The 142,380-nt window shown below is 44.0% G+C and overlaps 4 protein-coding genes across 5 annotated transcripts; 2 read left to right on the forward strand and 2 right to left on the reverse strand.

Annotated features, from left to right (window-relative positions):
* Positions 1-24,787: 24,787 nt before the first annotated feature.
* LOC116780354 (3'-5' RNA helicase YTHDC2) lies at positions 24,788-67,132 on the reverse strand. Of its 2 annotated transcripts, none has more exons than XM_032675250.1 (30): positions 66,921-67,132; positions 66,561-66,651; positions 64,858-65,054; positions 62,935-63,134; positions 62,115-62,281; positions 59,206-59,308; positions 57,876-58,032; positions 55,882-55,989; positions 54,627-54,775; positions 54,116-54,251; positions 53,615-53,741; positions 53,245-53,310; positions 44,850-45,028; positions 44,587-44,683; positions 43,841-43,928; positions 43,668-43,748; positions 42,718-42,800; positions 41,626-41,731; positions 41,372-41,491; positions 40,720-40,992; positions 40,090-40,216; positions 38,879-39,084; positions 38,259-38,454; positions 37,010-37,119; positions 35,461-35,750; positions 34,868-35,045; positions 33,663-33,866; positions 31,687-31,869; positions 30,377-30,480; positions 24,788-30,228 (listed from the first exon to the last, which is right to left on the reverse strand). In XM_032675250.1, exons 1-29 carry the CDS (start codon positions 67,099-67,101, stop codon positions 30,400-30,402), a joined length of 4,284 nt encoding a protein of 1,427 aa, XP_032531141.1. In that variant the 5' UTR covers positions 67,102-67,132; the 3' UTR covers positions 24,788-30,228; positions 30,377-30,399. The 2 variants fall into 2 exon arrangements, with proteins under 2 accessions (XP_032531141.1, XP_032531142.1); XM_032675251.1 differs by having other exon boundaries at positions 66,561-66,623; positions 66,921-66,970.
* A 2,147-nt stretch (positions 67,133-69,279) lies between these two features.
* On the reverse strand, positions 69,280-79,705 carry LOC116781152 (maestro heat-like repeat-containing protein family member 7). The gene is made up of 23 exons (XM_032676751.1): positions 79,449-79,705; positions 79,103-79,164; positions 78,850-78,999; positions 78,510-78,664; positions 78,009-78,156; positions 77,551-77,738; positions 77,324-77,461; positions 76,708-76,822; positions 76,251-76,388; positions 75,819-75,995; positions 75,531-75,686; positions 75,118-75,213; positions 74,809-74,963; positions 74,386-74,533; positions 73,928-74,115; positions 73,701-73,838; positions 73,085-73,199; positions 72,763-72,900; positions 72,332-72,508; positions 72,044-72,199; positions 71,775-71,876; positions 71,252-71,354; positions 69,280-70,635 (listed from the first exon to the last, which is right to left on the reverse strand). Exons 1-23 carry the CDS (start codon positions 79,582-79,584, stop codon positions 70,412-70,414), a joined length of 3,303 nt encoding a protein of 1,100 aa, XP_032532642.1. The 5' UTR covers positions 79,585-79,705; the 3' UTR covers positions 69,280-70,411.
* Positions 79,706-88,246: 8,541 nt separating this feature from the next.
* Positions 88,247-101,914, forward strand: LOC116781103 (serine/threonine-protein kinase STE20-like). Its single transcript, XM_032676703.1, has 20 exons — positions 88,247-88,623; positions 89,082-89,211; positions 90,517-90,585; positions 90,870-91,063; positions 91,920-92,047; positions 92,247-92,416; positions 93,175-93,321; positions 93,898-94,032; positions 94,298-94,441; positions 94,983-95,117; positions 95,571-95,736; positions 95,910-95,973; positions 96,140-96,188; positions 97,430-97,539; positions 97,878-97,995; positions 98,825-98,924; positions 99,361-99,557; positions 100,332-100,469; positions 101,552-101,689; positions 101,782-101,914. Exons 1-19 carry the CDS (start codon positions 88,592-88,594, stop codon positions 101,636-101,638), a joined length of 2,313 nt encoding a protein of 770 aa, XP_032532594.1. The 5' UTR covers positions 88,247-88,591; the 3' UTR covers positions 101,639-101,689; positions 101,782-101,914.
* Positions 101,915-107,581: 5,667 nt separating this feature from the next.
* Positions 107,582-120,960, forward strand: LOC116781104 (serine/threonine-protein kinase STE20-like). Its single transcript, XM_032676704.1, has 19 exons — positions 107,582-107,958; positions 108,417-108,546; positions 109,852-109,920; positions 110,205-110,398; positions 111,254-111,381; positions 111,581-111,750; positions 112,509-112,655; positions 113,232-113,366; positions 113,632-113,775; positions 114,317-114,451; positions 114,904-115,069; positions 115,243-115,306; positions 115,473-115,521; positions 116,763-116,872; positions 117,211-117,328; positions 118,158-118,257; positions 118,693-118,889; positions 119,650-119,787; positions 120,874-120,960. The coding sequence occupies exons 1-19, from the start codon at positions 107,927-107,929 to the stop codon at positions 120,958-120,960; spliced, it is 2,313 nt and encodes a 770-aa protein (XP_032532595.1). The 5' UTR covers positions 107,582-107,926.
* The last annotated feature ends 21,420 nt before the right edge of the window (positions 120,961-142,380 follow it).

The following is a 142,380-nucleotide window of genomic DNA, read 5'->3' on the forward strand; positions in this document are numbered from 1 at the left end:
GAAAAAAAAAGACACATTGAAACACACATCTGATCACATGTCAATACGAACTACTTGTATGAAAGTCGATCATTAGCCAAACACTAACATAACTCAAACTCCGAAGTACAGCGCTACCTCAAAACGAAAGAAAAAGAGGTTGTATTTTTTATATCCACCTCACAACCTAGCTGAGGTTCCAGAGGGCACCTCTCTTGTTTGTACTGGGCTCCAAGAAAAGTCTCTTTTAATAAGCAAGATGTGTATTACCAGCTAAGCTGGCAATAGCAGCTGTTCCCAAGCCCCAAAGTGTTTTCGCTTCACATAGTCAGTTGTTCTTGTATAATTTGTCTTGTTTCAAGCTGTTCACACAACACAGGGAATGCACCACCTCTCACTCACATTTCTCATCTTCATTGCAGATGGGTTTGCATTACCTCTATCAGCACAAGAACATTATCATTCAAGTTGATTCTTGCTCTGAATGTCTGTTATAGATGACTTTCCTTCCACAATTTAACTGTCACTTTATTTTTGTTACCATGCAGTTGACATCAGGGAAAAAAGAAAAAGAAAATTATAATCATGATCAGGAGAGAAGGAGCTGTAGTAACCAGAGTGACTGTGCTTTGCATTTAGGGTGAATATTCACTATTTTACAGTCCTCTCCCAACTTTAGTATGATGCTGCAGCAGTTGCAAACTGAGATGTATCTGATTTATACTATTTTCTGAATTTTATACCAGTTTAATAGATGCAGCCTCTTTGAAGTCCCTGCTTAGATTAAGGAATGTATTAAAGCAAATACTATTCTTTTATCTACCCTTATGAGAAAGATAGCGATGGTGAAAAGATGTCTTCCTTTTATTTATCACTACTTTGGGATGGGAGGTTCCTCAACTGATAAAGAAAGAGTCGTGATGTCAGTTGGCTTACTCAGAAAAGAGAAAGACACAAAGCAGAATTTATACCAGCCTCACCTCTTGCCTTCCACTCACTTGTCACATAAAAAGAAAAACTCCTGGGAGCAGGATTTGCAAATAGCATGGAACTAGTTGGGAGAGCTGTAAATAGTCATGCTTCTTTCTTTGCTGAGTCACAAAGAGCTGGGTAATGGACTACTGCTTCTGGGATTATGTGTCACATGCAATATGAAAGGACAGGCCACAACAACCACCTGCACCATTCAGGTATGGAGTTACTTACAGTGCCCATTTCCATCTAACATATAATCAGGACGAGCCTACAGATTGTAGAGCATGTTGGAGTTCTCAACCTGCTCCACAGTACTGGTCTCAGTTGTGGCAGTTCACTGCATACCTTAACAGAAAGTTGTTAATGTAATTTTTAAATTCATTAAGCACAAATGCATCTGAGATTTTGTGATTACAGATAAGTTGCCTGGAGATGATTATGTCTGCATAAAGATGCTGTCAACAAAACCTTATGTTGACTTAATTTTTCAGCACACATCCGTTTTAGTCTCCCAGTCCACTGGGATATGATCTTACAAATTTCATCCTTAATTACATTTAACACTGTGTGTTTCTGCCAAAAGGCACCAGTGTGCTGGTAAACCAGCAGGGGAAATGGACTCAACTCAAAAGAGAGATTATAAATCAGAATAACAATTTAATAAAATAATACAATGAGTATGATTATACAGACAAACAATTGGTTTTAACCCACAAAACCCAAATATACAACCCAGCACCCTGGGGCATGAACAGAGTGGTGTTCTTTGGGCCCCCTGAGTCCAAAGTAAAAGGAGAGGGGAAAACCTGTTGGTGAGAGTGCTGTTGCAGTCTGGTCAAGAGTGGTGATTGCAGTCCGGTCAAGGGTGGTGGTTGCAGTCTGGTTGAAAAGTGGTGGTTGCAGTCCAGTGGAGAGTGGTGGTTGCAGTCTGATTGAGAGCAGTGATCTGCAGTCTTCCTCTGGATCCCATGAGTGGTTCCAAAAGTTCCAAGACTCCAAGATTATATATTCTCCAGTTCAGGCAGGAATGCTCAGTACCTCCCTCAGGGCGGGGAGTTTCACAAGGGGTGTGAGGAACAGGGAGGCATCCTTCTATCTCTCAGGCTTCTTAACACCTAGTTTGTAGCCTGATGAGTCAGGCTGCTCTGGGCAGAGGGTGTAAATAGTCTACTGAAAACAGTTTCTGGGAAATGGCATGGAAAGCTATAGAATACACAGTTTTGGGTTACACCCATCCAGTGATGAACTGGTCTCAGCTGTCCTGACTAGGACAACCAGACACTAGGTAAATCTCCAGTAACATAGATCCCCTTGAAGAAAAGTCAAACTGAAGTTTCAGCCTCCAACATTCCCACAAAGCAAGAGGAGCTAGAATGTTGCAGAGAGCTTGTTCTGAGCAGGCTGCAAGCTTCAGAGTATCCAAATCTCGATAACTGCCTCTGTCCCCAGAGAAACAGCAAATTTGGAGACAGTCTGGATCATCATGTGGATTTTCAAGAATTTAGGTTTTGACCTTTAAATAGACACCATCTTAGACATAACTGAGCTGGCACACTGCTATCATTCTTTTAAAAATAAAGAGCAGCTAACAAGTACTGAGGTTTGACTGGCTTCATAGTCAGGCTGATGGATCATTAGTCTTCTGGGTTTTGCAAAGTCTATTTCTGCAGCCTAGCATATAGTTTAGGAGCCTAAGGCCCGATAGTCCTCTGGAGGCTATTGGAAAGTGAACAAATTCACTTAGCTACCTGGAAGAAAGTATGAATCTCAGGTCCCACCACTAAAGGTTGAAAGAGAGGACAGCAAGAACATGAAGAGCATAAAGAGGTAAAAATGGGGGCCAGGTAAAGGGGTGGAAACTAATCTCAACAGGGTAAAACTGTTCTGAAAAACAATGGGGTTATTCTCAGCAGCAGTGTGAAAGCCCTGGTGGGAATAGTAGAGGCATGCAAAAGGGAGAGGCACTGGAAGGACCAACCTTTGGCAATTTGCACTTTTAGGAAGATCTGACACCAGCTGCTGGGAGCGGGAGGTTGCCCAAGACAAAGGGACCTATGCTAAGAGAAAGACACCTCTAACTGACTTTGGATATCTTTTTGACCATGTTCACTAACACATGTTGAAGTGTTCTTCGGAGTGATTGAGTGGTGGCAAAAGAAGGCGGTAGGGCTGAGGACCATAAGAGGTAGAAAATGGCAGTAGCCAATTTGTACAAATGTTTGCTGTCTGTTTTTATTGGACACGTATTATTTCCATCTAAAAGCTCCAAATCTTAGCCCAAAATACAATTGCAGGCAGCTTGCAGTCAGAGAGGATTATTAGATACACCTATTTTTAGGTGGGTCTGGATTCCTGGTATCTCAGCAACTAATTTTCAGGGCTGTGAAAGACTTCATTTTAATTTCTGGTGTAATTTCAGTAGTAGCAGGAAAGACCATCTGAAATCTCAATTTCAGATGCAGAAAAGTTTCTCCAAGTTACCGTATGATGTCCCAGTTCAGGTTATACATATATTGGCAAACACATACAAGGAAAACTTAGGCTTTTTGGGCCCTAAATTCAACACAGACTGTCAATGTAGGATAAAATAACAAGACCTGATGAAGTGCCTAAGCCACTATCTATCTCAGGAACAGCAGAAATGGTTCAGCCCTTATACTGAAGAAAAATGACCGAGCACTGAGGAAATACCTACCCTTGTACTCTTATCTTGACTATTTATTGTGTCCCCATATATCTCATCTCCAACTATCTTTTCTGTGTCTTTCAAAGCTCAATATTTTTAAGTCCTCTACTTTTCTCTACCATTTGGGTTCTTGGCCAACAGTTTTTGTCCATAGCAATGCATTGTCTCTTCTGATAGGAGATATGGAAATGAAAGTGACATTGCTCTGGAGGAATCAGACCACAAGAGTATTAAATGAAACAAAATCTAACCACATACACTTTAGTAAGAGAAAGCAGAAAATTCCAAAGTTCAAATAGAAACAGATTACAATAACCTAATTACATTTTAAGTACTAATACACTAGGGAGCAATATACTTAATTGGAAATGTAAATTGAAAACTTATATCTTTGTATATATACACATATAAAGATATGGTTAGCTATACTAAGTCTCCTCCTCATGCAGGAGAAGGGAATCTTGCCATACACTTCTTCTCCTCCTCAGTTTCTCAAGTGATTTTGCTTAAGCTGTGGAACAGAATTTTAGGGTGACTTTTTGTGGTCTATTGCACCAAACAATTGAACTCAATTCCACATTGCAATCAGGAAAACAGCATCACAGACAGAGGTGAAATGAACATGTAAGACATTTTGAAATTATTACAATTCACATTTCCAGTCTCTCCTCGAGGCTGGGAGAGCTGGATTCAGGATAAACCCATAAATATTCTTGGCAGGGGATACCTGGAATTCCTTATTAAAAATTATCCTATAGGTGTTTTTTCTTTCATGGAAAACAGCATCTGACAGCTATAACACTCAACAAGAGTGTGTCATCATTGGAGTAGAGTATGGGCATGGGAATTAAGAGATTTCTGTCTTGTCCAGACAGATATGCTCTATTAGCACAGCCAGCACAAGTGTTCTGTTGTGTTTCATTTAACCTCTCCATAAAAGAGGAAATTACAGGTGCAGCTTGCTGCATGGTCAAGCTAATCTGCTTAATATTGTAAAGCTGAGAGGGCAGAAGGCAATATCAAACAGGGGGTTATATATCATGTCAGCTAATTCAGTACTTCTCCTCCAATAAATCTGTCTTTCTAAATGAATTTCTGTGCTTAAGCAATGTTGATACCAGTTTGAAATTCTCCAGGAATATGTAATATATTTATACAGAAATCAAGTCTTTGCATTGCATCACTGCCAAAAAGAAACAAAATATACATTTATTGCAGAAAAATTATGTAAAAAAAAAAAAGAATAAATTAAAATAACAGCTGTGTGTAAACAAGGACTTTAAACAACATAAGTATCACTTCTTTCAATGAAGTATTTAGAGCAGTGTAACCTTGAATCTAAATTTGTGCATGGCAACAGAAGTGATTTTGACAGTGGTGTTTGCACTCTATGCTATTACCTTTTTAAAACATGAATGTCTTGCTTTTACCATTTATCTGGTATAAAAGTAACTGTTATAGGAGAAAAGTTGGGGTTTGATTCTCTTCACCCTCAAACAGAAAGGAAATAGAGTGCTTGAGCATAAGTGCAGTTTTTACAGGGAAGAAAAGTTGGAGGAGAAAGGAACGAGAGATAAAAAAAAAGAAACTCCCTGTTCTCCTTTTGACGTTCTGCACCTACCGGTGCACCGTATGACCCCATTGGCAGCTTGGCTCTGCAAAGAGGACGAAGATAGCTGTCCTCATTTCTGGAATGGCCCCCTCTCACGCTGTGTTGCAGCATCTTTCAGCCGCCACACTGGCCCGTGGTCTCCTGATGGTCCGAGTACCACTCCCATTGCGTATGTGAAAAGCAACCAAGAAAAGCAATTCATTGCTCTGAATTCACTTGACTGCTGCCCTCACTCCGGGTGGAAAATTTTCAAGGGTGTGTAGTCAGGAGGATGCTGTACCAGAGCCCTGACTGGCCTGAGAGAGTGTTGCAGTTGCAAGGCAGCACAGAGAAGCATAACACCTGCAGAAACCAGCCTCTGCTCAAACCTCAGCTGCCCCCATTTCCCTGCCCCACCACCCAAAACTGCTCTGCAGTTTGGGCTACTCTGCTGCTGCTCCATGAGGGAGACGAACAAAGTCAGGGTGCATTTTTCCCTCCTGCCCCACACATTCAAGCACAATGTTAACACATAAGGGTTGTGCTCATATTCAACCATCTCTCCTGTGGCCAGGTGGCCACAGCCCCCACAAAGTGTGCCTGGGCTGCAGCAAGAAGCAGTGCACCAATGCCGCACTCAAGCTCTGGGAAACCTCTTCCCTTCCTGGCTGTTCCAACAGTGCACTGACCTGTCAAAATCAGTTGAACTGGAAGAAAAGCTTCTCCACCACCACTACCACTACTGTTTTTCCTACCTCAATCATATTTGTGCCACAGACTTAATTTCCTTCTAGAGGGAAGGATGCTGTGGCCATGACTAATGGCCCCTTCTCACAGGCTCATTGACTGACCTCTCACATCTCAGCCAGGTTGGTTTCAGATCAGGAACCTACTGGGGAGCCCCATCCCAACACAAGAAGGACAGACATTATTGATAAGACTGCAGGACTTCCTGGGATTTCACAATTCACACTTGGGCTGTAAGAGCTGAAACCTTATAGCAATAAACTCAGCAAAATATTCTTGCCACCACTGCAGAGACACGTGCAAACTGCATAGAGGATATGCAGAACACGGAGTCAGGCTTTTCATTTATTTCTTTTTAAGCACTCTAGCATCAAATCTTCCATCAAGAAAATACTTTGGGCACACAGCGTATATTAGGATGTTCAGGGTACTAAGTCAGGTGAAACAGGCCAATCATGATTTTCATTAGTCTTTTACTATTAGGATAAGTAAAATAGTCAAATCTGTATTTTTCTTCTTGCTTGGGAAAAAAAAATCCCAAGTAACTCGGGAGTGAAAGTTCATGTAAATCTTCTAGATCCCATACAGATTTTCCTACTAAAAAGAAAATTATAAAATTACATTTTTTTTCCTTGAGAAGATAGTGTCAAGAACACAGTTATCATTAAAAACATGAGCAGCAGCAGACTGGGGATCTCCCTAGTCAGCATCATGTGTCTTCCAGGAGAGAGGAAAACTCCCTGTAAGGCAGACAGGGAGTTTGAATTATTAAAGCTGAAGGAATAATCTACTCAGACTGATCAGAGCAGGGCTCTCTTGAGAGCTGGTGGGGTTTTTCCGTTGGCAGGCAGACTGTGTTGTACGTGAGTTGCATTCAAAGCAGTCACCAATGCATTTCCATACTGCTTTCTCAAGCAGAATTTCTACTGCCGCAAGAAATTTAAGAAAAAAAATCCCCATCACTCCACCACCTCACCCACACATATCCCAAACACCCCTGTAGTTAGAGATGATCAAAAATCAAATGAGAAACTAAGATTGGATTATCTAGAAAATAAAAGGTAATTTATCACTTCACTGATTCCACAGGAAGAATTTGGGGTTTTTTTTAAAATTGTAAATAGTTGCACCTACAAGTGCATAATGCAGCAAAACGAAAATCAGTGGGCACAGGGTTTCCCAGGCAACCTCTTATCAATTGTCTGTTTCTTGGTAATACTCTTCTCTGCACTATAAAATCTTGAACAGCCTCATCTGCCACAGACTGAAAGAAGGGGGGGAGGCAGAGGGAATCACCCAAACAAGAGGCTCATGAATATATGAATGCTTATATGATTTTTTGATTCCTATGAATAATTTTTGAGCTATCTGCATGCAAATGCTGGTCATAAAGCAATGCATTTAAGCATGAAGGGAGTTTATTATCCTAAATAATAAAAAGTATTTTCAGCATCCTACACGAAACGTATCTTATATTTAAAAAAATATTCCCTGACATCCCTGTGAAATATTTCTGGCTTCTTTCATAATTCAGTTCTGTCACTTACATTTATTATGACTTGCACCTCCTGAGGATTCAGAAGAAATGCCAATTACACTGCAGACATATATAAATAATCACTTAAATTGGAATCTGCCTCAAAGAGCCAGGCATCAGGAAAAGCCATCTGATGTCCTGCCATTCTCTTCTCTACATGTCAGTTGCTTTGTTTATAAATTCTCCAAGAGAAGGGGCACAGGGAGATGCTGGGGCTGTGCTCCTACCTTCCAGCTTTGCATGGTGTTATCACAGGGGCAAGAAGTCCCAGTGAAGCTGAAAGCTTATGAAAGCTTATGCTTTGGGGAAATACTTACGGGCCACAAAGGTACCTACCCGCACTGAGAAAACAACTAAAAAGCCTCCAGTTACTAAATCCAAAAGCTTTTCAGGTTACAAGAATGCTGCTAGCCATAAGCTTCCCATCCTCACTGCCAAAAAAACTGCATAAAAATTCTCCTATGAATTCCTGCAGTAGCCACATCTCGATCCCACCTTCCCCTCCAACTCAGTTCTCTGTCCCCGCCCTTTCTTTTTCATGCTCTTTTCTGTCTATTTGCCTCCATGAAAATCTGACGTTTGAGTCAGTCCTTCCAAGGTGGGAAAAGGGCATGTGCCAGTAACCTAATATCCACGCAGTTCCTAAGAGATCACACTCGTATTTTGGGAGCCATCTTTCACCTCCCATCCTGCTGCACCAGCTACAGTAGTTCCACAGCTACAATGACAAGGCAAACCATACTGTCTTTTGGTCTCTTCATGTTCCCTTGTGACGATGATGAAAATTTGCCCCATGTCCTGACACATGCAAACAGAAGGAAGCAAATACTTGGTTTTGTTTTATTTCCTCCTCATATGGAAAAAAACACTGCAGTCTGTTGTTGTGGGCACACAGCTTTGTGGGTTCCTCCCGAATGTGATTTAGACTGGAGATATGGGAAAACACATGGTTGGGAACCTTCAGATCACTAGCAATTAGCACGGAAGTGAGGGAAGAAATGTATGCCAATACAATGAGAAGGTCAAAAGCTGACTCTGTACTTGAATACTAAACATACAAGCACTGTTCCATTACATTTCCGTATTTTTAATGCCATCTTGATTCCAAATTTTACTATTAAGTCACAAGATTAACGCACTGGATGCAAAGGAAATGTGACACCAGCTTTGGTAACAGCAGTATCTCATAAACAGCAAGTGAAGCAGAACACACACCCCTGATAGTTTACAGTTTACTGAGATGAAGCTTTTGAGACTTCCAAAGTAAAACCCAGTAACAGTTATTAAATATTGCAAAAGGAGATTGACTTTATTCGGTCTCCACACCAAACACTATGATGCAGTTTAGTCCAATTGTTCATTTTTGTTGGCTATAAGTAAACGTCAGAACACACAAACAAAGAACATTCTGCAAATACATTGAAGCAGATGACAAAAAAATCTGTTAGGTCACATCTACTAGAGGTGGGGCTAGGGAGGGATTCATAGAAGTTTTTCTGGAACATTTAATACACTTTGGAAGACAGTTAAGGAATCCAGACCCTGATCACTTTTTCTTTTTTTTTAGCAGAGCAGCACCTCTGGACAGCAGAGCATCCTGCAAGAATTGCTTCACTATTGCCTAGTCTGGGAAGGGCTGGCCAGCTCCCTATGGAGGTAAACACAGGATGAAAGAGAGATGGTGTATGGTCAATATGGGTTTAATCACTGCAGTATCACAGGCACAACTAATTGCAAAACATCACCTTCGCAGGACTAATTCAGTGTGGAAAGAAGTCTCATCAGCATCAATCACATGCAACTGTCAGGAAGCAAAAGCCCTACAGGACTATCTTCCATGGTGTGGCTATGGAGGGCCAAGACAATAGTCATTTTTCAATTTTATAACAATATACACAAAATATTTAACACTTCTCTCTGTTCCAGACCTCCAACAAAACTTACTCTACAGTAAGTAGAGACTTGGGACACTTTACTTAAAAAAAACAATTCTTTGCTCCAGTTGAACATTTTCCTTCACAATACTTGTTGTCATGAAGACTGGCCATAGTTCTCCTGGCTAAAAGCCCTTCACTATCATCTACCTTCACTGTTATCTACTGGTCAGTGGGTAATGCAGAGCTTAAACTTGCAGTTAAAGGAATAAAACTAGAAGCCTTTTTCCTCAATAAATTGAGGGAAGAAAACATGAGATTCAGCCCATGATCTTGCCAATATTTCTCTACCATTGTGAAATGTTTTATTAGCTTATTAAAAAAACCTTACAAAACACTATTTCATTACAGATAAGTAATCTCTACTCTTCTCCATATATGTTTTCTGCGTATCCATAACCCTTAAAACTCCACTATTAATTACCTTGATTAGATGTGCAAACCATAGCAGGATATTGAGAACTTCAAGGAAGTAGCAAGTGGCTCACAGGCACAGCAATAGTTTTTCATGTGCAGAACCCTTTGCCTTTGTATCACCAGTTCAAAGCTCTGCAGTATCAAAGGCCAGAGGGGTACAACCATCTGACAGCACTAACAAAATGGCATGAAATTAAGAGTTGTATCCATCCTGGACCCAAAGAAAGTGCCCTTCTCAAATGCAAAATCTGGTCACTGTAAACTGTAGTACAAGGTTTCTGTTCCCAGAGAGCGAAGAGCCTATGCTACCTTCTCATTGTATTTGTGGGTTTTGACAAGATAAAGGACTTGATGCTGGTTTCACTATCCCGCTGCAGAAGGTGAGCTCTGCTATAGGCATTGGTCTGCCTTGTGCAACCAGGCATTCCAGGGGACCACCCTGCAGCCACAAGCTCCCCACAGTGGCTTCACTGGGATTGGCACTATCAGAATGGCTTCGCTGCACAGACATTACTAGGGGCTTTCATGAATAAAGAGCTTCCAAACTAGAAAAAGTAAGTAAAATAACTGTTATGCTTACCCCATTGTTCCCACAGGAGGAGAAAAACAGCTTTATGACTGATTTTTTGGCAGCAGTTTTACCCAGTATAGCCTAAAGACACTGAGCCAAAAGCAGTTACCTGCATATATGCCTGGCATTACAGTGCTGTCTATGGCTGTTTTCAATCCTGAAGTGAATATCCAAAATCTCCTCTCACTCAAAAATAGGATCAGTTAAATTTTGAGAGCATGAATGCCATTTTGAATGCCAACAGAGTTAACAGGATTCATCATTTTATTACTTTTGGATAAAACCCAAACAATATGGTTATTATTGAGACCTACCACACTAGGATATGAGAGAAGCAGAGCTACTTTACTGAGGATACAAGCAGGAGCCTCAAAGCTTAAATTGCAGGATTTTTCCTAATGAAAATAAAATAAATAAAGGAAATAATAAATAAATAAACAAATAAATAAAAAAGTGTGGCATAATTAAATAAATAGAAAATTCGCTTTCTGTCAAGGGTAAACAAAATTAACCTAAAACATTATCATGATTACAGATGATCTGCATTAATTTCAGATGTGGAATCTGCAGGGTTACTAAGTTGTAGCATTAAAAATCTGTAAAACTAAAATGTTATTACAGAATTCAGACAGTTGCAGAGGAAGCACAATTTTCATATCTAAAAATGAATCCTGTTATTTCAACCAAATCCTAATGTTTGATTTGGAAAGCATAGCTGAAAACCTATTTTTTCAGAAAATGTAAGAGATTTTCCTTATGAATGAGGAGGTTTCAAATGTTTTCCAATGGACTTTATGCCAGTAGCCTGTGGATTTAAAATGTTTATTTGCAAGAGGAATGCATAAAAAGTACTCTTTCACTTTCTTATTCAATATGATTTCTGGTTAAATAAAAAAACGTGCTGGATAACCACAAACTCCTTCTAAAAGCTCCTCTCACCAGCAACATTAGGGACTAATCCGCTGGACCTGATAAATCCAGGCAAGCTAAGAGACAAGCTTCCACCTCTCATTTGATACAACTCTATACTTGGCTGTAAAATGACAGCATGTAAATACAAAGTAGTGTCATAATCACAGGCATATTTATAGTAGATCCGTAATCTCATTCCACAGTGTCCTGCCAGTTCTCCAGTTTCTTAAAGTTTCAGTATTATAGTGGTGGGATGGGCTTGCCTCTCTTGCAGCCTTCTTGTCTTCCAGATACGATTAGCAATAGAACCTTGGTATTTTCCACTCTGAAAAAATCTTCCCTTTTCAGCCTGATTTGACACAGCATAAGCCAGAGAGAAAAGCCTTCAGATGGGGCAGGAAGAGCTGCAGAGCTTCTCACAGGGTGCATCTTTCCTGCTGGGAAAAAGCAAACTAATATGGAGTGGTTTTGATTTTTGCCCAAAAGCCACCTCCATATCAGAGGGTGTCATTAGTACCCTCAGCAATGCTGGAGTAGTCAGGACATTTAAAAAGGATGAATGTAGACCTTATTGGTCAGATGAAATCTGAAGTTTCTCCCAGTGTTTTGATTGTTGCCAGTAAGTAAGCATGAAGCTTCTCTATAAAGCCTGGTCTGCAGCAAAGAAAGTTAATGAGCCCTCACAGGACGGATACAGCTTACCCAGCAAGGCTGCTTGTGCTGACACAGCTTATTACTACTGCCACAAATGAAATAAACTGTATTGACTTGTTTGTCAAAATGAGTTGTGTTTGCACGAGGCATTTACTCCGCTGGTGTAAAAATGCTGATTATCTTATTTTTTACCCCACAACCCTCGCAAACATCACTAGACTTGGAAAAAACTCTTTGCACGGACCTGTCCCAATGTCTTTCCCTCTCCCTTCTCTATTGTCTGCACTTCAAAACTGACTCCATTGTTTGTGAGGTTAATGGACAGCCACACGTCTGCATCAGTCTTTGAACATTAATTATTCACTGTCCTTAATAATGCTTTCTTAGAAAGCATTTTTTAGGTGCAGAGAAGACAGAAGTGAGTTATTTTTTGTTTTTATTTAATGAGACCCCAGAAACTAGTTTTAGAATGCAATTGTCAGGAACCAGATCTGGGTGGAAAATTTTGGTGTACCATTTGGCACATGCACAATTCCCAAAAGACATGTAGGAACTTCTAGACAGGTTGCTGTGAACTCAGGAGAATATTTCAAAATCATAAAGAGAGGATTCTTCTGAAAGTCCAAGTCCTCTGCACACCATTCCCTGTAATATAAAAAACTAATCTGTTATTTAATGGAGGAGACCATCCTGGGTTTGGGAAACACTTCTGTACCTCCTTATAGATCAAGAAAGCATAAGACAGAGTAAATACATTTATCGAAACAGAAATTTAGCATAACTACATGTCAACCTCAGCACTTTGTTTAATCCCTTCCGTATACTGACTGCAAGTGTATTTTTAAACACTAGCTTTGACAATGCAGTATCAGGTGCCACCAACCTTCCCAAGGTCTTTACAGCAGTAATGTTACCTGACTGGTGATGGAAGATGCAATTATTCACATACAAGGTCCATTATTCAAGTTAAGGTCCATAGCAAATAATTTGTTAGATTAAAATAAATCAGCCAGAAAGAGGATTTTTTTCCAAACTTGCAACTTCTGCAAAACTGTAAAGAAAAAACTACAATAATTAAAAACTAGTAATCTCCGTGTTCTCAGGTCTTTTTCGTCTTTTATTCATGACTCTGTAGTTCCCCCATTTTAAGCTTTTCTTGGCAGAACATCACCACCTAGTGATTGTGTGTGCTCACAGGAGCTTCCAGAAATTACATTAGAACTTGAAAACAGAAGGCTGATGGAAAGAAAAAGAGAAAATTTAAGTGGGGAACAATACTTTTTGTTATTTACGTTGGAAACACTTCCTAAGGAAGCTGAAAAGAACTCTCTAATGAAATGCAAGAAGATTTCTACAGACTGATTAGTTGGTCAATAGTTAAGTAAAAGTATCACTTTAGGTAAGTAAAGTTAAGCTTTCAGCCTGTACTATCTCAGATCAATTTATTTCAGCAATATCAGATATAACTAGAATTAAATTAATTAGTAAAATATTATGAAAGAGAAAATTTGGACATTGTCAGGAAACCTTCCCAGCAGTGAGACTCATTCACCGGAATTACAGTGTCTTGATTCCATGTCATATTTTAAAACTAGGCTGGTACATATCAGAATTCAACTGAATATTTACCACCACTGCAAATAGTCCAATGGATATTTTCTTTCTCTGATATTTTTTTCGCTCTGAGATACTTAAGAATCAAGATATAGATCATATTTGTAGATAAGGTAGATAAGGTTCTCCCCAGAAAAAACCTTATTATTGCAACTATTATGAAATGTTTCTTTCTGTGAGACCACACCACAAATCCAGTTATATTCTGTTCACCTTCAGAGTAATTTTAAAAGACAGAAATACAAAATAAAGATTAATTCAGTACATATTTTCTAAATATTAAAAAAAAAAAAAGAAACAAACCAGATTTTTGAAGATGTGTTCAGAGACCTGTAAAATTAAATGTCATTGCTATCATGTGCTGAATGTAAGCAGAAGATAAAATGATAATACACATTTAAAAGCCAGATAAATTAGGTTATTTCCAAAATAATTTCTCCAAAGTGGACATACCTGGACTTTTCAGCTTGCTCAGGCACTGAACATAGCTATAACTAGCACTGAATAGCCTCACAAGTCTCTGCCAAAAGCAAGGGTGCAGCCAGAAAATTAAATTACCTTTCCGTCAGTTTAACCAAGGAATAATGACCTTGACAGCAAGGCTCTTTAAGGGAAGTTCACTTCAGCATACTGGTAAAGTGCTTTGCCTCTTAAAATGCTTGCTAAAACTTATTCTCCCCAATTTTTTTCATCATTTAGAAGTACATTGGAAGGCTCATATTTATGCCTTTCCTGCCAATAAAGTTCAGATTCTGGCCCCATTCTGGAGCTTTGTAACTATTTTTTCCTGCAGTTACCAGGGGGAATCCTGTCAGGGGGAATCTTACCTACATCACTGTGACTAAAAATAATGGCAGTAGAAAATAACAAAAAAAACAAAGCAGGGTAAAAAAAGAGGTGCCATTTGAAGGCTTCATGAAGAAATTTGCATTGCAAAACCCAAGTACAGACCTTTTTTTGCTATAGATGTCAATAAGAATAGGGTCAAATTTAGGTTATGAAACCCAGCTTTATCCTTATTTTTCCTAATTTGATAAAGATGAGATTTGTTCAAATTAATCTCTTTTTTCCTATGGATTGCAAGATGTCCTGGGTTACACAAAAATTCTGTTGTCCACTTTTTCTTTTTTCTCCAAATACGCCTTTTTGTCTTTTTGGTGTTTTGCCTTCTCAACTCATAGAGTAAAGCTTTAGTTCTCAAAAATTTCTGACCCCAAATTTATGTTTACTAAATACAAACTTACTTTGCCACACTTCTTCTTGCTGCAAAAATACTAAGTTTACTCTTAGACATAAGCATTTTGCTTACCTACAGTCAAAATAAATTCTTAAAATAAATGTAGCTATTTTCTTCTCAATTACAATACTGTAGTTGTATTAATACTTAAAGTTCGGCAGAAATCCCTTTATGAGAGCCCTTAACTATCTGTAAACCATAACTGAGGAGGATAGCAAAGTGACAGAGGCAAGAAATTAATGATCTGAGAAATTAATGATAAGAGACGTCCTGTAGGTCCCTTTTTGTCCCTGCCAGCCTGGTCAGGAACTGTCTGAGCAATTACTGCATCTGCAGAAGGGCAGACCTGCCTCCCATCGTCACCGCTGCCCACTGCATACCACAGGCTGAAGGGGTAGGGCGGAAAGGGACTTTTTTTCTTGTGTAATCTTTAGCCTTCAACCGGAGAAAATCTGCAAATTGACTCCAACTTACAAACCAGAGCCCTTATGGAAAATTACTAGACTCCGAAGGAAACACGGCTACTGTCTCAAACAGCATGATAAGCCTTTGGTATAAGGTAGGTTTATGAACATCTTCTGTTCAAGGTCAGATTTAATGGTCTATGTTGTACAGGAGGTCGAGCTGTGTGATTTAAAACGGCTGAGTCTGTCTTTAAAAGTTGCACAAAGTCTGGGAACATCCTGGGCAGAAAAAACCAACAGTATCTCACAGGAAAAAGCAGAGAAAAAACAGCCCTTTGAAGAATCAGGTCTTATTTGAGCTTCAGCTGAAACCCAGAGAAAAAAGAAGGGTCAGGTAAAGGCAGTAATGCAAGACTTCCTCTCCTTTGTCAACATCAATGTTTTTTTACTAGTCTTAAAAATTTTATCTACCCACCTTGTTCAAGATGTGCAAAATCAGAAATTACTTAATTGCTTTTGAAGTCTTTGGATTATTATAAGAGCATGCAATCCATGTCAGAGGCAGAACAAATGAAATAGAAGCTTCTGGCAAGGATAAAAAAAGCAAATATTTTATTTGCAAATAAAAAACCATGTACAAGGCTTATAACCTGTCCCAATTTCACCTGAGATAGAGTTTGTTTTCGTCTTAGTAGCTTGTACAGTGCTGTGTTTTGGACTTAGTATGAGAATAACATTTATAACACACTGATGTTTTGGCTGCTGCTGAGTGGTTTTTACCCTGAGTGAAGAACTGTTCAGTGTCTCATGCTCTGCTAGTGAGTGGGTGCACAAGAAGCTGGGAGGGACCATGGCCAGGACAGATGACCTGAAGTGGCCAAAGGGATATTCCATAGCACAGAACATCCAGTATATAAACTGGGGACAGATTTTACCTTTATCTGATCCTCCTCCCCATCTCATCAGGGCAGGGAGTGAGCAAGCAGCTGTGTGGTACTTGTTTGCAGATGGGATTAAATCATGATATAACCAAACAACCAAAATACGTGGAAAACACATAATAACCCTGGCAATAAACAACCAGGACCTAATTATGTTGACTAACTGCTACATTCCGCTCCCCAGATGTATCTGGCATATACACTGTTTTCTACACCTGGCTCAGTCCGGAGGAACTTTAGGTAGATATTCCTTGAGCTTTCACCAAGCTTCTCTAGGAAAATCTATTCATTTTTCCTGCCCCAATAGGCCTCTTCTCACATGACACTTCAGTTAGGCCTGGGATCAACACCAAAGGCTAGACAGCTGATTTGTCTCCCCGATTTTGGCACCTCCAGAAGCAGTGCATCAGTAAGATTCACCCCCGTCTGTATTCGGTAGTAATTACTTGCAATCCAGCCAAACAAGACTCCTCTGCAGAGTAAGAAAGAGGCTCAGCTGCAGCAGGATTCACGGACTACTGGTAAGTAAAAGGAAAGACAGAGGCATCTATTTTAACGAACACGGCAAGCAGGAAACACTGTGAGAATCTGCGCCTCTCCAGCCTGGAAATGGAGCTTAGCACCATGCTGCACTTGTCTTCACCTGACCATAAACCAAGGGGGTCCTTTTAGTGGTGCTCCAAATTCAGAGATACTATTTTGTTCTACCTCTGCTACTCAGCACCTTCTCTCCATCAGTAAACGCGAACCAAACCCAAACTTTTATGGCCCCCTTAAGCAGTAAATATGTACATCCTGGTTGCCCCACAGGCCACTGGGAGTACTCCAGGAGACTGCAGAACAATTTGCTGCAGAGCCATCTCAGGCAAGATCAATACAAAAGCTTTTATCTATTGTTTCATTACACAATGCTTCATACAGCTTCCAGTTTGACAGCACAAAGCCAATCAAAAAAAAAAAAAAAAAAAAGCTGGAGGATAGAGAAAGGCACCAAGTATAAAAAATACAGAGCTTATGCCAAGCAGAGAATACATAGTGCAATGGGAACACTGAGAGGCTGAACACTTAGTAGAAATTTTCTCTCTCACTTCAATATGTCAGTCAGTTTCAGGCCTAGGGAGAAAAAGACTCATTCCAGCTTCTATTCTTACAAAGAAACAAATTTATTTCTTAGGGTCCTTGCAATCAGGATTCCTCTGAATGCCATGTTAATGAGCATGAATGACCACTTTGATCATGCAGAGAAAAAGGGGTGGGTTGCAGTCAGAGGGAACATAACTAGCACCTTAGTTTTTCACAAACTACCTGTTCAACATATGTTCAGTCTCCTAATTTAAAGTATATAAAGCACATTTTTGTAAAAAGGATACTGATTCCTTCCTCCAGTTTGAATAATACAGCTGATGCAGCAAAACTGTAGGGAAAAGAGTTACCATCCTCAGTCACTGCTTCAGGGGAAAGATCATCCTCACCATATTCCTACTGTCAAATCTAGATAAAAAACACAATTTATCCAAAATAAGAAGGATATGGAGACAAATCGTAGTAACACTCATACAAATGACAGTGACAGCACAGACATTTTTTCAAAATAAATGCCAAAAAACTTTCTCTATATAATAAACTGCTGCTTCTCTCCCATCCCAACACAGGGAATGAAAAGGCTTCTGAAATGCTAGTTAGAAACAGCTGCATTGCCTTTCCTCCATCCAAATAGTTAGCATGTTTTTTCTTAATTACTGTTCTGCAGATGTCACTTTGTGGTTTTCCCTAATGATAGGGATCATCATTCAACTTTCCTTTTAAAAATGAGCAGAGGACAACTTTGGAGAGTCAAATTGCCTCTGCTCTCTGAGATGACAGGGTGAGAGTTGGTGTCATTTTGAGTACTCATCAAAAGCCAAAAGTGATTGTGTTGTAGGTGAAGTGGCAAAATGAGTGATGGAGGTCAAGGCTTATGAGTATTCAGAAGCAGTGGAGGAAGAGGGCAAATCAGGAGTCCTCAACACAGATGTTCAGTTGTCATTTCCCTTCATCGTGTACTAGTCATTTTCTTGAACTGCAGAGAAAGGCTTGAATATTAGAAACTATCTCCTTTGTGAACACATCCACATCAGAAGTCCGGCAACAGAGAAAAGCTGAACCGTCCTGAGCTTTCACCACTGATGGGAATGTTCTAGAGCTGAAAAACAGAACTTCCAATAATTTCACAAGGTGCACAGTCATCATGTGTACTTTATGGCTCATATTAAATATAGTTGAAGTGTGAGACAAAATCATGAAGAAGTTATGAGCAGTCCTGGCAAAATGACAGCAGTAGAGGACCAACTTATCTTCATTTGTGCACAAAGTTTAGAAATATTTCTTATGATAAGCATCAGAAAATTGGTTCAGTTGATTTCCTGGGTTTTTTTTTCTAATAAATTAATCACAGATATCTTTCCCACTCTTGTTTATGCTAAAAACAACTTCAAATTTTATATACTTAGCAGTTATTGAAAAGTTGGGAGCAGAAAATTGGGAGAGGAATAGCAGGTCAGGTACCTAACCTGACTAATTTTTTATTTTCCTACAGACATTTTGTAAACACCCCATTTTTTTTTCTTTTTTAGCCTGCTATCTTGACATTTTCTATGAAGTAAATGTGTTCTTTTTCCTTTTTTTTTTGATCTGGTGGCTCTTTTGTTCATTTCTTATTTATACCAGATACTCCCCATTTTTTATTTCTAGCATTCTCCACAACCAACTCTCCTTTAGTGAGTAAGAGAAAGTGGCTATTTTGTCACACTTGACAGTGTTAGGTTAACAGTTGCATTCAATGAACTTAAAAGTCTTTTCCAACCTAAACAACTCCATGATTCTATAAAAAACTGACAGAAAATGTTCTCAATGAGAGAGACAGTTTTCCTACAGCTCATTTTGAAAGAGAACTGTTGCAGTGGAGCTAAGAACTGATTTTGATTTTCCATCTGTCTGCTGCCTCAACTAGAGTGTTCATTCGAGCAGAACCTGCAGGGCACAGCTTCTTAGGAAGGCCTGTTTAAGAAAGGATTGCATCTTGATTGGCAGAGACAAGTAGTAACATGCCAAGAATTTGACTGTTGTCTGAGTACAGGGTTCTTGTAGGTTATCTTGACCATTTATATATAAATTAAACAGCGTGCTGAACTAGGAATACATCTATCCCAAGGGAAAAAAGGAGACAAGGATGGATTTTAAACAACATTACTTGGTGCAAATGAGTATTCAGTTCTGGATTTAAGATGAAAATATATATAATTTCTTTTTTACTTTTTTTTTTAATGTTTAAAGATTCCTTTCCTTTAAAATTTTTAGATATAATTTTCCTCTGCTTGTCTCTGATCCAGTGAGCCATTAATATCCCTGGTAGCCTTTTTATGGCTGCACCAGGTCCTGCAATAGCCTGTTTTAAATTTAACAAGTTTCTAATGATGCTGTGCCAGAGTTTAGGTCCAAAAGAAAACATCCAGTGGCATTGATCTGGAGTCTTTAAAGTTGTGCACTTAACTTTTTTTTGTTGTTGTTTTAACATTACTGTAAACACTACCAGTACACGCTATTGCAAAGTCTCAAGCAAGTACAAGACTACTTAACTTTCTCATCTCTTCTTTGGCTGTTTATAGCAGCTACTGAAAGCAGGAATGCTCCTTTGCAATACACACAGAACTGATTGTTTCTCTTCTTGAAAACCTAATTACTAACTCTTTATAGAACTAGCACAAAAAAGAGAACAGAGAAAATGACAGAATATCTCGAATTGGAAGGGACCCATAAAGTGTCATCAAGTCCAAGAGCCTGCTCCTTCCTGGACTACCAAAAAGTAAACTATATGAATAAAAGCATTGTTCAGACACTCCTTCAAATCTGGCAGACTTCCTTGGGTAGCCTGTTCCAGTGACTGATCACCCTCTCAGTGAAGAACCTTTTCCTAATGTCCAATACGAACTTCCCCCACACAGTTTCATTCCATTTCCTCGTGTCCTATCACTGGTCACCAGAGACAGGAGATCAGCCTCTGCTGTCCCCCTTGAGGAAGTTGTAGACTGTGATGGGGTCATCTCTCAGCCTTTTCTTCATCAAGCTGAACAAGCCAAGTGACCTCAGCTGCTCCTCTTGCCTCTGAGGTCTTTCACCATCTCAATCACCCTCCTCTGGACATACTCCAACAGTTTGATGTCCTCCTTATACTCAAGTACCCAAAACTGCACACAGGACTTGAGGTGAGGCCACATCAACACAGAGTAGAGGGACAATCCCCTCCCTCAACCAGCTGGCACCCTCCAGGACACGGTTGGCCCTCCTGGCTCCCAAGGCACTGCTGACTGATATTCCACTTGCCATTGAGCTGGATCCCCAGGTCCCTTTCTGCAGCACTGCTCTCCAGCATCTCATTCCCCAGTCTGTCTGTACATCTGGGGTTGCCCCACCCCAGGTGCAGAATCCAGTACTTGCTCTTATTGAATTTTATATGGTTGGTTACTGCCCAGCTCTCTAGTCTATCCAGATCTCTGTGCAAGGCCTCTCTACCACTGAGGTAGTCCACAGCTCCTCCTAGTCTAGTATCATTAGCAAACTTACTTAATGTACCTTCAATTTATCTGGATTTATAAAAATGCTGAAGTAATACTTGCTCTAAAACTGAACACTGTGGAAATCCACTGATGATTAGCCACTAGCCTGATACCACCCCATTTACTATAAGCCCAACACATCAGCCAGTTGCTCACCCAATATATTATGGGCTTGTCTAGCTGTGTGCTGCACAGGTTATCCAGGACATTCTGAGAAGTTAGCGAGAGATACCTCTGCCTGAATTAAGGTCCAAATGAGCCCATATGCTAAAGTCTATAATATAGATTTTATTTAACAGTGAATGTGAGATAGAGAGATAGAAAGAAATAGAAAAGGTAAGGAGAGGGGGGAGAGGGAGACAAAGAGATCAAGCAGACCACCCATGGATCCAGCGGCAGCCCATTGGTCTTTCTTCACCATGGGCTTCTTGGTGATGGGGGTCCTGGGAGTCGTTCTTCCACAGGTACCACCTTTATACAGTCCACGTTCCAGGTATCCATGGAATGGTTGCAGATGCTGTTCCAGTAACTTGGGGTGGCGTGTGTATGAGCAGTTGCTTCCTTTACAGTTTGCCACAGTGGGAATTTTTTTCCAGATGCATTAACCAGGATGTACAAATCAGATCTTGCCTCTGACAGGTCTGGAATTAGCATCTTCCTGTTGCAAATTCCTCCCTTCTGTGCTTATCTTAAGTTCCTGCTGTGGTGTCTTATCTATGTCAAGTTCCTTCTGGTGGAGAGTGTTTGAGACAGGCAACTGTGCTCTTTAAGCCCTCACAGAAAGTATCAGAAACTTTACTGAAACCAAAAAACCTCACATCTATTGGCTTCCTTTGGTCAACTAGATGTGTGATGCTGTTATAAAAGTAGAATTAAAGTTGGACCTTCCCCTCATGAACCCTGGCTGTGGCCAATGACTTGTGTTGTCTCTTAAGTGTTTTTCAGTACCTCCAGGAATAACCTTCTCAGAACTTTACCAGGCACAGAGGTGAGACTGACAGGTCTGTAATTACCAGTATCTTTCTTGTTATCCTTCTTTAAAATTGGGACAATATTTGATAGTTTCCAGTTAGCTGGGACTCCCAAGACCATTGAAAAATAATTGAAAGAGAACGCACAGTAGCTTTGTCCAGCTCTTTCAGCACTGGGGATGAATCCAATTGGGTGCCACAGATTTATGCATGTCCAGATGGTGCAGCAAGGTTTAAACAAGTTCACGGCTGGCTGCGAGTTTATCATCCACCAAGTCAAAGTCTTCCAACACCAGGCTCCGGAGCTCCCAGGGCCCAGCACTAGTGTTGAAAACCTCAGTGAAAAAGGCATTAAATGTTTCCATTTTGTCTACCTCCCTATTTGTGAGACGTCTGACCCTGTCAAGCAACAAACTAATGTAAATTCTGATCCTCCTTTTGCTGTTAACATCTTTTAAAAACCTTACTGTCATCCTTCTCAGTGCTGGCCAGTTTGAATTCTTACCAAGCTTTGATTGCAAAAATTTTCTCCCAACAGTGGTGAACAGCACCCGTATAGTACTCTCATGTTACCCAGCCTTGTTTCCAATGCCCATACACTTTCCTTTTCCACCTAAGTTCTCACAGAAAATCCCTGCTCAGCTCAGCTGGCCTGCCTCACTTTCTTGACTTCAGACACACTGGAACTGCTGTCTCCTGCACTCTTAAGAGATGACTCTTAAGGTTACGACTGAAACAGAGTAAACCAAAATTGCTTTAGGACAACAGAAATAGCAAGAAGCAGAGATCAGTGTTACAGAAAAGCCTACTGGTATCTGCACTTCAGCTAGGCAAGGACTTATATTTTTCAAGTGCTGAGGGACCAAGAGGTAATAAATAGACATTAAGCTAAAGAATAGAGAAGGTGTAACAAAAAGAAGGGTAACAGAGCTGGTGAAGAGTCTGAGGCACCAGGGCTGGAACCTGGATTCTGAGCCCTGTCCTGAGCTGACCTTTTTACTTAGAAAAACCATCCTCATGTTCATCATTTCTTGCACGTAATTAGTAATGTTTACACAAGAAAATTACTATTTAAAGCCTTTAATAACTAACATATCATTATTGCTTGTCTAATAATGTCTGCTTTCCATGGAGGAGAAAAAAAATTAACAAGTATTTAATAACAGTTCTGAAGACATATCTTCTAATATCTACCTGCACTCTAGTAGCTCTCATCATCCTCCTTTTTGGAGAAGTAAAAACTCATGGGTATGTCAGACAAAAAGCAGCAGGCTAATAATACAAATTCCTTACCATAATTCACTACTTTTCCTGAGGAGAGGCCACTTTATTTGCAACTGCTAATAAAACTAGGTTTAATTCTAAACAGTCCTCAGGGGACTAGAGCTCATGTGCTAGTCAACTGCACCACCTAGCTTCACTCTGAAGGATCTTCAGAGCCCTATTTTTTCTGACACCATTGTCTGTATTCCTTCAAAGCAAATGCTTCTTCCTGTACCACCCCTGCTCGTCTGGTGTCTCACCACAGAGAATACAAACAATTCAACAGCTCTGACATGTTCAGAGTTCAGGAAACACCTGACCTAAAAAATTTTTTTAAAAAGTAGTATTGGTGTTCACAGGAGCGTAACAGAGCTACTTCCTCCTTCCATTCTTCCACCTTATACCAGCTGGTATGACCTTTCCACCCATGGATACTTCCTATAACTCTTGTGTCCACATTTACCAAAGCTGGACAACATCTGTTGTTGGTTTGATTTGTTACTGAGTGGAGCAACATCTATTAAAACAAACCTTAGGAGATCAGGGCTCTGCCACTTACTGATGATGTGCCTGGGAAGTTAAAATTTCCCCTTTTCAGCAGTATTTCCTTTCTAGGAGTGTTAAAACAGGGTGCCTGTTCAATCAAAATTGTCCTGACTTTTAAATGGGAACTGGCACATTCCCATTAGGTTTCAAGTCTGACAAAAGCATGTTTTCTGCAGTTTTTGAGTAGAGAGACAACACAGCAAATTCTGTCTACTTCACCTGGGAAACACAGCATGGTGCAGTTTTTTAATCACTTTCTGATCTCATCCAGCTTCAATGCTCTAAAGAGAAACAAAAGCAGAACTAGGCAGCTAAACCTTACCTCAACCTCAGACTAAGGAGCACTATGACTACGGCTACTGCAGTCCTCTGATGTCCAAGCTAGGCCACGGAACTTTGCAACATATTTTCTCAGTGCCTCTGAAGAGAGAAGACCAGCAAAATTCACACATGAAACCTACACCACATACATATTAACAGTTCCAGTCAACCAGGTAAATCAGAAAAATTCAACCAGGTAATCAGGAAAATAAGCTAAAGCATCAGTCCATGGGTCTCTCGGAAGCTTCACAGCCTGTTTGTGAGGTGTCCTGTGGCCCTTTTCTCTTTTCTCTTCCTCCTAGGTTGGTACTTCTGCTCTACTCCCTAGGCCTGCCCTAGAATAAAAAGTAGATCCCATTTTCATAAAAAAGCTATGAATAGAGCACAGCAGTTCTCTTACAGCAATGAAATCTTATTTTGTACTTTGGTTTAGGGCATGTTGGAACTTAGCAGTGGATAAGCTGTTGAAAGCAGCAGCCATTGAAATGCTGAAATTGTTGAGTTGCAAGACAGATTTCTTCATTACTAACTGCACTTAAACTAATACAAGAAGCATGAGTATGAAAAGAAATGCTTAATCTGAAAAGACTCATCAAAACAATCAAAGAAAGGAAGTTTTGTGCTCTTAACTAGACACACTATAAGCTAAAATTCACAGAAAGCTTGTCGGTGCACAGAGAGTCACTATCTATTTCCACACAGCTTGCTTTTAAAACAGATTATCAATATGGTTTACAAGAGCAGAAGTTATTAAATCTATTTTCATTCAATTTCATTCACAGTTTCTGCCCAGTGTCCAGAACATCCTCATATAGTAGCAATTTTGGCAATTGTGTTTTGTTCCCTATTTCTTAATCTTATTTGACTGCTACTAGGCTTCCCCAGACATTCCATATGGATAGAACAAAGTGGTATATTATTTAAGAGCCTCAAGCTACAACCTTTGCTCATATATCAACAGTACCAAATACAATATGCCCACTCACATAGGCAAACTTACAAGATCAGCTTGTGAATCTCAGAGCTATGCACTATTACAACACAAGGCAAAAAATAATGATTTCACATCCCCAAGGTATGAAATTAGCATTAAAACTCCTTCTGGGCTTGACACAAATAAAACACAACCTTTCTGAATTGCCTGATTTAATTATGGGCATGCTTTTTAATATCTTCAGGACTCTTAATTTTTATTCTCTACTGAGGGTATTCCCTCAGTCTACTTTCATGATTTGTCTTTAAACCCAGATTTACACTTTTGATCTAGGCAACACCCTTTCAACATCTGTCAAAAGAATCAAAACAACAAATAAAGCTTTTAATCCAGAGCAGCATCACCTACTTTCTGGCCTGTGGTACCTGTTAGAAGATGCAACAGAGACAGCTGAGAGAAGGCTGAAAGCAACATAGCACGATCCACAGGAAAGGTAACAGTGCATCTAAGTGCTAGAAGAAAGATGTAGAGCAACAGGAGACAAACTACTAATGTTTAAAATTTTGTATTATTTGAAAGTAGCTAAGTGCTTGCTTGACAGAAGTAGCTAGAGTTGTTAAGCCACAAATTGAACTTTATCTAAACTATATATGTTGAGTATGTCTAAGTCAAAGACGGATCATAGTGAAACCTGGAGTTAACAATATGAACACTAACAACAGTTATAATAGAAATGGTTATCCCCCAAATATTAGTTAAAAATTAATAGCTGGACCGGACAACCCAGAGATCACGGTCTATGAACTGCAACAACCAGATTGTACCATGGACTACAGAACTCACCCCTACCAAAACCAACCTAAGAGGATGTGAAGGGGATCACATAGCAACCACTTGGTAACAAAACAGTGAGGCAACAAAGAGCAAAAAGACCCCACACCCTAATAATGGTGTGGGTCTGGACTGTCACATGAGGGATGGGGAGTTTAGATTGCAAGTGCATAATTGCCCAGGGATTACTTTTTATGGGGTCTCTCTTTTAAGGCACCAAGATCAAGCTACTAGGTATCATAATTCATCTGTATCTAACAGATGGAGATGAGAGCCTAGTGACAAAAATTTCTTTTAACAGCTAATGTCATTCAGACAGTGACTGAATACATCTAGAAAGTGGTTGCTCTGGGACAATCACTTCAGCTCCACATGAGAAAAAAAAGGGGGGAAAATTAGTAATCGCAGAAACCACACTAATTCGCTTTAAAGACAAAGCACCTTAGGGTAATTATGGACTGATCCAATCAGCTCAGAGAAATCTGCCAGTTATGAGCTGTGATTTCATTTCGACAGAAACTGCAAAAAATTTCACAGTAGAAAATAAACCCAAAAGGACCAGAGGAAATGTCTTCATAGCTGTTGGGATGATGGAGCAAAAATTATACCAGTTCAATAGTGGCAAAAAAAATTTAAAAAAGCAAATATTGGAATAAGTAGTTGCAACAAATAACCAATAGAAATGTAAGATTTTTATAAAAGTAAAATATTTAACAAAAAAAAACCTCAAAAAATACTTAACAAACTTACTTTTGTTCCTAGCAAAAGGAACCAAATTCTGCCTGTGGCAAAACAGCTTGCCGCTTTTACCTATTTTCAGAAATATGTTCCAGAGAAGGCAGCACATCTCAGCGTTTTCTCATGAGCCACTGGCAAAGATCTTACCTGCTGCATTGAGGAACATGACAAGAATTGCCCTGAATCAGTACTGCTAAGTTTTCACGTATGAAAAAAATTTGCAAACCTGTGGCTGTCCTCCATTTATATTTCCTTTCTCCTCACTCCAGTGTTTATGGGCAATGGTCTAGCTTGCAAGAACTTCATTTACTTTAAAGCAGAGTAAATCACTCCTGGCTTACAACCTCCAAGATGGGATTTTTACTGTTGCACAGAAGATGGCAATGGGCTATTTCTTCCATTTGTCGTCACAGATAAAAGTTGTCTTTTCAGATACATTCACCTCTGTGGCCTTCATCCTGCTTTAGTTTTCACTTCACTGAGTGTGTTTAATCACACTCAGTCATGATCAGCCAGATGAGGTGTCCCTAAAAATCCCAGTACAGAGGTGCAGCCCTGAAGTTTTTCCAGGTATGATACGGTTGGTAACATCAGACACATGGTTACCAAGATCTGTCTCTTCAGGGACCCAGGTGATACAAAGTGAAAACAGAGAATGTCAATACACAAGGTTAGGAAACCAGAAGGTGCTTGATGGCTGTAAGGAGTGGTTTTCCAAAACATTCAAAGCTGTGGTCTTACAGACACAACATGAAACTAGAGCAGAGGATTCTGCAGAAAGAACTATCGGGAAATAATTGCTCCATAGTGAAATAACTGTACAGACATTTTGCAACAATTTAACTGAAGTGATGGCTAGCCATAAAGATGTCCTTATTTCTACTAGATGAAACCTACTAAATTTGTATGGATGACAATGCAGAAAATAAAGGAGTCTCTCTGAGAAAGCAAGGTCGCCATAACACTTATCATCCAATGACAGAGATCAGAGGGAAGCTTCTCGAAGCTTTTTCTTTCAAATCATTTAAAAGCAAGCAGAATTATGTCCTTACAGATGAACATTCAAATGCTTCAGTAACATCAAGAAAAGTCCACTAGATCTGTTCTCCAGACACTAACTTTTGTAAGAGATGGGCCCATGTGAGGTTGGTTGCTGTGCCTGTAAGGCCAGTGCCTATTGAAATGTGCTCCAAGTGGACCAGGACCTTTTTTGATTAGCAGGCACTTATTGAACATGTGGGACAATGTCCACACAATGTTCCTCTGCCACAGGTGCTACTTCTAAAGCATGACTGATGACCACCCTGGCCAAACTCAATCCAAATCTGTGGGACCGGCCCAGGGGTCCTCAATCATTTTGGGGTACTTCTCTGAACATGTCCTAGCGCTGCCTGGAAGAGAGTATCTGCACTTCCTGCTGGAAACTGTAGTTGGATCCCAGACCCCAAAGTGAGACTCCAGGCTTTCCAGTCTGAAACTCAGATGGTGCCCTCCATCCGCTGTGTAACATATTTGCCAGCCAGCTTAAATAGTTTACAGTAACAGATTTGTGACAGCATCCACTTAGTTCGGTTACATCAGTGCTTGTGAAAGAGCGTGTGGTGGCACCTGTCAAGCATCACATTCTGTTTTAACAATTGGTTAGATTACCAAGTCCTCAGTTTGGGAGGAACTTGACACAGCATCGTCTGAACCTGAATCAGATGAAGTATTATGCCTGTCTTCTGGGACTCTACATAAAGAAATTTCCTTTTCCACAGCCTCCAGACAATGATCAAATGTTTCACAGGCAGATACTGTTACCTGGAGGATCACGCATTGCTCCCCACATTAGTTTGATGGCTTTTAACACAGACAGGGGCTAAAAGCCTTCTCCTCTATCACAGCCCCAGGGTCTTGCTGGGTAAGGGATGGATCTTTTTGTAGGTAGTAAACTGCACTGCTTCAAATCCTACTCAGTATCTCTCAAAGATATAAGGGGAACTCTCCTTTGTGTTTCCATCCATCTGACTTGCCCTAATCAAAGTAGAATCTGACATGCATGGGCATGGCAAAGTCCCAAAGTAATCAACTGAGGCACCTGCTACAGGGTCAGGGCTGCCCATGATGCAGTGTATCACATCCGACTTCTAACACCAGAGTGTAAGGGCTTAAGGTAGCTGTGCCAGGTTACAGAATATGGTTACAAATACCAGACCAACAGCTTAAGGGATAAACAGTCCACCTCCAAATAACAGTACAGGCAAAAATACAGATCAGTAGTACAGTTACCTGGCTTGTAACAAGAGCAAGTCAAATAATCCTCCAAGACTGGGTGAGACATAACATCTGGGCATGCCAAAAATTACATGACTGTGGCTGTGACTCAGGTAGCAGGGTACAATCTCTTCTCCAAACAAGAGAGCTACACCAGACAATGCCCTTGAGGAATGCAAAGTCCTTGGCTGGACTGTTCTTATCAACAAGCTGCAGAAGCCCTCTTCAGGCTCCTTAACCAAACACTACGCCTGCCCTTGCTCTCCTTCGGTGCCAGCTCTGTCCTTGCAGTGCATGGGGACCCGTAATCCTATACAGGGCAATACACCCCAGATTTCTTTGTGGGCACAGGTCTGCAAGTACTGAAAAAGGTAACACGAGCCTCACAGCTCCCTTGTGTGCACCATCTCCAGAAACACTGCATTAGGCATTACAGCATTACATAGACCCTGCTAGTCTAGGCAGTAAACCTACTAAAACCGACAGTTTACGTATGGAAGTCACTACACAGAATGCAAGAACAAATATACAGGGTATATTTGTGAGAATATCCTGTGAGAAACTAAGTAGCGGCTCAGGAGCAGAAAAAGCTCTTAACCTGAGAATGACCACAAACATAGTGCTGACAATAAACAGACTGAATTTATACCAGCCTTATAGTACAGTACATTAAAGACTACGGAAAAGCGAAATAAAGCAAAACAACAGTAGTATGGAAGAAAGAAAAGAACTTGAAAGACAAGGTATAGAAAGGAAGTATGAATTACATTGAAAGATGACAGAAGTGGTACTGCTAATTATTTTTTATTTTTTATAAAAGAAGTAAAAATCTTCTAATAATGCCCAAGTTAGTGAACTATTAGACTGCCATTTGGCAACAGGTCTCTGAAAGACTGTTCCAGCTTATCCAAGTGTGAGTACTTCTTAAAGGCAAAAAATATTTGAAACTGGAAACACCACTGGACCAACCCACACTCAAAAGTCTCATGAATTTAAATTAAAAAATAATATTCTCCAGCTGTCTAAGTGTTTGTATGAATATATCCTGCTCTCTTGCACTGTCATATAGAAATTTGCACTGCCATACAAACACTTATGGAATCCTCTAATCTATTTGGAGCCATTTATTCTCAATTTATTTCTTTTACGCAAACTGCAAGATTGGTTAATTAACATTACACTTGTTTCTTTCACATATTTTACTGGATTTTACTGGAGAAGTCTTTAAATGTAAACTGCGTGTTTAAACAGTCTGCTGCGCTACTTTAAACCCAAGAATAACTTACAGGTGTTGCATTGTTTCAAAATCAGTTGAACTTTACCATGTTTTTAAATATCTACTGGATGCTACTGTAGAAAAAATAATTCAGTCAAAAACAGATTGGTGGATAATGTTATTGACACTTGTTAAGACAAGGAAACACTGAAACCAACATAATTCCCTCTCATTTTTCCACTCTAGCTGCACAGTATGACTAGCAGCTTCAGGAATCTGTTGTGCCACCTTCTTCCTCATCTTTATATTGTAGACACACTGCTGGTTCTTGTGGTTAGAGCTGATGTTCCAACAACCAAAGCTAAAAGAAACCAAAAGGAAGAGAATTAGTCCCAAGTGCAACTGCTCTTCCACAACCTACAAGCGAAAGGCAGTACTGTAACAATACACTGTATGTAGACATCTTTTCCTCTATCATAAAACCAGAAAACAATGCATGAAATAACTACCTCCATCACATTATCTGACATGCTTAATCAGTTGAGTTTTTTCCTGCTGAAGGAATATGGTCCCAAAGCTGCAGCAACTGCTCTCCAACTTGTGGTTCCAGCTCCTAGAAATGATCAGGAAATTAGAGAACTTATAACACTGCTACTACTGACACAGAAGAATGATTAATTACAAAATTCTTAGAAGAGGTTGCCAGTGAACGCTTTCAACCTTTCTGAAAAAGGTCGTTCCTTTTGCCCTTGAGTACATTAGAATTCCACACACAGGAAAGGCTCTCACCAGGAGATTAAAAACTTCCATAAGCAACCCTGGCCTACAGGCTGTTTGGTTTTTTTTTCCTTCACTGCAAGGTGTCAGTTCTCATGAAGAGAATTCCCAGTGAACACATCACCATCATATACAAAAACAGATCCACCACAGAATTCATACCTTCCACATGTCACTTTCTCATTACCTAAAGATTATCATTCTCTACATCTTTTAAGTTTAATTCAATCAAGTGTGGTGGAGAACGTGGAAAGGCAGGTCACAGGTCATACAGTGGCTCTTGGTGGAATCATATAAACCAATATAAACCACTTGTTTTTAGGCTCATTGAGATTCTTTAGGTCTTAAGAGCCACTTACAAGAGAAGTACTGTCAACTACAGCATGTGCTACATTCCTGTCCTTGTTCTTGCAGTATGCTCCTTTCCTCGTTCTCACAACTGGAGAGGTTTTGGGGAAGCAGTGAGAAGACAATACAAGAAGTTTAGCTCTGCAATGTTGTACCAACGATATGTTTTGGGAGGGGACTGAGGAGAACACAGAAACTGCCAGAGAACACTTGTGCCAATTCTTTTCCGTCTTTTTGTAGTTGAATTTAGATTTAACAAAGTGGAGAACAGCCCTAAGCTTTATTCCATCTCAAATATCAAGATTCTCTTCAGGTTTTACAGAAAACTCTAAGCTCTAATTATGAACAGTTATTTGGGTGTGACAGATTATTTCAGGGAACACATCTGAACCAAATATGGAACAAACCTCTGAAATTAAAAAAACCCTCAAACATTCATTTGTTGATGTATCCAGACTTAAATTATCTGGTTTTTTTTAAATACAAATTAAGTAATAAACTTCTTTTATTTTATCCGATGTTTCTACTAGTTCAACAGTAATTCTCCATTAGCAAAAGGTACAGTGCAGATCAATGAACTCTGATTCAGATTAACAGATATATGAGGACAGTTGAGATGAACGTCAAGGCTGAACAAGTTAATAAACGATACACAATTCTACCAAGTAAAGACTTCAGAAGAGAATATTATTACCTGGCCATCTCTGCTTATTTGTACTTTCTTATTGTCATTCCAAGGGTTGAGCAAATGGTGTGCAAACTGAAAAGGAATGCTTTCTTTTCGGATCCACTCCACCTTAAATACACCTCCAAAACCAGCAGATCCCCAGTCTTGACTTTTCTCATACCCTATTGCTGAATCCATTCTAGCAAAACCCTGGAACAAAAATTTAAATATGTAAGAACAGACATAAAGAGAGCATATCTATTTATGCTGGAATTAAATAAATTAGTGGACTTCTAAAATGTTTACATCAAGAAAGTTAGAAGTATCATTTGGCTTTTTCCACCTAAAATATATCTTCTAGAGTTTGACCACAAAGAACGTCTCTGAATTCACTCTCACAATTACCATTGGAGATTTTTTAAGCTTTGTAACAGAGGCTGAAAAGGTGTTGTAAAAACATCTGAAGTGCAAGGAATCAAGATGAATGTTCTAATACAGAATAGTCCATTAGCTACTCCTTGTTACTTGTAGGTACTTCTAGAGCAAATCTATTCCTTCCTTCCCCTGTTCCCTCTCTGTTAACAAACTTTCATATAGAATTAGAAGAGTGCAGCTGTTCTTCAAAGACAGAAGTCAAAGTTGCTTTTAGTTCCTCCTTCAATGAAGTGGAAAGAAGTTCCAGCAAGACAAATATTCAGAAACAAAATGAAAGAAACCACAAATCCCAGGCTGCATATTTAAGGACAACTCTTAAAAACACACCCCCATAAACAAACCAAAAATAAACCAAGGCCACAATGTATCAGCCCTTTAGGCAAATTTATGCCAGTTGTGATATAAGAGTCCAAGAGATGCAGCAGTGCACTATGTAAGTTACCAGCATATACTGTTGCTGTAAGACATGCAGTCCTAGATAGCTCAAGCCAGACTTCAATGAAAATTAACAAAAGGAACAGAGGAAAAATAAAGGCAGAAAGAAAAGAGACACCTGGGATAAGAGAATATTATTAGAGAAGTTAATCTCACATTCTCATAAAGGTCTACTACATTGTCAAAACTGGAAGGGCAAGGCACTATCAACCACCCACATCCTGACTTCGGTGTGTCTTTCCTTCCCAGCTTCCTTGTCTAAGAGCACCAACATAACTGCCTATTTTCAGCATCAACTGGCATGCTGAAAATTACTTTTCAATATTACACTGCATTTGCCAAATCGTTGTATGTGTATCTCACTGCAATCCTCCAGCAGTACTGCCAAGATAGCTGTATTTGGGTTGGCTCATTAGATTTTAAATTCAGCTGACTTCTATAAATAGTTTATATGTAAAGAGGTAAATTGAACTTTCTTTACCTGGAACAATTGAGTTTAGCTGACTCTCCAACACAGCTAACCTGCAATTTTGCACTACCAGGTCAAATGTAACTTTAAACTGGCCACAAATCTGTCAATGAATTGTTGACAAATACCTCACTAAATATGAAGTCAAGACACAGCTCTGGAAGAATCATGGCCATGCTTCCCAGTTTTCTAACTTTTACAAACCACAATTCAGGCAGAACAGTTTTTATTAAAATCTGTAAGAAAGCCATCTAAGAGTTTGCTGACTTTAGAAAGCTGTGACTTGTAACTGTTTGTTCACTTATAATATTTATTTTGGTATGCAGAGAAAAGAGCAGCAATCACTTGCTTTCTGTGGATTTTTTTTATTTACTTATTTCATTGTAGTTTGAAAGCATTTATATAGGGTATAAAGCCTATTCTGATTCATTATGTTTGGATGCAATTTAGTCTTAGCCTTTGAGGGACAAACTGAGTTAGTTAAAACAGTCTATTTCAGAGAAGAATGAAGCACTCTTTCCTCAACAACCAGAGCCATTGGCATCCTACTCTACTTATCAGGTCAGGAGTCATAAGGAAAGCCCTCCATACTATACATAGGCATTTGCTGCACCCTCTTAAAACATTAACCACAGCCAATATTCAGTATTAGCTACGAACTCACCTGAAAGTGTCCAGACCCTTGAACAGAAAATATTAAGTAAACTATGCTGCTCTCCCAAAAGGCTCCATTCAGTTTTCGCTCATTACTTGGTGTAGTGGACCATATACCCTTCTGCTGGGAAATATCAATGTTCTGCAAGTTGCTACTTTTCATTATAAAGTACCGAACTGGCATATTTTGTCTTGGTGAAGGAGATTTGGAATACTAGAAAAAATAAATTAATAAATACAATAAAATAAACCAGCCTTTGTTCTAAAGTTTTACACACACAAAGACAGAAATCCCTTCACTGCGCTCCTCCTCTCCTCTTCCAGATTATACAAGAAACATAGAATCTATCAGCTGTTCCTGTCTGAATTGATTTTCACATCTATTTTACATTTTTAAGCACTTTTCAACATAGTAATTCATTCATGAGGGGCAGGAAGCAAGTACAGTAGAACAGGCCTGAATAGCTTAGTAATTACAATTCTTTGAAGGTCTGATGGACCTGCAGTTCCACACAAAATTAATCATCCTGGACTGTAGCCTGCAGCACACTACTCGTATTCCATCTTCAGGAAACATGAAGTTTTCTCTTTAACACTGGCTGAATCTAAAAACTGAAAGACTTAAGAGGCATTACTAAATTTTCCAATGAGTCCATGGTGAAAAGAGCTATGGGTTGTCCCCTCAGTGATCTGTTTAGTATTACTGCAGTTTACTATTCAAGTATACAGAGAGAATTATGACAATAACCTAATTAAAAATGTGTGCTTTGTTAAAAATAATCATTAAAAAAACCCAAACACCCAAGCAGCTGTAATAAGGCAGATAACACAAAACTTATAGAATCAGTACCAATGTATGCTATTACAGAAACAGAGGAAGGCAAAAACCAAAGGGTTCAGAAGTGCATGTGCCGTACACACCTTCACAGTTTAGTATACCAAGTTTAAAAAAAAAAAATCTGATTTTTTTCAACTTTGGATAGCTTTATCTCAAAAGTCTGCAGAGAATAATAATTTTACTGTATTAAACTAGTGCAACAAGGATATTTAGACTTGATTTTAAGTTCCAGAAAGAAATATTATGCACTTGTTAACAATGAAAATCTAAGTTTGGTTCTTAATTTACCAATACAATACTTGATAGGTGCTGAAAGATACCAGCAAGAAGTTCTATTCATTTTGAAGAGCAGGGTAATATGGTTATGAGAACTTTACCTTTCCAGATATTGGAGAACAAGGACTAGCACAAGGGCTAGGATAGCTACTGCTGTCTGCAGACTTCACTGATGATCGATCTGACCTGTCATCTGAAGTTTGTTTGGAGTGTAAAATATTTTTTCGTTTGTACTTCTTTGCCTGGTGAAGTGCAGGAGGTGTAGATTTCATTAAAACTCTAAAAAGTAAAGGTAGATACAGGACATACCACAACTTTTACAAGCAGCCACAGAATAATTTTTATCTATATATCAGCCTATTGTATGACTATATATATTACAGTAATTCAAAAACATATTAGTAACTAAAAAAATATAATTATCATGCATTGATTTTTGAATGTTACAGTTAAACCTCTCCTGCTACTTCTCAAAGAGCACAACTCATGGTCAATATTCCTGACTGCTCTCTTAACCAGCAGGCATACATATGAAATATTTCTCCATGAAATCACAACTACAACACAGCATAAGACAGTATCAAAGCTTTCAGCTGTATTTATACCGTTTCTTCCTTCTCAATATTAGCAGAAATTCAAGCCATGCTTTTAGAGGCAAATAAATTACAGTCTCTAGAAGATGTCAACAGCTTACTTTTCAGCATTAGAGGAGTCAGAGAATTCAGTTTCTGCTGCACTTTTTCTGCTGTTGCCTGACCTCCGTGTAGATGCTAAAGGAAGTTCTTCAGAAGCCACAGGTCTTGGTCTCTGACCAATTCCTGAAGGTTGCTGCAAACCTGCAGACTGTTCTTCAGCAGTTAAAACAGCTACAATTGTTCTTACAGTTGCTTCATCAGCCTGAGACCACGACTTTGAAGGAGCTCTCATATGACGCAGAAATAAGCTATGCCACTTCTGTCTAAGTTGCAACAGCAAATCAGCAGCCTGTAAGGAATTTCAATTCTGTTAAAGACTAATTAAAATTAGATTAAATAGGAAAAGAGTACCCTAGTCTTTCCTACCAGGCAGCAGTTGGCATTCTGACAGACTGAGAAGCAAGACTAAGGTCCCAGAGAGGGGGAAAATCCCCCACATTTAAACTACGCTGTTACCTTTTCTTTCATCAGGTGTATGATAATTTTTAAAACATTTCACATAGCTCTGCACATAATTTAAAATTGTATTGTAAACACACTGCATTTTTTATTTTTCACTTTAAAAATTAATCTTTTTTTTTTAAAAAACCCTAATCTTTTCATGTCTTATGCCTTTTCTATCACTCAGTCTGTATTCCTATGCTCTTCAGTCATACCTTATGGAAAAGAGCTCTGAGTTACTCTACCTCCTACCACAGGCACTTCTCAATGACCTGAAAACTTCTGTCTTCAAAGGCTGAGGTTTTTTGATTATTTTTCTATAATCTCACAACAATTTTCTTTCAGCAATTCCAGTTTCAGGTGCTCCATTTTGATCCAACTTTAGTCATCCTCTGAGAAGGAAATATACAATATGCCATTGGGACTGTTCTTCCAACTCCCGCTCAGATTTTGGCTAACCAAGCTTATGCTAAGGTCTGATGTGTGCTGGGAGCACCACACAGGCAATACAGAAGGGTCATTATACAGCCACTACCACCTGCAGCTTGCTCATCCCTGTAGCCATTATCTTTTATCTGGCATCTTCTTTAGAATCTGCTAACTTATGGAAATGGACCAAACTGCCAAGCTGGAAAGTATAACACATCAGCTTACCCAAAGCACTTTTGAAGCAGATCTAATGCTGAGTCTTTCCTGCTTCCCAGTGTGATACAGGGGACACCCACATCATGACAGAGGAAGAAGAATGAGCACTCTTACTGCTGGCTAGGTAACTAATAATTTTTATTCTTTTTTGCTCATATGTGCAAGAATTGAGAGTTATGGGTCGTAAGTTACGAAACCTTAAAACTTGGATGTTGAATACATGAATTCACAGAATAGACTAGTCTGGGCAAAAGGGGGTTGAGCCCCTGTTGATCTATTTCTTAACCAACTCATGAAATAAAGGCTAACTCAGAGTACACTGTCATGTAAATTCAAGAGACTCAAACAGACCATTCTTACAGAAAATTCTTTTTTACTCAGATGTTTCACAAATCTTTTTAGGATGATTTAACATAAATATCCTTCTATGTGTAACCAACATGGAAATGACACATTACTTACTTCAGGGTCCAGTCTGAGATGGAGCCACTCATCTAGCTTCAGTAGTGATAAATTAGCAGTTGTTTTGTCCTCCATCTCACTGTCACTGCTCTCATTAGATACCCCACCCCCTGAATTAAATACAAAAGATGCATTAACACCTCTATATTATTTACATTTACATACAAAAACTTGAACACTACTGTATTAGCAGCAACAATTTTCTTCTTAAATTTTATTTTAAAATGTAAATGTTTGTAAACACACTTTTTAACTTCTGCAAATACACCTCAGTGAAAGTCTTTGCTTCAGTTAGCAGAACAGAAGCAGCCAGACCTGCCAAGGGCCCAAGTCAGTAAACACCTGTATTGATGTCAGTAAACACCTGTATTGATGTGATAGGACTCACTCATGTACCATCATCAATATCAACAAGCCACTATCAAACTTTTGCCTGAAGTTGTTCGTAAAACCACACACTGCTCTATGCTTTATTTCCTAGTAAAACAGCATATTTAAAGACCCATTAGGGAAAAAAAAATTATATATGCACATGGCTATTTTGGATTCCCTTTTTTTTTTCCCAAAGTGCAATTCAATCATCATTAATACTATTTTAAGAGTAACAGTTTAAGAGCAAGACGAGAAAGCTTCAAAAATATCTTGGACTCTTGATTCAAATTAGTATTTCTATAGAACTGACAGCAGGATAGATTATTTTTGCTTCTACTCCTACAGCATTCCACTTAATCATGAAAAAAAGAAAATTTTGATACATTCTTTATTGCTTCTAGTTAATAGTATAGCTAACTGTCATTAAAAGTTATCAGTAGAAAATATTCTTTAAAATGCATGTGTCAGCTGGAAGCAATATGACTATTTGCCATATTGACTGCAGCTAATTATTGTTTGAATAATTTGGTTCAAAGAATCAAATAAACTAGGCTGAAGAAAAAAAGACATACATACTACACTTCTCAGCATTAGTACTGTCATTAGACATTTTGTTTGCATTTTTTATTTCTTTACAAACTATACCGTAACTTCTGAGACTATAGAACTAAGTGTAATTTATAGATATGAATGTACAAGGATTCATAAAGCAGAGACATTTATTACAGAGACTACAAACTATTCTTGAAGAGCTACAGGAACCATAGCTCTGTTGTTTTAAGAATTAGCCAATATATGTGGAAAATATATATGAAAAATAAGCCTTCCACACCACCTACTAGTATATCCCATACTCCAAATCCAGGCTCCAGTATACCTCGAAAGGATGAAGATGTCTGCAAAGCATTACTTGGTAATCTAGCTGGTCCACAGAAGAGTGCCACAGTGACAGGTGTTACCACAGAACAGCACCTGATGTTCGCTATCCTGTGAGCTCTCGTCATTTCGTCATATATAAGCCAGTCTGTTGGGAGTGCCTGAACAGCTGCAGTTTGGCCATTTGCTGGGGGAATCTGTGAAAGAGCAAATAAGACTAGGCTATTTCATCCTCTGTTTAATTAAAATCAATTTTAATGTAATGCTTATTTTATATATGTAGAATAAATGCATATTTATATACACATGCAAATAAAAAAAGCACAAGGAAATTCAACCAGACTACCAAACTATCTTAAACACTCTGAAACAAAGTATTTTGCTATAAAAAAGCATCTCAAAAAAAAAAAAAAGGCTTTCAGAGCAGAACTTTTTCCTGCTGTTATGAGCACAGATTGTTACATCTTGAAAACGCTTTTATAACTAGCTTTTTCTTTTTAACATTTTGTTGTGTTCCATTTGGAAGAACTAACTGAAATACTGGAAAAATCAACCAACTCCACTTCTTCATTCTATAGGCTGCCAGAAAACAGTATTTTCTAAAAAGTTAAGTGATTTTACCTTTTTATACTGAGTTTGACTAAGCACAGAGGTAGGATGAAATCGCACTTTCTTCTCCTTTGGTCCAGTCAAAACCAGGCTTTCTCTGTCTACATGCACAAGATTTGGATACATCCCAGCCACTAGGGCAGCTTTAACTACAGCCCAGTTTTCAGAGTTAGTATTAACATCTCTGATATCAGCTCCTCCTCTGGCTCTAACAAAACCTGAAGAAAGAAGACATAAAAATTGTGTTATACTTGCTTGTACTTAAGATCTACTTCTTTGCTTCTCAAGAGGAATTGGGAAAAAAAAAGTGAAATAAACTACAAATTAGTTGTACTTTTCATGACTACTAACCTTAACAGAATCAAGAAGAAACCACTACACTGAAATCCTTCCTGGGAAGAGCTTTTATACTTGCATACAATATAATTACTTTTTACAATACTAACACTAAGACATTCCTATTGTGGTTTAAAGTTAGTTTACTCATAGAATATCAGAACTTAATTGTGCAGGTTTAAGTCTAATTGTAACTTCCAGATAGCTTAGCATGAGGGGGCCCTGCTCAAAATCTGGTGTAGGTGAACTTTAAATGAACTCTGTTGGCATGAACAACTAAACAGGGGAGGAAAGAAGAGATACTTTCAGGTAACAGTTAAGACCCTAGAGGGGCCCAAGGTTGGCCCAGGCTGGGAGATAAGAGCAGTTAATGGCCTGATGATGTGGACATGGAGAAAGAAACCAATGAGGCGTTAGAAGATCCCAGACCATAAATTGGACCAAGAGGAGTGTGTGAGGCACATGTAGGGCACGTGAAGATTATATGCACACACTGTGAGGGTATAAAGGCCCAGTGATTTCTTTGTTCAGGGTCCCTCTCTGGGGTCATCCAGCTAGAGCTGAAATTAACTGACTCTGCCTCAGAACCTGGGGTCTGAACTGTTTTTTAACAAATTCCTATGGAAACAATTTACTAGAACAGAAAAATCCAAGGAAACATATCTCACACTGAAAGCCAGTGGCATGCTGAACAACCAGGGTGCTTTCAGCTAGATCAGCTGTTCCCCAGCCATACTCTCTCACTCTAGCACCTCCACCATGCCCAGCATGGATGCACACTGTTTCAAATTAAGGAAGGAAAAAATCACACAAGTGAACACTATTCTTGTTACAGTTTGTATAAACTTGACTCTAAAACTACATTACAACTTTTTCCAAGCTATTACCTGAGGCCCTAAGCTGGCCAAGCAACTGCGTTCTCATTCCTACAATGATTTCCATTGTGGCTTGAGACAGGAAGTTCTTTTCACAGAAGGCTCTCTCCCAGCCATCACTGCGTGCTTTCTGCCACGCCTGTAAAAGATAATTTTTGAACATTTGCCTATTAATTTGATTATGTAAAATTAAAAAAAAAGCGTTTTTTTTAAAAAAATACATTCACATCAATAAAATGACGGTACAAACCACTTCGAAAGAAAGAAAATGTAGCAAACCAGATTTTTTTTTTTCTGGTTAAATACTATATTCTCTTTACCCATTCCCTAACCTAATGACCAATATGTTATTATTATATTATTATAAAGATTATTATGTTAAGATCATTATTTTAAGTTACCCGTGTAGCAGGATATAAAGGGGTACCTTGCTGTAACATTCAGAATTTAACCCAATCATATCACCAAAAGATGAGACAAAAAGTGTTCTATCACTAAATTACGAGTCCAATATACAGTAAAGCCACTAGGTAAAAATAAAAAATTTCTTGTCTAAGGACTTAATCATAGTCTACCATTCTATATCCAACTTGATTGGTACATCATTTACTTTGATGTGTGATTACTGAAACGAGGCAATACCTGGAAAGCCCTGAGAAGCACCATATGGTCACTAAATGTTCCTGCAGTAAAACGTTTCCTGCAGAGCATGGCTGCACGCTTTTGAGAGGCCAGCGCAGGAAGGACAAAGGGGTCTCGGTAGGCAAGAGCACAAGCAATGGTAAGAACAGGATCCAGGCACTTCAAAGCTACGGCACACAACACCATTTTACCAAGGTGTGGCTCTACCGGCAGTTCAGTGAGATGATAACCAAGTTCAGTGAGATCTTCCCAAGGGTCCATGGCATCTATAGTCTGGTTAAAAAAAAATAAAAAACGGGGGCAAGGGGAAAAGGGGAAAGCAAACAAAATTAATTTACAATGAAAGCAGAAAGGATACAAATATTGGACATTACCCAGACTTGTTCCCAAACACTAAAAAAGCAAGTCAAACTAATAACTAATAGTTCAAGACCAGATCTTAAAGCACACTCTTCCCTTAACATGGAAAAATACATCCACACACGTAAAATGAAAACAGACAACAAACAGAAATTCAAAGCATCCTTAAATAACAATAGTCTCTGTATAAATAAAAGTCAGTAAGATACGTTACCACAAATGATAGTAAGATATGTTACACCACAAATACAGATCATACACAATTCCCACTTAAATCTATTCCTCTACTGACCTTGAGCATTTGTAGAGCGTTTCTCACAATTAAAGCTGGTGGAGGATCAGGAGCTTTCATAAGAAAGTCAACAATTGAACAATTAATTGGAGCCAGAAGTTTTGTGTGTAAACAAAGCTCCTGTAAGTTAAAAAGCAGGAAAATATTGTTAAAGTTTGGGAAAAACAAAACAAATACATGCTTTTTTGGAATTAATAGCATGGTTTGATGATAATACGTTTTTTAAAAGTCATAATTTTTAACTGAACATGCACCTGAAGTGGCATTCTTAGAAGTTCTGGAGTCTGAAATTCCAACATATTCTGAAATCGGAGCCTGCTGAAGAGACGAAAACAGACTCCAGGCTGACAGCGACCAGCCCTGGAAAATAAAATATGGGAAGGTGTGAAATTAGAATTTCTTTTTAAAAAAAAAAAAACAGATCGACCAAAAAACCAACCCACACAAACTTAGGATGCAAATGTAGAAGAATGTCTGACAGAAAGATAATTTTGTGGTTAAGAGGAAGTCCCACACAAAAAGTTAACAGTTTTCCAGCACATGAATTATTTTTGGTAGTATGGAAATTTATTATTAGACTTTAAATCCTGCACTGAAAAATCTGGAAAAACAAAAGTAAGGGCTATCTAAATAAAGTGATGGGGATGTTTTGCCAATTCAAGATCAATCTAAATTTCATCCATCCTTTGCCATAAGGAATGTAAGTTGTAAACTTCATTTCTTCCTCTTCCCATCCCCCTAACAGTTAGATGGTACTCTAGGAGCAAGAGATAAAATGAAGACCAAATAGCTTGTGAGTGAAGGGACAGAGACAGCAAATGCTCACATTCACACTCAAATCCCTGTAGGTTAATACCAATATCACATCACAAAATATGGGTATCTGTTGCCTTCACCCACAGTGTTGGATAGAACATGTTCGAGGCCTCTTAAGTCATGAATAGTTTGTAGACAGTGAATAAGGAATTACTGCCCAATGTTTCTTCTAACAAAGATGTCAGGACATCAATTAAAAACTAGCAGTAGGCAGTCCTTTGCCCACAGATAAGTTGTGAAACACCTTATTGGACACTGTGGTTGCTGCCGCTACATGGGAGAAAGAGGAAGAAGAATAAGGTCATGGGGGAACAACAACCTAGATCTAATAAAAGTTCTGGGATATTCTCGAGTGTCACTCTTCTACAACTCAGGGAATGCAGAGCATGAGCGTTGGCCATTGTCCAACATCATACTGGACTAGGCTAGAAACATTACCCAGTGTGCCTGCTACTATGTTTGTACTTTATTCTTACCAGCCAGGACATTAGATATATGCAAAATAAAAGTCAGTATAAAGCATTTATTACCTGCCTTTTCTCTGGATAGCACTGGCTTTTGAAATCCACACCATCTTTAGCATTGTAACACAACTTAGTGCATCAAAAGACTTCTATAAAAGCAAAGCAGGGAATATAAAACCAAGATTTAATAAGAGTACTTGCAATAAAAGTTAGTAATGATTTATCAACAGAAGTTCTTTAAAAAAATAAAAAAATAATTATAAAAAACATCAGCAGCTTCTGGCACAAAGGTATGCTCTGAATATTTAGTTTCAAATGAATTTATGCTACCTCCTTCACGGTATCTTTGTGCTACAGAGTTTTCTAAATAGAAGTTTTCTAGTCAATAGGTAATTGTAAGTCAATAAAAGACACGGATTGCAGTTATCAGAAACCAAGAAAAAATATGTTATTACAGTGATTAATGTTTTTCTCTTTGTCTCACTTGGAAATTACATCCTTATTTTCTTACATTTGATGCAAAATTACAGAAAAATTGTGTTACTACGAGAACTTCAGAAATGTTCATATCTCCTATAAAATGTAACTTAATTTTCAAAGCAATACATGAGGTCTTAAACTACCTCATTATGATATCTCACTTTTCCTTACAAGTGATTTAGGAATGGGCATTTAATACATCAAACAATGCTTAAAAGTTTAATGGATTAGATTTGGACAAAGGGAACTTCCGGTGTTCTCTATGTCTCAGGAAGATGCCAGTCTAAACTGATTGACTTGTTTTAAAAAAAAAAATCAAACAGAAATACTTTTTAAGAAAAAGATATATCACTATATCAACTTACAATTGTTTTTACAGGGCTTTTTAAACAGCTGCTGTTTACAGTATTTGTCATAAAACAGACATCAAAACTTCTCAGTTCCCTTTGTTGCTTGACATGCACTAGCTCGAAGCCTACTATAAAAAAACAGTTCTCCAAAGTTTACTTCCCAAAGAAATTTTAGGCCGATCATACCTCTTTCACCTTGCCTGAGTCAATAACAAATACAACATCATTGACTGTTATGCTGGTTTCTGCAATATTTGTAGAAAGAATCTGCAATTATAACAAGAAACAACCAAAACTATAGTTAAAAGCAAACACAAAATAGATCAATATAATATCTGATGAAGTCCTCTGACACTTACTATTTTGCGGACACCAGAAGGTGGACTTTTAAGCACTTTCTTCTGATCCAAAGTCTGCATATTTGAATGAAGCATGAAAACCTGGTACCTAATCCAAGACAAAGAGGACATTGATGCCTTAAGCCCCTAATGGTTTTCTATTTTTCTAATATTGGTAAGCCTTATAAGTTTTATAAGTAGATTCTAAAAGCAGCAACCCTACCTCCTTTGTCCCTTATCTTTTTCCCTCTAGCACCCTTGTTTACACATTCCTTAACCCTCTTACCGCACTCTATGCTCCCTATATCAATCCTACTCCTGAAACCAGTAGAAATGTTTAGTCTTTTGTCAAGGCAAGGCCTAGATTGTTGGCAGAACAGCATATCAGGGCCTAAACCACAGAACACGGTCAAAAACTGGGTTACTACGTATCCTTTGTGCTCTGATGATGGTGAAGATGATGAAGTAGGTGGTCCCGAAATGCACCCCAGACCCATTTTCAGGGGGTGGACCCAGGGCGGTCCAGAGCAAAGGCCACAGGGTGGACACATTTGGGATTGGATGGATGGTATCATAAAAATGTAACCTCTCGGGCACAGGGGCGCGTGTCTTGTAACATCTTAGCCTTGGCAAATAAACCCTTCCTTATCTCACCCCTAATTAACTGCTCTGGAGATTTTTTCAGCACCTAAATCCCACGGCAACAACATTTTAAATATCTTTAAAGAAGAAATATAAACCTCAATCACAGAGACTAGGGGCTTTACCTGTGAGCATTATCAGCAAATCTCCTGTCATCATAAAGAATACGGTCCCTCAGGCTCACTATCTCATCGTATCCAGGAAGAAATACTAAAATTGCTCCTAAAAAAGAAGTAGGTTTACAGAGTTAAACAGAAAGTTCACTTTCAGTATATGCCAGTACTAGCACTTGGAAAGTTTTACCTATTTGGTATTTCTGAAAAAAAGGCAGGATTTATCAAAAGCTGAATCCACAGTAACTTACTGGGACTGTGTGTGTAATACTTACCAGCCTCACAACTATGACAGATGTTATAAAGTAAGTGCATAATCAGGTCCAGATCCACTTTTTCATCATCAGAACTGTGATGATAAGCTGTCAATAGCTCTCTGTCCTCTGCACTAAGGTCACTACCACTTGTTTGGACCAGGGAACTTTCATCCAAATTTCCAAATCCTGCTGAAGCACTAAAATAGATAAATATACAGACCAGAGTCAAGGCTGTTTGCTTTAGGTTTGCATTCAACCACAAAATCAAAATTAGATCAAGACCAGCAAGACTACTTCTTTTGAAGTTAAATTTTGAAATGTAGCAGAACAGCACCTCCAAAATAATATTACTGTTCACTGATGTGTTAACCCAACAAGCATGCAACTTGATTTTTTAGCATTTACTGTCATTTTTTTACACTTCATTGAAACAAAACCACAAGTAAAGATGTCAGAACTCAAGGCAGAAAGACACCACTTATTGATCTGTTAAAAATACTTAAAAGAAGCATATTTTCCAAACATTTTTTCCCCATAAGCAGGTACTACATTAACAGAAACTACACTAAGAGGAGTTCTAATAATAGAGGTCTCTACAAAATGGTAAAAAAACTATGATAACTGTAAGTTAATCAAAAAACAACTCCTGAATGGCCTAGTGTACATGTTATTCCTATAAAGTTTCTTTAACATGGCTAATTGTACCAACAATGTATAGATAAAAATATACAACAGATTTGTTTTCAAAATAAGCATCTGAAATTAAAATGGTACATGGAAGAATCAGGATCTCTGGTTATTTATTTAAGTTACTACAATCACATCCTATCTAGATATATAATCGTGATAGGAATGCCCACATCAAAATGATAAAAGTTAATAATATAAAAGAAGTCCTATGTGGGGAATCTCGGCTGGATCGAGAGCCCTGATATAGAACGAAAAGCTGACTGAGAATGGAGGCCTTGGTCCTGACAACATGTTGATGCACTCTGAGGAGAAAAAAGTCAGGAGAAAGATGTCCCGTGAGAACAAGGACACTGTCCCATGAGAAAAAGGACTTATTTTGAACAGTGGCTGAGAAAAATATAATCATTACAGGAAAACAAGAACAGATGTGCAGAGATGTTGTGAGAATGCAGAACTAAGAAAGTCCATCTATTAGCTGTAAGAATTATGGTTTGTGTATTCGAATTGACCTATCTGTGTAATATACGTATGCCTAAAGAGCTGCATTTAAAGAGCTGTAAATTGCAGCTCCGGGCTGCTGCTGCTTCCTTTTCTTTCCAATAAACTGTCTTGCTGGATATTTCGTGTTGCGGTCCGGTCCAACAGCGACATCTGGTGACCCCGACGCGGTGCTGCGTCTACGTGGATATTGTACGCAGAGAAAGCCATACGGGCGGTGAGGAAGTTGCCGCGGGAACGGAGCTCGGTGAAGCATGAGAGCAACAGAGAAGTTGCCTAGGCCGGCCTTAGACGCAGACACCTGGACAGGTGAGCCACCGAGAACAAGGGTACAACTCTTAGCAAAAGAGGAATCTAGTGTTGTATCTATGTGGAAGTCTATCCTGTTTAAATGGAGAAGAAGTTAAACGAACTGGCTTTGCGAAAGATGCTGCTTTGGTGCAAGAGCCAGGGATATGAAGCGGACACTGTTACTGCTTTTACTGTCTCTACTAGAAAAAAAAATTAGTGATAAGCTCTTTACTGCTGCCTCTAAGGGAGAAAAAGTTGCTGCTTCTGTCCTTACAATTTGGCGATTGTTATAGTAGTATGGCCAGTCTTCGCGAACGAAGATTTGGGAAGGGTCTTTACCCTTCGAGCCTGCGCAGTGGATTTTTTAGGTGAGACACAGTGTGCGCTGAGCTGAGCCCACCCTTTAATCCTGAGGTTCATCTGCCGGGGCGATTGTTATATGAAACAGTAAAAGACATTAAAAGCACAGACTGGAAGCCCGTGAGTGAAATGCCTTTTGCCAACATCCCTGCACGCTCCCTGCCTCCCCATCCTGTGCCTCCTCAACGCAAGTGCAGCTGGCGCTTGGAAGGCAGGTGAAACTCGAGAACTTTCTTCTAGTCACTATGGGGGCAGACCATAAGTACAAACGAAAGGCATATGTTTATCGTCTGGAAAGTTCTGGTTTGCCCACTGCGGCTGATGTGTTTGTCTGGAAGGACATTAGAATGCTATTAGATGCCATCATACAGAGAAATCGTTCAAAAGAAGAGTCAGGCGGAGTCGAAGGGAGCCGAAGCGGGACCAGGGGTCACAGAGCGGGGCCAGGGGCAGCCGAGCGGCCCCGCCAAGATGAACGCGGTGCTAGCGACTCGGCAGGACATGTCCAAGACAATCGGGGATGGTGGATACAGCGTGGAGGTGCTGCTGATGGACCGGGAGATGACCTTACGAACGCTGTGACTGGTTTCCACCTTAAGAAGCTTCCTGCTCCTTGTCTGAGCGGTGCCGCGGAGCTGCGCAGCCATGTCGGGTCTGCCCGCTCCAAGTGTCTGCAGAATGGCGTCTGGTCTGGGTCCCAGTGGGCAGCGATGGCAGCGCCCACGGCTCTGGGTGCCGGCACAGCGAGCAGCGGCAGCAGCGGCTCCGTGTGTGACTGCGGTGGGGTGCTGCTGGGGGGTGGTGGGATCGTTGTGGCTGTGGCGGCCCCGACTCGGAGCGGTGCGCCCGCACGTGCACGCCGGCGGCTCCTCAGGCAGCGGCACTTTATCCCCCACACTGCCAACAGCCATGGGCTCAAGTGGTGTGATGTGGGCGTTGCTCTCCCCTTTCTCCACTCATTCTATCCTCGCAGCGAGTGCTTCCCCTGGTAACCCTCCTCTCCCTGGAGCGGCGGGTTGATGGTGGTAGCAATGGCTTCGAGGGATGCAGTCAGGGGAGGGGGGGCCATCTGTCTTTTCTCCTGGTTACACCAACCACCCCCCCCAAAACGTGTCTGTTTGCAGCTGTTTCTCCCCCTCCTATGTTTTGCCTTTTCTTAGCAGACTACGTGACTAGGTTGCTAGCTCCTTCTGTTGATTTTCTCCAGGTGAACCTGGCCTCTCCTCCCCCTCCTTTGTCCTCCGGCAGTGGGGGGAGGGGGGGGGGGGGCGAGTGTTCAAGAGAAACAGGTGACACGGGGGGAGGGGGGTGTAAAAGACAGAAAAAGGGGAAAAAGGGAAAGACAACTTAAAACTGACAATGCCCCAACTTATAAATCAAGTAAGATTGCACTGTTTTTACAGCAATAGGTGTTATGCATGTTACGGGCATCCCTCATTCTCCCACAAACTAAAGTATTGTTGAGGGACACTGACGAAAAAATCCCCTGAAGCAAGATTAAGAACAAGGCAACATAGGTGCTTAGCTTTTTGCATACTGCAGAAGGTTGTCACCGAGGCCAAGGTGCAGGTAGAAAATTTGCAGACGGGACAATGAGACAAAGGGGGTAGTCCTGCCTTTATGACAGAGTATCATTGCTCTATAAGAAAGGTTGAAGATTTCCAAGATAATATCCCATCTCTTCTTGTTATATTTGTCTTTTGCATGGAGAGTTATGCAGGATTTGCAGATTGCTGTTGGCAGCTATGCCATAAATTCCCTCTGAATTACGAAACTGATAAGAAGTGCACAGCCAATGACTACTTGAAATGTGTGTGTGAGCGACAAGTGTCTGAGGTGGCCACCTACAGTGTGACTGGAAAAAGACTGTGTGAAAGAGAAAAGCTATGTGAATGTGTAACTGTATAGACTTAAAAATACTTTCCGTCGGTGTCGAGATTTTAAGAAGATGTTAAGACTGAGGTTAAATAAGAGATTCTTACAAAAAATTGGTATTCTATTTCAGTCTTCTATGAAATTTGTGGAGGTTGAATCTCAGGTGGAGCCTTTCCACTGGTGTTGTTCCTTTTTCATGTGTCATGCTGCCCACGGGTTGTAGCTGTGTGGGCTGTGCAGGAGGTGACTAGTTTTGGAGCAAGTAGAAACCATAGCAAGCATCATTGCGGGCTGCAGAGCTGGCAGAGCCCAGAGCGAGGTACACGACCGTATGTCAAGGTACCCGGGAACCATTCTTGCAATTCATGGAAAAGCTGCAAGAAGCTGTAGAGAAACAGGTTTTTCACACTCAGTTACAGAAGCTACTTGTTACACAACTAGCCAAAGACAATGCCAATACAGGCTGTCAAAAAGTAATAGAGGCATTGCTGGGAGAACCTACCCTTGATGCAATAATACAAGCTTGTGCCAAGGTGAGATCCTTAGACCATCAAATAACTGCATTTGCATCTCGTTTGAGATTTTCTGTGTTTTCCAGGGTTTGAATCAGGGGTTGTTGATGTTGCTGCCTTGCCTGGTTAGCCTGTTGCGGGGGGGCCCTGCAGACTATCAAGGCCATCGTGCGTGCCTTCTCAAGGGCATCTGCAGTGTTGTGTCTCCAGGCCTCCTGGCTGGAGGCCAGAGCAGACCAGTTATGTTGATCAGTGTAGCCAGAGTCAAAGTGTTGTTTTAAAGAGTCCTTATTGCTCACATAATCTGACTAGTAGATGTTTAGTATTATACGAAGACAACATGAGTTAAGTCCCTTGTTAATCGGTTGTTCTAATAACATACTTGCAGGACCTTTTGTTCATGTTGCAGTCATTGATGCTAATTATACAAGGTAGATCTGTGCTATATAGTTTTCACACCTTATCCACCACTGATAATTTCTAAAAGGGACACAAATAGCTCAACTTATACCTTTTGTGAGTTATGTTGCCCAAGCAGAGTTTCGTGAGTGTCGGGATGAAGAATTTGGTTCTACTGATGCACCACAAGTCTTTTGGTCACTGCTGATTTCTGCGTAGCATCCACAACTGACCTATACTCTCTGTGATACTCAAAGCTTGCTGTCAGTCGTCCAGGCGAACGAACTTCTGTAGTCACGCCAGGGGCTGGGGTTGTGAGACTAGGAGGTACTGCTCAGAGTTTGGTTTTTTTTTTTTAGAACATACAGTGCTCATTACTGATCCTGAAGGTCAAATTGCTGCTGTCAGGCCATATGTCACTGTGGCATTTTTAACCCCGTGAGAACGAGATGCTCTATCTCAGTGGGGAGTAAAAGTTCACTACCGATTGTTAACTAAGCTCACTATATTGCAAGGTGTGACACAACTCACCACTGCTTTAAATTGGCTTACAATTATCCTGTGTGAGTTAGGCAGTGGCTCCTACCTACAGAACAGCTGTTGGCCCTGCAACAGCTTGTTAAAGAGCAGCTTGATGCTAATCACATTGAACCATCTCGGAATCCTTTGACTACCCCCATCTTTGTGAGGAAAAAAAAAATCTGTGAAATGAAGACTGCTGCATGATCTCAGACAAATTAATGCAATCATAGTTACCATGTGAGCATTACAGCTTGGTTTACCGACTCCTTTGTTGCTTCCTGCAGAATGACCTATTGTTATTATTAATTTGACAGGTTGTTTTTTCACAATCCAGTTAGACCCCAGCGATAGAGAAAAAATTTGCATTTTCAGTTCCATCTATTATTCGTGCAGAACCTTACGAGCGTTATCCATAGAAAACCCTCTCCCAAGGAATGAAAAACTCTTCTATAATTTGTCAGTGGTTTATGATTCCAACATTATCTCCTGTACTAACGCAATTTTCTGACTGTCTTTTACTCTCATTATATAGATGATATTTCTGCTGGCTGTGGCCACTGAGGATCAGCTGGGTGTGTGTTGGATGCTGAAACCAGAAAGAGTCTACAATTCTTTGGCCTAGTAGTTGCTCCTGACATGGTGGAGCGAGAAGAACCCTGGAAATATTTAGCGTTCACGTACACAGAAAGCAGTCATTCCTCAACCAGTTCAATTGGATATTAATGTTAAAACTCTTACTGACATACAGTAGCTATTAAGGTCTTTAGATTAAATTAGATTGTACTTGAAATTGGCAGACACTCAGCTGGCACCTCTATTTGACCTGCTCAGTTCTCAGGAACCGAGGGAACTGACTGAGAGAACTGACTAACAGAGCAGTTTGAACCATCCAGCAAGTAGAGCAAGCTTTACATTCTAAATTTGTTTCACGAATTGATCATTGTCAAAATGTCTAATTTTTCATTTTTGCATATCACGGTGTTCCTTTTAGAGTATCAGTACAGTGATCTGACCATTAATCTAATCCACGGCACATTCTGGAGTGGCTATTTTTGCCTTATTGGGCTCAAAAACTGTTCCTGGATTGTTTGAGCTCATAGCTCAAATCATCATTAAGGCTAAAGAAAGGTGTGTAGAGTGTACTGGCACAAATCCAGCTCGCATTGCTGTACCTGTACAATCTCATTACTTTGAGTGGTGTCTGAAAAACATATATGAAGTACAAGCTGCTTCAGCTAGGTTCCACGACCAAACCTCCATGGTTTGTCGGTATGGGATATGGAGGAAAAGGTCAAGTAACTGGAGCAGACAGAACGTTCTAACACTTGCAGTTTAACAGCATGGGTATTGGTATCCTTGAAGCAGTGTCTGTACTGATGATGTCCAGTGGATTCGTCTACCAATAATGACAAAGTTGTTGCTTCTGTTTGTCTTAGTTAAAACTTCTTTCTGTGGAAAAAAATGACCCTAGTTACCTGTTCAACACTTGAATCTCAAGGTTTGTATTACTTCTTGGTAATTCTGTATCTTAAGCCATAACTGGCGTTAAAAGGTTGTAAACAGGTAAATCCCCAAATGCTTTTTCTCATACTAATGACCTTGCAGAATGAAATGTGAATCTTTTTGCTTAAGAAACAAAAAGCCCCTAGATGGTCTTACAGTCTTTATGGACAACTTGAGGAAGACAGGTAAAGCTGTGGTAGTGTGGAAATAGAATTTGGATGGCAGCATCAACTTGTTCATCAAGAAAGTTCTCCTCAAAATTGTGGAACATCGAGCTGTAACTCTTGCTTTTCAGTCATTTCCTAATTAACCTTTAAATGTTATTACCGATTCTGCATATGTTGTTAATTTGTTACAGCGACTTGATCAGGCGGTGTTGTATTGTCCATTTCCAGGTCTTATTTTTCAAGCGTTGTTTGTACTCTAAAGAACTCCTTTGCAGAGGCTTGTTCCAGCAGGTTTGCTATGCTTCGATCCAGCACAGCTTCATAGTTTTTTACCTCTTTTAGAGTTTCGGGAAAAACACGTTGTGCTTGGCCAAAAGCCTCCTCCAAACTGATGATCTTGTGGTCCCTGTGGAAGCTGAGGACAGAGCACAGCATGTAGAAGCCTTCAGACATCGATTTGGCTTGATTCATTGTATTGCTCGCTCAGTTGTTGCCTCTTGTCCAGATTGTCGTAGTGCCTGTACTCCCGTCTATTTTAGTACTAACCCTCGAGGTCTTACAGCCTTACAGATTTGGCAATCAGATGAGACTCATGTCAATGAATTTGGTAATTTGGAGCATGTCCACGTGTCCATTGACGTCTTCCCATGTGGTGGTTACTAATGCACATACTAAACAAAAAGGTAATGGTGTCACTGAATACTTCCACTGTGCTTTTGCTGCGTTTTTGAGTGCCCGTTTAGGTGCGGACAAACAATGAGCTGCCTTGTGTCTGTAAATCTGTCCAAGTTTTCTTTGCCTTGTGGAAGGTCACTCATGTTACAGCTATTTCACATTCTCATACAGGACAGGCTATTGTGCAGAAGACGTATGGTGCCCTGAAGTAATTGCTTCAAATAACAGACAGGGGGAATTGTGGGGAATCTCGGCTGGATCGAGAGCCCTGATATAGAACGAAAAGCTGACTGAGAATGGAAGCCTTGGTCCTGACAACATGTTGATGCACTCTGAGAAGAGGAGAAAAACGTCAGGAGACAGCTGCCTTGTGAGAACAAGGACACAGTCCCATGAGAACAAGGACTTATTTTGAACAGAGTGGCTGAGAAAAATATAAACGTTAAAGGAAAACAAGAACAGATGTGCAGAGATGTTGTGAGAAAGTAGAACTAAGAAAGTCCACCTATTAGCTGTAAGAATTATGGTTTGTGTATTCAAATTGACCTATCTGTGCAATATACGTATGCCTAAAGAGCTGCATTTAAAGAGCTGTAAACTGCAGTTCCGGGCTGCTGCTGCTTCCTTTTCTTTCCAATAAACTGTCTTGCTGGATATTTCGTGTCGCGGTCCGTTCCAACAGCGACAGTCCTACATCTCTGTAACTATATTTATCCTAGGAGTTGTGCAAACATAATCACTATGACACTTTTTTTAAAAAAAACAAACAAGTTTTTGAAACATTCCTATTCCCAAATAAATCTTGCTATTTAGGTCAGATTTTAAGGCATAAAAAGTTAAAAACTGTTCTGATTAAAAGACAAAATACAAATTTCCCTTACCACATTACACAACTTTTTCTGCAAAGCAGTTATAGTTTACCTGTAGGATTCCAACAGGTCAACAACCTCTGTCTGTCCAAAGCGCTTAGCCCAGTCCACAGCCATCCTGAAAGATTCACATAAAAATCTTAATTACATTTTCACTTCAAAAGAAAGATGCATAGCCTAAAATAAAGATTTTGTAATTAGGAATTTAATCTAGAATTTACAGAATACAATGTGATGAATAGAAGTTAGAAACTCTTTAGACTGTCAAAAGCTATTACTGCTTACAGTAGTCAGATAAGTTAGCAATTAGTTTAAGTATTATAGAAATTTCTCTATATATATTTGTAAATAATGACAAATACACAAATTTATTTGTATATTGACAAATAAATCCGTATTTTGGTTTGTCTGTTTGTTTTTACCAGCCATTAGATGATCTGCAGTGGATACTTGCTCCCATACTGATCAGCTGTTCTACTTGATTCAAAAAGCCTCTCCCTGCAGCAATCATTAGTGCAGTCGCACTGGTTTCACTGTGTCTATAATCAACTGAGAAGTACAAAATAAATAAATAAATAAATCAGCAAACACAATAAAAACATTCTTATTTTTTCATCTAAATGTAGTATGAGTATGACTTATAAGACTTTTAAAAACCAGGCCAGAGAGATTTTTTGTCCTCCGTTCATCTCATCACTCAGTTAACATGAATTTAACACTACTTCAGATACACGTTGTAACATCTGTTAATATTTCAAAGCAAGCACAACAAGTAAGGAAATAATTCATTAATTCTGCTAGTTCTATTCACTTTTTCAATAGGCATCAGAATTCAAACATTTGAAACTAGAGATGGAATAGCTACAGAAAGTCAAATTGTTTTGTTATTGGTTTTTTCTTACGTAATAAGATGAGAAACTTACCGCTGAGATTTTCAGTTAAAATGAGGTGGAACACCTGAGCAAAGGAATCAATATCTTTATGCAACCAGATGTCAGAAAGACAAGAATCCATTTCTTTTATTAGCCACGGTTCAAGGCAATTCACATCTTTTTCAGTCTGAAGAGAAAATACAGTATTTAAAGATTAATGTCTTCCAAGAGTTCTCTTTATTCTCATATATTGCACACAAAAAACCTGAACAGTTAGTTTTCCAAATAACAATCAGAAACTCAGCATTCAGTACCAGTTAAAGCATTTATTGTACCATATGCAAGTATTTTAAGCAATGGAAGTTCAGCCATTTAATCTGAAGAAAAGTTATGTACAACCAATGTAATTGAAAAGCACACTTCAGTACTTCATGATAAAAAAAAAAAATAAAATCTTTAAAGTACATTACTATCCTTCCAGAAATTCTACAGGAGTAATCTCTTTAGAGAACAGTTTTTAATGCAGACTTAAACATACCTCCCAACAAAAGGAAAAGCTTACCAGTTGATTAAATACTGTGTCACCGCCATCATCCAACAGATTATACTCTTCCGTTGCCCTCGGGACAGATTTTTGTCTCTGAGGTTCTAGTGTGCTATTATTTTCTTGAGCAGAACACCATTCAGTAAGTGAGCTTTGCTGCTTCTCTTCTAGAATGTACAAAGTATTTCCACAGGAAGTTTTTATCAGTCATCTTTTCAGTTACAAAAAATAGCCATAACAAATCAAAAAGTTTAACCTATTTGATCTCTTATTTAACCTAGAATACTGTTACCAGTCCAATACAAATTCCATGATTAAGGGCACCTAAAGTGCACCATTGCAAACATTTGCTATACAACAAGGTAAAAAATACCACCCGGGTGCTTAATGCCCTAAGCCTCCAGTATTCCAGCTTGCTGCATTCAAAAAAGCTTCCTAAGTAACTATCTTCTAACACAGTTCCCAGTGCAGATCTTTCTTCAGGAGTGAAATGTCAAAGAGAAGTGATACAATTCCTGCATATTACAACTAATTTTTGTGTACAAGTAGAAGAAAACAGTAGAAGACACCGGTGCCTTAACTCAGCTTTTCTATCCACAGTGATCAGAGCCGAACTCCATGATAAACATGTAGCTAGGATTGTATGTTACAGCTTTGAGGTTTGTCTTTTTTTTTTTTTTTCATTTTAAATACTCACTAGGATCATTACTTTCAGCTGCTAGGAAAACTTTTCAAATAATATATCTACCTAACCAATTGAAAAAACCCCCCTCTTTAGTTCAAGTGTGTTACTGCTTCTGGGCTATATAAGTTAAATACACGAATGTCTGAAGAATGCAGTGAAAACTATTAGTAACAGAAACCACTTCTATGCAAAATGTACAAAATCCTGCCTTCTCTAATGGCTGCACCTTAATTTGGCTGCACTTTAATTTGCACCCTGAAGTGAGCATATAGTATCTTACAGTTCTATAGTTTTCAAGTGGGCAAAGGCCACAGTTATATGTAATTCTACTCCATAATAACTAGAAAAAAGTTAACATTTATCAACTCAAAACAACAAGAAGTGCAATCACTGAAAGAAAGTGAAAATTTTTTTAAATCACAAACTACATCAACATTGTAAACACAGAGTTTCACAATACTTGCTGTCATCTAACTTGTTGTTATTTAATATTCTGACTCTAAAATTTTAACACAGATTCATCCTGTTTGTTTTTCAATCAATTAATGAGACTCATCACCAGCCTTTTAGAAAAAGAAGTCCACCAACCTTGCTGCTTCTCTTTTTTGTACTTTATCATCTCTTTGTTTGTATACCCAGTACTTCGTAAGATGTCCTCCAAAAACATTTCTTTAACTTCAAAAGGTCTTCCTTGGACTGAAAGTATAAAAAATTTGTGAAAGATATCTAATATCTATTCCCTAGCTTCAATTATCATATTAATTTTTAAAAATCATTTTTATAGACAAAAAAAAAGTGAATTAAATATAATTAGGGCCTGATTTAAGGAATTATTACTTTCCTTGAAAAGTCTTGTAAGAGTCTCTTCATTTAAGTCTATTTTCATTAAATGATTGGGCCACAAAAAAAAAAAACAACAACACAATTCAAAAGGGAAATGCCAGCTGCATAGCTTGTTTCCCATTAATTCTTCTAAGTGTTGCAGTAAGAGATGTAAGACTGACAGTTATTTACTGCAATTTTATCAAATGACAAAAAGAAAACAGACATTTTTGTTTAGGGGTACCAAAACGAATTCACTGTGTGAGCCACCTGAATTCCATAATATTGGAGCAATTAATACAGCTTTACTGCAAGGTCCCACGAGCAAACCGGCATCTTTGTATTCAACTACCTTCTTTCATAAGAAGTATATGAGGAGACAGACTCCTCTCAATGTCCTTAATTAGTGCAGCCAAATTTGGGTTTCTTTACCAAATACTTCCCAACAAACGAGACATTCCAATGGTCTTTATCTCCTAAGAATTTACTCTGATTTCTCTTTTAACATCACTGTTTTCTAGACCTTACTTGACCTTATTTATGGACATAAAATTCTGGTTTTATACAGGAAAAATTAATATCTCTACATTTTAAATTTCTGGTCCCTTAGCAGACATTTCCCACAGCTCAGTTTGTATCACCTAGGACTTTTCTATCCTTCAGAAAGAACAAGCTACAACTTGCATATTTTTAGAAGCTGTTATGGAGGAAGTCTTCTAACATCAATCACAAACTCTACTACAGAACCCACAGCTACAACATGTTGGATTCTGTGGTCAGGATTTTGCCAGCTATACTGTTGAAAGAGAATCAAACCTTTTACATTACATTAACAAAGCATCTAAGCCCTATTGTTTTAATTTCTAAATTTTCAAAAATGAAAAAAGCGCCTTTTCAATTGTGATTAGCCTGTGAAGTCCACTATCTGATAACAGTATAACCACTGCAGTAAAATGGAGACAGCGGTCAAAATTTCCAAAATAAACCTACTGAGCTAAAAGAATAGGAAGCTGCCATAAGAGTAAACTGGAAAACCACACACCAATTCCAACGAGGTTTCTCCTCTCAGAAAAAAAATTGCCAAACACTAAAATCTGTGTCATTTCCAGAATCCTGCCTCCAACAAGCTGCAAGCTTCATTCTACTAGGCAGAATTTCCAAACTGAGAACTAGAAATAAACATTTCTTTATGTAAATAAGAAAAATTAACTCTTTCTCAGGAACAGCCACTAAAATTATCCAATGATTTTTAGAGAAGACTCTAAATAAAGCAAGGCATCGTGTTATTAAAACACAAAAACCTCATTTGCGTATGACTGTATTTCTGAAAAGAGCAGGTACAGTTATCTGTCTTTTATCCAGTAACCAGTAGCACTCTCTGTTGAGGCCTGAAGAACTAAAATCTACTGGTATGTATTAATAGACACACAGACAATACTGTTATAGATCCTAGGGTCTATATTGCCACAGACATCAGCACTTTGAGAACCTTTTCCTCCCTCCTTAACTGAACATGGAGGGGGTCAGGACAATCCCGCATTTACAGAACCTCCAGTGATAAAAACACTTCCCTCTGTAGTAGGTGCAAATAGTTATGAAACAACAAACATGAGTAAACAAAGAAAAAGCATTGCTGTAACTCTCTGTGTATTCATCACACGGCTTTTGTCAGAATGGTTTGGTACAGTTCAATAAGATCTATGAGTCTCAGGGCAGGTATTCCCACTTATCTGAGAAAAGGTGTTCACATAAATACTTACTGTGTATTACTGGACAACATCCAAAATACCTAATAAAGAGATTTGCATCTAGAGCTGCACTAGAAATAATGAGTTTTAAATTAGTCTGGGTTTGCAACACATCTCTCAGTTTTATTAACAAGAAGTCACTGAACCTATCCCTCTCATGTACTTCATCCTATAACAAAAAAGAAAGAAAAACAAAAATAACAGATAAACATCACAGATACAAGATCACAACTTTTAACAAATACAAACTTTTTAGAAAATTAAAATATGTAATTTGGTGGTACATTACATTAAAATGTGGCAGTCTAGTAAGGATCCGTAAGTAAAGATTTTTTTAAAAACTATCCAAAAGTAAAAAAATACTCCAAAAGGTTTTATAAAGATACCAGAGCAGACTGCACTGTAATGTAAAAACCACACAGATCTTGATTTCAGAGATCAAAGTGAATGTCTGGAACTTCTCTAATTCTTGTACTTGAATCTCACTCTCAAGATAATACTGGAAACCACAAATCCTACAAATCTTATTTTAATAAAATCTCCCTTCACAATTGATGAGCATTTAAAGAACTGTATGGTACCAAACAATCACAAAAAAGATAGATTGCTTAGATCCGTTAAATCATGCACAAAGTTTATCATTAAGGCACATGACCAATTAATCATTTTTGTCTATCTTCTGTTTTATGACATGAATGAATGAAACAAGAACCCAAATACAAGATTTGCAGGTTGAAGTCAAGCATGTATAAATCAGTCTCAGACTTTTTTACTCTTTAGTAAAAAGACAGGGGTTTTTTTCTGTTTTCAGCACTAGAGAGCTCTGGTTCCACTGACTTATCAAATTCCACAATCCGAAATTCACATAATCATATATGAACATACTTAAGTAATTTGCTAGAAATTAGACTACATATTATCTTGAAAACATCAGGCAAACAAATGAACTGCAAATTTCGTACTGCTAAAACAAAGACATAATAACAGAAATTCTGATACTCACACAACTGTATCTACATAAATCTCTCTAAGGCTTTTCTGCTGACAGAGGAAGTTCAGAAAAATTTAGACCTCTGCTCTCTACAACTGCACAACAATTCAAAAATTAATTACTGGTATGAACCTAAAATGAGATGCTTTTACAGGAGAAAAAAAACCAAAAATGGAAAAGCATGCATGCTACAATAAAAGCTCAGTAAATCTTTAAAGTTAACTGAGATGCTAACCAAACAAAGACAACTTAAATATTCAGTAAATTAATGCAGAAAACTAGGATCTCACCTTGCAATTAACAAGTAATACATATTGTTCCACCTCACATGAAATACAATAAAGTCCTTACCACAATAACATGTGTCACATTAGATAGGGTGCTGTCTCCTGCCATGAGCGTGCGAAGCAGGATGCCATTAGTGCAAAATGTTACCAATGTCTTTGGAGAAACCCTATTGAACAGTTCATAAAGATACTTCAGTTTTTTGCACCACTTAAATGCTACTAGCTTTCCACTATTTACTGAAAATTAAAGGATTGAACAGCTGTTTACCAGAAGTGGAATCACAGTTCTCTCACCAAAGAGTGAGAGAGTTCATGCATACTCCTTGTTTATAAACTATGCCTGTTCCCAAAGAGTTCCTAAGGACTCCTAGTGCTCATGCTCCAAAACTTCAGACAAGGGATTAATTGACATGGTGAAATTCAATCTTTTTCTAAATTAATAAGCAAGTGAAACAGAACCTTGAGAACCCCTCCATGCTGTTTAATTTACTGGAAAATTCAGTGTGGACTGGTTTGGAAAAACAGGTTTCAATTCTTCAGCATTAGCTTGGATATAGTCTTGATATTTGCCTACATGTGGTGAGTTGACCTTGGCTGGATTCCAGGTGCCCACCCAGGCCGCTCTATCACTCTCCTCCTCAGCTGGACAGGGCAGAGTATACAACAAAAGGCTCATAGGTCAAGATAAGGACAATTAGAGATCACTCACAATTACCATCACAGGCAAAACAGACTTGAGTTGGGGAACTTAATTTAGTTTACTACCAATTAAATCCATGTGGGAAAATAAGAAATAGAACCAAGTCTTACAACACCTTTCCCCATCCCTCCTTTCTTCCCAGGTTTAACTTCCTACTTTCTCTACCTCCTACCCCTCAGCAGTGCAGGGGGACAAGGACTGGGGGCTGTGGTCAGTTCATCACATGCTGTCTCTGCCACTCCTTCCTCCTCACTGGGAGGATTCCTCACAGTCTTCACAAACTATTCCAGCATGGTGTCCCTCCCATGGGGTGCTGTCCTTCAGGAACAGTCTGCTCCAGCATGGGACTCCCATGGGTTCACAAGTCCAGCCAGCAAACACGCCCCAATGCAGACTGCCCTCTCCATGGGGCCACAGGTTCTGTCAGGAGCCTGCTCCAGCACAGCCCTCCCACAGGGTCACAGGGTCCTTCAGGCAACCACCTCCTCTGGCATGGGGTCCTCCACAGGCTACAGGGGAATTTCTCCTCTGGTGCCTGAAGCACCTGCTCCCCTTCCTTCTGCACTGACCTTGGCATCTGCAGACTTGTCTGTCTCACAATAATCACAACCCTCTCTTTGCACTGCTGTTACTGCTGTGCAGATTTGTTTCCCCCCTTCTTATATATGTTATCCCAGAGGCACAACCACTGTCACCAGTGGCCTCAGCCCTAGCCAGTGGCTCCTCTTAGAGCCAGCTGGCACCAGCTCTATCAGATGTGGGAAGCTTCTTCTCACAGAAGCCACCCCTAGAGCCCATTCACTACCAAAACGTTGCCACACAAACCCAACACACTATAACTGACTGAGTCACAAAGAAGTCCGCTGAACCTTTTCAAATGCTTTCATTTTTCAGGAATTTAAAAATCTTAAAAGTACCTACTACCTCTTGCAGAGTTAGCTGTGCAAGTGAAAACTGCAATTGTCACTACTTTCTCCAGCACTGCCACTTAAGTAGTGAAAACTTCCAGAAAAGAAGGAAGATATAAACTCACTAGTTATTATATGTGTATTTCTTCCCAAGTTTGGAATTCATCCCTCACTTCAAAAATCCTTTTACATATTAAATTCAAGGAACTCATACAAGATAGAAATGCTTTACTTTATCCATCTCTACTCCTTTCTTCTTCATTAGCCTTCTAGAAATCAAGAATTCTGTGTTACTATAAACACCTGCACCCAGTACCTTTTTTGGCAGGTGGAAACATTGTCATCTCTCCCTTTTGCTTTTTCTCCAGTGAACTTCTTCATTTGTCTTAAGCAGAGTTTTCTGCACCGGTTCCAGTAATTCTTCCATCTGACCTACACTTTATTCTTCTTCAGGAAGCATAATTCTTCCACACATTAGTCATCACCTTATTTGCAATTCATCTTTAATCACTTTAATCACTCTTTTAATCACTTAATAGCCTTATGAGCTTTTGTATGATATTCAAATTCTTCTTTAACTTGGCTTTGCTGTTTCAGTGCATTCATTAGCTATGTATCTTTATCCATACAAGCAACATAACCAGCTATACTTTTTCCCATCTTCTTCTCACTCATATGCCACCTAATGTCCATTCCTGAAAATCCCACTATCTACACAATTCAAAAACTTTAGCAACCACACACAGTCTTCAGATTTCCATCCATTTCTGCTCTGCTTTAGGATCAAATTCTTCAGGTGATCTAAAAATCTCTACTTTCATATCACTTAACGTTTGAAATAAAAAAGCTGAAACAGAGTAAATTTAACCCAAAATAAATTGGTAAATAATGCTCAACTTCATCATTCGCTTTCCAATTTTGGTGTTGTCCCTTTAACGCGCCCTATCGAGTCTCACTATGTAGCATTTGTTACATAGTGCTGGTCTTCCTACCTATCTTCAAAGTTTGCAGAACTTTTGGATTGACAAATGTCAAAAGTAGGGAATAAAAAATAAAAGGGGGCAAGTGTAGACCTAATTTGAAAATATGACAAGGATTTTCACACACATCCTCCCTAGAAGACATCAAGAGAAATCACTTGCAGTTCCATTCTATAAAACAACTTACTACATGAAGCTCTAAAATATCAGAAGAAAACTGTCCTTTTCACTCTTAAATATTCATTACCCAAAATAACATATCCTACCTATACTTTACCCACGGGGATTTTACTAGGCTATATTCCAAATATACTACAGTTTAAATCTACACAAGACTAAAGACACCAACACGAGATCAACTGACTTTAAAAAATATCATTAGTACCTGCTTTCTAATCGGATCTGATAACCAATGGTCTGGCCAATCTTTTCTCTTCTTTCTGCTGCCACTCTTTCAGCCACAGCAAGTGCTGCCAAACGTCTTGGCTGAGTGCAAAATATACGACAGGGAGTTCCAGTTTTGTAACAGTCGTCAAGAATAAACTGAGGGATCTGTAAAGAAGCGGTTTAAATTTACTTTTTAGTTTGATAAAGTCATAGCTTTTTTACCATGGTGAGACAACTTAATATTACACAGGTTGCAAAAGGCCTCACAAAAGGATTATCACTGCAAAAGTATTTGAAGAGGCAGAAAGGTCAAAAAAATAAATTTTTGCTGTTAAGTCTAATCTGTTTTAAAAAAACAAAACAGAAACACAAGCAAACAAACAAAACTCCAACAAACAAAAACACCCTGAAGCTTCTCTCTCCTGTCTCTCAGAAATATATAAAAAAAGCTGTGTAGGTAATCTTTCATTTTAATGTAATAATATTCTATTCTAGATACTTAGAACAGAACTAGCTTTGAAAGGAAAAAGGTTGTAAAAATCATAGCTACCTTCCCTTCGATATTCTGTGATTATTTTAATAAAAAACTCAAATCTATGAGAAAATTGTGCAGAATCATTTATGGTGTTAGTATATAACTGCTGGCTTAGTATTTAAAAAGTAGGAAAGTTAACTGAAACACAAGACTTTCAACCTTACAGGAAAACAAAAGCCTTAAAACTAGAGCAAAGAAATCCCTTATTACAGAAACATTAAAAATCTAGCATTACATTTTAATAAATACTGTTATCTTTTTTTATTTCATTAAAGAAACATACTTGAGTAGTTTTTCCTGATCCTGTTTCTCCTACAATCAAAACAACTTTATTGTCCTTTATTATTTTGACAATTTCTTCCTGTTTTTCAAAAACTGGTAGTGATTGCCTGAAGCAATCAAAGTCTGACTCTCCTCTTTTCACTGGAACCTGGGGTATACCATCATTAAGTCGTCCACTTGTCTTAATCACTTCTCTGCTTTCTGTGAAGAGAAGTCAAAAAATTACTTACACAGATACAAAGGAAAATCACTAAAACAGTGCTTAAAAACTGTACTTGAAAATTAACATTCCTGACTTTGTATGCATCCCTGCAGATAAAGTGACAAACCCATCACATATTTAAAAATCATATTCGCAATAACACATCCTGTAATGGTACTTAAAATAAATATTTTTCAAAGGAATTTTTACTTTCATACATATTTTGAACAAAACCGGACTATTCCAATACATTTCTGAAAGTCAAAAACGAAGAGCTAAAAGAAAAACAGAAACTAAACCACATTGCCTTGGCCTTTGTAGCTGCTTACACATTCATATCTGCACAGCTTGCCATGAAATATCCACCACACCGTTAAACTTTTAAATTATTCCAAAGTGACAAGCATGTCTTCTAACAAAAGGATAACTTTATTGTGATTCACATGCCTTCTTTCGCACCCTCACTGGTCTTTTAAGACCTCCTTTCTGTCAGTCTTACATAACCTAATACTCCAGTCCATAAGATTTGTGTCAACACATACCAATTGAACCATGCTGCATCTAGAGCCCTGGACCCACACAGCAGTGTGATGTATTAGAAAGCAAGGCATAAATAGCCAAAAAAACCCTGCAAGTCTTCTAAGGAGGTTACTTCAAATTCAGTACTGTAAATGCTATTCTATAATTCGTAATAATTATTTTCCAGAAGAATTAGAAGCTCAGTGTAAACTCAATTATACATATTTAGTGTGATTAACAGATTGACTTATTAAATCACAAGCATTCTCTTACCAAGACAGAAATGGACTAACAGATTAAAAGAGCCAAGGACCATTCTGGAGAAGTAAAGAAAGATAAATTTTACACTATTCATTAATTTATGCCTTACATTCCTAAGAAATTGCTTTTCAGTACTTTTATTATAGTTTCACTCTGTTCATTAAACAATTCTATTAAACAAATTAAACAACTGAAAAGGAAAACTAGCAAAGGAAGCACTTAAAGTATGAACATCATGATCAGAAATACCTGATGAAACAAGCCATACTGGTATGTTTTCTGTTCACCACACTCATTTGTGTGTAGAAATACACCATATCTCTTACAGTGTTAAAGAAACAATGTTATTAAAAGCATTGTTTAAAAAACTCCAATATTATATTATAAGTTATATACATATATGATATCCAGCAAACTCTTATATACCCTAGAAATCAAGAAGTTTAGGTAATAGCCTCTTAGAGACCAAATCTGTTTTAGAAGATGACAAAACAAAACACAGAGTTCTTATTTTATCAAGAACGCAGATTTCAAAAGGCAGAAAAGCCAGTCTCATCTTCTCATAAGGATGTTCTTATACAGAGTCACATTAACTCTTGTTATTTCAATCTCACCTCATGGAACTTGCAGGAACCCACATTTCAGAAACGTACTTCTAAAAAATTTGGCTGCAACTGGTTCAAAGATTCAAAACTAACTTGACACAAGGGAGACACTGCAATGTGAGTGACATGACTGCCTGAGCTCCTCAAGACACCAGTTTTAAAAAACCCTATAATTAAAAGTCAAGAAAATTAATGGGTTTGTTTGGAGGGAAGGGTGTCAGGTAGGGCAAGAGAGGAAACAGAACACAGAGGGGTTTGTTTTGTGGTTGGATTGTACATTGTTTTGACAAGTAGTGTTGATTGACAAGTCCATTATCACAAGACATACTGAACATACCAGATTCAACAGCACACGCATTTCCTCGCTCTGTCTTTGGCAGAAGTTCTGTTCGTTCTTTATTTGTGACGGGGAAATTCCGAATTAAAGTACAAACAGCATGTTTTGTAACAGGAGTCAAGGCACAAGTCATTACTGCACGTTTTAGTTCTGATCCATCCTTTTTCCTTACAGTTAGGTATCGATTTGCCCCTTTTCTGGGGAAAAAAAAAAAAGGCATTTTAGGAATAAGCAAACTAGTTACCCAAATGTAACAATCTTTGATCATAATTTTTTCAAGACAGCTGTCAAATTTTTTTCAAATATAATGTTATAACTAGAAACTTCCAAATTATGCCCCAAGTAGCATAACGCACACCAAAATAATAGCAACATCCCCAATATCCACTACCAAAGGCACACTGTTCACATGAGATAGTGCAGCAGACACTGCAGACTTCAGATCACTATGCTCAGCACAACCTTACAATTGTAATGTGACACTCTTCTGCTGTCTTTGGTTAAAGGTCCCTTACTGCATTTGCCTCCCAAAATACAGCCAGTTCCATGAATCAATACTGAGAGTTACTACACAAAACTAATTTCTAGACTAACTTAAGAGATCTAGAGGTTAAAAATCAACAAATAGGCAAAGCAGACAAACAAGCTGCCTGCTAGTGACATTCCAAGCCTTAACAAAATCCAGTAAAACAAATTAAGATTCCCATGATGTTCATTATCAAAAATTTTCTATTTAGAAATAGTGCCATAACACTTAATTGTAACACTGCATTTGTCCTCAGACTGAACTCGGACACAGAAATGTAAAGAGTAGTTGTAAACACATTTGAAATGGAACCATCTTGAGCCTGGGCTACAATGACATAATAACCCTTTGAAAATGACTTCTCAGGGTAAGAACAGAAGGTCACACTAAGAGCCCAGTGCTCCGTTCCTGCCAGAAGTAGAAGAGTGATGCAGGTACCCAGGTGCTGGCCCAGGTAGTCTCTGTGAGGAGAGGCAGAGCCACTCTGGCAGACTCAGTTTCTGTCCTCTTTACATCCTCACTTTAAGTATTTATATACACTGATGAGATCCCCCTGAGCCTTGTCTTCTCCAGGCTGAACAGTCTCTCTCACCCCTTCCTAAAAGGGGAGATGCTCCAGTTCTTTCATCACGTTGTTGGTCCTTCATGGAACTCTCCCCCGTCTAGGTCTCTGTCCTCCTGGTGATCCCAGTACTGGACACAGCACTCCAGGTGTAGCCTAATCAGTGCTGAGTAGTGGGCAAGGATGACCTCCCTCCACCTGCTGGCAACACTCCAACCCTCTTCTGCACTTCCCAATAGAGGCACTCTTTTGGACCTGCTGCTCATAGTTACATTTCATCTGTCAAGGTGTGAGATTCTATGCAAAGCCTTTGAACATACAGGAGCACATGAAAAAAACCAAAAGGCAGAACACATCTTGGAGAGAAGTCTTTTTTATGGACATGGAATCCACAGGAGCAAGCTACCTCAAACTAGTATGTCACAAGGTTTTTTAAGCAGACATCAGGTGCTAAATTTTATGTCTACGTTATAAAGGTTTTATTTTTACTAGTACTATTCCCTGGAACAGCTCAAGATATCCTAGAAGTACAGATCGTTTTCATGTTAGCAATGAAATTCCATAAATTCGCACCAAAAAGAGAAAATAATACATAAAAATCAGAGTCCAACTTACCCTTTACTTTTAGATATCAGTCCAAGAGACTGACAGAGCCGGTGAACAAACGCTCTTTCAGTACTAGTGAAAGAAGAGGGAAATTCCATTTCTAGAAAGATAATTAAAAACAATTAACAGCGCAGGAGGCAGTATTCTTGACATATTACCTCGATCCTACGAGGGTTTATCAATCCCCGAACCCACCACGCTTCCCGGGCACACCGGGACTGGCTGCCCCTGCACGCCCGTAAGGGGTCCTGCCGCTCGGGCAGGTCAGGGCCCGGCAGACGCCGCTCCCGGGGAGGAGCCCGCGGGCTCCGGTGTCCGCCGGCCCCGCTCCGGCCTCGCCACTCCCCGGGGCCGGGCCACCGCACACACCTGTGTCCTCTCCGTAGCGGAACCGCTCCAGAGCGAGGTTCACCGCGATCTCCACCTCCTCGTCCACGCGGACATCCCTCAGACCTTTGCCGCCTCGGACGCGGGCCGCCGCCGCGGCGGTGCCCGAGCCCCCCGCGCCCCTGCCGGGCTGCCTGGGCGGGACGTGCCTGGGCCGCGACATGGCTCCGCGGCGGGCCGGGGGCTCCGCGGCGGGTAGGCGGCTCCGCGGCGGGCAGGGGGTTCCGAGGCGGGGAGGGGGCTCCGCGGCGGGCAGGGGGCTCCGCGGCGGGCAGGGGGCTCCGCGCACCCCCCCTGAGCGCAGCAGCGGGCCCGGGTGGCGCGGGGCCGTGACGCGCTGCTCAGCGCCCGGCAGGGAGGGGAGGGCGGAGCCGCCCCCTGCGCTGGCAGCGGGCGGTGCCGAGACCCGGAGGCGGTGTCTGCGAAGGGCGGAGCCGCTTGATAGAGGGAAGGAAATGGCCGTGTTTGCTTTTTTTAACCCCGTTAGGCTGATAAAAATGTGTATCGTTGGAGTGGTGCTAGGCAATAGTATCGCAGTCGGCCGTAACTAAAGAAGTAGCGCTGATACCTGTCAGGTCACAAATTATGCGATTTAATTGAATGACAGTATATGTAGGGTAACATCATTGCAGTCCTCAGCGTTGTTGTTTTGAATGTTTTACAGAATCACATAGTCATCAAGATTTTCCTTCTCTTTCTCCCCGTTCCGTCTTTATTTCTTCCTCTCTTGTTTTGTCGTGACAAGGCGTAGCTATCATATTCTACCCCTTGCTCTGTACCAAAGTCTGTGGTGAGCACTAGGAGCTTGTTGAAGTTAGTTGTAAAAGTTGAGAGCTTGTTAACCAACACTTCTACGATTATAGAGTGGTCTAGTTGTCAGAATTAAGGCAATCGTATAATAAAAGGATAGGAGTTCCCTGACACATGGACTGGTATCTTTGTTCAGCCCCGTGAGAATTTACAATGAACATCACGTCCCCAGCCAAATGGGTCGCGGTGTGGTCGGACAGGGAGGTTTCCTTAAGAGTTTGGCAATCCAAATGGGACCCTGGCCCACCACTGTCAGAGCCCTTCTCCAAACATCCAAACTAGCAAAAAGGGAACAGCCAAACTGTGTGAGTTCACCTGGGACCTTTGGAGCAGGGAGGATTCAAAGGATGAGTGTTAAAATTCCCAGAGTATATTCAATATAAATCATAAGAGTCTCAAATTATTTCTATTAAATTTCTCAGATTATTTTAGTCTCTCTGTTGCTGCAGCATTTTTTACGTAGTTGGTGAAATTACTGTAGTGGGTCAAGTATGGGTGAGCAGCCTGATCAGCGAAAGGCACGCGTAAAAAGGAGGTTTTAGGGTCTCTCCCAAGTCGCACAAGGGACTGAGGTAGCTCGTAAGGCACGCAGAGGACGGGGGTGCCCTGTAAAACATACAGGGAGCTTGGAGTCGCTCATAAGGCATGCAGGGGCTCATAAGGCGTGCAAGGGGACTTGAAGTTTAGAGTCTGCTGTTGAACATGGGTCAGTCAGTCCTAAGCACCAGGAAAGCGCTGTTCCGAATGGATGGTTCATGATCTCTGATGGTCTTCACTGATTGGAGTGGGGAGATTGGTTCAGATCCCCAAATCTGGAGTGGCAGAGATGGGTGGTGCGTGGCACCTAGTCTGCTGATGTAACCCATCCCAGAGAAACCATCACAAGCTCTGGGGAGAACTCCACCGGTGCGCAGTAGGCTCTCACCAGCCCGTGGCCATCCAGGGGAGGGGGAAATTCTGCACCAGGCTGTACCCATATCCACAGCAGATCTCCAAGGTGAACAGCCCATCTCTCAGCATTGCATTGCAAACACTGGGGGATGATTTGAGGGATTAACTGAACTTCAGGGTAGCAAGAAAAGATTGATAGGAGAGTTGCTTAAGCATTTAGAAAGATATAGATGTGCTATATCATGTGTGATAGTGTGTGGTGATTCCTTCAAGACACTCTAAGTTTCCTTTGCAACTAATAGGCAATTGGTGAACAGATGGATCATGTCCCTAGAAAGCACAAACACCCACTGAAAGAATTGTTCGCTCTGGGTTGCTGCTGTGTGCACATGGAATCTCTTCAAAAAGAGTGAACCAGGAAGATCTGCATGTAGAGGCACACCATGTGCTATTTGTAACTATTTGAATTGATTGTTTTGGTGTAAATTGGAAATACCATGCCTGGAGGAGGTTCTCTAGAAGACATATGTCAGCTGAAACACTGCTTTATTTTTTGTATATATATGAGATTCTTGTGGACTACTACTTGCTTGTAATGATGGTAATTCTGTGTATATTTAAAAAAAATTATAAAAGCATATTTTTCTACGTATACATTTATTTCGGTATCAGCTCTTGTACAATCGGTTCATGTAGGTAATTTCTCATTAGCAAATTGTGATGAGAATGCTTGTATACTAGATGTATTGCACTAGCAAAAAGGAAACAGCATGCATCTCCGTCCAAACTTCAGCTGTGTCAAAAGGAAAGAGAAATATTTGGCTGTATTTTGGGGAAGGGGCAATGAGTGATAGATCCAGAAAAAATAGAGGCCATAATTAAACTCCCACGACTGGTTTTCTTGAAGCTATGGGATTCCCAGTTAGGAGAAATGGCTAAGTCTCTGACTGAGGCAACTGAGAACTAGGAGCCAGAAAATAGCTAGAGGAGAGGTACTGTAGAGATTCGGACCTGATGAGAGATCTCTCACAACCAGATCCAGTTGCAGCAGGGGCACCAAGTCACTTGAACCAGACAGGGGTGCTCATTTTACAGCAAATAAAATCAATCAACTGAATATGTCATTAAGAGATCAGTTGGTTTGAAGATGGTGCTAATAACACCAAGTTTGCAGGTTCGATCCCCATATGGGTCATTCATTTAAGAGTTGAATTTAAGGACCTTGTAGGTCCCTTCCAACTCAACGTGTTCTGTGTGTGAACTTATACCCCAGTTAAGACCAGCTTGTTGGATGGAGATGAATACTTGTCCCAGTACGTTAACAAGTAGTGAACGATGAGTAACAGACTTTTGAGAATCCTGCATGATTTTATATTGATAATCATTTCTGCTCTTAATTGTGTTAAGTTTGTTACTTGTTATAATGTTGTATGTTAGGGCAGTGGTTAAGTGCCTTGAAACTTTCCTTCTGTCCCTTTCAATGTATTAGCTGGTATGCTCAATTAAAACAAAGTTAGGACTGTTGAGGAGTACATTCAGTGCAGATAGGTCAGTGTGCAGCTGCAGTGCAAGCTGCAAATTGGGCTCTGGATGGCAGGAGCCTGAGATAAAAGGTCCTGAACTAGTGCTGATATTTGCATAAAAGAACTTTCCTTAAAAGACATAAAGAAAAAGGGTCTTAGAGAAGAGTTGTCCTGTGGGTCGGGAGAGGCCAGAAGCCACCTAGTATTTCCTGCACACTCAGGTGGCCCCAGCAGACAGAGCTCCCAGGATTAGCTCTGCAGAGACCTCCAGCAGTGTGGCCAACCACTGTAGCAGACAGAAGGCCAGCCATTGTCCAAGAGAGAGGGCCGCCTCCTCCACGCCATGCGGAGCTGGTTTTGCGGCAGCCTGAATCTGAAGGAAGGATGTCTCTCTACAGCTCTTAGAAAGTGCCGGGTTTGAGTTGCGAGGTTTGAGATGGAGGTGCTAAAGTTATTTGTCGTGCCTTGACGTGCTGAAACAGAGAGGAACAGAGCCAAGGTTTGGGGACCTCAGGAACCCCTCTTGCCAGGGCCACCTCACCCAGCCCTTCCCATGGTCAGAAGGGAGCAGGAACTAAGAGGGTAAGCCCTAAACTGCTTGCCATGAATACCACACAAGCCCCTGAAGTCTCTCTCTGCTCTGACCACACTGCTCTTTGTCTGGGCAGGGAGCAGAACCCTCTCCAGCTGCAGTAGGGCCTGCAGCTCCCTGTCCAGGATCCTTCCTTCTTTCATGCCAGTCCCTGCTGACAGCCTGCTGCCCTCATTCACCCTCACAGGTGACCTGGAGCAATTCTTCCTGCCCCCTCATGTGCCACCTGATGTGCCCTAGAACACACAGCCTGTCATGGCCCCAGCAGCACTGCTCCCCGACACCAGTGCTGCCAGCCCGGCCGCACGTACTCCTCCCCTTGGCAGGACTGAGCCACGTATAAAGCACAAGGGCAAGGGTAGGAGAGAGTAGCAGAGAGTCCTGAGACATAGTCAGGGTACCACAGCCACTGAGCTGGGTCCTGCTGCCAGTGCAGCAGCTAGAGCTGAGGCCAAGCTGCAGTGGGGCGGCGAGGGACTCTGGGGGTTGTGGCTCACCAGTGAGCCTGATGGCTGCCTCTCGCATGGACTTCTGTGGACTATGCAGGTATGACACGGACTGGCGCAGGTACTCGTCTGCTCTGCTTTTGTCCTCTGCCAGCTAGAGAGAGCAGAAGGGGACACAGGGAAGGGTTGGCACTGATTCTTTCCCTTGGCTGAGCAGCTCCTGCACCCAGGACTGACATTCCTGCTTGGACACCCATGACACCCAGCCAGCAGCTGGCTGGTGCCAAGGTTTGGAGGGAGCAGAGGGCTGAGTGCTCCCCAGGGAGCCCCAGTATCACTCTGATGCCAAAGCACAGCTGGGTCAGGACTCTGTCAGCACCCTGGCTCAGGGAGGGAGAAGAGCCTGGAGAAGAGCTTGCTGGGCCACACACCCAAGAAGAGTAGTGCGTGGGGTGCAGGCTGGTGGTGATGTGTGCAGGAGTGGGCAGGGGCCACAGCTGTCACCCTCACACATAGAGTATCGGGAGCAAAGAGCTTGTTCAGGCTGGGTCTGGGGCTTCAGGGCCATCCTTACCAGGCACTCGCCGAACCTCCACATCTCCTCTGTCTCCAGCAGCTGCTCAAGATTCCACTTCTTCAGGAACTTTGTTGCTTGAAGCAGGGTTTCCCAAGAGGCCTGCAGAGTCAGAGAGACTGGGAGATGGCACAGCAGCCCAGGGCACAGGACCTGCATCCCTGTAGCCAAGGCCAGGAGGAGGCAGGAGCGCTGCAGTCTGCAAGGTGTTAGGGCAGGAGGCAGTTGAGCCCCCTTCACAGGGGACACCAGGAGCTCAGAATCCTCACCTGTGCCACACACTGGTTCTCATCATACATGTGATAAAAGAGCGGTAATAGGCTCTGGTGCACATTCTTCTCCAGGAGCTTTTTTTCCTCTTCTGCTACCAACTGCATTAGCACTTGAAAGAGATGAATGGAGAGGAGCTGCACATGGCTAGTGTCCTAGTGTAAATGAAGAGGGCAAGACTTCAGCACCAGCTTCTCCAGGCCCACCTGAGCATGGGCCTGAAATTCCTCAGGTATGAAGTTTCCTGGCAGCACCCAGTGCCCCTGGCAGGAGGCACAGAGCCTTACGTTCTCAAACAGTGGCAGGAGTGCCTCAGCCAGCTGCACAGCAATGGAACTGACAACTGACAGGTCTGCGTCCCGGAGCACCTCGCTGAGCACAGAAAGGGTCATGCCCACCACCTCTCCATCTTTATCCTTCAGTACCTCTGTGAGGCTTTCAGTCAGGGCCACGATTGAGTTGGCCTGCATGGAGCACAATGCAATGTTCTGAAGCCATCAAAGGCTGCATTGCCAAAACCACTCCAGCAGTTCAATCCCACGCTACTGCCTCAGAACCAAGAAGCCCGAGGCCTGTTCTGAAGGACTCTGGTGGCTGAATGGGGAGTCAGGAATGCTGGCAGCAGGTGACACAGCTCCTGAAGCCCAGACAAGTCCAAACTACTGTGTTACCCAGCCCACATGTCCAGCACAGCTTCAGCCAGCTGCCTGCTTCTTACCATTGAGGGTCTCTTGCAGAGCACCAGGAGGCATCTGAGCAGCAGGAGACGCATCTCTCTGCAATCTCTCCTGAGGTAGATTGGGACAAGCTGCAGGATGCGTTCATCCCATTTATCTAAGTTTAGGCAAGGCAGGAGCTGAAATGACAGAGCAGTGAGAGCAGTCATACCTGTCACTCCAGCAGCAGGGGGCCAAGGGCACACAGCAGAGCCCACCCTCTGCCCCAGCTCCACAAACTGCAATTCCCCCCACAGCTGTGTGTCAAACAGGGCAGAGTGGAGGGATGCAGCTCAGCGAGGCAGCACTTGCCATCAGGCTCACCTCAACAAAGAATGCCATGGCAGAGACTTCCCAGCGAGCCTCCTCTCTGCGGAGCAGCCTGAACAGGTAGCGTGCAATCCGGTAACACAAGTACTGTGAGACCCTGAGCATTGCTCTGGAGGAGGAAAAAAGTCATCATTGACCCTGAGCAGGGTGGGCAAACCTCTCCTGAGACTGAATTACCAAACCCTGGTCCTTCTCCACCACCTCTCAAAAGGAGAAAGGCAGTACCCAACACCAGCAGGGTCTGTTGGGGACGACCAGACTGAAAAAACACCTTCCTACCCACAGGGGATATGAGTAACCAGGCTGTGGGTGGCCATCAATGGTTGGCCCCAAATCTCTCTGGCCCTGACAGGCTATCCTCAGTGAGGTTCCCTGCAGACAGACCTCCTGTTCTGTGCCATCAGCCCAGGACTCACAGGACTCACAGGAGGCCATGCTGGCACTTTGGGTTGTGGCTGCTCCAGAGCACCCAGGTCTCCCAGGCTTTTCCACTCTGCAGGGCCATGCCTCAGTGACAAGTCCGTCTCACCCACGACCACAGGGATTATGTCGGGGCCACCTCATCTCCTGGGGACAAATGATGGGGGAGCAGGGAGAAGGGAGGTCTCACCTGGCCAGCGGACCCAATGCATACTGGTGATTGTCAATGTTGAGCAATGTGTCCCAGCCACACTCATGTTCAATTTCAGACACCACATCCTCATACTCAAGATGGCAGAGCAGTGATTTCATGGTCTGCACTACGAATCTGTGTGCAGAGTAAAGCCCAGGTCATGCCAGGATTCCTGAGCCCAGCTCCAAGGGCATGGGAGGGACGGGAGGACTGTGGTGGAGCACCTGCTGGGGTTGGTGGGAAGGCAATGCTTCTGCTGGCATCTCCTCCAGAAGGTATTGACATCTACTGGCATCTGTGCTGTGCTGGAGAAGATTTGGAATAGCAGAGCCACAAAGAGGCAGGGGAAGTACATCATCAATGCCTCTGGATGGTGGGGCAGATGGATGATCTCCCACAGTGCTCTGGTTGCCTGTAAAAGAACAAATCACCCAGAAACTGCACTCAGCACTGAGACATCCCCATGGCAGGGCCCGAGTGTGGGAGGGTGAGGTTCAGGCATTGCCCTAGTCCAGGGGAGATACAGGGGGAGCATCTGACATGGCTGCCTCTGAACCTGCCCTTAACCAAGATTTCCAGCCCATCACATGAGGTGAGGAGATCACTGGTGCAGGAGGAAGGATAGAGAGATGCCAGAGAGGTAGCCCCTGAGGATGTGCTACGGTCTAGTCCAGCAACTCACAGCCAGAGAAAAGATGTCTGAGTAGTCCTTGTCAGAGGTGGATGTGCTGTGCAGCGGCCAGTCCTCCAGCACGCACAGCAGCTCCGGCAGCACCTTCTCCGCAGCTCTGCTTGAGGAGACAATTGCCTTCCACATGGTCACAGCAGCTCTGCAGGCCCAGAATTCTGTGTCAGTGGGGTCTTGGCCACAACACCATGGCCTGGGCAGCCATAGGGGCCCTGGCTGGCCACCAGCCCTGCCTCTGTCCACTGCCCCTCACCATCAGCACTCAGTGAGCCTGCCCCTGCAGGTAGCAGGCAGACAAGTAATGGTGCCCTGGAGGGCACAATTGACATGGCACAACAGGGAAACAGAGGAGTCATGGGTCAGATGAGCTCTAATCGCTTGTGAGTCCTCAGCACTCAAAGCAGATAAACCTCATACCTGTCACATGATGGGGCGCAGCGCAGAATAGTCACCACCACGTCATGAGACTGTGCAAGGCTCATCTCCTGAAGGCTCTTGTCCAGTCTGTGCTCAGCAGACACATCCATGATGAATGTGAGCCATTGGTACATGTCCCTCACAATGCTTGGCACCTGGAGAAGACATAGCAGGGAACTGGATTACTGATAGAGCATGGCATTTCCCCAGCTTCCCACGAGAAATGTTTCCTTTTCTACAACACTGTGCTGGCCTTAAAAGGGATTCTGAGTCCCCAGGATGAGTCTGGGGCTTTGAATCTATCCTCACCAGGCACTTGTCAACGCTCCATGTCTTTTCCAACAGTTGCTCGAGCTTCCTCTCCTGCAGGAACGTGTTAGCTTGAAGCAGAGTTTCCCAAAAAGCCTATAGAGCAGCAGATACCGGGAGATGGAACCACGGATGAGGGCACAGGACCTGCATCCTTTATACCTTGACAAGGCTCCTGGCCTTTCCTGACCCTTAGTGGGAATATGCAGCATCTGGGAAACTTGTACATCAGTGGGGTTGGTGCCTGGTAAAGCGATGGGTCAACCCCCATCTCAGGCATCTGGTCCTGCCAGGACAGGAGAACAGAGGTTCCCCAGAACTGCTGCTTTGTAGCTAAGAGCAGGAAGAGACAGGAGCACAGGAGGCAGTTGAGTCACCTCCAACATGGACGCCAACATTTCAGAAGTCCTCACCTGTGCCACACACTGGTTCTCATCATACAGGTGGCAGAACAGTAGGAACAGGCTCTGGCGCACATTCTTCTCCAGGAGCTTTTTTCCGTCTTCCTCTACCAACTCCATTAGCACTTGAAAGAGGCGAATGGAGAGGAGCTGCACATGGCTAGTGTCCTAGTGTAAATGAAGAGGGCAAGACTTCAGCACCAGCTTCTCCAGGCCCACCTGAGCATGGGCCTGAAATTCCTCAGGTATAAAGTTTCCTGGCAGTACCCAGTACCCCTGGCAGGAGGCACAGAGCCTTACGTTCTCAAACAGTGGCAGGAGTGCCTCAGCCAGCTGCACAGCAATGGAACTGGCAATTGGCACATCTGTGTCCCGGAGCACCTCGCTGAGCACAGAAAGGGTCATGCCCATCACCTCTCCGTCTTTATCCTTCAGTACCTCTGTGAGGCTTCCAGTCAAGGCCAGGATAGTGTTGGCCTGCATGGAGCACAATGCAATGTTCTGAAGCCATCAAAGGCTGCATTGCCAAAACCACTCCAGCAGTTCAATCCCACGCTACTGCCTCAGAACCAAGAAGCCCGAGGCCTGTTCTGAAGGACTCTGGTGGCTGAATGGGGAGTCAGGAATGCTGGCAGCAGGTGACACAGCTCCTGAAGCCCAGACAAGTCCAAACTACTGTGTTACCCAGCCCCACATGGCCAGCACAGCTTCAGCCAGCTGCCTGCTTCTTACCATTGAGGGTCTCTTGCAGAGCACCAGGAGGCATCTGAGCAGCAGGAGACGCATCTCTCTGCAATCTCTCCTGAGGTAGATTGGGAAAAGTTGCAGGATGCGTTCATCCCATTCCTTTACGTTAAGGCAAGGCAGGAGCTGAAACACACAGAACAGTGACAGTGGTCATATGTGGTGTTTGTGGCATAATATGATGCTGAAATAGAGGCAGAAAGTTATTTGCTTCTTGTCCTTCCATCATGTCGAGGCACTGCACATAGATAAGCAAAAGAATCTTGAAAATGTGAAGCTGAAGTGGGAAGCAGGTTTGACTCCAGCAGCAGGGGGCCAAGGGCACACAGCAGAGCCCACCCTCTGCCCCAGCTCCACAAACTGCAATTCCCCCCACAGCTGTGTGTCAAACAGGGCAGAGTGGAGGGATGCAGCTCAGCGAGGCAGCACTTGCCATCAGGCTCACCTCAACAAAGAATGCCATGGCAGAGACTTCCCAGCGAGCCTCCTCTCTGCGGAGCAGCCTGAACAGGTAGCGTGCAGTCCGGTAACACAAGCACTGTGAGACCCTGAGCATTGCTCTGGAGGAGGAAAAAAGTCATCATTGACCCTGAGCAGGGTGGGCAAACCTCTCCTGAGACTGAATTACCAAACCCTGGTCCTTCTCCACCACCTCTCAAAAGGAGAAAGGCAGTACCCAACACCAGCAGGGTCTGTTGGGGATGACCAGACTGAAAAAACACCTTCCTACCCACAGGGGATATGAGCAACCAGGCTGTGGGTGGCCATCAATGGTTGGCCCCAAATCTCTCTGGCCCTGACAGGCTATCCTCAGTGAGGTTCCCTGCAGACAGACCTCCTGTTCTGTGCCATCAGCCCAGGACTCACAGGACTCACAGGAGGCCATGCTGGCACTTTGGGTTGTGGCTGCTCCAGAGCACCCAGGTCTCCCAGGCTTTTCCACTCTGCAGGGCCATGCCTCAGTGACAAGTCCGTCTCACCCACGACCACAGGGATTATGTCGGGGCCACCTCATCTCCTGGGGAGAAATGATGGGGGAGCAGGGAGAAGGGAGGTCTCACCTGGCCAGCGGACCCAATGCATACTGGTGATTGTCAATGTTGAGCAATGTGTCCCAGCCACACTCATGTTCAATTTCAGACACCACATCCTCATACTCAAGATGGCAGAGCAGTGATTTCATGGTCTGCACTACGAATCTGTGTGCAGAGTAAAGCCCAGGTCATGCCAGGATTCCTGAGCCCAGCTCCAAGGGCATGGGAGGGACGGGAGGACTGTGGTGGAGCACCTGCTGGGGTTGGTGGGAAGGCAATGCTCCTGCTCACATCTCCTCCAGAAGTTATTGACATCTACTGGCATCTGCGTTGTGCTGGAGAAGATTTGGAATAGCAGAGCCACAAAGAGGCGGGGGAAGTACATCATCAATGCCTCTGGATGGTGGGGCAGATGGATGATCTCCCACAGTGCTCTGGTTGCCTGTAAAAGAACAAATCACCCAGAAACTGCACTCAGCACTGAGACATCCCCATGGCAGGGCCCGAGTGTGGGAGGGTGAGGTTCAGGCATTGCCCTAGTCCAGGGGAGATACAGGGGGAGCATCTGACATGGCTGCCTCTGAACCTGCCCTTAACCAAGATTTCCAGCCCATCACATGAGGTGAGGAGATCACTGGTGCAGGAGGAAGGATAGAGAGATGCCAGAGAGGTAGCCCCTGAGGATGTGCTACGGTCTAGTCCAGCAACTCACAGCCAGAGAAAAGATGTCTGAGTAGTCCTTGTCAGAGGTGGATGTGCTGTGCAGCGGCCAGTCCTCCAGCACGCACAGCAGCTCCGGCAGCACCTTCTCCGCAGCTCTGCTTGAGGAGACAATTGCCTTCCACATGGTCACAGCAGCTCTGCAGGCCCAGAATTCTGTGTCAGTGGGGTCTTGGCCACAACACCATGGCCTGGGCAGCCATAGGGGCCCTGGCTGGCCACCAGCCCTGCCTCTGTCCACTGCCCCTCACCATCAGCACTCAGTGAGCCTGCCCCTGCAGGTAGCAGGCAGACAAGTAATGGTGCCCTGGAGGGACACAAAGGGAGTGTGGCAATGGGCTCTGGGGCTGACGTAGCACAGCTGGGACACAGAGGGGTCAGAGGCACCTGAAAATCTCTATCTCTCTGGCAGCCCACATGGGATTGGCTGTGTAGGCTGGTGGGCTCTAATGGCTTGTGAGTCCTGAGCCCTCAAAGAAGGTAGGCTCCGTACCTGTCACACGATGGAGCGCAGCGCAGAAGGGTCATCACCACATCATGGGGCTGTGCAACTGTCATCTCCTGAAGGGTCTTGTCCAACCTGTCTTCATGAGACATATATGTTGTCTTCGTAAGCTGTTGGTGAATGTTCCTCACAATGGTTGGCACCTGGAGGAAACACAGCAGATAATTGGAGTGTTGATAGAGTGAGGCATTTCAACAGCTTCCCATGAGAAATGCTTCCTTTTCTACCATATTGTGCTGGTCTGAAAGTCTGTTGGATGGCCAGCAGACCCAGCTTGCGAGGGTTCACATTTCATGGGGGACTCCAGCCCTGGCCACAAGTTACTTACTTTATTCAAATGGGAGCTGCCACTTCCCATGATAATATCCACCATGGCAGCACAATCCTCTGCTTTGCAGGAGCTGGAGGTTGCTGTGCCCTCGAGGACCATGGTGGTCTTGTCTTCATGATCAGTGGTCTTATGGAAGTCTGAAAACATCTAAGGGCAGGGAAGAGAAGGATGTCACATCCAGTGCTCTGACAGCTGTCCTCCACTAAGCAGAAACAGCAGCCTCATCCCAGGCATGGAAGTCTGTGGATACCTGTGTGCATCTGTAGAAGAGTCCATGGGTGTGCTCCTCCTCTGGCAGTTCCCCAAGTGGATCTGGCAAAACCCAAGCACAGTCAGAGCTTAGGGACTGCAGGAGAGGCTGGAGAACACAGTCAAGTCTTGCACTCCCCAGGTAGGGACAGTCCTGGGACAGGGAATAGTGGGGGCACCAACCCCTGTCTCTTCTGGCAGCAGCTTGGGGCTGAGGGTGCCTAGTGGATGGAGATGGATGCTGGGGGAATCAGCTCCACTCCCACTTCCCCTTGCTCCCTGGGGATGTCCACGGGGGATAGGATTGGGCTGCAGCCCTAGCCCTATGGCCCAGCTCAGCCACTTACCTGTCTGCAGTGGCTGGACTGCTTCCACTTCTTCAGGCTGTTGTGCTTGGGCAGCCCCTCGGCCTTTCTCCTCCTCCTCCTCCTCCCCCCTCCCAACCCAGGCCAGCCAGGGAATACGGGGCAATTTTTCCGCCATCCCACTGAATTTTGCATCAGAAAAGCATGAAGTGGTTGTACAGGGGCTCCTTGCAGTGCCTCTTTGTCCTGTCCTGTCTTGTTTTGTCTGCCAGCGTTATGTGGGGTGGCTGTGTCAATGCCAGAGATGGGTCACAAAGGCAGTGGCTCACAGAGGGCTCTGTGACATGTGCCGACAATCAGCAGTGCCTATTGTGGTAGGTAGTTGCTGTGAACATATGTTTATTGATGGAGAGATCATGTTCATCCAGAAGATGTCTGAACTATGGGCATGTGTTGCCTTGAGGATGGCTCCAGCCGTGTTCTTTACCTGGATTCTCTGTCAGATCCTTTCTCAAACCCCTATGTCTTCATCCTCCAGGGTTCTCATGATTGTCCCAATGGGTCAGATGGCAACCTCCTCACAGGCCTCTTGTAATACAGCCCAAATAGACAGGGAGACAAAACATAGCACATCAAAGTCACCTCATTTGTAGCACAAAAAAGCACAACCCAGAAGGCCTTTCCCTCCTCAGCAGGGCATCAACACCGATGACAATGCCGAAAGTGGGGATACTGGGTGCTTCTGCCATACTCTACCCCGGCACCACCATCATGATCCAACCAGTGTCTTTGGAGTGACAGTGTGGACACCTCTTGCCTTCAAAGTTAATAGGAGACACAATATTATTGAGTTGCAATGCCTACTGTGGATTATCATTCTTCAAGTACCATTAGCAATGAACAATCAATCAACAATAAGAATAAATAAGCATGCAGTAGTAACCAACATCATAGGAACAATTAACAGTAGCAATGGACAAACAGGGACATCTTAGCATTCTATGAGGACATCTAATGTTGACAGGAGGCAGATGGGGAATGTCAATTATATAGGTCAGTTTTGGGAGCATGTCAGTGTCACAGGTGGGGTTTAAGGGAGTATATTTTACTGCGGAGACTGATTTCATTATAGTGATCTTAATGCAATGGACAATGATCCAAATTACAATAATCACAGTTATAATCATTATCAAAGTCTGAAAGGCTAGGTAGCCACCCTGACATGGAAAACCCAAATGCATTTAAAATTCTCCCTAGCCAGTTAGTTACCACTGGAGCAGCAATGTCCCAGAGGTGGAAAACGCTGTCACTTCATTAGTGTGGGATACTGGAATTTCAGGCAAATCAAAAGCAGTAGAACCAGTAAATATACGGTTGAAACCTGCTGCCAGATCAGTAAGGCAGAAACAATATCCTTTGAAGTTAGACACTAGGCAAGGGTTAGAAGAATTAATTGCTAAATTTTTGCAACATGGATTATTAAGGGAACATGAGACAGAATATAATTCTCCTATCCTACTGCTAAAGAAGTCACATACCAGTGAATACTAGCTAGTGCAAGATCTCAGAGCTATTAATAAAATAGTTCAAGACATATACCCAGTAGTAGCAAATCCTTATGAACTTTTAACACAATTAAACGATCTGATGAGCAGTTCAGTGTTTTGGATCTTATGGATGCTTTCTTCTGCATACCACTTGAAACTGTAAGTCAACCATTGTTTGCCTTTGAATGGGAAAGCCTGATGGCCTGTAAAACCCAATTAATGTGAACTGTTCTCCCAAAATGGTTAAAAATAGCTCCACTTTGTTTGGGAACCAACTGGCAAATGAATTGGAAATATGGAAAAAGGGGAATGAAGAAATCACTTTGCTGCGGTATTAGATGATATTTTAATTGCTACAGAAACTCAAACTGGATGCATTAAAATGACTGTAAATTTACTAAACTTTTTTGGATAAGCTGGTTACAGGGTAACCAGCAAGAAGGTCCAGATTGCCAAAAAGCATGTGACATATCTGGGATTCACCATTTCCTGGGTACAGCAAAGCCTCAGAACAAAAAGGAAGGAGCTTTTTTAGCATACTCCTGAAAAAGCTGGCAGTCCACGGCTTGGACAGGAGCACTCTGTGCTGGGTCAGGAACTGGCTGGAGGGCCAGGCCCAGACAGTGGTGGTGAACGGTGCTGCATCCAGTTGGTGGCCAGTCACTAGTGGTGTCCCCCAGGGATCAGTGTTGGGCCCAGTCCTGTTTAATATCTTTATTGATGATTTGGATGAGGGGATTGAGTGTACCATTAGCAAATTTGCAGATTGTCCAAGTTGGCAGGGAGTGTTGATCTGCTGGAGGGCAGGAGGGCTCTTCAGACAAGCTGGAGAGATGATCTGAATCCAACAGGATGAGGTTTAACAAAGCCAAGTGCCAGGTCCTGCACTTTGGCCACAACAACCCCCTGCAGCGCTACAGGCTGAGCACAGAGTGGCTGGAGAGCAGCCAGGCAGAAAGGGACCCAGGAGTTTGGATTGACAGGAAGCTGAACATGAGCCAGCAGTGTGCCCAGGTGGCCAAGAAGGCCAATGGCATCCTGGCCTGGATCAGGAATAGTGTGGCCAGCAGGTCCAAGGAAGTGATTCTGCTCCTGTCCTCAGCGCTGGTGAGGCCTCACCTGGAGTGCTGTGTCCAGTTCTGGGCCCCTCAGTTCAGAGGGGCTGAGATACTGAGGTGCTAGAGCAGGTCCAGAGAAGAGCAACAAGGCTGGTGAAGGGACTGGAGCACAAGTCCTATGAGGAGAGGCTGAGGGAGCTGGGGATGTTCAACCTGAAGAAGAGCAGGCTCAGGGGAGACCTCATCACTCTCTACAGCTATCAGAAAGGAGATTGTAGCCAGGTGGGGGTTGGTCTCTTCTCCAAGGCAACCAGCAGTAGGACAAGAGGGCATGATCTTAAGCTGTGCCAGGGAAAGTTTAGGTTAGATATTAGGAAAAAATTCTTTATAGAGAGTGTAATTCCAGAGTGTAATTCCAGCCCACTGGAATGGGCTGCCCAGGGAGGTGGTGGATTCTCCGTCCCTGGAGGTCTTTAAGATGGGACCAGATGTGGCACTTAGTGCTATGATCTAGTAACCATGGTGGTGTTGGATCAAGGGTTGGACTTGATGATCTCGAGGGTCTTTTCCAACCCAGTTGATTCTATGATTCTATGAACTTGCCAAACTCTGGAGCCATGGTCTGTACGTGAGTTAAGAACATTTCTAGGAATAGTGGGTTGGTGTCAGCTATGGATTCCTAATATGGACTGTTGGTAAGACCTTTATATGAGGCCCTGAGAAACTCTAAGGAGATACTACAGTGGAGTTCAGAATACCAGATGGCTTTCAGAAACTTAAAGACAGTTCTAATATCAGCCTCTGTGTTGGAATTACCTGATTTGACCAAACCTTTTGAACTGTTTGTACATGAACACTTGCAACTTGCATTAGGTGTGCTAGCTCATAGGCTGGAGGCATGGAAAAGGGCCATGGGATATTTTTCCAAAGAATTGGACAATGTAAATAAGGGACTTATAACTGCCTATGAGTTGTAGCAGCAACTGTCCTTTTAATACAAGAAGACAGGCAATTGACCATGGGCCAGAAAATTGCTGTTTATGTTCCACACATGGTTATCTCTGTTCTAGAACAAAAGGAGGGGTCACTGGTTATCCCCAAATCAGATGCATAAATATCAAGTCGTCCTGTTGGAACAGGATGATGTAGAACTGAAAATGACTACTGCCCAGCTATATTCCTTGAATCTGTACCAGAATGCTAAGAAGACTTACAAAATTACTGTCCTCTAGCTATTGAGCAGGTTTACTCCAGCAGACAAGATTTAAGGGGTACTCCAGTAGAAGATCCGGACTGGGAACTACTCACAGATGGGAACAGTTTTGTGTGCAAAGGAAAGCAGAAATCTGTGTATGCAATGGTGACCCAAACAGAAATAATTGACGATAACTTGTTACCTGTTAACATCTCTGCACAAAAAGCTGAGCTCATCGCTCTGCAGTGAGCCCTAGAATTGTCTGCAGGTAAGAATGTCAACATATGGACTGATTCTAGATATGCATTAGGAATATGAAGCTATCTAGAAAGAAAGGGCTCCTTTCAGCACAAGGATCCCCTGTCAAATTTGGAGATGTTATTAGGAAATTACTAGAAAATATTCAGTTACCAACTGAAGTGGCTCTCATGCATTGTAAAGCTCATCAATTTGAAAATACACCAACTAATGTAGGTAATTGACTAGCAGATAGAACTTCTAGAGACATGGCAGACAAAAGCATCCTAATAGTTGCTCATCAAAATGTGTGAACTTTTCAAATGTAACCCCAGAGTACCAAGCCCAAGATGAAAAGTTAACTGAAATTTTGGAAGACCATCTAAATTCTGAAGGATGGTGGGTAATAGCGGAAGAACAAGTCATAGTACCTCAAGCAGTGATGAGACAAATAGCAGAAGATAAACACAGAGAAACACATTGGGGAGCAGAAGCTATTATAGATAACTTGAAGCATCAAACAAGAACTACCAGCCTTTCAAAATTAGTCAAACAAAACTGAACAGCTCTAGATCAGACTTCGAGGATTCAGATTGATTTGGAGGAAATTCGAAAGAACACCAGAATCTTTCATGAAATACAAGAAAATCAAGGGGAAGATCTGTTTAGTTGGATAACATCACGGATTCCAAATTCAAGTGAACACAAGAAAACTTATTGGCATAATTATCTTAGTTTTGGTATTAATTGTAGGTTTATGGATTTTATTCCAAATTACCAAAATGGGATGTAACAGAATGTGCAGATCTAATGAAAACTGTCTTATCTAAAACTAAAATAGGTCTCAAAAGGATGGCTGGCTACTCTGTATAATGGAATTTTTTTATAAACTTAAGTTTGTTTGCATAGTATTAAAGATCTTCATTAGTACTGCTAAGGTACTGGATAATTTCAATACGATAAGTTAAGTTAGTCTTAAAAAAGATTGGATTCCATGTTTTCAGATATGAAGTACTCTGATAAAAGTAATAAGCTTGATCTAATAGGTTTTATTTACAGGTTAGTAGTTTAATAGCAATTATTATATTTTAATCTCTTAAATTTTACTAAATACTCAGTAATTTAAGTGAGTGAATGTTATGTAATGTTAAAAGAAAAAATTAGGATCACTTCCAACAAAATTATGTAACTTTTTAATTGTTTTAATTATTGATTTTAATTAACTTTTAATTAATTGTTTAAATTAATCATAGCCAGTATATTAGTCACAAAAAGTGTGTTATTCTTAAATTAGTCTTAGCCAGCAGTTAGCAAAGTTTGTCATAAGCTGCTTTTCTGTGAACAGAGCTTGGGAAAACTACTGAAACTTTAAGTTTTGCTAAGCTAACCTTAATATGCTTAATATGTGAATAAATCCTGAGAGAGATGTATTGCTGAAATTGGACACAAGAAGTGCAGAATTTAGGTACCACAAGGACATTTTGCAGAAAGCAGAAGATAAAGAAGAGGCTGAAAAAGACCATTCAGTATGTGACTCCTTATCTGGTAAAAAGACTGAAAAATGTGAACTAATTACCATGAGTAGTGAGAAATCAATAACCAATAGAGGGTACAATACTAATTATTAAAGAGAATTTTGTAATTTAGAAGCAATGAACCAATTTGTTTGCTAAAAATATCTAAATACCTGGAAAGGTTGTGTGTGTGAGCGTGTGGGAGCTGGACTTTATTCACTACACACACACACACCCTGGCAAGCATAATGTAAAGCAAGACTCACTAACATTTAAAAGCCAGTGCTGGAGGATTTCATTATCCCACCTATTGAGGTGACAGAGCCAAAAAACCCATCTGTGGTGTATAAATACAATACGTAAATAAATTATATGGACCCAGTGAGCTGGTTGGGGGTTCTGAGCCAAATCCTCTTTATTCAAATGAGAAAACACCTTATATATGCACCTCAAAGCCACTTGTGACTCCCCTGACCAATCACCAGGGGTACCTTGTGCATGGGAGTACATTTGGACTTCATTTCCCAGGATGCTTCATCCATCATACTTCCTGAAATCCAATCCCTACACCCACCAGCTGTTCTAGATGTCTTCTGATGTTGACTGCTAATTTGGTCTCAAGACTAGACAAACAGCAAAAACCCAGCTCTTTCTCTCTTCTTTTATTTTTTATCTGAGAAAGGAAATCAAAGGTGATTTTTCCACTCCCTTGCTGGTAATGCTCGGGAATGTAATTTTACGTGGGAGAAAAAACTGGCTTGAAAGATGAAAGGGGTCTTTCAAACTTTGCAAGGCTTCTAGTTTTCTGTTTTCCTCACCCTGCCTTCCTGAGGCCTGCCCACCACCTGATCTCTTTGGTCTCTGCCTCATAACTCCCATTTTAAATGGCACTTGCCCATTTGGGCCCACTGGTTTCCTCCTCCTACCACCTTCAAAGTCATCCCACATTGGGTTTTAGCTTTCTTTTCTTTCTCTCTGTATATCCACTCTGGTAAGTTCTCTGTGCCTCACAGATGTGCCCAGGGAAGCTCCTGCAGGTGAGTCACAGACCCCAAAGGGCTTCTTTGCGATGCCAGAGCTCTGCAGCAGCAGGGTGACATAGGTTTGTTACTTGGCTTTCCCCTCTAAGGTGTCCTTCCTCCATCGAGCCCTGTAAGTCACTGATCAATGTTAGTCGTGTAGTAAATGGGGAAAATGACAGGCTTTCAAATTTAGGGAGCTCTCCTGGGTAACTGAAGCAAGATTTCCTCAACAGAGTTCCCATCTAGAGCTGGGGCTTTCAGCGATTGCATCAGTGTTCCAATGCCGCTCTCAGCCATACCTCCAGGAATTCATCCACCTCTCAGCCTGTTCTCCAAGTGCCTGCTTTCTCTCTATTTACAGCGGAGAACCTACAAGAGCTCGACAAAGACACCTCCTTAGCAGCTGTGCTACCCCTCAGTGTTAGGACTGTGAGAGCTGAAAGGCAGATCCTCTGCCCTGCAGTGTTCCCTGGCATGCTGAAAGGGAATTGTGTTGGGAGGGGAATTCCCTTTCAATCAGACAGCAGTGATCATTTCAGCAAAATGTGTTTGAGTTGCTAAGTGTGAAAAGTCCAGTGTAAAGCTCCTGAAACACACTCTGTTGCCCACCAATAGACAAGAGTCTTGGCATGTCTGTGCAAGGTTGTGCACCACAAGGGGGTTTGGTACTGCTTTGGGACAGAGGAGAACTCTGCAGGCTCATCTTCTGTGTTTGCTGTAGAGAAGGTTGGGTTGCTCTGCATAGAATCACAAACCCACCTGCAGCGGCTGCCATTGTGATATCATGGGATGTTGCCACGTCACAATGCTGTCAAGGGAAGGTTACCCTGGTACCTGGGAGGCCTCAGTGTCCAGAGCAGCTCTTTGGCGGGCTCAGTGCAGGAGGATCCTCCTGATCGAGGCGTCTCAGCCAACAGTTTGCACCCTGACGGGAGCGTTCTTTTGTTCTACTCTTGTGTTGTACGGTCGACGGACTTGTGCAGCACCGCTCCAACGATGGAGCCACTCTGTGGAGCAGTTTGCACTGCTTTTTCTTTGGCCTATTCCGGCTACTTTTTGACTCACCTGACAAGTAAGTAGAGGGTTCTCCGAGGTGCAGCATCTTGAAACAAAACTGCCACAAAGATGGCATTAGTTAGGTAAAGCTCCTCTCAACAGCTTCAGCTAAGAAGGGGGTGTTTCTGGCCAGTGGGGTGTGGGCAGCATTTGGAATGTAACCTGCACGGCTTCCCTTCCCTCCACGAGGTGGTCTGTACCAGTGGAGTCTGTCATTTCCTCAGTTTGCTGGCTCAACTTGCACAATGCAGACAGGGAGACCTTGCCAGGAGTCCTTCTAAAAACTGTGCAGTTCTCTCCAGAATTGAGGGAGAGCATCTTTTTTCTTCATTCCCTCAGTAAAGGATTTGATTTTGTGACTTGACACTTTCTGTGTGTGCTGACATAGAGATTCCTTTTGTGATGAAGTGCAAACTCCAAAACAGCTACTGTATGCTTGTGAACACAGCAGCTGCTCCCCTTCTATGACAGAAGTACCACAGCTAAGGGGGATTCTGGGGGAACTTTTCTGGGGAAATGTCTTCAGCAAGCTAAAGGGAATTAGTGCCTGCAATTTATTAAAAAAAATTAAAGTACAGGAACATGTTCCCAGTTTGGGTTGACTTGTTCTGTGGGATTCCCCAGCACAGACAGTTTTCTAACAGTATCTGGTTGCTTTTCCCTTTCCTCTTGCAGGACACATCACACGTGGATGGAGAGAAGCCCATCCTTCAGTAAGTGGGAAAGGCCCTTTTGACCTTCCTGGTGCTTGAGAATTGTGGAGCAAGCTGTGAGCTTGGCCTCTTGCAGTAGAGTGCCAGCCTGGTGGGCTGAAAGACAGTCCATTTCCGTGCCTGCATCAGCAGTAGCAAAGGGATCGCTGCCTGTTTCCTAATGTTCCATCAAAGAGCTTTTTAACAGAGAAAAGTCAAGGTTTGCAACAGAAGGTTGCTTGCTGATTGCAGCCAGGGTGCAATATCGAATTCACAATAATATGCATTACTGTCTCAATAATATGCATTACTGTCTCATGCAAATTAGCCCATTTGCATGTACTTTGGACTTAGAATGGACTTAGAATCCTCCTTCCATCCAAGTTCATGATTTCTCCGCAGTCAGCAGGAAACAGAAGCTCAGCAGAAATCAGGTCCAAAAAGACACGTTACTCCCTGTCCCTCACGCTGCTGTCTGTCCACAGAGCACAACACCAGCATCAGAACCTCCCCTCCCCTGGGGGCAGCTGCCCCTCTCCATGGACTATCTAAGGAGCTCCTGGCACAGCTTAGACCACACCCCTAACTTTGACAGGCCCCAAGGCTGGGGAGAAGAATCCTACCCAGCTCTGCATTGGAGAGGGAAGGGCTGAAGGGCTGGCAGGCACTTCCTAAGGGCCGTTCCCTAAACCTTGGAAGACTGAGGAGAAGTCAGTTGAACAGATCAGAGAAGGGAAATGCTCCCTGCTTCTATTGAGACACGTACATACCAACTCCAGAGTCATTTTGCAGGCCCTGACAGAAGAGCTTTCTGCCCGTCAGGACTCCACAGCCCAGACGGAAAAGGTGGAGTGGCAGGAGAGGATGGATGGAGGGCTCAGTGTCCAGGAGCTCCTGTGAGTGTTAAGCTTTCTTGCTTTCTCTGGGCAGGGGTGGGCATTGCTGGGCTTTAGGAGGCCCACCGTCAAAGAAGGAATTTTGCCGCCTCGTCGTTTGTAGCACAGACAGGAGAAGGGAGCACTTGGGCTTGGGGAAGTCCCATATCCAATGTATCAAAAAGGAGAATAAGACCTAGCAGGCAGGAAGCTGTTCAGTTGAGAATACCTGAGCTTCCTGGAAAAGGAAGCTGATTTCTGGAAGCTTGTTTCCCTTTCTCAAGGACAATTGTTTCACCTGCGTCAAGGACAAAGAGTGACACAGCTCTAGTCAGGGAATTCCAGCATTCCTTCAGTGGAACTAGAAGGCTGTTGGAAGTCACTCCAGCTGCCATCTGTGGGACACAGGATGTAGTCTTGGTTTTGGAAAGGAGACTGTTTTGCTCTTAAAGACTTGTTTGTCTGTCCCATTCTCACAGACCAAAGCAGCTGGCGGTAGTTGAGAGAAAACCCTCCTTCTCAGAGCAGGAGTTGGCAGTGGAGGAATGGCAGCTCCAGAAGGATCTGCTGAAGGAGGAGAAAGCTGACCTTACCCAGGCACTGGCAAAGGTATGGTCACTTTCTTCCTCAGTGGCACTTGTGGGAGAGGGAGTTGCACTGGCAAGACCAGCCCAGATGCTGTTCCGGGCAGTAGAAGGCAGGGACAGGCTTGTTCTCCTTCTTGGAAAGAAGCAGGACCAGGGCAGTGACCACTGCCCTGTACTCGGCACTGGTGAGCCCGCGCCTCAAATCCTGTGTTCAGTTTTGGGCCCCCCACACCTAGAAAGACATTGAGGGGCTGCAGTGTGTCCAGAGAACGGCAAGGGAGCTTGGGAAGATTCTGAAGCACAAGTCTGATGAGGAGCAACTGAGGGAGCTGCGGGTGTTCAACCTGGAGTAAAGGAGGCTGAGGGAGGTCTTCAGCCAGACTTCCCTGAGTTTAGAAATGACAGTGGGCTGCTCCCTGCCAAGCCTCCCCTCATTGCATGCTGCTGCTTGACACACTGACGGAGGTGATACCTTCCTCTTGGGCTTTTTGTCTTTTGTTTTTTCCTGACAAGGAGTATTCTGGTGTCATCTCACTTCCTTCAGCAAGCAAAGTTGCTTTTGCTCAACCTTTCCTGAAAGTTTCCAGCACTAGAGTTTCAGTTTGTAAGGTGTCAGTTCTGGAAGTACTGTTGTAGGAAAACATGTTGTTTGGAGGAGGAACATTTGTGGGAATAGAGCTGTTCTGGTCCCAGGCAAGCCAGTAGGACCTTACACATCCCTTTGGAGTTAGCAGTGCCTGTGCCTTGTGGCAGCCCTGGGTATTAGTATATGCTGTGTTATGGGCATGGGAATTTAGCAGAAAATACCGCCCCCCCTTGCATCCCAGCTGGTCCTCAGGGATCAGAGGGGCTGGGTGTGGCTGGCCTTCATTTCTGATTATAGCCACTTTAGCACTGTTAAGACCAGAGGGTCTTGTTGAACTTACAGGACAACTTGCACAAGCACAGATGCACAACTGGTGCAGTTACCAGTCCAGTGCCATAGGTCTGATCGCATTCCCTAAGCACTCATATGCTCCAGTCACCAATAGTGCTGTTTAGTGAAGCAACAGGAAAGCAAGTTCAGAATTGCCAGTGATAAATGGACTAACTACCTAAATGTTGGTGTGTGTCACAACAGAAAGTGTAGCAAGGGAGACCGAAACGCAAGACAGATAGATAGATAGATAGACAGATAGATAGACAGATAGATAGACAGATAGATAGATAGATAGATAGACAGATAGATAGATAAAATATCTGTAGTCCTGGGTATGCTAGAATGCAACGCTCCCTTGTCTCTTTAGTGAGCCTGAGCCTGCCTTTTAACACTTTTGCTTTTTCACAGGGAAGGGAGCGTGTCTATTGGCTGCTACAGAGGCGTGGTGCTCTTCTGTGCCTCACTGAAGCGACAGCGGTGCGTGAGACCTCTGCTTCACTCCAGACATCCCACAGTTTTCAGGCTTTGCTGGAGCCAGGTGCAAGACAAGCAAGAGGCCCAGCTCCTCTTTCTCTCCCCCAGCCTCACCAGTCAGGTCTTCACTGTCTTAAAGCAACAGTGTACCATTCTGACCATTTACCAGAGTGTGCCATGCAGCAGATGCTCTGAAACTTTGAGCCCATAGATTCCAAAGTGGCAGGGTCTGGCTCTGCACAGAGCTCCCGAGGAAGGACTCTAACTGTAATTTGCCCTGCTTTCAGATTTGCCACCAGCCCGAGTCAGCTAGCAGGGGTCTGGAGCAGCTGCTCCAGGACTTCTCTTGCCAAGGGCACGCCCTGGCCCAGGTGACCAGAGAGAAGGAGTTGCTGGTGCATGAGAGGGCTGCCCTAGAGGCCCGAGTGGCAGCCATGGAGCAGGACCTACAAGGCCTTTCAGAGCAGCTGGCAGAGGCCAGGTAAAGGCAGGGAGGAGACCTCCTGGTGGGGGGGACAGGATTGAAGGTCTGCAATTGTAAAGGTGGTAAGCACTACAGGAGCACTAATTGAATCCCGTGTGCTCTGCAGATGCTCTTCACCTTCCATGGACAATGGAAGAGTCCGGAGGAAAAAGTAAAGTAGACTGTGATTTGAATGTTACTTTTTGGGCAGCTTAAGCTGGCAGAGCTCTCCTGAGCCTTGGGCTGCCATTTGTGAGCCCCTGCACATTCCTGTACCAAGTCCCAAGAAAGCCAACTTGGCTCTGAATGGAGTAGTAGGGAAACCATGCAGACGGCTCACTGAATCCTGAAGTTTCCCTCTGGTTTTGGTTTCTTCTTCTATGCTTCTGAACAGCAGTCTTTCCTTGCCAAGTAGTTTGACATGGAATCTTCAGAACTCCAGGCCCTTACGTGCAAACACTGTGAGCGGGTCGCTGCCATTTAGGGTGAAGCTGGAGGGTCACGCTGAAAATCTTGAGAGCCTTCTGAGCTAACTCTTGTGAAGCATGTACAGGACCTAGAGTTGGGTACAGCAGCAACAGCAGGGAAAGGTCTTTTGACTTCTCAACAGTATCTGGGCATTCTTGTTCCTCATTCATGTCCATCCACCTCTCTAAACTGCCAAGTTCCTTTGGATGGTCCTCTTCCTCTTTAAACACAGTCAAGTCATTTGGGCTCCCATCTGCTTAGGGAGCAATAAGTAAAGGTAGCAAGTTTATCTGTTACCTTCCAGTGAGTTAAACTGCAGGACCTTGAGCCACATCTGACTGGAAACCCTCTCAGGGTGGGTGTCAGGAGCAAGAAAGTGATTTCTCTTCATCTCCACAATTTGTAGGTCTGCAAAGGAGAGCATGCAATGCAGCCTCTTTGAGGCTCAGCAGCACGTTTCTCAGCTGGAGATGGTCAGGAGTCGCCTGCAACTCCAAGTTCACACAGTCACGCAGGCCAAGGAGGTGATACAAGGTGAGAGCCTCATGCACTTTGTTTCTGGTGATCCCCCTGCCCAGAGAAGTTGCTGTGAAACCAGCTCTGTCCGCTGGGCCTCTGGGGAGAGAAGGAGCTGGGGGCAGGTCCTTCCCGGACTGAAACTGAAAGGGCTTAAGGTCAGTAAAGTCCTACTGCTTGTGTAGACTCTGAATCTTGCCCTTTGTCGTGTTTGCAGGGGATCTCAAGTGCCTTCGGCGTGACCTGGAAGCACAGAGATCCCTCATGAAGCGGGAACGGGAAGAGGTGGCACAACGGCTGCAGTGGACAGAAGAGCAGTGCAGCCAAACGCTCAGGCTTTGGGAACGTGCTCAGGAAGAGGAAAAAAGAAAGCTCCTGCAAAACCTGGTAGGAATCAATACACCTCTGAATGTCTCAGGCAAGCTTTGTGACTGCCCGTAGCAGAATAACAGCATGAAAGGGCAGCACTCCTCTGCCATAGGCCAGACCTTGCTGGGCAAGGCAACAGAGCCAAGGGCTCGCAATTGAAGGCCCGTGAAGACCCACAGGACTGTGCTGGGAGAGTAAATGCAGCCACTGATTGAGTGAGGAGCATAAGACGAGTTCCCCAGAAGGCTGCTAATCTCTACCCAAAGCATGGCAGCAAAGGGCAGGATCTTCCTGACTCCCCCCTGCCATGAAGTGGGTTGCTAACATTGCTGCCAAGTGCAGTCACAGGAAATGGCTTCCTTTCTTGCTGTCCTTCCACCATGGACAGAGAAGTTACCTTTGGTCTTGAAGCCTATGGAACAGGCTCCTTATTATTCCTGGTCCTTCAGTTGGTGGCCTGTCTTGTGACTAGGGCATTGGGGTACTGGCCTCCTCCTGGCCCTGCAGTCCGTCTGCAGCTTGTCCTGCATGAAAAGGCCTGTGAACTTTGACTACAGAGCCTCTGAGAATAAGGAGGAATCCTGAGGAGAGAGGTGCCAGGAAAGGGGCAGCCACGAGAGAGGGGAAGGGGACCTCTCCACTCTTCCCCCTGCTGAGCCTCCTTTTCAGTTCCTTGCTCAGACAGGATTTCTGGAGGGCACAGACGAAGCTTCCCTTTCTTGATTTGAGGAGCTTGGCTGGGGCTTCACGTCCAAGTGTCTTCCTCCCCTCATCAGGCAAGCGAGCTGGAAGGCCAGCGTTTGGAGACACGGGAGCTGCTGAAGCAACAGCAAAACCTCATGGCAGAGGCAGAAAGGGAGCACGAGAGAACGCTCTTTGAGATGATGCAGGAAGCTGCCACCGTGAAAGCTGAACAAGCAAAGGTAGGAGGCAGAGCCAAGCAAGAGGGCAAAACTGTGAAAGGAGGGTTTGTGTGGTACGTTTGAATCTTCTGGGCTCCCTCGGGTTAGTGCTTCTCTGGACACTGCCCGTCTGGGTAGAATTGTGTCTCAGATGCCCCTTTGTAGACAGGAGTGATGCTTTAGCAACCATGGGAGCTTGGGCCATGAGGGACAGGGCCTCTCACGTGAGAGGCTCCCAGAGCATAGATTGAAGGAAGGCAGGGACAGCGTTGCAGGCCTGAAGAGAACACAAAGCCCAGAAGTGTCTCTTCTTGCACAAGAGGAGGGATAGCCTGGCCAGCAAGGCTATCAGACACTTCAGCAATGCCACCCCTTTCCTCTTAGCTGCCTAAGAGCTGGCTGGAGTTTCAGTTGTGGCTGGATCATGTTCATACGGCCTGTCTCACTTAGGAGTCTGTGCCTCCCATTGGGCAGAGGATGTCCCAGGAGAGCAGCAGCCCAGTGCTTTGGGAATGCATGAGCCTATCAGTCTTTGAAGCTTGCCACACCAACGTTGTGTGGGAAGTTTAAAGCCATCGTGTCTTCCTTTCTGTGCAGCTCCTGCAAGAAGTCGAGCGTGAGAAGACTGCACTGTTGGAGAGGCTCTGCCAGACTCAGGTAGAGCTGCTCCAAACCCGGCAGCAGCTAGGGCAGCTCAGGCAGCAGGTGAAAGAGGAGAGAGAAAATGGGCAGGTAAGCCTGAGGAGCCCACTGGCAGAGGAGAGGGCCTGCAAGGTAGACCTTGGGACTGAGGAGGGAAGGACTACAGCAGGCCCTGAAAGCAAAGAGCCCTGCAGGCTCCAGAGATGAGCCCCAGGAAGGAAGGCTTGGGCTGGAAGCAGAGCTGGGTGCAGAAGCAGAGCCAAGTGACTGAATGAATGGGATTTTGAGCTTGCCAGAGGGAAAACCCGAGCGTGACGGCAGGTCCCAGGAACTTTCTCTCCCTTTGTGTTTCCAGGACATCAAGGAAAAGCTGGAAGCAGAGCTGCAGGAAGCTCAGAGTAAGATGAAGGCAGTGGAGAGGAGGCAAAAGGAAGAAATGGCAAGACTGCAAGAGGAAATCAGTCTCCTGCTTCAGCACAGGGAGGCTCTACAAAACCAGGTGAGTGAAACAGCGGTAGGCACCGCAGTCACGCAACAGGTGCTCTCTGCCCTTCTTACCTTTCCATTGCAGAGCAGCAGGCTGCTGGGGGTAATCCCTCTGACTGCCATCCTGCTGTGGTCTGCGTTACAGCTGCTCTGGAGGAGACTTACTGGGCCGCTGACTCTCAGCTGCCACCCTGGACAGCAGGGCTAGTCCTCTGGCTGCTTGGCCAGCAATCATCCCCATGCATTTGTGCTGGCCTGTGACTGCCAGCCTAGTTTTTGAGGTGTTTGTTCAGCTGAACATGGGGACCCAGATACATCTGGGAACAAGTCGACCTTATCCATTGTACGTCTTGTCCTCATTCAGCATGGGGTGAACTTTCAAGCTGTTCTTTCCCTTTCCTCATCGTCACTGATATGGCTGACAGTGACAAGCTGTAGTCTCAGACTGCTTTGCTCTGTTTGCCTGGAGGTGGCAGAGTGGACATGTCAGCTCGCAACCTCACACCAATGTTGTGTGGCAAGTTGAAAGCCATCTCCTCCACCTTCCTGTGCAGGTCCTGCAAGAAAAGGCACGTGAGAAGACAACTCTCTTGGAGAAGCTGTGCCGGACTCAGGTAGAGCTGCTCCAAACCCAGCAGCAGCTAGAGCAGCGCAGGCAGGAGGCAAGAGAGGAGCGAGAGAATGGGCAGGTAAGCCTGAGTAGGGGGGGGGCAGTAACAAGGGCCTGCAAGGTAGATGTTGGGACTGAGGAGGGAAGGACCACTGCAGGCAAGTCCCAGCAGGTGATGGGTGTCAAAGCTGAGCAAGATCTGAGTGAGGCACAGGAACTGTCAAGGCAGAAGGTGCTGCAGGCTGAACACTTGCCTAAGATTTGAAGGAATAGAGGAGACAAAGGGAGGAGATAGAGCATCACAACAGGGAGCTGCAAGGGTGTCTGCAGTCCTTGGAGGGTGAAGGGAGTAGTTGGGACGAAGTGGAGCGGTCATTGTTGCAGCCATTTCTCAGAAAATCTGTGAAAATGTTTAATGAATCAGTTTAAGAGTCCTGGAGGCGGCATCATCGTGAAGCCTTGCATTTGAAATGTGATCTCTGGGGCATCTCTGCCAGCCACCTTTCTGACACAAACCAACTGCTTGTTCCAGATCTACAGAGGCGAACCTGCCAGCGAACCAGTGGCTGCAGCAGCCCCCTCTAACGGAGCCTCCACTCCCCAGCCTGAGAACTCGAGCCCCAGCAGTTCATCCAGCTCACGCCTGGACACAGAGCAGCTGCGAGAGCTGAGAGAGGAGGAGTCCCTGAAGCTGCTGAGTACGTCTTGTGTATTTCTTGTCTGCTAGAGCAGTGTGCTGTGTGCATGTCTCAGCATGAGCTGTGCCACATGTTCCTCCTCACTCTGCTGTCACAGAGGGGCTGCCTTTTGGATCTGCTGGAAACTGCTATCTCTGCTATGAAGTGAGCATGTTGCATTTTGCTTCTTTCAGGGAGCATTGTGAGTGTGGGAGATCCACTGAAGAAATACACTGGATGGGAAAACATTGGCAAAGGGTGAGTGCGACCACACTTCCTTCGACAAAACCAGGGGCCAGGTGTTTTGCTGGTACCACATTCAAGCGCGAAGTCAGGCAAGCTCCCAGTGTGTTCAGACCTGGGGCTCAGAGTCTCCCGTCTCTCAGTGCTGATCAGAATTTCTTCGCTGCTGTTCTGTTTCCAGGGGTTTCGGCACCGTGTACAGAGCATTCGATGCTGTCACGGGAGGAGAGGTAAGTGCCAACAACCCCGCAGCTTTTGCAGCTCTCGAGTGCTCTCCTCTGTGGCTGGAGCTCTGGGTCACTGCTCTTTGCTGCACAGGCTGTTGCCCTGAAGCCCAGGCTAGAGGCAGCCTGCAAAATGCATCTGGGGCAGACTTTGTCCTTCTTCACTACCTGAAAGAATGCAAGGAGGGCAGCGTTATCTTTCAGAGAAGGACACGCTAGCGTGGTCTCACTTGATAAATGGGCATTGACTGGCTGATGGCGACTGCCCTCATTCAGGCCCAATTTCTCTTCATCCCAGGTTCAGACACAGAGAGGATTTAGCTTTTTTCCCACCAGGGCTTTCATCTTGAAAATCTAATGCAAAAGCCAATGAAGGAGAGACCACGTTTGCAACACAGCTTTGTGGTTCAGTCCTAGTGAAGCTAGTTGGCACACATAGTGATCAATGAGAACGTGTTTACCAAGAGCAAAGATCTCTCCTGAGCAGTACCATCCTGGTTTGATCTGGTGTCCAGGACAGCCCATTACAGAGATGCTATTTGTAATAAGCAGACACGGTAGTGTCTTAGAGAGTCTCACTGCTCTTTGGGGTTCCAGCTCCACATTCCTGAATTCTCATTTCTGGCTGTCAGCAAAGACATCAGGATCTTCCTGCTACTTCCTTATCCACCTGCACTGCTGTGCTTGGGAACTGTGCTTAGAGAGAGGTGCTCAAGGCGTCTAAAAGCACTAAGCCTCTCTTATCACCCAGGCCATATCCAATTGCAAATCTCAACCATTTGCTCTGTAATATGATTGCTTTCCTGCACAAGTGAGAATAGCAGCAGTTTGTGAAATACGCATCAGACCCCCTAGAAAGGCTAAGGGATTACCAGCTGTTTGGATACACTTTCACAAGAGCATCATTGCTTTGTGCTTGCAAATCGTGTGTAAATGATAACAGCAGTGACGGACTAAGGCCCTTGGGGAAGAATGTGGGTGCAGAGTGTTGTTAGAGCTTTGGGGTTGCTAGTTTAGAGACCATTTCTGCCAAGTGGATAAGGCAAAATATCCATGGGCCTGGGCCCTGTAACTGGCACCCGAGCCAGAGGAGAAAGGGGCTGTTGTCAGGTCAGTTATGAATTGCTCTGACGTCAAACCACGAGGCCGTTGGGCTCGGCTTGGCTGTGTCACAATCGTGCACTCCATGCTCCTTGTGGTCTCCTGCAAGAGACGTCTCAAGTTCGTGGTTTTCAACGTCATTTTAGGTGGCCATCAAGCTAGTCAATCTCCATCAACAGAGAAAAGAGGAACTCCTGAAAGAAATCCTGGTCTTGAGGGAGAAGAACCACCCCAATATTGTTACCTATGTAGACAGGTAAGCAGTTCTGGTGTTATCATGGGAATGTTCATTTACAGGCTTTCAAGGCAAAGGTTAAAACGCCCTTGACTCCCTGGCAGAAAATGGATCTTTTCATTGTTATTAATCTACTTGGATAGCATGTATGGGAGGAGATTGCATTTTGTCTGCATTAGTGCTTCCCGGCAGACACAGTTGGAAGACTGTTTTCCAAAACCTGGATCTCTTACTAAATCAACAGCCTCTATGTTCTCTCCCTCCATCTTTTCTCAAAGGGTTGACTCAGGAGAGCAGCTTTTCCATAAGGCAATTGAGCTGTGCACATTCCTCTCCACGCTGTTGTTTTCTTCTTCCAGCTACCTTGTCAGTCAGGAGCTCTGGCTGGTGATGGAGCACATGGACGGAGGCTCTTTGACTGACGTTATTAGCGAGACATGGATGGCCGTAGGACAGATAGCAGCTGTCTGTCGGGAGGTAAGGGATCCCACCTGTGCTTCTGATGGCTTGGAATGGATTGTCCTTGTAAAGAGGTGGTGTGAACAGCAGTGATTTCATCTTCAGAGCTTTGGTCCTCTCTTGCTCTTATCATCCGGAGGAGAAAGAGGCTCTCAAGTGAACTGCCTGCCAGTGTCCCTGCACTTCCTATACTCTGCTCCTATGATACTCTTATCTACCCTGGTTGTACTCTCTCCCTCTGTGGTTTTTCAAATGCATTTCTTGTTCCCCACTTGGCCTCTCTGAACATTTGCCTGGAACCTGTCTGTGCTGCATTGCTTGCCTGTAAAAGCAAAGGTGCTGGTGGCAGAAGTTGGAAGGAATGGCAAAGAAAACTCCAGACTCATTGCTGCCACTCCTCAGCTTCAAAGGACAGCATTGCACGCAAGATGGTGTTTGCTTCTGAAGACTGACTAATGTGTTACTTCCAAGGCTGCTGGCGAGGCTAGCAAGAAAATCTTGATCGTGCGGCCTCCCGCCCAGAAGCCACCAACTTTGTGCCATTTGTTGGCAAAGCCTCCTTTGTCTTCTGGGGGCAGAGAGCACAAGCACTGCAGCAGCAGTCATTCTGGCTGGGTTTGCTGGGCACTGGAGCAACAAGGCCTGTTTGTCTTTCAAAGCTAATATGCCTTCACTTGGAAAGACACTGCTCTCCTAGTGTTGCAGCAGCAAGCTCTTCCTCTTGACAGCACCGTGCCCTGTCACTGCTCACTATTCCCCTAGAAACGGTGGAATCTTTTACAGCAGTTCTTGGGTGATGAAATCCCATCACTAAGTTTTACCCTCCTGTTTGTTTTTTCTCTCTCAGTGCCTGCAGGGACTGGCTTTCCTTCATTCCAACTGGGTCATCCACAGAGACATCAAAAGCGACAACATTCTTCTGGGCCTGGACGGAGCGGTGAAGTTGGGTGGGTATTCTTGCTTGGGCTCAGCGTTCCGGGGATGCGGTGTGGGGCTGCTGTGGAGTCACTGCCACGTCCCCAACAGTGGTGCTTGGCAGAGTGCATGGACCACTCCTGCAGGCAAAGAGCACAGCTGCAAGGGGCAGAGAGGTCTAGACAGGAACATGATGTTAAGAGTGGCTTTGGTTTGGGTGCGTCCCTTCTAGGGGCAGCGAGTTACAATCAAAACTTTCAGGTGAATAAATGGAAGGCACCGCATGAAGCATGGGGATTTTTGTTCAGGGGACAATGCCTTATTTGCTTGGTTGCAGCCTTGAGGAAACAGAGCATGGCCACTTTCCCTGATACATCCAGCACCGCACTCTCAGACCTTGAGTGGGCAATTCTTTTCCTTGGGTTCCTCACTGAAGCTTGTTTGAACAGGGTTTGTCTTTCTCCTCAGCTGATTTTGGCCTCTGTGCTCAGCTCAGCCCTGAGCACAGGAAACGGAGCTCCATGGTCGGGACTGTTTACTGGATGGCCCCTGAAGTTGTGAGAAGCCAACCCTACGGCCCCAAGGTGGACATCTGGTCTCTCGGCATTGTGGCAATAGAGATGCTGGAAGGAGAGCCTCCTTACTTTAAGGAGAGCCCTTCCATGGTAAGGTGCAAAGACCCTCAGACACCGGTGTCTTTGTAATCTGTCCCATCTTCTGTCTCCCATGAGACAAAATGCCATTCCCACCTGCTTGAACTACTTCCACCAAGGTCCCCTTCTAAAAATGTCCCTGCAGCACACCAGCATCTGCTGGAGCTCTCTTGCCCTCACCGGGAGAACCTCAGAAGGGAAGCGGCACGTGGCCACTTCGGAAACCTTTCCTCTTGACCTTCAGCGATGCTTGAAATATCTGGTGTGCTTTTGGATCTCTCTGAGCTCTGTCTCTCAACTAGACAGTTTCAGGCTCCTAAATCATCTCTCTATTGTTCTGTCCTGTGGCTGGGTGGTCTGGGTAAGTTTAGGATCTTGCTTTCACAGACTGCAGCCCTAACTGTCTGCCGAATCCTTGGCTGTTTCTTGGGACATGAAAGAAATTGAGGGGCTTACTGCCCCTTTGCACCTCCTGCAAGCACGGATTTCCTTTGAGCTGGACTTGTTTCTCTTTGCCGGCTGCATCACAGGAAACCAGAGTTCAGCTTCCCATAGACCTTTTTCCATGTTTGTAGAAATCTTGCAAAGGGGTGCTACCTAGCTAAAGATGACTCCCTCACGATTCGTGGTGCTGAAGAAATTGGCAACTGAAAGAGCTCCGCTTGTCCTGGCACTGCTGTTCCGCAGTCGGGTGAACGTGGCTGGAGCTTAACCAGTGGGGTCTGGGTGCTCAGGTGCGGCTATGGAAGAAAGAGGGAGAGAGTCTCATGTTTCCTTCTTCTTCAGGCTCAAGACCTGATAGCCACAGGAAGGACACCAAAGCTGCAGAACCCCTGGCTACACTCCTCTCTCCTGCATGACTTCCTGAACTGCTGCCTGCAGAGGGATGAGGAGAGGCGAGCGTCTGCCCAGGAACTTCTGCAGGTAAAGAGGGAAGCGGCTGCAGGTGGAACAGCTGTCCCATCTCAGGCATGGCTTCTCGGCTAAACTCCAAGGCATCAGAATGGGACCCCCTCCTGGTAATCTCCACGCCTGGTGCTTTTCCAATGAAAACTAAATAGGATCCTACACTGCTTGGGGTTGCAAGGCACCTGTGAAGGTCATCAAGTCCAACCGCCCTGCCCTGGGCAGGGACACCTTCAAGGAGATCAGGTTGCTCCCAGCTCCTCCTGGCCTGACCTCAAATGTTTCCAGGGCTGGGGCACCTCCCAGCTCTCTGGGCAACCTGTGCCAGCATTTCACCGTTCTCCCCGTAAACAGTTTCTTCCCTAGACCCAGTTTGAGTTGACTTTCTTTTAGTTTCAATCCAGTTCCCCTATTGCAACTGGCCCGGTGAACAACTGTTGTCCCCATGCTTCTTCTAAGCTCCCTTGAAGTATGGAAAGGTGGCAAGAAGGTCTCCTTGGGGCCTGCTCTTCTCCAGGCTGAACAAGCCCCATTCTCTCAGCCTTTCCTCAGAGGAGAGCTTCCACCTTCTGATCATTCCTGTGGCCTGCTTTTGCACTTCGATGCTGCAGTTTGACCTGGTAGCAAAAGACCTGAAGTAGGACGATGCCAGGCCTGAAATGGTGCTGGAGGAGCCCAACGGAAGCAGTCCCAGCCGAGCGGTCTGAGATTTGGCTGTGTTTGAGGTGGTGGAGGATCCTGAGCAATGGCTTATGCCTCTCCTCTCTTTGGGCAACTAAACTAGCCCATGCCTGGAGAAAAGAGGAACCTAAGGGAGTCTCCTGAAAGGAGCAAAGCCCTGGGACAGCAAGCAGCATTCCCAGAGTGCTGTCAGGGCAAAACGCCCAAGAAGTAGAAGACACCCTGAGGAATGGATTTGTGGATTATGGGCCAGCTTTGCCTGGGATAGCAAGGTCCTGGACATGAAGACAGAGATGCAGATGGTCCCCTCCGTCCTATTTCTGCATCTTTCTGGCAAGCAGAGGAGGCCTGCTTGAGCCTGTGAGGAAGGGAGTTTGGAAAGTAATGCTTCCTCTCTTTTTTTTTTCCCCTTTGGGCAGCATCCATTTCTACAATCAGCCGAGCCTCTCTCCAGGCTGGTTCCTGTGATCATTGCAGCGAAGCAGTCGAGGGAGTACAGGAGATAACAAGACCATTTCCGGACGGCTTTCTTGACTGGGACTCAGAATAAAAACTCGGTAAGACCTCAACTCCGCTGGAAGATTCCCTTCCTTGTCACCCTGTGAAGAAACTCTACATTCACTTCTCAATTGTCCATTGTTTCTTATAGATGGAAAGTCCCAATTCTGTGGTTTTTAGTATGGTCTGGAATTTGGAAGAGTCTCCTTCCTTGATCAACTCCACAGTGAACCGAACGGAACGGAACTGAACTGAAGGAAGGGAGGGAGGGAGAGAGGGCTGGGGGAGGCAGGGGAGGGAGGGAGGAGGGGAAGAGAGGGAGGGAGGGAGGAAGGAGAGGAAGGGAGGTGAGGGGAGGGAGAGAGGGAGAGAGGCAGGAAGGCCAGAAGGCAGAAAGGCAGGAAGGAAGGAAGGCAGGAAGGAAGGGCGAGAGGCATTTCTCCTGGGAGTTGAGTCACCAAGGTGAAAAGGTAAAAGGTGTAATTCTGGCTCATTCCCAGTAGACGGCTCCCAAAGCATGGAGGGGACAGCAATGCTGAATGGCCCTTAGGGACATAGTTCAGTGGTGGACATGGCTGTGTTTTGTTAGACTGGATGATCCTAAAGATCTTGTCCTCGCTGCACAATCCTATAACCCTGCAGAAACCCTCAAGTGGTGGCAGAAACCCTCTCCTGATGCCAAACCCTGTAGGAGCCCTGACCAGGCTTGCCAGGGACATGCAGGTCTGGCCAGCTTCTTGCCCACATCAGCAAATAAGTGGACAATGGGAGAAGGGTGTTTCTTTTCTTCTGTTTTGATGGGGACACTTCTCAAAAAGAAGCTTCATTGGCCCATCAACTGCAATTTGCCAAGTCCAGGGAGAATTCTGCTAAGGAGGGCTCTGCCCTCTCCATCTCTCGAAAGGGCTGTGTGGAGACCTTCCAGTCCAAGACAATTTCTCCTCAGGTGCCTTTTCAATTAACTTCAGTTCTCTTCCTCATAGGAACACACTGCTTTGGTCATCCGCCAGACAACCTCTGCTTTGGAAACTCTTCAATACTGGATGTCAAGACAAAAGAAAAAAAAAGAAGAAGATGGTGGAATGGCTTGTAATAAATAGTTGTTGGTTCATCTGCACTTCCCGGCATCGAAATCTGTAGTTTCAGTCCCTGGGATCTGAGTAGCCCCAGTGCTTGCCACTGGAACTTGAGTAGCTGCACTGCTTATTGCAGGGAATGAAGCAGTTGGAGTTTGAGTGGCCCCCCACTAAATGCAGTGCCTGGTGCAGGGACAGAAGTGGCTGCAGTGCCTGTGGCTGGAGATTGAGTGACTGCAGTGCTTGTTGTGGGGACTGATGTAGCCCCCATGCTTGTCAGCAGAATTTGTGCAGCTGCAGTCGCTCTCCTTTTCCTTCGAGCTGCAGTGCTTGTCCCTGGGTTGGGGTGACCACCACTCATGGCTCATGCCTAAACAAGATCTCAGCCACAGGCAAGCCCATGCTGATTCCCAGCAAAAGGGCCAGGCTGGTTGCAAGGGTAATTCAAAGGACATTCAAAATCTTCAAAATTCTCAAATACTTCTCCAGTCAGCCCAGAGGGTTATTCTTCCCCAGGTGAGGACCCTGCATTTGCCTCAGTTGAACTTCCCATGGTTCCTCCCCAGCCTGTCGAGCTCCTTCTGAAGGGCTGCACAACTCTCTGGGTATCGCCCACTCCTCCCAGCTTTGTGTCCCCAGCAAACTTGCTGAGCAAGCATCTGTCCCTCCATCTCCTAAACCAGTACTGCAGAAAACATGAGAATGAAAACCTTAGCCCAGGCTCCATGGAGGATAAACATCACCCCACGGAACACAGACAGCAAGAGTGGTAGTATGGATCGAGTGCCTGAGCACACGTGCAGGAACACTGAGAGCAAATGAAACAGCGTGATGACCAGCACCTATTCAACTAGTAGAATAAGTGCTTGTAACAAATTTGTTTAACACACTATGGTCCGATCTCAACCCTTCTCAAGCCCATTTTCACAACCCTTCGAACCTCATGTTGGGTGCCAAGAAGGACTATCATGGTTTATCCCCAACTGGCAAACAAGTACCATGCAGCTGCTCACTCACTCTCTCCTCCCCAAATTCCCCCTATCTGGTGAGGAGGAGAACTGGAAAGAAAAAAATAAACCTCGTGGGTTGAGGTAAGAACAATTTTAGACTTGAAACCAAATACAATAAGAACACCAAAGTAATAAAGATAATTTATTAATAGTACTAATAATAATGCTTATGACAACAATAAGCCTAGCAGTAATAAGGAGTGGGAGAGAGAGTGACAGAGACCAAGGAAAGGAAGTGATGCACAGCACGGTTGGTCACCACCTGCTGACCACTGCCATGAGGGGCGGCTGCCGCTGGGGGGCGCCAGGGGCCGGGGGCGCCATGGCGGCGGTGCGCGCGGGCCGGGGCTCCTCAGTGAGGGGAAAGCCTTCGCCAGCTCCGAGCCGCAGCAAAAGGGATCGGCCTGTGCTTGTTCCCCTGTCATTGAGGTCTCTTCGTAGCGAAGAGTAAAGAAGGCTTGAAATGAAACACTTTCCTGCCGTTTCCCACTCGTTTATTTTTGGGGGGGCGAAGCTCTCTGCTGGAGGCGGCCCGAGTGTCTACAGAAATGCAGCCCCCTCAAAACCCCCTTGGCTGTCCCACAGATTGTCATCACTTGTTCCAAAGTACCGCCCAGCTCTGGCAGGAGAAAGAGCCCGCAGCGCAGCGGGCGCCGCCCCTGCCCAGCCGGGGCTCTCTGGCAGAGCAGCAGCAGCACAAGCCCCTCTCAACCCGCCTTGCCTTGCCTTCCCCTGGGAAGCCAGAGGCCTCTGTAGCTCAGCAGGTTCCCAGCTTGGATCAGCTCCTGCTGGTGGGCAGATCCTGTGGGTTCCGACTGCTTCTGAAAAGTGACAAAGGCAGAGATACAGACAGACAGGCAGAGGAGCCGTGGCAATGTCTGATAAATGTGCAAATATATGGCCCAGGAGGGGCGTTGCTTGGAATTATTACAGCTGTCCTGGCAATAGTGCCTCCTCCGCTGCTTCTGTGCAATGCTTTGGGCCATTTTCTCATCCCCAGCAGTCACTCCTAGCCACATTCCCCGGTTGCTGTTTACTTGCATGTCAAAGCACAGTTGCCCGGGCTCCTGAGTTCCAGCTCTCAGCCTAGAACACCAAGCTGTGGTGTTCCTCATGAACGAATGTTCTGTCCCCATTTCACTGTGCTTGGAGCAACCGCATTTGCTAAGAAATAGGATTTAGCAGAGAATAAAATTGATTGGAAACACTTAGGTGGGAGCAGGCTGCTAGAGTTTTCTGTTCCTTTGTTTTGAAGGCGCAGTTGTGTTTCCTGAATGGAGGACCACGTGTGGTTAGCAGGGCTTTGGGGAGTGTTTTTGCAAGGCATGTGTCTTTGAAGCAGTTTCCTGATCACTGATCTGGAAGAAAATGGCCACCCACCAAAATTTTCAAGCTTCAGAATTATGCCATTAGTCAGCAGGAAGAGTGGTGTCTGTAGATGCAAAGAGGTTGCACGTTCCTCATCTAATCAAGCTTGTCTTGGGAATTGTCCTGACTTTCAGTCAGACCCACACAGGATTTGAGTCAGGACAATATGCAATTTCCCAGATTTCACAGTGGGAATTGAACCAGCTGCTCTCTCCACTGCACTTTGTGGGCTTAGGCACTGCCAGTGGTGATCCCAGGGCTTTGAAAGAACTTGTGTAGAGCCATTTGAAAATGCTATCATGACCGCAAAAGTAGACAAAGAGCAGAAGCCCAGGTCTTTCTCTCTTCAATGTTAGCCGTGCAGTAAATGGGGAAAATGACAGGCTTTCAAATTTAGGGAGCTCTCCTGGGTAACTGAAGCAAGATTTCCTCAACAGAGTTCCCATCTAGAGCTGGGGCTTTCAGCGATTGCATCAGTGTTCCAATGCCGCTCTCAGCCATACCTCCAGGAATTCATCCACCTCTCAGCCTGTTCTCCAAGTGCCTGCTTTCTCTCTATTTACAGCAGAGAACCTACAAGAGCTCGACAAAGACACCTCCTTAGCAGCTGTGCTACCCCTCAGTGTTAGGACTGTGAGAGCTGAAAGGCAGATCCTCTGCCCTGCAGTGTTCCCTGGCATGCTGAAAGGGAATTGTGTCGGGAAGGGAATTCCCTTTCAATCAGACAGCAGTGATCATTTCAGCAAAATGTGTTTGAGTTGCTAAGTGTGAAAAGTCCAGTGTAAAGCTCCTGAAACACACTCTGTTGCCCACCAATAGACAAGAGTCTTGGCATGTCTGTGCAAGGTTGTGCACCACAAGGGGGTTTGGTACTGCTTTGGGACAGAGGAGAACTCTGCAGGCTCATCTTCTGTGTTTGCTGTAGAGAAGGTTGGGTTGCTCTGCATAGAATCACAAACCCACCTGCAGCGGCTGCCATTGTGATATCATGGGATGTTGCCACGTCACAATGCTGTCAAGGGAAGGTTACCCTGGTACCTGGGAGGCCTCAGTGTCCAGAGCAGCTCTTTGGCGGGCTCAGTGCAGGAGGATCCTCCTGATCGAGGCGTCTCAGCCAACAGTTTGCACCCTGACGGGAGCGTTCTTTTGTTCTACTCTTGTGTTGTACGGTCGACGGACTTGTGCAGCACCGCTCCAACGATGGAGCCACTCTGTGGAGCAGTTTGCACTGCTTTTTCTTTGGCCTATTCCGGCTACTTTTTGACTCACCTGACAAGTAAGTAGAGGGTGCAGCATCTTAAACAAATGATGATTGCATCCGAGGTGCAGCATCTTGAAACAAAACTGCCACAAAGATGGCATTAGTTAGGTAAAGCTCCTCTCAACAGCTTCAGCTAAGAAGGGGATGTTTCTGGCCAGTGGGGTGTGGGCAGCATTTGGAATGTAACCTGCAGGGCTTCCCTTCCCTCCACGAGGTGGTCTGTACCAGTGGAGTCTGTCATTTCCTCAGTTTGCTGGCTCAACTTGCACAATGCAGACAGGGAGACCTTGCCAGGAGTCCTTCTAAAAACTGTGCAGTTCTCTCCAGAATTGAGGGAGAGCATCTTTTTTCTTCATTCCCTCAGTAAAGGATTTGATTTTGTGACTTGACACTTTCTGTGTGTGCTGACATAGAGATTCCTTTTGTGATGAAGTGCAAACTCCAAAACAGCTACTGTATGCTTGTGAACACAGCAGCTGCTCCCCTTCTATGACAGAAGTACCACAGCTAAGGGGGATTCTGGGGGAACTTTTCTGGGGAAATGTCTTCAGCAAGCTAAAGGGAATTAGTGCCTGCAATTTATTAAAAAAAATTAAAGTACAGGAACATGTTCCCAGTTTGGGTTGACTTGTTCTGTGGGATTCCCCAGCACAGACAGTTTTCTAACAGTATCTGGTTGCTTTTCCCTTTCCTCTTGCAGGACACATCACACGTGGATGGAGAGAAGCCCATCCTTCAGTAAGTGGGAAAGGCCCTTTTGACCTTCCTGGTGCTTGAGAATTGTGGAGCAAGCTGTGAGCTTGGCCTCTTGCAGTAGAGTGCCAGCCTGGTGGGCTGAAAGACAGTCCATTTCCGTGCCTGCATCAGCAGTAGCAAAGGGATCGCTGCCTGTTTCCTAATGTTCCATCAAAGAGCTTTTTAACAGAGAAAAGTCAAGGTTTGCAACAGAAGGTTGCTTGCTGATTGCAGCCAGGGTGCAATATCGAATTCACAATAATATGCATTACTGTCTCAATAATATGCATTACTGTCTCATGCAAATTAGCCCATTTGCATGTACTTTGGACTTAGAATGGACTTAGAATCCTCCTTCCATCCAAGTTCATGATTTCTCCGCAGTCAGCAGGAAACAGAAGCTCAGCAGAAATCAGGTCCAAAAAGACACGTTACTCCCTGTCCCTCACGCTGCTGTCTGTCCACAGAGCACAACACCAGCATCAGAACCTCCCCTCCCCTGGGGGCAGCTGCCCCTCTCCATGGACTATCTAAGGAGCTCCTGGCACAGCTTAGACCACACCCCTAACTTTGACAGGCCCCAAGGCTGGGGAGAAGAATCCTACCCAGCTCTGCATTGGAGAGGGAAGGGCTGAAGGGCTGGCAGGCACTTCCTAAGGGCCGTTCCCTAAACCTTGGAAGACTGAGGAGAAGTCAGTTGAACAGATCAGAGAAGGGAAATGCTCCCTGCTTCTATTGAGACACGTACATACCAACTCCAGAGTCATTTTGCAGGCCCTGACAGAAGAGCTTTCTGCCCGTCAGGACTCCACAGCCCAGACGGAAAAGGTGGAGTGGCAGGAGAGGATGGATGGAGGGCTCAGTGTCCAGGAGCTCCTGTGAGTGTTAAGCTTTCTTGCTTTCTCTGGGCAGGGGTGGGCATTGCTGGGCTTTAGGAGGCCCACCGTCAAAGAAGGAATTTTGCCGCCTCGTCGTTTGTAGCACAGACAGGAGAAGGGAGCACTTGGGCTTGGGGAAGTCCCATATCCAATGTATCAAAAAGGAGAATAAGACCTAGCAGGCAGGAAGCTGTTCAGTTGAGTATACCTGAGCTTCCTGGAAAAGGAAGCTGATTTCTGGAAGCTTGTTTCCCTTTCTCAAGGACAATTGTTTCACCTGCGTCAAGGACAAAGAGTGACACAGCTCTAGTCAGGGAATTCCAGCATTCCTTCAGTGGAACTAGAAGGCTGTTGGAAGTCACTCCAGCTGCCATCTGTGGGACACAGGATGTAGTCTTGGTTTTGGAAAGGAGACTGTTTTGCTCTTAAAGACTTGTTTGTCTGTCCCATTCTCACAGACCAAAGCAGCTGGCGGTAGTTGAGAGAAAACCCTCCTTCTCAGAGCAGGAGTTGGCAGTGGAGGAATGGCAGCTCCAGAAGGATCTGCTGAAGGAGGAGAAAGCTGACCTTACCCAGGCACTGGCAAAGGTATGGTCACTTTCTTCCTCAGTGGCACTTGTGGGAGAGGGAGTTGCACTGGCAAGACCAGCCCAGATGCTGTTCCGGGCAGTAGAAGGCAGGGACAGGCTTGTTCTCCTTCTTGGAAAGAAGCAGGACCAGGGCAGTGACCACTGCCCTGTACTCGGCACTGGTGAGCCCGCGCCTCAAATCCTGTGTTCAGTTTTGGGCCCCCCACACCTAGAAAGACATTGAGGGGCTGCAGTGTGTCCAGAGAACGGCAAGGGAGCTTGGGAAGATTCTGAAGCACAAGTCTGATGAGGAGCAACTGAGGGAGCTGCGGGTGTTCAACCTGGAGTAAAGGAGGCTGAGGGAGGTCTTCAGCCAGACTTCCCTGAGTTTAGAAATGACAGTGGGCTGCTCCCTGCCAAGCCTCCCCTCATTGCATGCTGCTGCTTGACACACTGACGGAGGTGATACCTTCCTCTTGGGCTTTTTGTCTTTTGTTTTTTCCTGACAAGGAGTATTCTGGTGTCATCTCACTTCCTTCAGCAAGCAAAGTTGCTTTTGCTCAACCTTTCCTGAAAGTTTCCAGCACTAGAGTTTCAGTTTGTAAGGTGTCAGTTCTGGAAGTACTGTTGTAGGAAAACATGTTGTTTGGAGGAGGAACATTTGTGGGAATAGAGCTGTTCTGGTCCCAGGCAAGCCAGTAGGACCTTACACATCCCTTTGGAGTTAGCAGTGCCTGTGCCTTGTGGCAGCCCTGGGTATTAGTATATGCTGTGTTATGGGCATGGGAATTTAGCAGAAAATACCGCCCCCCCTTGCATCCCAGCTGGTCCTCAGGGATCAGAGGGGCTGGGTGTGGCTGGCCTTCATTTCTGATTATAGCCACTTTAGCACTGTTAAGACCAGAGGGTCTTGTTGAACTTACAGGACAACTTGCACAAGCACAGATGCACAACTGGTGCAGTTACCAGTCCAGTGCCATAGGTCTGATCGCATTCCCTAAGCACTCATATGCTCCAGTCACCAATAGTGCTGTTTAGTGAAGCAACAGGAAAGCAAGTTCAGAATTGCCAGTGATAAATGGACTAACTACCTAAATGTTGGTGTGTGTCACAACAGAAAGTGTAGCAAGGGAGACCGAAACGCAAGACAGATAGATAGATAGATAGACAGATAGATAGACAGATAGATAGACAGATAGATAGATAGATAGATAGACAGATAGATAGATAAAATATCTGTAGTCCTGGGTATGCTAGAATGCAACGCTCCCTTGTCTCTTTAGTGAGCCTGAGCCTGCCTTTTAACACTTTTGCTTTTTCACAGGGAAGGGAGCGTGTCTATTGGCTGCTACAGAGGCGTGGTGCTCTTCTGTGCCTCACTGAAGCGACAGCGGTGCGTGAGACCTCTGCTTCACTCCAGACATCCCACAGTTTTCAGGCTTTGCTGGAGCCAGGTGCAAGACAAGCAAGAGGCCCAGCTCCTCTTTCTCTCCCCCAGCCTCACCAGTCAGGTCTTCACTGTCTTAAAGCAACAGTGTACCATTCTGACCATTTACCAGAGTGTGCCATGCAGCAGATGCTCTGAAACTTTGAGCCCATAGATTCCAAAGTGGCAGGGTCTGGCTCTGCACAGAGCTCCCGAGGAAGGACTCTAACTGTAATTTGCCCTGCTTTCAGATTTGCCACCAGCCCGAGTCAGCTAGCAGGGGTCTGGAGCAGCTGCTCCAGGACTTCTCTTGCCAAGGGCACGCCCTGGCCCAGGTGACCAGAGAGAAGGAGTTGCTGGTGCATGAGAGGGCTGCCCTAGAGGCCCGAGTGGCAGCCATGGAGCAGGACCTACAAGGCCTTTCAGAGCAGCTGGCAGAGGCCAGGTAAAGGCAGGGAGGAGACCTCCTGGTGGGGGGGACAGGATTGAAGGTCTGCAATTGTAAAGGTGGTAAGCACTACAGGAGCACTAATTGAATCCCGTGTGCTCTGCAGATGCTCTTCACCTTCCATGGACAATGGAAGAGTCCGGAGGAAAAAGTAAAGTAGACTGTGATTTGAATGTTACTTTTTGGGCAGCTTAAGCTGGCAGAGCTCTCCTGAGCCTTGGGCTGCCATTTGTGAGCCCCTGCACATTCCTGTACCAAGTCCCAAGAAAGCCAACTTGGCTCTGAATGGAGTAGTAGGGAAACCATGCAGACGCTCACTGAATCCTGAAGTTTCCCTCTGGTTTTGGTTTCTTCTTCTATGCTTCTGAACAGCAATCTTTCCTTGCCAAGTAGTTTGACATGGAATCTTCAGAACTCCAGGCCCTTACGTGCAAACACTGTGAGCGGGTCGCTGCCATTTAGGGTGAAGCTGGAGGGTCACGCTGAAAATCTTGAGAGCCTTCTGAGCTAACTCTTGTGAAGCATGTACAGGACCTAGAGTTGGGTACAGCAGCAACAGCAGGGAAAGGTCTTTTGACTTCTCAACAGTATCTGGGCATTCTTGTTCCTCATTCATGTCCATCCACCTCTCTAAACTGCCAAGTTCCTTTGGATGGTCCTCTTCCTCTTTAAACACAGTCAAGTCATTTGGGCTCCCATCTGCTTAGGGAGCAATAAGTAAAGGTAGCAAGTTTATCTGTTACCTTCCAGTGAGTTAAACTGCAGGACCTTGAGCCACATCTGACTGGAAACCCTCTCAGGGTGGGTGTCAGGAGCAAGAAAGTGATTTCTCTTCATCTCCACAATTTGTAGGTCTGCAAAGGAGAGCGTGCAATGCAGCCTCTTTGAGGCTCAGCAGCACGTTTCTCAGCTGGAGATGGTCAGGAGTCGCCTGCAACTCCAAGTTCACACAGTCACGCAGGCCAAGGAGGTGATACAAGGTGAGAGCCTCATGCACTTTGTTTCTGGTGATCCCCCTGCCCAGAGAAGTTGCTGTGAAACCAGCTCTGTCCGCTGGGCCTCTGGGGAGAGAAGGAGCTGGGGGCAGGTCCTTCCCGGACTGAAACTGAAAGGGCTTAAGGTCAGTAAAGTCCTACTGCTTGTGTAGACTCTGAATCTTGCCCTTTGTCGTGTTTGCAGGGGATCTCAAGTGCCTTCGGCGTGACCTGGAAGCACAGAGATCCCTCATGAAGCGGGAACGGGAAGAGGTGGCACAACGGCTGCAGTGGACAGAAGAGCAGTGCAGCCAAACGCTCAGGCTTTGGGAACGTGCTCAGGAAGAGGAAAAAAGAAAGCTCCTGCAAAACCTGGTAGGAATCAATACACCTCTGAATGTCTCAGGCAAACTTTGTGACTGCCCGTAGCAGAATAACAGCATGAAAGGGCAGCACTCCTCTGCCATAGGCCAGACCTTGCTGGGCAAGGCAACAGAGCCAAGGGCTCGCAATTGAAGGCCCGTGAAGACCCACAGGACTGTGCTGGGAGAGTAAATGCAGCCACTGATTGAGTGAGGAGCATAAGACGAGTTCCCCAGAAGGCTGCTAATCTCTACCCAAAGCATGGCAGCAAAGGGCAGGATCTTCCTGACTCCCCCCTGCCATGAAGTGGGTTGCTAACATTGCTGCCAAGTGCAGTCACAGGAAATGGCTTCCTTTCTTGCTGTCCTTCCACCATGGACAGAGAAGTTACCTTTGGTCTTGAAGCCTATGGAACAGGCTCCTTATTATTCCTGGTCCTTCAGTTGGTGGCCTGTCTTGTGACTAGGGCATTGGGGTACTGGCCTCCTCCTGGCCCTGCAGTCCGTCTGCAGCTTGTCCTGCATGAAAAGGCCTGTGAACTTTGACTACAGAGCCTCTGAGAATAAGGAGGAATCCTGAGGAGAGAGGTGCCAGGAAAGGGGCAGCCACGAGAGAGGGGAAGGGGACCTCTCCACTCTTCCCCCTGCTGAGCCTCCTTTTCAGTTCCTTGCTCAGACAGGATTTCTGGAGGGCACAGACGAAGCTTCCCTTTCTTGATTTGAGGAGCTTGGCTGGGGCTTCACGTCCAAGTGTCTTCCTCCCCTCATCAGGCAAGCGAGCTGGAAGGCCAGCGTTTGGAGACACGGGAGCTGCTGAAGCAACAGCAAAACCTCATGGCAGAGGCAGAAAGGGAGCACGAGAGAACGCTCTTTGAGATGATGCAGGAAGCTGCCACCGTGAAAGCTGAACAAGCAAAGGTAGGAGGCAGAGCCAAGCAAGAGGGCAAAACTGTGAAAGGAGGGTTTGTGTGGTACGTTTGAATCTTCTGGGCTCCCTCGGGTTAGTGCTTCTCTGGACACTGCCCGTCTGGGTAGAATTGTGTCTCAGATGCCCCTTTGTAGACAGGAGTGATGCTTTAGCAACCATGGGAGCTTGGGCCATGAGGGACAGGGCCTCTCACGTGAGAGGCTCCCAGAGCATAGATTGAAGGAAGGCAGGGACAGCGTTGCAGGCCTGAAGAGAACACAAAGCCCAGAAGTGTCTCTTCTTGCACAAGAGGAGGGATAGCCTGGCCAGCAAGGCTATCAGACACTTCAGCAATGCCACCCCTTTCCTCTTAGCTGCCTAAGAGCTGGCTGGAGTTTCAGTTGTGGCTGGATCATGTTCATACGGCCTGTCTCACTTAGGAGTCTGTGCCTCCCATTGGGCAGAGGATGTCCCAGGAGAGCAGCAGCCCAGTGCTTTGGGAATGCATGAGCCTATCAGTCTTTGAAGCTTGCCACACCAACGTTGTGTGGGAAGTTTAAAGCCATCGTGTCTTCCTTTCTGTGCAGCTCCTGCAAGAAGTCGAGCGTGAGAAGACTGCGCTGTTGGAGAGGCTCTGCCAGACTCAGGTAGAGCTGCTCCAAACCCGGCAGCAGCTAGGGCAGCTCAGGCAGCAGGTGAAAGAGGAGAGAGAAAATGGGCAGGTAAGCCTGAGGAGCCCACTGGCAGAGGAGAGGGCCTGCAAGGTAGACCTTGGGACTGAGGAGGGAAGGACTACAGCAGGCCCTGAAAGCAAAGAGCCCTGCAGGCTCCAGAGATGAGCCCCAGGAAGGAAGGCTTGGGCTGGAAGCAGAGCTGGGTGCAGAAGCAGAGCCAAGTGACTGAATGAATGGGATTTTGAGCTTGCCAGAGGGAAAACCCGAGCGTGACGGCAGGTCCCAGGAACTTTCTCTCCCTTTGTGTTTCCAGGACATCAAGGAAAAGCTGGAAGCAGAGCTGCAGGAAGCTCAGAGTAAGATGAAGGCAGTGGAGAGGAGGCAAAAGGAAGAAATGGCAAGACTGCAAGAGGAAATCAGTCTCCTGCTTCAGCACAGGGAGGCTCTACAAAACCAGGTGAGTGAAACAGCGGTAGGCACCGCAGTCACGCAACAGGTGCTCTCTGCCCTTCTTGCCTTTCCATTGCAGAGCAGCAGGCTGCTGGGGGTAATCCCTCTGACTGCCATCCTGCTGTGGTCTGCGTTACAGCTGCTCTGGAGGAGACTTACTGGGCCGCTGACTCTCAGCTGCCACCCTGGACAGCAGGGCTAGTCCTCTGGCTGCTTGGCCAGCAATCATCCCCATGCATTTGTGCTGGCCTGTGACTGCCAGCCTAGTTTTTGAGGTGTTTGTTCAGCTGAACATGGGGACCCAGATACATCTGGGAACAAGTCGACCTTATCCATTGTACGTCTTGTCCTCATTCAGCATGGGGTGAACTTTCAAGCTGTTCTTTCCCTTTCCTCATCGTCACTGATATGGCTGACAGTGACAAGCTGTAGTCTCAGACTGCTTTGCTCTGTTTGCCTGGAGGTGGCAGAGTGGACATGTCAGCTCGCAACCTCACACCAATGTTGTGTGGCAAGTTGAAAGCCATCTCCTCCACCTTCCTGTGCAGGTCCTGCAAGAAAAGGCACGTGAGAAGACAACTCTCTTGGAGAAGCTGTGCCGGACTCAGGTAGAGCTGCTCCAAACCCAGCAGCAGCTAGAGCAGCGCAGGCAGGAGGCAAGAGAGGAGCGAGAGAATGGGCAGGTAAGCCTGAGTGGGGGGGGGCAGTAACAAGGGCCTGCAAGGTAGATGTTGGGACTGAGGAGGGAAGGACCACTGCAGGCAAGTCCCAGCAGGTGATGGGTGTCAAAGCTGAGCAAGATCTGAGTGAGGCACAGGAACTGTCAAGGCAGAAGGTGCTGCAGGCTGAACACTTGCCTAAGATTTGAAGGAATAGAGGAGACAAAGGGAGGAGATAGAGCATCACAACAGGGAGCTGCAAGGGTGTCTGCAGTCCTTGGAGGGTGAAGGGAGTAGTTGGGACGAAGTGGAGCGGTCATTGTTGCAGCCATTTCTCAGAAAATCTGTGAAAATGTTTAATGAATCAGTTTAAGAGTCCTGGAGGCGGCATCATCGTGAAGCCTTGCATTTGAAATGTGATCTCTGGGGCATCTCTGCCAGCCACCTTTCTGACACAAACCAACTGCTTGTTCCAGATCTACAGAGGCGAACCTGCCAGCGAACCAGTGGCTGCAGCAGCCCCCTCTAACGGAGCCTCCACTCCCCAGCCTGAGAACTCGAGCCCCAGCAGTTCATCCAGCTCACGCCTGGACACAGAGCAGCTGCGAGAGCTGAGAGAGGAGGAGTCCCTGAAGCTGCTGAGTACGTCTTGTGTATTTCTTGTCTGCTAGAGCAGTGTGCTGTGTGCATGTCTCAGCATGAGCTGTGCCACATGTTCCTCCTCACTCTGCTGTCACAGAGGGGCTGCCTTTTGGATCTGCTGGAAACTGCTATCTCTGCTATGAAGTGAGCATGTTGCATTTTGCTTCTTTCAGGGAGCATTGTGAGTGTGGGAGATCCACTGAAGAAATACACTGGATGGGAAAACATTGGCAAAGGGTGAGTGCGACCACACTTCCTTCGACAAAACCAGGGGCCAGGTGTTTTGCTGGTACCACATTCAAGCGCGAAGTCAGGCAAGCTCCCAGTGTGTTCAGACCTGGGGCTCAGAGTCTCCCGTCTCTCAGTGCTGATCAGAATTTCTTCGCTGCTGTTCTGTTTCCAGGGGTTTCGGCACCGTGTACAGAGCATTCGATGCTGTCACGGGAGGAGAGGTAAGTGCCAACAACCCCGCAGCTTTTGCAGCTCTCGAGTGCTCTCCTCTGTGGCTGGAGCTCTGGGTCACTGCTCTTTGCTGCACAGGCTGTTGCCCTGAAGCCCAGGCTAGAGGCAGCCTGCAAAATGCATCTGGGGCAGACTTTGTCCTTCTTCACTACCTGAAAGAATGCAAGGAGGGCAGCGTTATCTTTCAGAGAAGGACACGCTAGCGTGGTCTCACTTGATAAATGGGCATTGACTGGCTGATGGCGACTGCCCTCATTCAGGCCCAATTTCTCTTCATCCCAGGTTCAGACACAGAGAGGATTTAGCTTTTTTCCCACCAGGGCTTTCATCTTGAAAATCTAATGCAAAAGCCAATGAAGGAGAGACCACGTTTGCAACACAGCTTTGTGGTTCAGTCCTAGTGAAGCTAGTTGGCACACATAGTGATCAATGAGAACGTGTTTACCAAGAGCAAAGATCTCTCCTGAGCAGTACCATCCTGGTTTGATCTGGTGTCCAGGACAGCCCATTACAGAGATGCTATTTGTAATAAGCAGACACGGTAGTGTCTTAGAGAGTCTCACTGCTCTTTGGGGTTCCAGCTCCACATTCCTGAATTCTCATTTCTGGCTGTCAGCAAAGACATCAGGATCTTCCTGCTACTTCCTTATCCACCTGCACTGCTGTGCTTGGGAACTGTGCTTAGAGAGAGGTGCTCAAGGCGTCTAAAAGCACTAAGCCTCTCTTATCACCCAGGCCATATCCAATTGCAAATCTCAACCATTTGCTCTGTAATATGATTGCTTTCCTGCACAAGTGAGAATAGCAGCAGTTTGTGAAATACGCATCAGACCCCCTAGAAAGGCTAAGGGATTACCAGCTGTTTGGATACACTTTCACAAGAGCATCATTGCTTTGTGCTTGCAAATCGTGTGTAAATGATAACAGCAGTGACGGACTAAGGCCCTTGGGGAAGAATGTGGGTGCAGAGTGTTGTTAGAGCTTTGGGGTTGCTAGTTTAGAGACCATTTCTGCCAAGTGGATAAGGCAAAATATCCATGGGCCTGGGCCCTGTAACTGGCACCCGAGCCAGAGGAGAAAGGGGCTGTTGTCAGGTCAGTTATGAATTGCTCTGATGTCAAACCACGAGGCCGTTGGGCTCGGCTTGGCTGTGTCACAATCGTGCACTCCATGCTCCTTGTGGTCTCCTGCAAGAGACGTCTCAAGTTCGTGGTTTTCAACGTCATTTTAGGTGGCCATCAAGCTAGTCAATCTCCATCAACAGAGAAAAGAGGAACTCCTGAAAGAAATCCTGGTCTTGAGGGAGAAGAACCACCCCAATATTGTTACCTATGTAGACAGGTAAGCAGTTCTGGTGTTATCATGGGAATGTTCATTTACAGGCTTTCAAGGCAAAGGTTAAAACGCCCTTGACTCCCTGGCAGAAAATGGATCTTTTCATTGTTATTAATCTACTTGGATAGCATGTATGGGAGGAGATTGCATTTTGTCTGCATTAGTGCTTCCCGGCAGACACAGTTGGAAGACTGTTTTCCAAAACCTGGATCTCTTACTAAATCAACAGCCTCTATGTTCTCTCCCTCCATCTTTTCTCAAAGGGTTGACTCAGGAGAGCAGCTTTTCCATAAGGCAATTGAGCTGTGCACATTCCTCTCCACGCTGTTGTTTTCTTCTTCCAGCTACCTTGTCAGTCAGGAGCTCTGGCTGGTGATGGAGCACATGGACGGAGGCTCTTTGACTGACGTTATTAGCGAGACATGGATGGCCGTAGGACAGATAGCAGCTGTCTGTCGGGAGGTAAGGGATCCCACCTGTGCTTCTGATGGCTTGGAATGGATTGTCCTTGTAAAGAGGTGGTGTGAACAGCAGTGATTTCATCTTCAGAGCTTTGGTCCTCTCTTGCTCTTATCATCCGGAGGAGAAAGAGGCTCTCAAGTGAACTGCCTGCCAGTGTCCCTGCACTTCCTATACTCTGCTCCTATGATACTCTTATCTACCCTGGTTGTACTCTCTCCCTCTGTGGTTTTTCAAATGCATTTCTTGTTCCCCACTTGGCCTCTCTGAACATTTGCCTGGAACCTGTCTGTGCTGCATTGCTTGCCTGTAAAAGCAAAGGTGCTGGTGGCAGAAGTTGGAAGGAATGGCAAAGAAAACTCCAGACTCATTGCTGCCACTCCTCAGCTTCAAAGGACAGCATTGCACGCAAGATGGTGTTTGCTTCTGAAGACTGACTAATGTGTTACTTCCAAGGCTGCTGGCGACGCTAGCAAGAAAATCTTGATCGTGCGGCCTCCCGCCCAGAAGCCACCAACTTTGTGCCATTTGTTGGCAAAGCCTCCTTTGTCTTCTGGGGGCAGAGAGCACAAGCACTGCAGCAGCAGTCATTCTGGCTGGGTTTGCTGGGCACTGGAGCAACAAGGCCTGTTTGTCTTTCAAAGCTAATATGCCTTCACTTGGAAAGACACTGCTCTCCTAGTGTTGCAGCAGCAAGCTCTTCCTCTTGACAGCACCGTGCCCTGTCACTGCTCACTATTCCCCTAGAAACGGTGGAATCTTTTACAGCAGTTCTTGGGTGATGAAATCCCATCACTAAGTTTTACCCTCCTGTTTGTTTTTTCTCTCTCAGTGCCTGCAGGGACTGGCTTTCCTTCATTCCAACTGGGTCATCCACAGAGACATCAAAAGCGACAACATTCTTCTGGGCCTGGACGGAGCGGTGAAGTTGGGTGGGTATTCTTGCTTGGGCTCAGCGTTCCGGGGATGCGGTGTGGGGCTGCTGTGGAGTCACTGCCACGTCCCCAACAGTGGTGCTTGGCAGAGTGCATGGACCACTCCTGCAGGCAAAGAGCACAGCTGCAAGGGGCAGAGAGGTCTAGACAGGAACATGATGTTAAGAGTGGCTTGGTTTGGGTGCGTCCCTTCTAGGGGCAGCGAGTTACAATCAAAACTTTCAGGTGAATAAATGGAAGGCACCGCATGAAGCATGGGGATTTTTGTTCAGGGGACAATGCCTTATTTGCTTGGTTGCAGCCTTGAGGAAACAGAGCATGGCCACTTTCCCTGATACATCCAGCACCGCACTCTCAGACCTTGAGTGGGCAATTCTTTTCCTTGGGTTCCTCACTGAAGCTTGTTTGAACAGGGTTTGTCTTTCTCCTCAGCTGATTTTGGCCTCTGTGCTCAGCTCAGCCCTGAGCACAGGAAACGGAGCTCCATGGTCGGGACTGTTTACTGGATGGCCCCTGAAGTTGTGAGAAGCCAACCCTACGGCCCCAAGGTGGACATCTGGTCTCTCGGCATCGTGGCAATAGAGATGCTGGAAGGAGAGCCTCCTTACTTTAAGGAGAGCCCTTCCATGGTAAGGTGCAAAGACCCTCAGACACCGGTGTCTTTGTAATCTGTCCCATCTTCTGTCTCCCATGAGACAAAATGCCATTCCCACCTGCTTGAACTACTTCCACCAAGGTCCCCTTCTAAAAATGTCCCTGCAGCACACCAGCATCTGCTGGAGCTCTCTTGCCCTCACCGGGAGAACCTCAGAAGGGAAGTGGCACGTGGCCACTTCGGAAACCTTTCCTCTTGACCTTCAGCGATGCTTGAAATATCTGGTGCGCTTTTGGATCTCTCTGAGCTCTGTCTCTCAACTAGACAGTTTCAGGCTCCTAAATCATCTCTCTATTGTTCTGTCCTGTGGCTGGGTGGTCTGGGTAAGTTTAGGATCTTGCTTTCACAGACTGCAGCCCTAACTGTCTGCCGAATCCTTGGCAGAAAGAAATTGAGGGGCTTACTGCCCCTTTGCACCTCCTGCAAGCACGGATTTCCTTTGAGCTGGACTTGTTTCTCTTTGCCGGCTGCATCACAGGAAACCAGAGTTCAGCTTCCCATAGACCTTTTTCCGTGCTTGTAGAAATCTTGCAAAGGGGTGCTACCTAGCTAAAGATGACTCCCTCACGATTCGTGGTGCTGAAGAAATTGGCAACTGAAAGAGCTCCGCTTGTCCTGGCACTGCTGTTCCGCAGTCGGGTGAACGTGGCTGGAGCTTAACCAGTGGGGTCTGGGTGCTCAGGTGCGGCTATGGAAGAAAGAGGGAGAGAGTCTCATGTTTCCTTCTTCTTCAGGCTCAAGACCTGATAGCCACAGGAAGGACACCAAAGCTGCAGAACCCCTGGCTACACTCCTCTCTCCTGCATGACTTCCTGAACTGCTGCCTGCAGAGGGATGAGGAGAGGCGAGCGTCTGCCCAGGAACTTCTGCAGGTAAAGAGGGAAGCGGCTGCAGGTGGAACAGCTGTCCCATCTCAGGCATGGCTTCTCGGCTAAACTCCAAGGCATCAGAATGGGACCCCCTCCTGGTAATCTCCACGCCTGGTGCTTTTCCAATGAAAACTAAATAGGATCCTACACTGCTTGGGGTTGCAAGGCACCTGTGAAGGTCATCAAGTCCAACCGCCCTGCCCTGGGCGGGGACACCTTCAAGGAGATCAGGTTGCTCCCAGCTTCTTTTGGCCTGACCTCAAATGTTTCCAGGGCTGGGGCACCTCCCAGCTCTCTGGGCAACCTGTGCCAGCGTTTCACCGCTCTCCCCGTAAACAGTTTCTTCCCTAGACCCAGTTTGAGTTGACTTTCTTTTAGTTTCAATCCAGTTCCCCTATTGCAACTGGCCCGGTGAACAACTGTTGTCCCCATGCTTCTTCTAAGCTCCCTTGAAGTATGGAAAGGTGGCAAGAAGGTCTCCTTGGGGCCTGCTCTTCTCCAGGCTGAACAAGCCCCATTCTCTCAGCTTTTCCTCAGAGGAGAGCTTCCACCTTCTGATCATTCCTGTGGCCTGCTTTTGCACTTTGATGCTGCATTCAGTTTGACCTGGTAGCAAAAGACCTGAAGTAGGACAATGCCAGGCCTGAAATGGTGCTGGAGGAGCCCAACGGAAGCAGTCCCAGCCGAGCGGTCTGAGATTTGGCTGTGTTTGAGGTGGTGGAGGATCCTGAGCAATGGCTTATGCCTCTCCTCTCTTTGGGCAACTAAACTAGCCCATGCCTGGAGAAAAGAGGAACCTAAGGGAGTCTCCTGAAAGGAGCAAAGCCCTGGGACAGCAAGCAGCATTCCCAGAGTGCTGTCAGGGCGAAACACCCAGGAAGCAGAAGAGACCCTGAGGAATGGATTTGTGGATTATGGGCCAGCTTTGCCTGGGATAGCAAGGTCCTGGACATGAAGACAGAGATGCAGATGGTCCCCTCCATCCTATTTCTGCATCTTTCTGGCAAGCAGAGGAGGCCTGCTTGAGCCTGTGAGGAAGGGAGTTTGGAAAGTAATGCTTCCTCTCTTTTTTTTTTCCCCTTTGGGCAGCATCCATTTCTACAATCAGCCGAGCCTCTCTCCAGGCTGGTTCCTGTGATCATTGCAGCGAAGCAGTCAAGGGAGTACAGGAGATAACAAGACCATTTCCGGACGGCTTTCTTGACTGGGACTCAGAATAAAAACTCGGTAAGACCTCAACTCCACTGGAAGATTCCCTTCCTTGTCACCCTGTGAAGAAACTCTACATTCACTTCTCAATTGTCCATTGTTTCTTACAGATGGAAAGTCCCAATTCTACGGTTTTTAGTATGGTCTGGAATTGGGAAGAGTCTCCTTCCTTGATCAACTCCACAGTGAACCGAACGGAACGGAACTGAACTGAAGGAAGGGAGGGAGGGAGAGAGGGCTGGGGGAGGCAGGGGAGGGAGGGAGGAGGAGGAGAGAGGGAGGGAGGGAGGCAGGAGAGGAAGGGAGGTGAGGGGAGGGAGAGAGGGAAAGAGGCAGGAAGGAAAGAAGGCCAGAAGGAGAAAGGCAGGAAGGAAGGGCGAGAGGCATTTCACCAAGGTGAAAAGGTAAAAGGTGTAATTCTGGCTCATTCCCAGTAGACGGCTCCCAAAGCATGGAGGGGACAGCAATGCTGAATGGCCCTTAGGGACATAGTTCAGTGGTGGACATGGCTGTGTTTTGTTAGACTGGATGATCCTAAAGATCTTGTCCTCGCTGCACAATCCTATAACCCTGCAGAAACCCTCAAGTGGTGGCAGAAACCCTCTCCTGATGCCAAACCCTGTAGGAGCCCTGACCAGGCTTGTCAGGGACATGCAGGTCTGGCTGGCTTCTTGCCCACATCAGCAAATAAGTGGACAATGGGAGAAGGGTGTTTCTTTTCTTCTGTTTTGATGGGGACACTTCTCAAAAAGAAGCTTCATTGGCCCATCAACTGCAATTTGCCAAGTCCAGGGAGAATTCTGCTAAGGAGGGCTCCGCCCTCTCCATCTCTCGAAAGGGCTATGTGGAGACCTTCCAGTCCAAGACAATTTCTCCTCAGGTGCCTTTTCAATTAACTTCAATTCTCTTCCTCATAGGAACACACTGCTTGGTCATCCGCCAGACAACCTCTGCTTTGGAAACTCTTCAATACTGGATGTCAAGACAAAAGAAAAAAAAAGAAGAAGATGGTGGAATGGCTTGTAATAAATAGTTGTTGGTTCATCTGCACTTCCCGGCATCGAAGTCTGTAGTGTCAGTCCCTGGGATCTGAGTAGCCCCAGTGCTTGCCACTGGAACTTGAGTAGCTGCACTGCTTATTGCAGGGAATGAAGCAGCTGGAGTTTGAGTGGCCCCCCCAGTAAATGCAGTGCCTGGTGTGGGGACAGAAGTGGCTGCAGCCTGTGGCTGGAGATTGAGTGACTGCAGTGCTTGTTGTGGGGACTGATGTAGCCCCCATGCTTGTCAGCAGAATTTGTACAGCTGCAGTCGCTCTCCTTTTCCTTCGAGCTGCAGTGCTTGTCCCTGGGTTGGGGTGACCACCACTCATGGCTCATGCCTAAACAAGATCTCAGCCACAGGCAAGCCCATGCTGATTCCCAGCAAAAGGGCCAGGCTGGTTGCAAGGGTAATTCAAAGGACATTCAAAATCTTCAAAATTCTCAAATATCTCTGCAGTCAGCCTAGAGGGTGAGGAGGAACACCAAAGTGATTGGGAGAGATTTAAAGCCTGGAGGGACTTTTATGAAGCCTGAAGGAGCTAATAATTCACGGACTTTCATGTTATTTCCCAGTTTTATACCGCGTTTAATGTACCCCCACATATGTTTCTATGTTAATCCCCTTGGTTTGTATTGTTCAGGGCTTGTCTGGACTTGCCCTCACATTTTTCCCGCCAAAAGTTGTTTACTCCCTTACTCTCCCCTGGTTTCCCGCTCATCTCTCACTGATTGGCTGATGGGTGCTGCAGTGCAGAGTGAGCTCCCATTGGTCCCTTTCCCCTGAATACTCCTAAGTTCCTCCCACTTTCTCCATGTTCCCCAATCCTGTATTCCCCTGAGATGTCAATCTCACGCTCCGCCCATGTTATCAAACCTCCCCTTACCCAAACCCTATATAAATCCTTGTTCCCCTCAATAAACTGGCCATTGCACCCTGACCTTGTACTGTGTCAGAAACCTTTGTGCAGGGTCACGTCCCTATTCCCTTTTCCCATGGGCCGTGGAAAGAGGGCTTCCAAAGAATGAGAGACGGAGGGAAGCAGGGAGACCATTGGCCTGCTTGACCACCAGGACACACTGTTGGCTCATGAACACCTTGTTGTCCACCAGGATCCTCACATCCTAGAATCATAGAATCATAGAATGAGCAGAGTTGGAAAGGACCTCTGAGATCATCAAGTCCAACCCTTAATTCAACACTGCTGTGGTTACTAGACTATGGCACTAAGTGCCACATCCAGTCTCATCTTGAAAACCTCCAGGGACGGGGAATCCACCACTTCCCTGGGCAGCCCATTCCAATGCCTGATTACCCTCTCTGTAAAGAATTTCTTCCTAACATCCAACCTAAACCTCCCCTGGCATAGCTTAAGACCATGCCCTCTTGTCTTACCAATAGCTGCCTGGGAGAAGAGACCAACCCCCATTTGGCTACAACCTCCTGTCAGAGAGTTGCAGAGAGTGATGAGATCTCCCCTGAGCCTCCTCCAGGCTAAACAACCCCAGCTCCCTCAGCCTCTGCTCACAGGACTTGTGCTCCAGTCCCTTCCCCAGCCTTGTTGCTCTTCTCTGGACCTGCTCCAGCACCTCAATGTCCTTCCTGAACTGAGGGGCCCAGAACTGGACACTGCCAAGGAACACGAATCAGAATGGGAACGCTTTCAGGCATGGAGGGACATTTATGGGGCCTGAAGACATCACATTTTATGGACTTGCATGTTTATACTCAGTTCTGAGCACTGTTTAATGTATTTCCCCCATTTCCCTGTATTAATCCCACTTGTTTGTATAGCCCAGGACTTGCCCGGGCTTGCCCAGGTCATTTTCCCACCAAAAGTTGTTTACTCCTTTGCTCTTTCTAGCTTTCCCGCTCATCCCACACTGATTGGCTATGAAGTGCCGCAGTGTGGAGTGAATCCCCATTGGTCCCTGATGCCCAACTCCTCGCAAGTTCCTCCTCCTTTTCTGTATTCTCCTATCCCGCTATACCCTGAGATGTCCATCTCATGCTCTGCCCCAGTTGCCAAGCCTCCCTGAGCCAAACCCTATATAAGTCCATGTTCTACCCTAATAAAGTAGCCATCGCACTCTGACCTTCTACCTTGTCGGACCCCTTTGTGCAGTGTCACGATCCTATTTCTCTTTCCCATCGGACCGTGGCAGGACACAGTACTCGAGGTGTGGCCTCACCAATGCTGAGTACAGGGCAAGAATCACTTCCCTGGTCCTGCTGGCCACACTGTTCCTGATCCAGGCCAGGATACCATTGGCCTTCTTGGCCACCTGGGCACACTGCTGGCTCATGTTCAGCTTCCTGTCAATCCAAACTCCTGGGTCCCTTTCTGCCTGGCTGCTCTCCAGCCACTCTGTGCCCAGCCTGTAGCGCTGCAGGGGGTTGTCGTGGCCAAAGTGCAGGACCCAGTACTTGGTCTTGTTGAACCTCATCCCGTTGGAATCAGCCCAACTCTCCAGTCTGTCCAGGTCCCTCTGCAGAGCCCTCCTGCCTTCCAGCTGATTGACACTCCCCCCAACTTAGCGTCATCTGCAAATTTGCTAATGGTACACTCAAACCCCTCATCTAAATCATCAGTAAAGATATTAAACAGAACTAGGCCCAACACTGATCCCTGTGGGACACCACCAATGACTGGTGCCAACTGGATGCAGCCCCGTTCACCACCACTCTCTGGTCCCGGCCCTCCAGCCAGTTCCTAACCCAGCACAGAGTGCCCCTGGGCTGCCACCCATGGGCTGCCAGCTTTTTTCAGGAGAATGCTATGGGAGACAGTGTCAAAGGCTTTGCTGAAGTCCAGGTAGAGCACATCCACAGCCTTCCCCTCATCCACCAGGCCGGTCACCTGATCATAAAAGGAGATCAGGTTGGTCAGACAGGACCTGTCCTTCCTCAACCCGTGCTGGCTGGGTCTGATCCCTTGTCCATCCTGTAGGTGCTAAGTGATTGCACTGAGGATGATCTGCTCCATAGCAGCAGACCTCCCTGTGGGATGGGTCCGGTCGACATATAGGGCCTTAAGTTCCCCTCAGAACGGAGTCACCAACTACAACCACCCTTCTTTTTTTCTTTATAGATGTGGTTGTAATCTGTCTGGTAGACAGGGTGCAACCGGGAGACCCTCTCGACAGATCTTCCTCCTGACTGTCCTCTATCTGATTCTCTGGGTCCAGGGCCTCATACCTGTTTTTTAAGGGCACCCAGGGAGGTGATGGGGGTCAGGAGGGGATTCTTTTACCTCTCTGATCAGGGACCTGTTTTCATTCCCCCCCATCTACTTGGTTTGCTCCAACTGCCTGATAGCAGGAGGGGCAGGGCTTCACCATCTCCTGCTGCACTTCTTTTGGGGTCGAAAGACTCCCTCAGTCTGTTTCCCTTTCACTTTCCCTAAAATGCTTCTTAGCCTCCCTACCTCTTCTTGAGCTCTGCCACCAGGCACAGCAAATCATTCATTCACCTGTTCATATTGTACACAGATGTCACTCACACTGTCCTCAGGTACTAACGCCAGGCTGAAACACTCTGCACAACCAGAGACCTGAACAGCTGCATCCATCTTGGTGTCCTTCTTGGGGGGTTCCGTCTGTGTTGACACACCTCTTGTGATAACTGCAGCAATGGCTTTCACTTTCTTGGAAACCATGGCTGGCTTTAGTCGAGTTGCAGGGCAGAGGGAAAAAAAAAAACCTCACCCAAAAGACCTGGGAGGTGGCTGTGCCCTTCCTGTTTGCCCTGCCTAAGTGAACTCCTTTTCCCATGAGCTACTTTCCAACAGGCCAGCCCTCAGCCTGCGCTGGTGTGTGGGGTTATTCTTCCCCAGGTGAGGACCCTGCATTTGCCTCGGTTGAACTTCCCATGGTTCCTCCTCAGCCTGTCGAGCTCCTTCTGAAGGGCTGCACAACTCTCTGGGTATCGCCCACTCCTCCCAGCTTTGTGTCCCCAGCAAACTTGCTGAGCAAGCATCTGTCCCTCCATCTCCTAAACCAGTACTGCAGAAAACATGAGAATGAAAACCGTAGCCCAGGCTCCATGGAGGATAAACATCACCCCACGGAACACAGACAGCAAGAGTGGTAGTATGGATCAAGTGCCTGAGCACACGTGCAGGAACACTGAGAGCAAATGAAACAGCGTGATGACCAGCACCTATTCAACTAGTAGAATAAGTGCTTGTAACAAATTTGTTTTAACACACTATGGTCCGATCTCAACCCTTCTCAAGCCCATTATCTCAACCCTTCGAACCTCATGTTGGGTGCCAAGAAGGACTATCATGGTTTATCCCCAACTGGCAAACAAGTACCATGCAGCTGCTCACTCACTCTCTCCTCCCCAAATTCCCCCTATCTGGTGAGGAGGAGAACTGGAAAGAAAAAAATAAACCTCGTGGGTTGAGGTAAGAACAATTTTAGAATTGAAACCAAAACCAATAAGAACAGCAAAAGTATTTTGAGTGGGAGAGAGTGTGAGAGAGACCAAGAAAAGCTCAGGCACATGGTGTGATTCTTGGCATAGTCCTTTGCAGTGCCAGGAGCTGGACTTTGATGATCCTTGTGGGTCCGTTCCATATGGATATTCTATATAGGATATTCCATACTTCCTTTTTTTCTCTCCCTTTGCCTTTGCCTTTGGATTTGAATTTGCCTTTGTCTGACATATCCTTAGTCAAGGTCTCACACCTCAAGCTATGCTTGAAGGGCATAGCAGCCCTTCCTGCTGGCAAGGGCTAAATTAATGCAGATAATTATGTAAATAATAATGCATGTAATAAGGTATTGCATTCTTATAATTTTTATCATTGCAGATTAATGAGGGATAATTTAATGCAGAAATGTCAGAAATTTTGGGATGTGTTCCAGATTTTGATTTTAGTCATTCAATAATCAATAATCATTCAATTATCATACTTGTCAGCAGTGTAAAAACACACCATTTACAGCATTATCCAGAATACTGCTTTCTTAAAATATGGGTAGACCATATATTGAACACCATAACACCCAAACCCAAAGAAAACAGGCAAAGAAACTGCAGAGATGTCTTGGTTTTCCCTGGGATGCTGAGCAGAAAAATCTCAAATTCAGAGGGGTTCAAGTTCCACCACTTTGTGGACCAGACTTTTATTCTTAATACCATCTCCCATATCTGAAAATAAATAATATATTTTAAAACTAGTGAGCAAAGAGATTCACATCAGCTTCTGCCTCCTGCCAGCAGCAATACAGGTTAAGCCTGTGCAACGCGGTCCTGACTCTTCCTGCCTCCACAGAAGTGGAATTTCTTTGGCCCTAGTGCAGGGGGCGTGTTTTAGGGATGCTGGAAGGGGCATCCTGGGAAATGAAGTCCCAAATGTACTCCTGCACAGATGGGCATTGGGATACCCCATGGTGATTGGTTAAGAGAATCACGTGTGGTTTTAAACTGCATATAAAAGATGCTGTTTGCTTCCAATAAACAGATTTGGTTGTTTGAACCCTCAACCAACCAGGTCGTGTCAGAGTATTATTTATTATATTAATAAACGCCACACCCTGGCACAAAGCAAGCAATAGAGTCATCCAGAAGCAATTTTCAAAAGAATATCCACCCGCAAGGAATGACTCTTTTCAAATGACATTGAGCAGGAGTAACAAGGGTACATATTTCAGCCAACACTGTGTTTTTCTCAAACAAAATTAGGATAGCATTTGCAAGGTTTTTCTTCTGCCTAAGAAGAAAAAATTTGCTGAGCAGCCATTCAAAATCTCAGCAAATATCTGAAACACATATTCAATTGTTTTAAGAAAAAAAATGCATTCAGATGAATATTCACGTACATACAGAAATGTATTAAATACTTCTAGTTTTTATTGAAGAAGTCACTCCTACTTTTAACATTTGCATAAATTTATTCTGTCTGGATGTAAGCAAGAATTGCTAATCACAATTCAGGCTTTCTTGAATTTATACTTTCAAAAAAATTTAAAACTACGTATCATTTAACTGACTTATTAGAAACACACAGAAGAGTTCCAGCAGTTAAAGGAAGTTTTCTACTACCTGAAGAAATAGTGTTTCCTTTTTTAAAGCTTCTGGAGCCAAAAGTTCATTCCATTCTTTCTCCTGAGATGGCATTACCTCAATAGAGATACTGTCTCTTACCTCTCCCAAGTAAAATACAAGCTCTATATCAAACATTCTGCATGAAAAAGTACAGGAAAATTCTGATATGCATTTAGCAATTTAATTCATGTTTAGATGCAACATTTTTCAAGGTTTCGTTTAACAGGTGCTTTGAAGCCTGCCAGACTCAGCTGTTGTCCATGTGAGGAAAATGTATCAAAGCTGCTTTTCCCCAAACTCTCATTGCTCTGCATTAAATGAAATCAACCTCCTCTGGACACTGCTGGAGCGAAGTCCCTGTGCACCAGAGTGACCTTTGCTTACTCCCATGCTGTATGTGTGCACAGGGCATGTGACTTTGGGGTGACAGATCCTTTTCACAAAAGTTCTTGAGCCTTCAAACTTTTTTTCTAATTGGAGGGAAAGGAAGCAGATTTTGTATATTTTGCCATTCAGTCTGATTCAATTAAAAAAAAAAAAAAAGTCAGTTTTCATTTCAAATCCATTTAGCTTATATGCTTGCTGAAAAACTTGGTCAAAGTTAGTAAATTTCCATAAAACTTTTCTTCTTTGAGAAAAAACAGACTGATGTATAAGCCTTTCACATTACACTCATATGCCTTAGAGCCAGCAGCATTTAATGCCAGTGGCTGGAATGAGCAATCCTCCCAATTGCAACTGCTCTGTGAGGATGAATAAAGATAAGAGATTGGTCAGATGCTGGAGCTCTTAGCCAAGAGTAATTAACATTTTGACCTGTCTCCAGAAATGGATAGTGTAGGTAGTGAACATGCTATTAAAAGAGTAATTAGCAGAAGGGATGTGCCAGTCTTTTCTGCTGCAAGGCCCAGGTAGAACAAGCCTGAGTTCATACTGGATTCAGACAAGGACATGGACTACCATGGTGACCCCTCCAAGCCAAAGCAGGTGGAAATCAGAGAAGGTGCTGCAGTCAACCTCTGCCAGGCAGTACTGCAGCTTCCCTGACACCGCCCATCTCTCAGCAGTTTCCCAACAGAAGGTCCAGAAAGGGCTTTAGACTGTGATTTTGGATATATTTCCTTCCCACCTAGGATTATTTTAGAGGAGCTTCCTTTTGTTTCACAGTCAGATGTCTCAGACTTGAGACCTTGCTGGGGATGGAAGGAAATGCCATCTGCTGGACTTGGTTTCCTTACAAAGCAGAAAGTACATGTATGTTGACGGGTTCCAGGGTAAAACTGATCTTTTCAGGCAAATTTTGTGCCATCTCCTCTGCAGATTGTTTTTCCACATCTGGGAAAAGAGTGGTTTGTTTTTTGGTGTTTTTTTTTTTGTTGTTTCATTTTCCATCCATCTGGTTGAGCAAGGAAAGAGAACCAGAGAAACAATTTACTGTTTTGAGATGCTTTACTTGTAACCATGGAATTTAAACCATGCTTTGCAGCCACCCACAAGCCTGCTGGACAAACTGCACAATACAGAAAAAATGACATCCCTTTGGGGTTTTGCCCTGTTCTTAGAAGGCTCCAGGTAGGTGACAGCAGAAGACGGGAAGTTTCCATCTTACTTCCTAGGCTAATTCCAACATCTTCAAAGTAAAAAATAACTGTCTCTGAATTTCATAGTCCTTCTGTGATGTTTACTATTATTGCTATTTATCTGGGGTACACCGTGGCAATGATGGGAGTTAGAGAGGAGATTTTCAAGTGCATTCTGTAAAGACCCAGATGTAAGGCTTTGGGAGCCAGTGCTGAAACGAGAACTTTTGCCATTTGGTCTAATGTCAGTGATGAATGCTACCAAAAATCTCACTTGAAAAGTCTCCTATCAAATTCTACACGCACATATCTCCAATGACTGCAGTCAGAGTAAGTGCTGGACACTAGAGAGGACAAAAGCTTGGAAAGCTGTTCTTCGTGTAGCTGCTTTAGCTTTCCAGTATCCTACATGTTTATCATCCTGTTACAAGACTGCTTCCCAAAATGTGCAGACCATTAAGTCAGGGAACAAAAACAGCCATGAGAATGAGCTAATAAAAATATAGGAGATCCTGTAGCTCAGAAAGTGTGTGAGACATTAAGCTCTAGATACATAGGGCTTGTATTGAAATCACTCTCAGTCCCACATGGAAATTACTTGCATGTAATTTCCAGGTCTACATCTGACCAGCCAAGAAAAACAGACACTGGACTGTTGAGCGATAGCTCTACAAGGTTCAGATGCAGTGAGATGGTGCAGAGGGAACTAAAGGTAGCTCTCAAAAGTAATGTCTTGTTTTTTCCTTTTTTTTTCCCCAAAAAGTATCTTTGTTTGCACGTAAATAAGGGATTCATGCACAGCCAAGAGTGCTCTTCAGTTACTTTTCCAGATTACTTTTTTAATTTTTCAGTGATGATGAACAACGGCATTCCCTCTCCAAGAGGACAATTAACAATCACACAAGGCAAACAGTGTGCATGTAAACAACTCAGTCATTTCAGTGGAAACTGTACTGTATAAGAATGGTCAAAGGATGCAAACCAGTCAAAGGCTTCAATTGGTTCACAAGCTGCACATGTGCTTAATGATAGAATTAAAACAACTTGGAGCTCTTCACAAGACACTTCAGAAACAGAAAAACATGGATTACTCATGTCTCACATCCATAATGGATAACTCTGCTCTCAGCAATTGCAAAACTTTTACATTGTCTTCCTCTACTAGTTTCTACACACCAGATCTAAAATTCAGACCATATGTTAAGATACTGTCAGAATACCCCAGGCTTAACTTATATATAGTTTCAGAAACAGGTAGGAAAATGGGACGAGTGAGCATAAATTGCCCTTGATTTTAATGCAACTCCATAGGAAACCCAATGTGTGCCTTTCCCTGATTGAACTATTTTCAGTGAATTGTCTTTCAGTAAATCTTTGATAATTTCTAATGGACACAGTACATTGAGTAGCTGCCCAAAAATGAACACTGCAGTTCCACTTCGTTGCATTTCCTGAGACTTACATAGCAATCCACTTCAAATAATGATTTTCTGTCTTTAGTCTTCTTGGATCCTCACATATCCATGTAAATTCTAACTCTGAAGTGGTGTTGTATGTCAGAATAATAATTTAGTTCACTGCAAATGTGGCCTTGCCATATGGTAGACACTGCAAACACTAAACCTTCAGGGTTTTCAATCTTTATGAGCAACACTGTTTGTACATCCATCACTGTCCCCGTGAGCATCTTGAGCTAGATTTTTTTCCCCCCCCCCAAGATAGGCTGAGGCTCTTGTCCTTTTGGCTGTTTGCTATGGCATGAACTGAGCTGAGCCGAACCAAGCTAAGCGATTTGAAGAAAGCAACACACAGCACAAGGCATGGATGATTTGGAAGCACAGCATACAAAGGATGGGAAGCAACAGTAGAACGGCTGGACTGCATCCCCCTACCCCTGTGCCAAAAGGACGTTGTGGGGTTCACGTTACAGGAATGTTGCCCGAGGAGCATCTTGGGAAATGAAGTCCCTTAGGTACTCCAGCACACATGAGCAGTGGAGTACTCTGTTGTGATTGCTTAGTAGAATCACGTGTTGTGACGTTTACTTTCAGAATGCATATAAAAGTTATTGTTTGTTTCGAATAAACGGATTCGGTTGCTGACCCCTCAATGAAGCAGGTCTGTTCTCATTTATTGTATTAATAAACCGCCACAGGACATGACTGTATTTCTGCTGCTCTCTTCTCTATGCTCTGTGGGAGTACTTCAGCAAAACTTTGGATGTTTGCCTTGCAAACAGGAGCAAAGCAGAAACAGGGTAAAGCAATCAGATTATGTCCAAAACCAGAAGAAGCCCCACCAAACTGCATGTCTTGGCAGAAAAGGAATAAGCAGTAATGAATAGAAAGTTTGATATATACATATAGTAAAGAACTGAACACTTGTACTAGTTCTTAACAGAAGTAATAACTTCTTTACAGCATCCCTGTGGTGGCATAACCCCGCAGAGCAAGTCTTGCCACCTTTCACACTGGAGCAGGCTGGTGAAGCTATGCCGATAAAAGCTAGTAGGATGTCACTGACTGGCTGGCTACTGTGCTGTTCTCTTATTGAAGAAAAACTGGCAGGTATACTGAAGCTTAATTACACACGTACTCAGAGTCCTGTATTTAATCTGCGTTGCTGTTCCATCACCTCCAAAAAATTTTCCTTTTTTGCCCCATAATGACTCATAGAATGACCCATACTCTCCTTATGCACAGTGCTAAACCCACTTTTACCCCTAGTGCCTTTTTTTATGAAGGGAGAGTCTATAATGGCATTTCTCAATATGTGTAGTTGTGCATATTTTATTTGTGTGTATGTACTCTTTTGTCATGCAATAGCTAACAAATCTGAAGTATAAAAGAGGCAGTCCTGAGTGCTGGTAGAAGAAAAGTCTCCCTCTAAACAAGCATATAATAATGTTCACCCACATGCATAGAACACAGAAGTTTCCCCACAGAAATGAGGAGAAAAATGTGTCCTGGAAGCAAGATCCTGAGAAAAAATGGTTCAGACTTGCAGTTACATGCAGATCTAAGGTGCTCCATGATAGCTACAGGAAAGGGAAGAAATTCACCTTTCTGAAGAGGCGAAGAATTCTCCTCATTTTATCAGCTGCACAGCCATTCTTTATCAAAATCAAAGGGTCAAAAGAGGGCTTGGTTACCCCAAGATCTGTGAGTCAAATTTAGTTCTCTGTTACAAATTTCTTATAGGGGTTGGGATTAATTACTGTGCCTCAGGGTCCCATGGCCTTACAAGAGAAGCAATAGTGCTAGTGTATAATTATGATTCAATATTCTCATCATCATTATCATCCTTGTTGCATTATGTGTATATTAAAGATGTAGGTACCTAAAGAACCAGGCAGTGTTTGTAATTCGTGAGCTATAGATTCCATACCATGTTTGAAGGAACTGTCTTAATGCTGTAGTAATAATATAAATGCTACTTTTAACAAACATGGGGAATGAGGATTGAGTATCTTAGTGATTAACTCAGTGAACTTACTGAGACTGCATCAATGGAAAAACTCTCTGTTTAAAATGTGGTGTAAAGTACATTGAACTTTGAAGGACAAAGATGTTTTGTCATTTTCTTTTTAGAACAAAATTATTCTCACATATATATATAAAAGTCTAAAAATCAGCTCCATTACTGTAAGATATTTACTCAAATACTTTTTCATGGAATGTCGTTACCTTAGTAAAGCATACAAGACTATATTAATTAGAAGTCAACCAATAAATAACCCAATTTTAAATCATCCTGCAACCACTGTTGTACAATGCTAGCAGGATTTTTTTTTCTCCCATTCTACCACTTTTTTCTACCACTTGTTTTAGGACTCTTCGCTATAGCAGGATGTTGAGGGCAGCTTCCAGGATTTCTCCACCTGGCATGCCCATGCACAAAGGGAAAGCTATAGTTTTATTTGTATTAATCAAGCTCCAGTTTAGGTCACTCCTTTGCCAAAAATATCCGGTTACAACATCACTGACAGCTCCAAATATGTGCCTATTTATTGATACCTACAAGAAATTGTTTACACCCACCCCTGGAGATGTGCCTGGGCTCAAGGTGTGTGCAAATGCAGTATACTGGTGAATACACTGAGGTAGTTCCAGCATGGGCATATAGGAAGTATGTATCAATCACTATTCTGAGGAAGGTGAGGAATGCAGAAGACCTTATGTGTGGACTGCTTAAAAACATATAGCCCAACTACCTTTGTTATGGAACAAAGCAAAAATGGGAGTGGAGAAGTGGCAGAAACTTTTGACTCTTCATTTCTTTTATTCCAGTCTCAAGGAAACATCTCCAGAAAAAGTACATTTGTTTAAACACTGTGACAAGCGGAACAGTTGAACCCCTTGGAGACAGATACAGTTGAAGAAATCTTATGGCCTTTGGCCTGGAGGAACGGTCTTGTTGACTGTAAGGCTCTTTTGTGGCCTTAAAACCAATGTATTTGCACACACTAGCAGTACTTTACAGAATCCTACTACACGGCCAATAGCAGTGCCTGCACTAGATCTCCTCTTGACATAACCTAAAAACTAAGCTGGTAGCTAAAATCCATCATAGTCTCTGGTGAGTTGTGAAATACCAGACTGCAGGCACTCAGCGGTGAGCACAGTAGTTCCTGCCTTGTCGAGGAAACAAGATCATGAAAGCCCAGCAACACCTACTGACCAGAAGCTAGAATTACACAAATCTGCAAACAACATGTCAAGATTTTAATAGTGAACATAACTAATCATGAAAGTATAGCTTAGCTGGAGGTAAAGTCAGGATGAATCTGTTACGGCACATCTGCACAGGAAGAGCTTTAAGTGGTGAGTATGAGCATGTTCTTAAAATGCAGGCTGAAGCTGAAACAGAAGTAATGGCTGTGATGTAACAATTGACATTATATGGAGTACACTGTACAGAGGTAAATTAAAAAGACATATATGTGGGGTTTTTCTGGAACATTTTCTGCTATTTGAAGTGTCTGAGAGCCAACTGTCCTCTAACTCAGCCACGATTACCAACCCTGATGCAGGCTCTGCTAACTGAAGATGTATGGCAGTGTCACAGAGGTGCACAGATCAACATTAAAGACCTTTGTGGTATAAAAATCTGTTTAATCTATCTGTGCATCTAACCCCAGCTAACGAGCAGGTCTGACCATATGCTTTCAAACACATGAGCAGACCCCTGCAGCTGTGGGCTAACTGCTTGAAAAGGTTCTTTATTTTCAGAAAAAAATACGACAGGGAGATAGATGTAGGACAAAATAATAACAACAAAAAAGAGGAATATATGAAAGAATTCTTTTTCTTCTGTTGCAGAGTGGTAAGTTGTTGAAATTAACAGAAATTTGTCCTAAGGAAGAGCCTGTCCAGAGTAGGTGAGGTAGTCACCTCTGATATGAGACTTTACATGGCTACTATCATAACAAAAGTAGGCTGGTGAATCGGAGGGGAGAGGTTGTATATCCTCTATTCACACACTGGCCACTTTCCATGGAAATGGTGTGTCCAGCTCTTGCAGCCACAGTTCTAGTAGATGTCAGAAACTAGGCTACAGATCAGAGAAGAGCTGAAAGAAGAGATATTTGAAAGACACATCAGTGAAAGACTTGGGGAAGTAAATCTACTTATGCAGAAAATAGGTCGATTAGCAAGAGGTTAATAAGTAACTGCAGCATCTTAACAAAAACTCTTATGAGTTCTGAAAGCTGTAAAAAAGAAGTCTAAATAGAAGAAGTTTTATATTGATTCATTGATAGATAATGGATAGAATTGGCCTGAAAAAGAGAAATGACTGCAAGATTATTTGTAGAGTTTAAGCACCAATACAGAAAAATCTAACCTAGAAGCAAATTTGCAGGATTTTTTTTTACTATAGGCTGATATTCTTGCCAGAAGCTAACAGTGGAGATTAAAGAGGAAGCAAATTTGTCTACAATTTAAAAGTCTCTAAGAGCACAGAGGTGTTGCCAGGCAGAACGGTAGTAGGAGACATTAGACATACTGAGAGGCGCAGGCAGTGGCATTCCAGCTCCAAGGCTGCACCGAAACAGACACTGACATACCTGTTAATGGTCTGACTCCCCACAGAACAGCTTGCAGCAAAAGGACTGAAACAGAAGGAAAGCCAAATGGTTTGTTCTTTTTCTCCAGTCTTTTACTAATTCAGTGGATGAACATAAGCAAAATAATAGCCTTGGGATTTGTCTTTGCACAGTTCATATCATGACCGCTGACATTAGCAGAACTTGAACTCCTTCAAGTTTGGGGTTTTTTTGCAGAGAGACTCAAGAAACAGCCTGAGAATGACCATTTACTCATATAGGATGGGCTTGTGAGGTAACTATGCTTCTGCATCCAGAAAAAAATAAACCACAATTAAACAAAACCCAACCAACAAGAACAAACCAAACCAACCAAATAAAAAAATGTAGCCCGTAATAATTTCAACCTGTAAGGAAGAGAACTCCTTTCTGCATACATCTTTTTGGATGTCTGATAACCAATGTGGGACACAAGAGCTCAGTAAAAAGTGAAATTAAAAGCATGCTTCATGAGTGAGATAAGCTCATGACTTGCAGGTTTTATTTTTCCAGTGAGTGCATCAAAGTCAAACTGTGCACTAGTTGGGATCAATAAGGAGTTGTGGTGAGACAGTAAGCTGTAACAAATGCAGCTGGTGCAAAATTTTGAAGGCTAGTGGACAAGCAGCTCATTTTGACAAGGCCAAAAAATGCAAACGTACAAGCCTGCCATTGAATGGTCTTTTTTTTTTAAATGATTTTCTGGTGATTCAGAAGAAGCAGTATTTAAACAGACTGTGCAGTATGTAAGAGGGGCATTACTGCACCATGAGCAAAGGACTGTACCTGGTCTCATTTTTCAAAAATGAGTCTACAGAAATAGTCCTCCATTATTAATGTTAGTAATGATTTCTGCATCAACTGTACTGGTCCTGTGGAATTGACTTCATTCTAATTCTGACACTTCTGGTAGTCAAAGCTTGCCACTTTTCTTCTGGCAGACTGAAAATCAAAAATGTTTCTCAAGAAAATATGTTGTAACAGATGTTCCTTTTTGAATTTGCCTTAAATTTTTCTACAAGGTTTTTTAGATCAAAAGGTCTGTTTAATTAATTTTCAACAATGTGTTCAATTTTCTCTTTTAAAAAGATAGAAAATCCATTTACCTTAATTTTAATTTTGATTTTTGAAAACTAAGGACAATTTCTACTTCTCCATCATTTTGCACTTTGAAGAAACAAAGAGAACACAAGAACATTAATTTCCCCCAAAAGCCTCTTCTTATTCTTCTGGTCCTCCTCTTCTATGGGAAGAAGTAAATAGAGGCAAGAACATGGAAGAAAGCACAGTAAAAAGAAAGCATTTAACAAAAATTGTTTAAAGCCCTCATTTTTGAGCATAAGCCCCCCCATTCTTTACTTTTGAAATTGAAGTATATTTTAAAAAGACAAAATAAATCTTTTCATTCTTTCCTGATATAAAATCAAAATTTGAAAGAATCTGGAGTGTCACTGGAAAGTATTCTGGTAAAAAGTATATACCAGTTCTGCTCTCTGGCAGTGGCAACAGCAGCATTGATACCTCTGAAGGCCAATTACACTTCTGCAAACCTATTATCTCCATGTCTCGCCATCTTGACACATATGACCCTGGTTCCTTCAGTCATTTTTCACAGATGTCCTTAACAGCCACTTACTTTTCTGGCTGGGGACCACAGCTCTTTTTTCTTAGCACTGCTAGTCCTATTCTATCAACAGAACTTGTTTTTTAACTCAGCCATTTGCACTGACAGATAGACTGAGTAAGAACAATATTTCAGCATTTTACTGAGAGCAATATTTGTGATATGTGCAGTTTTTTCTTCACCTTTCTTCAGGTTTTTCTCCTCTGTCTCCCTTGGTCCCACCCTTGGAGAGAGAGAACTTGATATGAATGCCTATGAGACACAGAAATCTCCATTTAGTCTTCTGTGGGGGAGTGAGTATAATGGTATTTGTTCTAATTTGTTTTTCTGTAGCTGCCTGAGCTCATCTGTATGGTATGATCTGGCTTTCATAAAAAACACAGTTTAGAAAACCTTAATATTTTTTATAAAATGTTCAATGTTCAAATCATATATTATGTCAACAGTTTCAGTAAAAATAAATCTCTCTGATAAAAAGCCATTTTGCTGTTTCCTCAGGGCTAAGCACTTTCCCATGCTTGCCCAGATCAAACAAGAAGGATGCTTTAGGTCTGCACCTCCTGATAGGAGGAGATAAATATCCTGGAGGATATTATCCCTTGCTTGCCTCTTTGAAGTCAATAGGAATACAGATGTCAATAGGACTACTGATGTCAATAGGACCTCACTCTAAGCAATCTAGCAGTCTGCATCACAACCTGATGTTGGGCAAGAAATGGTGCTGTGCCAACAGTCTCTCACATTACACTCCTGTGTGGCCTGCAGTGGACTTTGAGCACCACCAACCCAAAGGCAGAGGACACTCCCTTATGGGTTCTCCACCAGCTCTGGCTCAGCTTGTTCAAATGAAAAGCTCACCTCTGCTGTGGCCATGGCAGAAACAACTTTGGGATGGGGGCAAAGGTTATGTGGTGTCTTGAAAACTCATGACTCAGCAAGCTTTTCAACATGGAAGAGGCTTTTGTTGGTAACCAGGGACATGCTTTTCAGCAGTCTGATAGTTCCTGCATGTCATTGCTTTTTAATGCTCCTTCTCTGACCACTCTGCCCCCACCAGTAGAAAAAGCAGTGGCCTCACATCCAGAGAAGAGATGGGCACGGGGCTGCGGAGCCTCCAAAGGTGGTAAAAACCCCTCCTCCCTGTGCAGCCAGTTCATCCAGAGGCAAATAGATTAGTCCACATCCCTGTCCCGGATCAGTCGCTTGTCAAGGCCCAAATGTCATGTTCAGGACAAATCCATCTGCTGCTGCTGCTTTTATAACAAGTTTTTAGAATTTAGAATATTTTCCCCATGCCTTCCTTGTTGATTTTATTTCCATTATCATATTCTACTTTTAAAATCTGAATTTGATACTGAATATTGAAAATATCAAAACAGGATCATACTGTGAGACTCCCTAGAACATGCTCCTTTACAAAACTGGAATTGTTTGACACTTATTTTTATTCTTACCGTGAAATGTGTTGCCTGAGGCTTTGTGTATCACACTGCATCCGTATCCATTGCAAGACAGAAAACAAATGATTTCCACTTTTCTCAGAGGGGATGGGAAATTTTTGAAGCAGGTCCAATTCTGATTTCCTTTCCTCTCTTTTCCTTCCAAAAATGCACAAATAACTACCAAAATATGTGTCAAGTCTGCAAAATTTCACCAGGTGTACTGTGTGTGAATGGTTAATCACACATAGAATTTCCTTTGTATTACTAAAATTACTGTCAGAATTTACTTTGTACAAACGTGGAGCTGGAGTGTCTTTGAGCATGTTTCTGCCCTGATCAATGCAGAGGAGCTGCCAAACAGAGCCAGAAGAGTCTAGAAAGTCCTGTGGAAAGTAGCACAGGACCAGTTTTTGCAATTCTCAACTCATCACAGGCACATTATTTCGCTAACTTGCATTAATACCTGTCATTGTCATATTCAGCACTGTTAAAATCAATTTCAATCTAAAATGTTTTAGCTCTATGGTAACTTCTAGAAAGTGTCTTCTTAATGTCCTGGTAATTTCAGTGGAAAGACTCGCAATGACTTTGCCTATAAATCTTTGGCTCCATCTCAGAATGCAGCCTCCTAAAATGGATGGAAAAGGCCAGATGTTTCACTCCAAGATTTTGCTATTACTTTTTTCCTCTCTGTCTGTGTCCATACCTTTTCTGTCATTAGGTGGATATAGGTTTAAATGCAGAATGGAAGAGTGCTGGAGTTCCACATACTGGGGGCTTTTAAGAACAGGTTAGACATAAGAATTCAAGTCAGGAATGTTTTCAGTTTATTTCACTGACTCTGCCTTGCAGCAGGGGAATAGGCCTGCTAACTTCCAAGATCTCTTTTGTGAGCCTCTCCAAAGCATAAATGCTGTACTTCTGTGTTGCATTTCTCCATGTGAATTCATATATTTTCTCCCTGAGGACAGCTGTGTGTGCTATCAGCCACAGCCTCCTTCAGGAAGGTCTGTATGTTTAGTCTCCAGACTGTCATGAAAGAAAACATCATTAAGCAAAGCAGGCATTTGACACTGTCTTCTGTCATAAAGAAAAGAAGTTATCCCCTTGGCCTTGCTGAAGCCACTGATCTTTGGTCTTTGATGTCATCCACTGCATGCAGCCTTCTGTCTGCTGATAAGTCGACAGAAAGTGATGTGGGAAAAGAGATGTGCTTGCGCCTTACAGTCCTTCTCAGGTGATAAAACAGGTATTTGTTTCCCCAACCCCTGCCACAGCTGGGGTTGTATTCTCGTTATATGTGCCTGGGTAAGGACTCCAGTTTTCAGCAATGCAGCATCACTGTCAAATGGAAAGAAAGAAAAAAGCAGTGACTGTCCACATGGCCAACAGTATGGGGTGTCTGGTTTGGGACATTTAACACAAATCCTACCTAGAAAAACTGAGGCACAGAGCAGTGAAGTGGCTCATGAAAATACATCAGGCAGGCTATTAATGGACCACCTCAGAAATCATGAATCAGTTTGCCTGTGGGGACTCCAAACACCTCCTTTCTCCCGATCTCTGCCTTTAGACATGTGGATTATCATCTCTAGCCCCATGTCCTCCAGATGGTCAGACCCAAATTTCAAAGGTCTCAAATTACAAGTGGAGCCCACTGAGGCTCTCCCTCTTGCCCTAAATAAGGCACATGGAGCAGTTTGCAGACATCTAGCATTAGCTTCCAGGCTGATGTTCATGGAGCAATGCTTGAGGCTTTATTTCCTCTTTCCTGCCAGAGAAGGGGTACAAAATGCCTTCCCTCAGTCCCACATTTAGTTGAAAAATCTTTCCTACTCACTTCATCTTAAGCTGCACTGGTCTGAATTTCTGGAAGCCATGGGCCTGCTTCCTTTTGTGAAGTAGGGTGAAATGGCAAAGGGCTGCCACCCCACTGACTCCACTTATTTCCCTAGTAACCCCAGGTGATGACAGCCAAGGGCTGGTAAAGCAGCTGGATGTTCACCTTCTCAAAGAAATCTCACAGCTCTAGCATGTTTACTCTTCTTTCCTTTCCTTCATGCAGTATCCACCCCTGCTCTTATGCAACATTTGTTGACTCATCTCACTGGGTGCATGCTGTGCTGTGCCCTCTGCTCACCCTGCTCCTGCCTCTCCTCTTCCCGCAGCCTATTTCAGTGGCATGGCAACAGGCATTTTTGGTAAAGGTGCAACCAACTGAGAGATAAGGCACATTATTGAGATTCTGCACAATCCTCACAGCAATTTTGTTGCCGGCACCTTACCATGAATCCTTTCAGAGGCAGAGACAGCGGGTGGGGTGGGGAAAGAGAGCAAATGGATGCACATGCCTAAGGGCAGGAAGGCAGGTTGCACCGGAGCAGGAGGAAACAGTCGTCCATCTCACTCTGCTTCCCAGTGCTGCCAGCCCCTTCATCTCTGGACGGTATGCTGCTGGTCAGCCACTCCTGCAAGCAACAACGTGGTGTCTTCAAAGAGACCACCTTGATCTCCCCTTTTTCAGATGAAGATGCCCAAACACCCAGATTGCAATATAATATCTTCTTTAGTGTTGAGTTGGAAAGCAATTCAGTTGGATCCTCAGACAGGGAATCGGTTGTCCTTGCTTCTAAGCATCTGTGGTTGCACTCATTAGCTTTGATTAATGATGTGATTACTGTCCATACCAAAGAGTCATAGAGTCATAAAATCCTTGGCCAGCTACCCATCTCACCCCTCCAACCTTTCCAAAGACTAGCCCAGCACTTCTTGCAGCACAAAACCCCTAGAGGTATGTCATGCATTCAAGTCAGCTCTGAAATGCGTGGGAAACAGCCGAAGGTCGTTTGATATGCAGGTAGGAGAAATCATTATCAAAACAAACAAACAGAGCTATGATGGGAAATTTCTGTAAATGAATTACAGATTACAAGGTATCAGTCATTATTTAAATAAACAGAAACAAATATGTATGCATACAATACATATAAACATGCATATGTACGTATTTGTTCCTTTATCGTGGATTTCATTTGTGTACTTTCTGGCTGTCATCCCTCAAGATGTGTTCGAAAGAAAAAAAGAAAACAGTAGGAATGTGTGGCACAGTGGTTTGAAAATTGATTTTTGAAGCACTTTGAAAAGAGCAGAGAAGGAGAAAATAAGAACAGAGTTCATCATGGCTCAGCAGAAGGAGTCACAGAGCACCAGAGGCTTTGACAGAGTATGCTTGTGCCCTGGCTCTGGTATCTTCCCATGAGCTCTGAAAAGCTGCTGAGAGGTCAAGGTTTGGATATCTTTAGGAGGCTGGTCTTATTTGCTGTCTTCTCCGATTGCTTACATTTAAAATCTCTAACTTTTCCATCATGCTAGCATGTCGACAGTCATTCAGAAATGGAGAAAAAAATAAAATCACAAGCACTGTTAAAAAAAGGCGGTTGCTTAAGTGCAACTGCAGATGATCGACTGATGTGCAGTGCTCCAGACTGAAAAAAATGTGTACTGTTTTTGCCCTCCATGCTCCCCACATAGACAGGACTAGGTAAGGGAACATTTTCGGCC

This window comes from Chiroxiphia lanceolata, chromosome Z (assembly GCF_009829145.1).
Source record: "Chiroxiphia lanceolata isolate bChiLan1 chromosome Z, bChiLan1.pri, whole genome shotgun sequence".
Taxonomy (NCBI): domain Eukaryota; kingdom Metazoa; phylum Chordata; class Aves; order Passeriformes; family Pipridae; genus Chiroxiphia; species Chiroxiphia lanceolata.

Excerpts from the sequence above, each read along its gene's own strand:
- LOC116780354 (XM_032675250.1), bottom strand. The coding sequence starts at position 67,101 with ATGTCGCGGCCCAGGCACGTCCCGCCCAGGCAGCCCGGCAGGGGCGCG. Across the intron at positions 53,742-54,115 it reads TTTAACTGAAAATCTCAGCG|TTGATTATAGACACAGTGAA; the intron begins GTAAGTTTCTCA and ends TGTACTTCTCAG. Across the intron at positions 35,751-37,009 it reads ATCTCAGACTGGACCCTGAA|GCTGCTGATTTGCTGTTGCA; the intron begins GTAAGTAATGTG and ends AATTCCTTACAG.
- LOC116781152 (XM_032676751.1), bottom strand. The coding sequence starts at position 79,584 with ATGGCGGAAAAATTGCCCCGTATTCCCTGGCTGGCCTGGGTTGGGAGG. Across the intron at positions 77,462-77,550 it reads CTTCCCACCAACCCCAGCAG|ATTCGTAGTGCAGACCATGA; the intron begins GTGCTCCACCAC and ends CTCTGCACACAG. Across the intron at positions 73,839-73,927 it reads CTTCCCACCAACCCCAGCAG|ATTCGTAGTGCAGACCATGA; the intron begins GTGCTCCACCAC and ends CTCTGCACACAG.
- LOC116781103 (XM_032676703.1), top strand. The coding sequence starts at position 88,592 with ATGGATGGAGGGCTCAGTGTCCAGGAGCTCCT. Across the intron at positions 94,033-94,297 it reads AGGAGAGAGAAAATGGGCAG|GACATCAAGGAAAAGCTGGA; the intron begins GTAAGCCTGAGG and ends TTGTGTTTCCAG. Across the intron at positions 99,558-100,331 it reads TTAAGGAGAGCCCTTCCATG|GCTCAAGACCTGATAGCCAC; the intron begins GTAAGGTGCAAA and ends CTTCTTCTTCAG.
- LOC116781104 (XM_032676704.1), top strand. The coding sequence starts at position 107,927 with ATGGATGGAGGGCTCAGTGTCCAGGAGCTCCT. Across the intron at positions 113,367-113,631 it reads AGGAGAGAGAAAATGGGCAG|GACATCAAGGAAAAGCTGGA; the intron begins GTAAGCCTGAGG and ends TTGTGTTTCCAG. Across the intron at positions 114,452-114,903 it reads AGGAGCGAGAGAATGGGCAG|ATCTACAGAGGCGAACCTGC; the intron begins GTAAGCCTGAGT and ends TGCTTGTTCCAG.